Here is a 144,179-nt window from a genome sequence, read left to right as displayed (position 1 = left end):
TAGACCATGGAAACATGAAGATAATTAAACACATATATTAAATTATGTAGAGACATTAACGAACAAGGGCAAGTCGTGGCAGCTGCAGTACAACAGGTTTTAGATGCCAGGCCAAAAACATGCTACAATTGTGAACAAACAGGATATTTTAAAAGGAATTGCCCCATAGGAGGAGGATTTAACAAAACTAGGTATCAAAGGAGTAGAATACTGGGTATTTGCCCACAATGCCATAGAGGGAGACATTGGGCTAATGAATGCCATTCTCAAACCACCATAGAGGGTACTCCATTATCAAAAAACGAAGAAGGACCAGGTGTCTATCCACGATATCGTGCAGAAAGGCATCAGGCTCCATTGCCAAAAAATGGACAGGGGGGCCCAGTGCTCCGGGGCCCAAGACCACAAATATACAGAGCACTGGAGGAACCCAGCAACCCCATCAGGGTAGTGCCCAGGACACATTGTCCATTAAATCCCTCACTAGACAAACCAGAGGAAGCGCAGGATTGGACACCTGCGCCTCTGCCAGAACAGTACTAACTCCAGAGATGGGAGTTCAGATCATTCCCACAGGGGTAAAAGGACAAATTGGTGCGGTCAATTTGGAAAGCAGTATGGAGATTCCTTGGAAAGCTGGGAATGGAACCACCATTTGACCCAGCTATCCCTCTTCTCGGACTATTCCCTAAAGACCTTAAAAGAGCGTACTATAGGGATACTGCTACATCAATGTTCATAGCAGCACAATTCACAATAGCTAGACTGTGGAACCAACCTAGATGCCCTTCAATAGATGAATGGATTTTTTAAAATGTGGCATTTACACACAATGGAGTATTACTCAGCACTAGAAAATGACAAAATCATGGCATTTGCAGGGAAATGAATGGCACTAGAGCAGATTATGCTAAGTGAAGCTAGCCAATCCCTAAAAAACAAATGCCAAATGTCTTCTTTGATATAAGGAGAGCAACTAAGAACAGAGCAGGGAGGAAGAGCATGAGAAGAAGATTAACATTAAACAGGGATGAGAAGTGGGAGGGAAAGGGAGAGAGAAGGGAAATTGCATGAAAATGGAAGGAGACCCTCATTGTTATACAAAATTACATATAAGAGGAAGTGAGGGGAAAGTGGAAAAAAACAAGGGAGAGAAATGAATTACAGTAGATGGGGTAGAAAGAGAAGATGGGAGGGGAGAGGAGGGAAGGGGGAATAGTAGAGGATAGGAAAGGTAGCAGAATACAACAGACACTATGTTAAAATGTGGATGTATAACTGATGTGATTCTGCAATCTGTATACGGGGTAAAAATAGGAGTTCATAACCCACTTGAATCAAATGTATGAAATATGATATGTCAAGAGCTTTGTAATGTTTTGAACAACTAATAATAAAAAATTAAAATTAAAAAAAAACATTCTGTAAGCCTATCAGAAGTATATAATATTGGGGGAAGGACAGAATTGTTAAAATGATTTCTTAAATTGATGGAATGAGACTTACAACTGAAATGAACTTTTTCATGTTTCAGTGTCCAGTAAGACAACTCTACAAAAGATTAGCCAACATCACTGTTTAGAAATTGTGATTTTTTTTAATTTTATTTTCTTTATGTTTATTCATTCATTTATCTTAGTGCCTGTACTCAGCTTTGGAGTTTGGTGGAAATTCTCAGGTGGGAATTCTTGTTTACTATCACACTACTCAAAGCTTGATGAGGGAACCACAAAACCACAGATGTCACAGCCCTTCCATAGAAGCACAGACTTTAAGTAGTTTCCATACAGAATTCTGAATAAAATTAAATCAGAAGTACATGGATTCATGGGTGCATCAAAATCATATTAAAGAAACCAGGCAACAGTCTGTGAGGAAGTGAGCACTCGTTGAGTATGAAGTCTGCTGATAACTTGATCTTGAACTTACGTATCTGTTTATTAGCCAGTCTATGGGTGGCTAATAAACAGCAGTCCAAATGGACTACACACCTCCACTCCAGCTTATAAGTCAAAAAAAAATACGTTTCTACTTTATAGTGGTGCTAGGCAACTTGTGGTTGTTTACTTGCAAAAACTAGGAGTCATTCTATGTTGGCACTTGGGCTCAAAATGGAACAACACATCATGGCAAACCACCACTGCACAAAATGGAGTGATTCAGAGCTGGGCACAGCCTGAAAACCGTGTTCTGTTCATCATGGATGAACTCACAGAAGGACACAGGCTGCTCTCCACAGGATTAAAGCAAAAGGCTATCTAAAAGCCACTATCAATCAAGGACTATGAAAACTAGGCCAAAAGTAGGAGAAAAAAATTAAATCTGAGAGAAAATTTTAATGAACAAGAAAACAAATATGCAAAAGAGAGAATCAAAACATCAAAATCTTGGTGTCTGATGAATATTAATGGAATTGACAAAACACAAAGAAGCAACAAATTGCCATCTTTATTTGCAAAGGATATAAAAATGACTCAGAAAATCTTCTACTATACTAACAATTAGAAACAAGCAGATAATCAAAGCATCTTTATTGTGTTAATCTACTAGAGAACTGAATTCATAAGACTAGTGGATAACCTGAATTTCCAAAGGAAATAATGTTCCTTGAAGACATATATTTTAATTTTTGTCTGAATATGGAATCAAAAAGTAATAAACTTAAGATTTCTCATAGAAAAATTCAAAAAAGTTATTTCTTTCAAGTAATAGTTTTTGGGCAAGTTTTATATATCATATGTTGCAATGCAATTGGTCATTTATATGCTAAAAAGTATTCCATAGACACTGGCTACATTCAATACTCGGACACACAGCAGGTCATACCTGGGTACATCTGAATTACTGACATTGAGATGGGCTGATATGAAAGGCTGCTTAGATGATTAGTTGTTCTCACCCTCATGGTGTGAGCAAAAACCAAGCACTTGATAAGGTTTCAAGGCCAAAAATATATATATGATGTGAAAAGGCAGGAGGCACGGCAGGCACAGATCTGATCATGCCAGCTGTGCACAATCCAAAACTACAAACCCTGACCCATCTCTACTCACTCCATAGAGGATCCCACCATAGACAGTCTCACAGTCCCCAGGCTGAACTGAGTCTTGCTTCATAGGAAGCACCTCTCTAGGCTACAGATGTACTGTTTGAACATTTTCGCCTCCCTGTCATATTTTATGAACACAACATTGGCAAAATTTAATCTGAAGCTCTTGCGACTGAAAACCAGGTTGTCAAATTTGTGGAGTCGGGAGTCCAAGGTCCCTAACTTCTAAGCACCAGAAGCTACAAATATCACCACAAGAACCCAACATCTCACAATAGGCCATGAGGTTACTCAGCACAGCAGATGTCTTCACAAAAGACTAAGGTGAAGAGCTAGAGAGCTCCCAGGGGCAGATGTCAGGGACACTGGGAAACAATCCAGAGTAGTCTGGAGCCCAATCAGTGCACTTAGGACTCATGCCCCACTCCCCCAGGGATTCTAACTTGCACCCCCATTGCCAGGAGAAAGGCTGACTTAACAAGGCGCAGTTACAAGCCTGTAAGGGCATCAGATATTAAACATGTTACCTGAAGAGAAATTCTGAAACAAGGATCAAGCTCAAGAAAGATGTGGAAGCTCTGACAAGCCATGGACAGCTGGAGCTCACCTGAGACACCGGATGATCTCTCAGGTGTGTCTTCTCAAGCCTAACTCAGGAGGGGAAATGTCCTAAGAAACTGGTGCTGGCGCTCAGGGCTGGCTTGTGAATATGGAGAGACAGCAAAGTGTTACAGGCAGATGATAAGCAATCTAAACTAAAAAAACAATACTTGCCAAAACTATTTGGAATTTGAAAACTCAGCATAGCCATTTTTTTTTTCTGAAAACCTCCATATTTCCTCAAAGCAGTTGAGTGCCAAGAATTCCAGGTTCCTCTCAGGAGCTGTCAGTACTGTTTGTACTGGTGTCAGGATCACCCAAATGTAGCAGAGCCTCCTGTGTTGGTTACCTTCCCGCCATGTTGCTGCCCTTGTGACTTTGAGCAGGCCAGAGGGGACCATGTGACACTGTCTTGTCAACTCTCCTGCTTCCCTAATATTCTAGGTAATTTTGGAGAGAGGTTTGCTCTCTATTCTTTGAACTTTTAATGGGTTTCTGCCCAGACCCACCTACCACCCAGTCCTGAAGAGTTTCTGTAAGAAGGAAATGCTGTGAGGACTATCGAAGCCCAGAGGGACCATGGAGAATTGATTCCAGAGGGACATCCTGGAAACTAAGTAGGGAATGGAGAAGGGATTGCAGAAGTGTCCAAAGTAGGGAACTTTATATTGTATCAGAACACCATGAGCGTGAAATTGCCTCACTACAATTGAAGAAATGCACGAGATAGAACTTGATTCTTGAATCATTCAACGAATTAATTTTTATTATTAAGGAGATCTAACAAGAGTCTCATGCATCCTGAGGTGTACATGAACTTGCTTACAACAGATGACAGATTATGACTCAAAGCCAAAGTGCATGAAGAATTCTCACAGAACTGTTATTTTCCATTTTTTCACCTTTAATCCTTATAAATACAATCACTTCAAGTCAACATAATGATGTGACTATTTATTATCATTATTGCTGCTTATGCAAATTAAAGAGATTTGATGGGAGTGCAGCACTACCTGCTTTAGCACCTTATCTAAATAAAATAGCTAACTATGTACCCTTTAGTATTCAGAGTTTTTCAATATTCTGTTTGTGACATTAGTCTACATTTTTGTGCATGGCTAGAGGATCACTTACTCCCATTGATATTAAGTACTCCAGCTGTGGGTATATCAAAATATTTATCCATGCAAGTGCTGATAAACATTTCAGTAGTATCTAGTGTTTGAGAATTATAAGGGAAAAAAACTATTATGAAAATTCCTGTACTTTCTACTTAGTTCGCAGGCAGGCACATACTTCTAATATATACACTGCAGAAAGGCACGTGTTCAGTACAAGCAGATACTCCAAAGAGTTTCAGAGCTGTGCTATCTAGTCTTTGCACTAGCAGTGTGTGAGCATTTCAGGTTCTCCAAAACTTCATCAGACTCTGACATTTTCAGCTCTGGGGACAAGTGCATGGAGTACTGCATACATGGCATATGTTAAGGGCATCTTAGTGGCAGGCCACTCCCCTCATGCTAGGCATGTGAGCGGCTGGCCACTTACCCTGTAGGCACAGCCCTGGGCATGAGGCCATGTGTTGCAGTCCTTGAGCTTGCTCCACCACCCACTCCTGGATTGGTCACTGCAAGGATAGTTAGCAGACATTGCATTGGTGGCTGCCTGTAATCTGCTTAGCTACTGCCTGAGTATTTATACATGGTAACTGTGGGATAAAATCAGACCTGCTTCATGCTTGGTCTCTGGAGGTCTTGATTAGTGACTCCGCAGCCACACTTTCCTCTACCCTGTTCTGTGGACCTCCTCACTGGATGAGAGAGAGCTCTCGCAGTCAGCTGTATTTTTATTAGCAGATGTGTAGTGGTAACATATAATGGTATTAATGAATCATACAATTGAACATCTTTTCATATGTTTATTACCCATTTGAAAATCCTTAGTTTGTCTTTTACATGCATTCCACTTTAAAATCCTTTTGTCACACAATATTTTTTACATTTTTTACATCTGTGTGTTTATGTATGCTTGAATGGCTTGTTACATGAAAATGAATAAATATAACAGTTGCCCATTAAAACATATTTAGGCTGCTTTATATATATATATATATATATATATATATATATATATATATATATATATATATATATATCTCCCTGAAAGTAAGGGCAACTTTATCTTACTGAAAATTAAAGCTCCAAGTTGTTTTAACTTGCCAACCTCCTCGGACTCAGAACAGAAACAACCCCAAATACACATGTTCCATAACACTGCCTAGCTAAATCTACATTCTATTACTATTACAATCTATTACTGCCGTGTCCCACTTTGCCAATACTTCTCTTATAAAAGCTTCCCTTTCCCTTGAGTTTTCTGAAGATGATAATTTGAAATGTAAAGGTTTCCTCTGTCTTCCATCAAAACGGGGCTTGAATAAAAATTGTTTTCCTGCCACCCTGCCTCCTGAGGTTTTGGTGGAGTGAGGAGGGGTAAAACCCTGTCTTTTGTCCTCACAGGGAACAGTTCTGTGCAACAATACTGTGGGCAATTTGGAGGGAGAAAAAGGGAAAACATGTTTAAGAGTTCCAACACTTTATTGTTGTTCAAGAACAAGCATACGACATTTACTCTTTCAAGTGTTTCTACAAATAGGCAGGTCATTTTATAAGCTAAATTGGTGGAATTTTTATAAGCACTGATGGCCTGGCCAGGAACTATCACTTTTTACCATCTCCAATTCATTCTACCTGCTGCAGTCATGGGGAGTTGTCAAAACACAAATTAAGTCATGTCACCATTCTTAAAAGTCTTTGAGAATGAATTTTTAAGTCTCCCATTACAGCAAGAATCAAGTCGAGTCTCCCTGTCAAGGCTTGCAAAACCCTACCCAGCTGGACTCCTGCCTGCTCCTCTTCTCATCTTCCTTTGTCTCAGCTTCACCATCTGGCCCTTCCTGCAGGGCCAAACACATCAAGTTCTTCCCCACTGAGGAATTTGTGCACAGACCCTTTTTTGTCTGGAATTCACATCCCTCATTTCCATCCTAATTTTGTGCTCAGTAAAAATTCATTTTAACTCATTTCCTGATGGAAAGATCACCAACTGATTAGCCTCAACTGGTTCTACACTTTGTTTCTACACTGACTCCTGGCACACTGTGCTAATCCTTTACAATGCTTAGGAGCAATTCAAATTCTTGCTATTGGTATAATTCATTTGATGTCTTATTTCTGAACTGAGACATACAAGAACACCAAAAGTGTAGCCACTTTCCCTCAGCACCTTCCCAAGGCTTCCCTAGTGCCAGGAGCACATGGCTAGGGTCAATGCAGTTACCTGTTTACTCACTGACCAGATGCAATTATGATTAAAAGTACTTGTATTGACCTCACTCAGGATCTCATATGAGTTTTTTTTTCTCTGCATTATGAATGTGTAAAACAAATCAGAACACAAACTCATAAAGGTGAGCTTTAAGTCAGTGTCAAATTTCTGGCTATAATCATCACCATTGTCATCATTTTGTTAGCTTTTCATATAGATTTCTATGATTCAGAAGAAATGATGTCTTAAGATAGATAATTTTATTACATTATCAACTTTTTTTAAGAATTCTGCTCAGATTTGTTCATATATGTACTAGAGCTTTAGATTTTATTCTTAGTTCAATTATTTACTTAATATTTGTAATGCTTAATTTGAATTGTCAACTTGATTGGATTAAGAGACCTCAAAAATTAAAAGGCTTCTGGGTGTGTCAATAAGGGTGTGTCTAGGAATGTTTGGCATGTGGGATATCAAACTGAAGTGAAGACCCTCCCTAAGCACGGGCAGCACCATCCTATAGGATGATGGCTTGGATGGAATAAAAATTGAGCTGGCTGATGTTATTTGCAGAAATAATGAGATGTTTCATCATATAATGGTCAAATCTACTTTCATTATTATCACTATCACTAAAATTTATAATTTTTTTCAAAATGAATGAGATACAAGCTTTATTTATGATCTTCCAAAGATGGAGTAGGTAATGAATGGTATGTGTCCCTTGAAGCTCTGATTCCAATCATTTCTTCCCAAAAGGAGCCAATGACATTAGCTTCTCATTAAAACTTCAAAAGACATTTTATTTGTACAATGTATATTTGCAGATGATAATTTCACTTTTAATAGTGGTCAACCATATATACTATTTTGGACTTTGTTTTTACATAAAAATTTATCTTCAAGATCCTTTGTATTAGGGTACCTAGAGTTCCATGGCATTTTGTTTCCTGGCTATTCCAGTATTGACACATATGAAAATTTATAGTACCAATTTTATGTAGGTGACATTTACATAGTTTCCGAACTTTTCTGATTAAAATCAATGCATTTAAGAACCTCTTATGTATGTAAACTATTGCAAATGTGAGTTTTCTAAAACTAGCATTATCTGTAAATGTTTCCAAGCATTTGTTCCATCTAAGGCAGGTCATGCATGGATATCTTCTAGCAACCTCTGACTGGGCTCTGACCTTTTCTGTTCTGAGCTCTATTCCAGAGCCAGTGACCTGACAGAGCAGTGGCCCAGGCAACCATCTTCTCCTCATGTGATCTCACAAACCAGAGATGCTTTTACTCCCTTAAAAACTCCTGATGTATTTCTGAGCTTAATTTGCAAACATTTGTGTCTGGGGCTACGGGGGGCCCCCTGACCCAGCACTTGCAGCTCTTCACCTGGGTACCTGTCCAGTGCTGTCTAGTCAAGCTGCAGCTCTTGAAGGTTGTTTCCCACCCCCTGGATTATGCCTCCTCCATCCTAAGAAACTCAAATAAATCATCAGCCAGGAGGAGATGGGAAGTCCATAACAAGAAAGCAGAAAAGAGTGAAAGGAAGTCTTTAACCTCACCCTGCCTCCAGAAAAGGAGGAGGAATTGGAAGATTTGAACTGCAAGTTAGATTTAGAAACTTTTGCCCTTCTGTTTCTTTCCAAATAAAGTGTGATAATCTCCAAAAGAACTTTTATTGAAGTCATAATAACTAGGCTTTCTATAACTATGTCATGAATTAATGAAAGATTAAATTTTCAATTTGCTTTTAAATCATCATTAGGTTTATTAATATTAACATTACTCTGCTCATGAATACCTTTTAGATGGTTTGCTGTGACACTGTGAACTAAGGGGAAAAATGTTATTTGCTAATTACTTTAGGTGAAATTCAATAGATCCTCACTTTTTGTTTAAAAACAGATAAAATAAAACCAAGAAGATGTTCATGGGACTATACCAGCATTTTGGAAACTTGAAGACAGAGGTGAGTGCAACTGGCCCCATGGAACAACTCATGAGAAGTCTGTGGGTTCCATAGTAACCATCAATCCTGCTCTCTAGAAAAGCTGTGCCACCAACAGACATGGCACAAGGAACCAGAGAATGAGAAGCAAAGTTTCCTGAACAGTCCTCTGGGAGGAAAGGCACAGATCACCCATTGCTTTTATTGTAAAAAAAAAAAAAAATTGGAGTAAGGGTACCAGGGATTGAAATCAGGGTCACTCAACCACTGAGCCACATTCCTGTCCTTTTTTGTATTTTATTTAGAGACAGGGTCTCACTGAGTTGCTTAGCATCTCACTTTTGCTGAGGTTGGCTTTGAACTCAGGATCCTTCTGCCTCAACCTCCTGAGCTGATGGGATTACAGGAATATGTCACCATGCCCATAATCACTCATTGATTTTAACCTTCTCTCAAGCCATCCAATGATTAACAAAGATTTTTCTGCAGCAAAGGGTTCCCAGGCTCTGCAAAGCTGGCACATCAAAGGACCAGGGGTTCCAGTCTGCTCACCATCACTACTTATCACAACCTACCTAATCACCAGCTTGAAATCCTGGGTCCCACCAGACACCACTGAGCAGCTTCCCCTCTTGGTCTCCACACATCACAGTCAGCACATTTGCTTCCAAATGCCTCACCTTTCTCCAAAGCCACCAAGAAGGGCATCAAACTGCCTTGCGACTGCCAGTCTGTCCTCTTGCTCATCTGTCCTCTACCCTCTGCCCTGTACTCTTTGTACAAAGCAGATCTGGTTGTGCTCTTCACCTGCTTGAAACTAACTTTAAATCAGAGCTCAGACACCTGCAGCCTGAGAGCATCCTGTCCCGCAGGGAGTCTCAGACCTGCACTGAGAACCCCTTGGTGAGCCTTCAGATATGTCCTTTCCTAAACTCATTCTAAGGCCAATAAATGTGGATGTCTGGGGGTGAGATCCAGGCACTAAGAACTTCCCAGGTGACTCCAGGGACAGCCAAGATTCCACAGTTCTGTTTGCTGGTCAGATGACTGAAAAATGAGCACAGGTGTGGGAATGTGCCTCTCCTCAGCATGTGGCCTTTGTTTTCCTCTTCCACCCCCATCCACTGCCACCAGAAATCCATGCACATCATTGAAACATTGATTACTAATTTTCTCATGTTTCAAAAGATCTCAGATGGCAAAGATTCAATTGCCCATAACTCACATTGATAACACACTTACATTGTCCATACTGGCCTACTTTTATTAAGTTTTTAGTTATTTCCCATAAACCTACCTTGAAAATTCAAGTGTAACAACTTTCATGAAAGTATACACTTTCCCCTGCCTCCTTCCACCTTTAGGAGTCCTTATTCTCTCACATTCTTTGAAGTTTTATGGAAGCTGCTAGTATTCCTAACATTATATGTGTATGTGTTTGTTTGTGTGTACAAATGCATATAAATGTATAGCATATAAGTGATCCTTTAATTTAACAAAAATATTCTGTTGAATGTATCTACATTCTGTGTAGTCTGGGAAGAGATAAGGAGAGAGAGAATGGGAGAGAGATTAGTTTTGATGTGTTGTTTCATATTATGGGAACAGACAATCAGAAATCCATGGCACTTGTCAGCAGGCCGGAAATTTAGGAAAAAGTAGATGTTGCAATCTCGAGTCAATTCCATAAGTTAGCAGGTTGACAACTCAGATGAGTCTTCTATTTTGCTACCTTGAGAAGAATCCTTTCTGCTTCAGGAACCTCAGTTCTTGCTCTTAAGGCCGTCAACTGATTAGATGAGGCCCACCTACACTATAAAGGGTGGCCTATGTTACTCAAAGTCAATGTCAATCACAGCTAAGAAGTATTTTTCCACATCTAGACTGATGCTTAACCAAACAACTGGGGACCATAACCTTGCCAGCTGGGCACATAAAAATAGGCATCAAAGAGTGGTGGTCCTTAAACTCACCCACTGTGCTCACTGGTTTTGACTGGAGTCAGCCTGTGGATGTACCTGGTTGCATTGATCACTCTCCTGCTTATGCACTTTTGAGAGATCTCCAGGTTTTTGCTGCTCTGAACCTCATTGCTACGAGCTTTAGGCACAGGCCTCCCTTGTGTGGGACTGTACCTGGTATATGTGCAGGGAATGTGGCTGCTGGTCACAGGGCATATGAGAGGTGAGCCCAGGGATCACACCCAGCTCTCTTCCTAGAAGCAGCATCAGTTGCCACAAGTGTCGGTCACATGTGAGATGCCCTTGGTCTAGTCTCCTTGGAGGTGTCCAGGCACTTTCTCATGGTCTCTTAGCTGTTGGCAATAAAACCTTCAGAAGCTATTTCATTATGAGGTCTATATTTATTGTCATTGATAATGTTATATTCCTTTTCTGTGTTTGATAGTCATTTGTCTTCCTTTGTAAAATTTCTGGTCATATATTTTGGTCATTTTTAACTAGATTAATTATATTTTTCTTACCAATTTGTAGGTTATCTTTACATATTTTCAATTTTCAAGTGTGTTAGTTATATTGAAACCTCTATCAGTTATATTGAAAATATATTCTTAAATTTCAAAACATTTTTAGTTTAAGACATCTTTCTACCCCAGATAATCAAGCATTGATTACATTATTCTTGTATCCATTATTTATAAATGTAAATGACAGTGTGTCTCTTAGTTGCTTTTGGTATATAGGAAAAATTAATCCTTGTGAAAATATTATTAACAATCACACAAAATTGAGTACTACTTAAGTCAATGAATCATAAGTCAAACTTCAGCAATATGGTAAAAAACTACTGACCTTTACATTCACAGAAAAATTCATGAACTTCCTATAACAATATGGGCATATAATTTAAAAAAAACTCATACTCACTTTACATTATTCTGTAGCTAGTAACATCATGAGATGCTTTTAAAAGTCAGAAATATTGTACTATTTAGAAATACTCTGAATAGGAAAGAAATTAGCTGTAAATTTTATTCTCAAAATTGATCAATAAAGAGGAAAATACTAGTTAAGCAGACAAAAATGTACCCAAAACAGGGTATTGCTCATATATACAGAAGATATGAACAGTATAGATTTATTTCTAGTTGATTCAATCCTATTTACACATTTAAAATACAAAATTACATTTCAATCTGTCAAGAAGCTGACCACATTTAGCATCAGAAAAGGAACTTGACTTTAGCTTCTGATCATGACCTCAATATCCTGGAATAGGAAAAGGAATTTCATGGAATCTAGATGCATTTATCAACACCAATTAATAAAAGTTAATTCTGAAAAGTAATTCCTGAATGTCATCCATTCACAAATGAGTCAAAGGCATTAGGACCTTAACACTTGGTACCACTTGAAGTTGTGAACTACTCTCCTACAGTGGTTGGTTTTCATCTCGTCCAAGGATTGTTACAGTTGCTGAACTAGATGAAGTAGGGTGGCTGAGGCTGTCTGCAGAACTTTGTTGTTGTGGTCTCCATTCTGATTGAGGTGTAGTTTTATAGTCACTGCTGGCTTTATCTGTTGCCTGAGACTTCTGCTTGCAGGCTGTACATCTAGTCGCCACTCAAGGCTGTGATAACTGGGAAGGCTGGGTGCCAATTCACCCAGAATAGTCCTGATCTCTTTTCTGTTGTCCAGGTAAAGCTGAAGCAATAATTTGTTCAGTTCTTCAGAGAATCCCAGAACAAAAACAGAGTCTTGGAAACCCACTTCAGAAATCATGAGCTTGGAGCTCTCAGTGAGCAGGTAGGTCAACCCTTCCACACCATGCTGGACAGTGTTACTGCTCATGTTGAGCTTCCTGGCGGCACCCTCATAGACCTTGGGGATGGTCCCTTGCCTCAGGAACTCCACCCTGATCCACCCAAACTCCACCACCACTTTGGCAGGAAGGCCAGGTGCTCCTTATGCTCTTCCGACAAGTCCAGCAGCATCTTCGCTGGGCACCATTTTCCACCCAGCAGCACCCTGGTCTTCCTGTTTAAGACATCTTTGGACATACAGATGTCTTTAATTTTTTAAAAAAATATTTTTAGTTATAGTTGGACACGATACTTTTATTTTATTTATTTATTTTTATATGGTACTGAGAATCAAACCCAGCACCTTGCACATGGTAGGCAAGCACTCCACCGCTGAGCTCCAGCCCCAGCCCCAGCCCCAGATGTTTTTAATTTTATGTGCTCAAATTATTAATCTTTTCTCATGTGATCATATGTTTTTATGTGTGCAATCTTAGGAAATATTTTATAAGATCAAGTTTTAAAAGCTACCCACAATATTTTCCACTAATCATTTTAAAATTTCCTTTTAAAATATTAACATGGTTAATATATCTAGAGTTGACAATACATATGGAATGATGTAGGAATGCAAGTGTGTATTTTATTTGTGGAATGTCAGTTCTCCAGTCCCTTTTGTTAAGTAATTCTCTTTTTTCCTACTTCTCTATGATGCCATCTCCATCATGAATCCAAGTTGTCCATGTGGACAGTTCTGTTTCTGGGATTCTTAAGAATGTGTTGATAAACTTGTGTTTTTATTGTATTGATACATGATTCTTGCTACATCGGTTGAGAATGTTTCCTTCCACTACAGAGTAAAAAGAAAAAATATAATCATAAGACATCCACTTGTATAGAAGGGTAATAATAGTAATCTGTGTGATATAGCTTTCCTTGGGAAGAATATATTTTGGACATAATTTTTTTTAATGTAGGAGTATCAGAACACTGCTTATAGAACCCACTCAACACTAAGTAGCCACGAAGCAGAGACCTGTCCCCTACCAATGGACAGCTCTCTTTCTTTCATGACATCTATTCTTACCATATGAAAAGTCTTCCATGTAAAATAATTGCCACTTACTCAGTATTGTAGAGAGAGTTGTGAGAGACTCTGTGTCTAATAGAAGAAAAAATAGGCCTTAATCTTATTATGTGGGATTAGGCCCCAATTTCCTTAATAAGACTCTTACTGTACAGGAATTAAAACCAAGAATCAGTAAAAGGGATGGAATCAAACTAAAAAGTTTCTTTTCAGTAAAAGAAACAATCTGTGAGGTGAACAGAGAGCCTACATCCTGGGAGCAAATCTTTACACCTCACATATCAGATAGTGCACAAATCTCTAGGGTACATAAAGAACTCAAAAAGCTAAACACCAAAAAAACAAATAACCCAATCAACAAATGGGCTAAGGACCTGAACAGACACTTCTCAGAAGAGGATATACAATCAATCAATAAATATAAGAAAAATGCTCATCATCTCTAGCAATCAGAGAAATGCAAATCAAAACCACTCTAAGTTATCATCTCACTCCAGTCAGAATGGCAGCTATTATGAAGACAAACAACAATAAGTGTTTGTGAGGATGTGGGGGGAAAGGTACACTCATACCTTGCTGGTGGGACTGGAAATTGATGCAGCCAATATAGAAAACAGTATGGAGGTATGGAACCACCATTTGACCCAGCTATTCCTGTCCTCGGACTATATCCAAAGGACTTAAAAACAGCATACTACAGGGACACAACTACATTAATGTTTATAGCAGCACAATTCACAATAGCTAAAGGAGGGAAATGCAGGGATGTGGGGATAAGAAATATAGTAGAATGAAATAGATGTGAGTCAACCTAGATGTCCTTCAGTGGATGAATGGATAAAAAAACATGGCATATATACACAATGGAATTTTACTCAGTATTAAAAAAGAACAAACCATGGCATTTGCATGTAAATGGATGGCACTGGAGAAGATAATACTAAGTGAAGTTAGTCAATCCCCCAGAAACAAATACTGAATGTTTCCTCTGATAAAATAAGGTTGACTCATGGTGGGGTTGGGAGGGAGAGCATGGGGGAAACAGGGTAAAGGGGTGGGAGAGAAAGGGAGGGGGCAGGGGATTAGCAAGGATGGTGAAATGTGATGTATGAAGACTTGAATTGGGTGTCAACATACTTTATATACAAAAAGAAATACAAAAATTGTGGTATATATGTGTATTAAGAATTGTAATTCTACAAAAAAAATATAGCATTACCTTAGGTAGAGGGAAGTGAAAGGAGGGGAAGGCAGGGGATATGGGGATAAGAAAGATAGTAGAATGAAACAGACATTATTACTTTATATATATGTGACTGTATGACCAATGTGAATCTACAATATGTACACTCAGAAAAAGAGAAATTGTATCCCATCTACGTATGATATATCAAAGTATAAAAGTGCATTCTACTGTCATGTATAACTAATTAAAACAAATTAAAAATTAAAAAAGAGAGAATTGTGGCTTTGACCAATAGTGTTGCCCCTGCATCTCCCAAAAGAGCAAGAGTGCATGGCTCTCAGAAAACTCCCTCTGCTGAGAAGCCTTGCTTCCCTTCAGTCTGGTCCTCACAACTAACCTCTTACACTGTTACCAAGAAAGCCTAATGTGTGCATGGGAGTGGGTATGTCATGAGGAATAGAACATTCAAATATTTACATTTTATATTGCTTCCACTCTGCATTCTTCTTGCTCACTACCCTAGTGTGTAATTTTGCAATGAATTTCCTTTCATTTTACTGAACATTTTTAAATTCTTCAAAGACTGTGATTCTAGAATGCTGTGTTGTTTTGTGAGCCTCTGTGTTTTCATGCAAAATGGAATGTCTAATTGATAGGAGGTTGCTGTTACATCAAAGTAAAGTTTTGCACTTAATGTAATTTCTACATCTGCACCAGCATTTTACTATTTTAATCAGAACAACTTTATAATGACAATAGCTTAATTTATAATAATAATAGCTTAATAGTTAATTGATAGGCCAGAACCACTCCAGGTTCCTCTTTAGATTTCATGGTGTTTTAGCCTTCAAAATACTTTTTTTTTGGCAGGGAGGATGTACTGGGGATTGAATTTAGGGGCACTCTACCATGGAGCCACACATCCCCAGCCCTATTTTGTATTTTATTTCAGAGACACGGTCTCACTGAATTGCTTAGTGCCTGTTTTTGCTGAGGCTAGCTTTGAACTCATGATCCTCCTGTCTCTGCCTCCTGAGCTGCTGTCATTACATGTGTGTGCCACTGCACCTGGACACCTTAAAAATACTTTTAAAAATGACCTAGACAAAGTCTTATGTTGACAAATGTAGTATATGCCTTTATGTATTTATGTTCTTTTGCATATCCCCTAATAAAATTTTATAATTTGTCTACAGAAGTCTTAAGTCTATTATTTGATTATTTAGGCAATTTCAGTCTCTGATACTATTGTAAATAGTATATCCTGTTCAATCACGATTTCTAATCATTTGCCACTGGAATATAAAACTTTAATTTTGCTTTTATATCTCAAGCTTTTATTCAGGAACCTTGACAATTTCTATTTAAAAAATAAACAATATATTAAAAAAATCGTCATCATTTGAAAATAATGCAAGTTTAAGCTTTCTATATTTTAGTATTCCATTCTTCTACTTTCTTTTATTCTCATTATATTTTACTCATGAGGATCTCCAATACAAATTTGATTAAACATGGTGATACCGGGTATGATTATTCTGATTTTAAATAAACATTTCTAGGGAGGAGAGATGCTAGCAAGAAGTCTGACTAGAAGTCCTACCATCCTTCCTCCCATAAAGACAACTCCCAAAATAAGCAATGCATTTTGGTGAGGGTAAGTGAAGAGAGCCCCAGAGCACATCTAAGGATCACCAGAAGCCAGATAGAACATGGGATCCTGGGATGTTCACACAGAGTATAGGACACACTTAGTTTCTGACACGCCATCAACAGCCAGGAGCAGCTCAGAACAAGGGAGCTTCCTCCCTGTGTGGACTAATCAAGCAAGAGGACCCCAGAAGCTCCCACCCAAACCTTGGACACCTTCCATACTCACTACTATGACTCTTGTATTCTCATGCCACTCAGCTCTCCTGAGGGGACTGCCTGGAGTCCACACATCTGAGCTCCCAGAAGAGAAGGTGGTGACGGTGTACCCCACTCCTGTGGCCAGCACAGCTATTAGATCATGACACCTGGGGACTGGAAATACTGCTGGATTGTGTCTTGCTCAGGTGACAAACAGCCATGGCACCCCACCTTCCCTGAGACTTAGCACTGCTAAACCACCCACACTTGGTGGCCTGCCACTCCTGAGCTCAGCCCCTGTCATAGCCTACCCCATGGGGCCAGCCTGCAGTGAAGCCACACATCAGTGCTCCCAGACCCTGGTGCATCCTGCCCCTCAGGGCCTGGACTGGGACTGTAGGCTGCCTCCTGGAAGAGGCATCTGAGTGCCCACAGCAGTCATAACCTACGTCTGACTGAAGTTTCACATCACTTCTTGGGACCTAGCAGAGCAGCCAGACTTGCAAGGACTGAGATGAATGTAGTGTCGTGGGTTCAGAAAACAGCATTGGCTGAGCTGCATCCTCACCTACAGGTCAGAAAACCCTACAACCCTGGGTAAGACCGAGGACCCTGCAATGCTGGAACTGTGTGATCTTCCTAGACCTTCCACTCCTAGAACTGGATAGGCCTCTGTGGGGGGCTGTTGCATTTTCCTTCCCTGATTGGTTGCAGCTCTGTCAGTCACTTGCAGTGATCTGGCCACATTCAAAGTGGCCCTACATGGCTGCCCTGATCCTGGAAGTAGCAGAATGTGTCTTCATGCTTAGGCATGCCTTCCTATAACCCAGGGGTCAAATTACCTTACTTGTCCTTGTAACCCTGCCCCTCTTGACCTTATTTGGATGAAATTTTCTAAAGAATGAGGGTCTCCCTGGTAAAAGTCCACTCTTGGACATGCTCACTCTCACCAGCCCCTCGTGAGATTCCTTGCTCTCCCATTTGGAGAGCTTGAGGCAGAGGAGCTGTCCTGGGTGTTTTATTTGGTATCCTAGGAAATTCACTGGAGTAACCTTTAGTTTGGATGCCTGTGCTGCTGGGGGCGGCAGGCCTGCCAAGATTCTGCAGTCCTGGAACTGGATAGGAATCCTAGACCCTACAATGGAGTGATCTCCCAGAACCCTGCAGTTCTGGAACTGGGTGAGTTTTCTGGACCCACCCCCATTCCTGGAACTGGGTGACCCCCAAGCTGCTGAGTTGCTGAGCCACTCTGCTCCCTAGAGAGGAGTCATTATATATTTTTGTTTCCCTTCCCTTCAAAGTGCAGCACTGTGGGAGTCCATCCTTGAACTGACTGAGTTTACTCCCTGGCTAGGTGTGAGGTGCTCAGACACTTTTAATGTGGCAGAGCTCTCCCCACCCTTTTTGGGTTTGAGAGCTTTTCCGTGTGATGTGGAGGCATGTCTCACCACTGCCTCAAAGACCCAATCATCACACCTGACCTTGCCACATTGCCCCCCGCTTGACCTTCATTGGATAAAATTTTCCCCAGAATTTTTTGTTCCCCAATAAAAGCCCTATCCTTAGTGTTCTCTCTCTCTCTCTCTCTCTCTCTCTCTCTCTCTCTCTCTCTCTCTCTCACTCTGTCTCTCCTCTTCAGTTAAACCTCACTGCCTCCCTGGGGGGCTTGAGGCTGAGGGTTCAAGAAGCCATCCCAGAGCTGGTTTAAAGGTAAAATGGTGTCTGTGTCTTTAATTTAAACTCCCTGAGGATTTTCCCACGTGACCAAACTGTTCACACCGTCTGCACTGGCCCTGGACTAAATAGCACCAGAAACTCTTCTTGCAATCATAGAATGAGAAAGGGCCGACTCTTATGTAGATCAACTAGGAGTTCCTTTGAGTTTGTTGAGATGAAAAGTGCTTAGAATAGTAACTCACCTAATAAATTCTCAGTACACTTCACCATCACCTGGTTAAGATCAACATTTCTTATTGTGTACTATATATCCTTAGATAGTGGAACTGTGTGCCTTGCCAGTGGTCTGATGGCTTTCCAATGGCCCTGTTCATAGCCCATGGTCCTCATCCCTGCCACCTGCTCCTTCTCCCACATCCTTGGCCAGTGGTTTGCAGACAGGTGCACACCAGGATCATTTGCAGGTCATCATCTCATCTGACCTCCTTCTTCACCTGAGGCTGCTGGCCTCTCTTCCCTGGTTCCCAGGCACTGCTCATGTGATTTGCTGTCCTGGGCCCTTCTCCACATTGATAGAAGGGAGCTGAGCAATTGTGGTTGGATGGTAAACACCAGAACATATTTACAGTCCTGCAGAACTTCTAGCACCATGAAGAGTGCAGGCTCTGCAGCCAGGTGCCTGGGTGCTGGCTCAGCTCCTGCTCCAGTTCTTCCCTGGACAAGTCCATTGCACTAGCCCTACCTGCCTTCCTCTGTGAAGACTGACTCCTATGTGGAGATATGTTGGCATGTGGTCTTAATGATCTACTAAGGAAGAGGCTTAGAATTACTTGGTATGTAATAAGCAGTCAAAATTAAAAATTTTAACTTATCTTTTCTTAATATTTTTCATTAGGAGCTCTTGATCTTGGGATAATAAAATTAATGGAAGCTAGCTGGGTTCAAATTCTGACTGAAGGACTCATTGGGAGCACAATTTGGAGCACATTATTAAACTAAGATCAGCCTGTTAGGCTACAGGATTAATACTACCTACTTCCTAACACACAGTTGTTACAGAAGTAAATAAAATAAATGGAATTAAGCACTTTGTATAATGCCTAGCATGTAATAAATAGGAATTACTAAACTTCAGTGCAGGGGTTTTTAGACTTTATGATTACTGATACCAGATTGAAGGTCAAAGATATCATATAGGACCCTATTTTCATGTATCAATTGGAATAAAGCTCTACTAGTATCTAGAGCTGCAGTAGCAAGAAGTAGTTTTTTAAATCAGTGTGTATGAACTCTTACAACAAAATTATAGTAGAAAAAATTGAGTGAAATATAGTTAAAAAAAGCATATTTACATATGTATATTCACTAAAGGCAGACAACAGTCAAAAAAAGTTAGAAAATTCCTTATTAATTTCAAAAGTCTAGTTTCACTCCTGTTGAGCAGTTAGTCAAGAAAGAACTTTCACTGTGTTAACACACCCCTCAGTGGTTTTGTTTCATGGAAGAATTTTCAGTCTGTTATTTTAGTGCTGTGCTATTATGCATTAGATGAACCTGTTTTCCTGGTTGGTTTTCTATTTGTAACATTCAATTGATAATCAACCCAGATTTGTATACAAGATTTGGGACTTTTAAACTCATTATGATGCTTTTTTGTATATACACAGCAAAGAGGCTATTTTCCAAATGATGTTATTTTGCCAACATCATGAATGAGATGCTGCCAATTTGACTGGTTTGTTAAAAAGGTCCTTTTTTTTTTTTTTTTTTTTTTTTAGTTTCAGGATTTCCTCTTGTAGGTCACAATTTGCTAAGTGTTTTTTTTTAACATGTATGGTGTTTAATTTTATTGAATATTCTTTAACACATCCACAATACCAGTATCTTGATGTGATGCTTCCTCTTTATCAGTGTTGTCCAATAGACCTTTCTGCCATGACAGAAATGTACAGTATCTGCACTGCACTGTCAGGTATAATAGCCACCAGCCCATGAGCCCATGTGGTTACTGAGTTCTTGAAATAAGTAGTGGGACTGAGATACTGAAATTTGATTTTGTAGAATTTAATTAATTTAAATAGTCATACAAGGGCTTTGGTTCCTCTATTGAATGACTAATATGTAGGTTAGCAGAAGACCTTTTAATTGGTGTTCATTATAATTTTCTTTTCCTGATCTTTTTTCTTGCCTGCCTTCATTCTTTGTTCCTTCCTTCCTTCCATTCCTTTTTCCTCCCTCCCTCCCTCACTTTTCCCTTTCTCTTTCTCCCTTTCTCTCCTTCCCCCATTCATTCCTTCCTTTTTTCCTTCCTTCCTTCCTTCCTTCCTTCCTTCCTCCCTTCCTTCCTTCCTTCCTTCTTTTCTTCCTTCTCTCTAGCACTGGGGCTCAATCCCAGGGCCTCAGCATGCAAGAAAAGTGCTTTACCACTGAAACACATCCCAGCCTTCAGGAGAGTTTTCAATTAAAGTCTCCTGAAAGAAAGCTGGGTGCACAAATATAATTATTACAATTTTAGAAATGGGAGGTCCATGCCTTTAATCCCAGTGGCTTGGGAGTGTGAGGCAGGAGGATCATAAGCTCAAAGCCAGTCTCAATAAATTGGTGAGATCCTGTCTCAAAAAAATAAGATCTCTGATTGTGACTCAGTGGTTAAGCTCCCCAGGGTTCAATCTCCAGTTCCAAGGGGAAGATAAGAATTTTACAAATGGGAAATAATGTTTTAGAAATAGTACAAGTTACATAATTTTAGCTTCAATTTAAAAGTTTAGTCCTATTCTCAGACTTTATTTACAGGACATTCTGCTATTTTTTTCTTGAAAACATGGTACTTAAACAAATCTGACTTTTTCAAATGTGAAAATAGAGTCCACTGAGAGTTAGCTGCCAATTCCTGATAGTATTTAGTTGTAAGTTCCACAAATACAGAAAGGTTTTTTGTTGTTGTTAGTACTGGAAATTGAATGCAGAGCCTTGCACATGTTAGGCAAGCACTTAACTGAGCTTTATTCCAGCCCAGAAAGTGTTTTTAAAGATTGTCTTGTCTCTGTTATCTAGCATGGTGATGGTGTATAGTAAATTGTCATTAAATGTTTAATTATTGTAATTAAATATCAACAACCTAAAGCTTTAAACTACACAACAGTCCTTAAATCCTACAATCCAATAGTGACATCAGTTCATGTTAGTAGCAAGATGGAGATGGGAACCAGGGCCACAGTGCAGTGATCCCTGGCTGGTAGCTGAAACCTCAGGATGCAAGCTGCATCAGCACAGGGCACTGCCATGTATGGACACATATTTGGAAACAGCCCACTAGAATCAAGGTCTATTTACCCTACAGTCTTAGGTTCAGAGTTAGAAAGGACTTTCCACATGATTTAAACCAACATTCTTTCCCCAGAAGGATTTGTCTTTACAGTGTATTAAACATGGTTGCTATGGTCTGAATATGTTCTTCCCAAATGTATATGTTGTGACAATCACTATTGTGACAGCAGCAAAAGGGAAAATGAGACTTACTATGCTCTCAAAATCAACTTAAATAAATTATGTCTCAATTCTAATGACATATACGTTTTCACTGGTTGATAGTACAGGTAGAAAAAGTATGTAATGTGATTTATAAGTCAAAACGTGTGATTAGGTCATGGAGCTCTATATTTTTTAACAGAATGAATGCCCTTATATAAGAGGCTTCACACATCATTCACATCCCTTTCCCCCCTTCTGCTTTCTGTCAACTGATGATGCAGCAATACACGCCACCTTGGACAATGTGAATATACATAGTGTTACTTAACTGTACACTTCAAAATGGTCTAAATGGCAAATTGTAAGTGTATTTTACAATAAAAACATCGAAAGATGCATTTTCTATTCTGTTCAGTGTTTCCTGCTATTATTTAGTAATCACATTCATTAAGAGCACTTACCAGCCAGGCACAGTGGCTCATGCCTGTAATCCCACTGGGAGGCTGAGGCAGGAGAATTGCAAGTTCAAAGCCAGCCTCAGCAAAAGCAAAAGCAAGGTGCTAAGAAATTCAGTGAGACCCTACTCTAAATAAAAAACAAAATAGGGTTGTGGATGTGGCTCTCTGGTACCCCAAAAAAGAAGCACTAATCAAAATTTCACAACCCTGTATTTGAGATTCAATTCTGCTTGCTGCATCTCTGAAAACTAAAAGCATGTCACTTAGCTAAGCCTCAGTTTCCTCATCTGTAACACAGGAATTATAAAATGCTTACTTACCCATTAGAGGTTGCTGTGAAATTTCAACTTGGTAAAGTCTAAATACACAAAGCTCAATAAATGTTAGCTCTGATTTTATTTTTAAGTTTTCAAACCAATATGATTCTTGTACTTTGTATAAAGAAGGCTAAAAAATGGCTTTAGCATTAAAAAGGCCTTTTGTTCATTTCTCCTTAGTCCTTAATGTTATGAAGAACTATAAGACAACATGCCCTAAAACCCATTTCATATTATAGTCAAGTGGTGAGCCCATGTGTTGACCACTGAGTCAATAGTTAATAATCTTAAAGTATCATACTCCAAGAGGCAAAAATTTCAGAGAAGCCACAATAACTTATTGTACTTGAAATAATTTACATATAATAATGTGTGTATAAATCTGTACATATAATTTTTATCAAGTATATATGATCATACAACAACATTGACTCACAATATAGTTCACACATACCAAGAATGCTATTTTATTTTTGTCCCTTTTACATCATATTTTAGGCAAGATGATGAAACCCAGAAAATAACAGGAATGGACTAGTTTATAAAAACTGGGTATTTTATAAGTGAAACACATTCAGTCATCTACATCTCTCAAATTGCAAACAATGTGACTTACTATACTCTCAAAATGAACTTAAATAAATTATTGCTCAATTCTAATGACATATACGTTTTCACTGGTTGATATTCCAGGTAGAAAAAGTATGTAAAGTGATTTATAAGTCAAAACATTTCATACAAAAGGATATTTTTTGGGGGTACTGGAAATTGAACTAAGGGACACTCAACCATTGAGCCGCATCCCCAGTCTTATTATGAATTTTATTTAAAGACAGCGTTGCTAAGAGTTTTGCCATTGCTAAGGCTGACTTTCTACTTGAGATCCCACCTGTCTCAGCCTCCCAAGTTACTGGGATTACAGGCATACATCCAAAGGAATGGTTTTAACCAAACCCTCATAATGTCAAGAGAAAATGCATTGAAATTAAAAATATCTGAAGCACGCCTTTTTTAAGACCATTATAAAAAATATAAAAAAGGTTAAAAATGTCATAAAATAAAAATTTACACAGAAAAAGTTAAGGGGTTAAAAACTATCAAATGTATTAAAATCATCTAAAGTCAAATAAGACATAATTTAACTATATAATTTAAATTATAATATTATATAAATATATTGCATATTATATAATACATATATAATATAAATTAAATACAATATATTTATATAACATTCTAATTTATATTATATTATATATAATACATTTATTTTATCATATATACATATAATAAAAATATATAATATATATAAATTTTATGTATATTAATATATAAATATATTATATATTCATAATATATTATATATAATTTATATAATATATTTACATAATGTACTTATATATTTATATATAAATTATATATAAATATATAAATATATAAGTATATATATTATATAAATTATATATTACATATCAAAATGTTTATGATTCATATGAATTTAATATAAATTATATATAATATATGAAATACATATATATTATATACACATATAATAAAATAATATATAAATTAAATGTATAAATATTATTTTATTATATATAACATATTTATTATATATCATATAATATATTTAGATTTATATTAATTTATATTATATTGCATATCATTGTAATGTAATTATATAATAATATAATTTCTATTATTAATAAGATAATAATACAATTATTATATTAGTATAATTAATATTAATATGATATATAAAACATGGATTATATTATAATATATTATATAAGATATAATATATAAGATATTGTAGAACATTTATTTTAGAGCAAAGAAATGGAATGAGAGAGAGTATATAATGACAAAAAGTAAATGGTTCAGGTTAACCTGTGTCACTGCAGGTGGTGGGCTTACTGAAGATGAGGCTGAAAGATCAGTGGCCACCTGGACTATGGACTGTCTTTCAGAGGCATGCTTCAGCCTTTATTTTTCACTACTGTCACTCTGATAGCAGGAGCAAAGAAAGCATAAAGAGGAGATAATGGAGAAAGAGAGAGCTCATCAAGAGGCTGTTGCTACAGCTTGGAAAATATGTTATGTCCCTTCCCCTTTGGCTTGAGGGTAAGCCCTGCACCACAGGACCATCCAGGGAGGCTGGCTCCTGACATCCCTTGATTCTGTTCCCAAGAAGCCATTTTACTCATCTGCAACATTCAGACAGAAAGAGGGGAAAGAGGAATTTGCGGAGTGCAGACTCAAATTCTGTGACACAGATGTACAAATAATCTATATTTACTCTCTTTGGCCATACCAGCTTGCAGTGTAGTTAGAAAAAAATATAACCTCTATCTAGGTTGCCATGAACTCCTCATGTAAAATATAGTCACAGAATATTTAAAGGCAAACGTTTAGTATAACTCTGAGATATTTGCATCCTTATCTGATAGAGAATTTTTTAATCCTGAAATTAAACTTGGCAATTTCTGGAGATGAATCAAAGCTGGGCTAAGTACAGTGGCCTTATAGTTACTGAGACAGAGAGGGACATACCTAGTAGACATGCACATTGTTGCAAGCCTAAATAGCAACAGTCCTTTCTCTATTAATGGGATCTAAAATGTCAGTGTCTTTTTGTCTGTCTCTCTTTCTCTCTCTCTTATATATTTTGTTTGTTTTCATTTTGTTCATGCAGGTATGAAAACATGACTCTAGAAAAGAAGATACTCAGGTTTATTTGTTCTTTCTGACCTTAAGGAAGATTTATGATCATTATTTGATAACGGAAGAAAAAAGCAAATTTGGCATCATTCTTCTCGCTCCATGATTTCAAGCTGTTGCAAGAAAGAACATCTCTTAAAATGATATTCAATAAGTCTCATAAAAGTTAAAATATTGATTAAGGAAAGCTTGTTGAAATAGTTTCCTAAACTGATAGTTTAATGAGACTTTATTTAACTGAAATAAAGTTCTTCTCTGTTCCATTAGTTGAACCCCCGAAATAAATGTAGTATCTTCTTTAGAAACAGTTTTGCTTTAATTTGTAGTTTTCTTTGTTTGTTTGTTGTTGTTTTTACATGTACTCAATTTGGTGTCTGGAGAATATGCTCAGACAGGAATAGTATCACTTTTTTGATATCCATGTGAGATAGCTATGCAGAGTCTGCTAAAACTGAAATGTCACAGCAATATTGAGACATACTTTCTAGCACACTAGACCTTACATAAAGATCAGTGTCCTTGCAGAACGTCACTGATGAAAGTTCAGGCTTGTGGTACTTTCAAGGTAGCTATCCATAAAAACCAAACTCAAATCCAACTGAAGTATGATGACACTGAACCCATGCTTGCCCCAAACATCTTAATACAAAAGAGGTATTTCTATTTCCATTACAAATATTATCATACAATTCTCAACTATTTCTTCAGCAATGAACGATTTAAAAAATTGTGAGACACATGGGAAAATGAAGTTAAAACTATTGATTTTAAAGAGCTGAAGCAAGCAACATATATAGAATTATATATTATGATGAATTATATATGTATGATGTTTAAGGATTCTAGCAGAAAGGTGATCAATATACATGAACAGATGTGGATTTGCAGCAGGAAAGTGGAAATTGTTAACAGTCAGGTGGAAACTCTGTAAACCACAAATCACAATATTAGTGATGAAGAATTCTTCAGTGGGCTCAACAAAATACTACACATGAACATAACAGAGAGAAGAATCAGAGCCCTTGAAAAAGGTCAATAGAAATTAACTAAACAGCAGCACAAAGAGATTCAGGAGTACAATCAATGACAGCTGAGTTCCCAGTAGCTTGGGGCATCCCCAAAAGCAATGTCAAAGAGTTTACTGTAAATATGATTGAGATTCCAAAAGACAAAATGGAAAGGGAAGAGAACATGGCTGAGAGCTTTCTGAAACTACTCAAAGACAACAAACCACAGGTCCACAAGTTCAGAGAACCGGACCAGAATAACTGCAAGGAAAACACACTCATGCACATCATAGACAACATAATAAAATCTAATATAAAGTAAGCATTTTGGAGGCAACTAGAGAAAATGTTACATATGAGGAATTAAAAATAAAAATAGGAGCAGTTATTTATGGAAACTCTACAAGTGAGATAAAATAGAAAATCATCTCTAAGATATTGAATAGAAAATGGCAATTCCAAATTCTTTACCTAGTGAAAATGTTTGTAAATAAATGTAAATACAGAGTTTATTTTATTTTTTATTAGAGCTTAATGGTTACACATAGTTTCTGGGTTCATCCTGATAAACTCAAACATGAATGAAAATCCCTTTCAGTTCATGATCTCCATCTCCCCTCACACTTCCCCTCCCCTCTCTTTCTCTATTCTACTAGCCTTTGTTTTACTTGTCTATTAATTGTAAATACAGAGTTTTACAAATTATAAAAACAATGAAAACAAATATTAATGGATTCAATGTAATCCAAGAAAAAAATATGATTTTTTTTCAGGGAGGTACAGAATGATCCAAAAATTTATATATAAATGCAAATGTTTAAGTACAGCCAAGAAATTTTTGATGAACATTGTAGAAAGACTGAGCACAGTAGAAATAAGACATAATTCTTATAATTCTTTAGTTTGTAATACATAATTATATTTGTGCTTGAGTGGGTCAACAGGCCCAAAGAATTGGGAGAGTTGCAAAATAAACAGTCATATATTGTTATCAAACTTACAATTCTTTCATGAGTTTGGAGACAAAGACTATCTTCTGTTTAAATTGTTTTGGGAAAATAGATCATCCTTTTTCAGAAAAATACTTTGAACCCATAATTCACACTACATAGATCTTAAGTTTTTGCAGAAATTTATACAGATACATATGAAAGGTCAAATGACACACATTTAGAAAAATAAATAGATAAGGAGCACCATGCCGATAGATGTGAAGATACACACAGGCAATCACACATATATCCCTCCTACCATAAAGTAAAATGTTGTTGACTACAGTCAAAAATTCTTTTCACAAAAATTCCATAAAAGGTGTTAAAGCTAATCACAGAATGAGAAATGACATTGACAAATCATATAACACACAGGAAACTCATATCCTTTGTATTTAAGGAACGCCTAAAAATCAAGAAAAAGACAGACTATGATAGAAAAAGACATCACAAAACATGAAAAAGAACTAGTGGAAAAACATGAAGAAGTGTTGCACCTAATTCATTTGAGAGAAATGCAAATTAATGTCTCAATAAGATACAACACATTACCATATACAGTACAGCCCCTGTACTTCAAAATGTGAGCAATTTTGGTGTGGAAACCATCATACTATGCAACAAAGACTCTGAAGTCATGGCAAACCTGATGTAGAAGGACAAGATTCACTTCCTCTAACCTAGGAAGTCCATTCCTAGGGGTGTTACACAAGGGAATTGTGCATGTATACACACACACACACACATACACACACACACACATACATATTTCAAAATCAACTGAATAATATTTCAGAAAAGATAAACCTGAGAATTTATATATTTATCAATAGTATAATAAACAAAGTGATTTTATTATATACAATATATACATTTTCAACCACACAATGAAATAGAAGAATCTTATTGATATCTTTTTGCAAATAAAGCAAAGTACAAAAGAAGACATGCAATAAAATCTGATTTATCTAGAAAGAAGGTCAAACTAAGTTATGTTATTTCAGACATCATTTGTATATGATATAATCCATGAGGAATTCAAAAGTTGTGATACTGGTTGTCTCTAGTAGGGTAGTCAGAGATTGAAATACACTCCTTTGGGGTTTTAGCAATGCTCAATTTATGTTTCTGGGGTGTGATTTTTTATAATTTATATGCTTTATATTTAATGTACTCCTCTAAATGTGTCATATTTCATAATTTTGAAAAACAGAGAAGGGAATATAGTTCATCAGAATCTTGCTTTGAAAAGGATGAAGGCATTGTGTTATAACTGATTAAGATATAGGATCAAGAGAAGGTTCAAGATACTTTTGACTCATAGAAAGGCCCTCTTCTATAGGTTCATAAAGAATACAACCTTGGTTTTCTTAAATACAGTTTATATGGTTACACTTTAAACTTTTTTGTTGTTGTTGTTTCAGTGTAGAATGTGAGATCTGGTTCTGATTTGGTCTCTTTCTAAGTTTGCCATGCAGTTGTCTCTTTCTATTTAAAAGTCCACCTTTACTCTCCATGCTTTCTATAGAGTTTATTTTGGACTTTCTATTCTGTTCCATTGGTGATCTATACATTCAAGAGTCATTACCACATTTTTAACCTTTATTTTTAACAATGTATCTTCTTTTTTGTGTTGAGTACTTTTATGTTGTTTTCACACTGTGCTTTTGGTTTTCATTCTTTCAGTAATTCTCTCTAAATTTTAACATATTACTTACTATTGTTTTATTAAGCAGGACAAGAAAGACAATATCAAAATGGTTATTAATGTGGGGTCCAGACTCAAAAGGCTCCTGTGGTATTGCCTTGAGATGACTTAATTATCTTCAGTGCCTTAAATTTAATAACTTTAATAATAGTCCCACTAATAAACATAAAAATGTTTTAAGTAATGATAATTACAATAAAGCAATACTTCATGTTCATAAGATTTTGTGAGCAATAGATGTGTTATTACAAGGACCACAACTGGCACATGGTGAATCCTGAAAAAATATTAGCTGCTATTACTAACTACTTACCATGCTAAGGAATAAAGAAGTTGTACATGTTTACTATTGCTGTTGTAACAAATGACCACCAACTAAGTGACTCAAAACAATAAGAGTAAGATCTGAGTTTCTAAAAAACATTTCAGTAATAATAAATTAAAATGCTCAGAGAAAATGGCACATGTGGTATAGAAGCTTCTATTATATGACAACATAGAACTTGAGAAATGTTTGAAATAAACATTTACTAAGGATGCTCAGTAAAATTATCTCTTAAAATATGCTAGAAAGGGCTGGTGTTGTAGCTCAGTGGTAGAGCACTTGCCTAGCACTTGTGAGACCTTGAGTTCGATCCTTAGCATCACATTAATATACATAAATAAAATAAAAGTACTGTATCCATCTAAAACTACAAAAAATAAAAATAAATATGTTACAACAAAAAGAAAGAAAGAAACAATAAGAGCAAGGGCCGGGGTTGTGGCTTAATGGTCGGGCCCTCACCTCGCATGGGTGATGCACTGGGTTAGATCCTTAGTACCACATAAAAATAAATAAATAAAGGTATCATATCCATCTACAACTAAAATAATATTTTAAAAAATATAAGGTTATACTCTACAATTCTGGAAATCAGAAGTCTGCGAGGCTAATCTCAGGCATTAGCAGGTTTGTGATTCATATGGAGACTCCAGGAGAGAATCTATTTCCTCACTTCTCATTATACCTAAATAATTTAGTCATTTAATTTCATAATAATAAGATCAGTGGGGTCAGAAAACATAGTCTAGTTCTTAGTAGTTCTAAAAAACTGTCCCTGTTCATCTTTCAGTGCCTTTTCTTGTCATTTTGTATCCAATAACACAGTTCTGTTCTAGATGACAGAGTATGTGGGGACACATGGGAGCCAAGGAAGCTGGTGGGAAGGAAAGTTTGTGGACCACTGGTGGAAGCAACTTGCACCTCTAGAATTTTGTAAGGGGAAGACCCCTTATTTGGTGGGGAGATACTAGAGAAGAGTTAGTGAGCTAGATGTCAGATTATTTGTAGTGTGGTCTAGACTAACAATATAAATGGTAGGAACTTTGGATAAGTAGATTAATTATGCCATGACCCAGGTTTAAAAGTGTGTTGAAGATAAATAGTAATGATATAGAAAGTTGTTCTTTCCGACTATGCCATTTCCTCAGGTGTAAAATATATGTTGTTTTCTGTTTTGTGGTCTGCATAGCTCACAAAGGTATCTATAGAGTATTGCTAAATAAATGCTCAGCCAGTGTGCTGGTACCTTGTGGAGTTGAGGTCAAGTCCAGAAATATAGCTGAACAGACTTTTGCTGATACAAGAAGTTTAGAGAAATAAAATTCTCAAAGAACAGAAGAAAAAGTACAGATATTAACACTAATGTGTTTTTCTTCTGTATATAAGTAAAACACATTTTGAGCAACTAAAAAATAAATGATGCACTTCTAATATCTCCCCACTGGAAATTCTTTATATAATTAAGTGGTAATAAGGGATAAAGAAATGTAACTTTGTGGAGTATTCCGACAATTTTTAAAACTTTTATTGGAGTTAAACAAAACAAATAGAAAGGCATAGCAAAGTATATTTTAATTCTAGTTTTTAAAGAAATTCCTAATCTCCTGATGAAAATTTAGAAGATTTCCCCATAGAATTTTAAATACTGTGAAACATTTTTAAAAAGAGTTAAAACCATAATAGATTTATGGCTTAAAAATATTTTATAGTTAAAACTACATACTAACAGATACATTCATTCAATCAATATTTTTAAATAATCAACAGGCTCTCACAAAAGACTGCAAAGGTTATGATGATTTAACTTTCACATATAGAAAGTATAAAACTAAATGAGCATCATCAGAATTTTGGCACATTACACATTACTTATGCCTATTATTTATGAGGTCTAAAGGATTTCAAATAATACACAAATATTAAGACCAATGTTTTCTATTATATAATTCTCTGAGTATGAACTAACTCAGGTGAGGATGAATGCGAAGGAAAAGGCTTTCTCTTTAGCCCTAAAGCACATGACACAATTTTACAGTAGTATTTCCTTTCATCCTCTAGAGATGTCCATTTGACTGTGTTTAACAACACCTAGGTAACTTGTCATACCTAGAGATAAACTGAAAGATTAGGCAAAAGGCTTTGGGATTGTTTAAATGTTCATTGTCCCACATTTTCTAGTTTCTCATCTTCAGTGAAAAGAAATAGGAAGAGGAAGCTCTAATGTTTTCAGTATGTTAGAGAATGATACATGAATCACTAGCACGGTGGAGATGCTGGATCTGATCATGAAACCTGGTAATTTGAGCTTGAGGGATCATGTCACCACTTGCCTGAGAAGTAATAAATAAAAACAATAAAACAGCAAAAAGCAAGGTCAGCTTCATTCTGATTGCTACACCACTGACTTGTCCTTACTACCTTTAATGCACAGAAACAATAGGCATTTCCATGTTTTTCTTTTCCATTTAGGTAGGTCCATTCTACTTCTATAGTTAGTCACATTCCTCTTTCTCTAGTTCCAGAAACATCCAGTCCCTGAAATGTTGGGGTCTGTAGAATTCCATCCCAAGGCTCCCCTTTCACCTATGCTACCCAGTTTCCTTGATTAATCTTAGTCACAACTTGACTTCAATCCTCTTTCCGAATCCTCTTTTCCATTTTTAGGAAAAATTAACGGTGTTTGTAAGAGAAAAAACTGACACAAAAACAGAATATCTAGGTGATGTGCAGTCAGGCAAGGTGTCTGAGCCTTAGATGAGGGAAATGGTCCAGGTCACCAAACTTTGGAGGGAGAAGTACAAGAAAAGAATGAGGGGATCAAACACCAGAGTTTGCCCATAATGCCTTTCAGAAAAGAGCTACAATCCCCAAAATACCCTGGGGTAGTTACTGAAAAACTGGTACCCACAGGTTCCATGGTAAGCCAGAGAAAATGTTGGGATGTTGTCTATCTTATGAGGTGTTCCCACAGGAATTTGCCAAAGAATATAGGGAGCATCAACACTGAGGATACCACTAATGGGAAAGGCAGCTTCAAAGCCTCACAAGGGTGTGAGATACTCACATTTAGTTATCTACTTGGGGCATCGCTAACCTCATATAAAACTGGGGACACAACAGTTCTGCTTCACAGTAAATAGATGAGAGAATGCATACAGAGGGCTTTGTACAGTGCTTGGGAGAGGAGAACTCCTGCTTATTGAGTGATGATAAACTACAGGACTTGGTGAAACAAGCACTGCAAGTTCAAGGCCATAAGAACCAGAGATGACCGAGGCAAGGACAACAGCAAAGACAAAATGCAAGATGAAATTGATGTAACAGGTATAATCAGGGCAAAGGATTTTCCAGAGCCATTAACAAATTAACAGAAAAGGCTAATCAATGTGGGACGGAAATGCATTGCTATAGATTTAATAATTTATATTCTTATTCTATTCCACTCACCATTCTAAATCCAAATATTAAAGCACTTGCTTATCACAATAACCTCACAAATATGTCTAACCCCCATTTCTATTCTATGCAACAGGAAAACAGGCACAGACGACATAGATAACTTGCTTACACCATGTATTTGGTAACAGTGGAGCTTGGATGCACATCCAGCAGTCTGATTCCACAGTTCCTGCCCTGAACCACCCTAGTACTCTTCATCTCCCCTCACTGTTTCATGCTCTCATTCTTATAGAGAAAGGACAGAAACACAACCCTAGGCTGAAACAACTGATTCAATACCTGGAGCTGACGTGCCACATTCCTGTGTTGCTGTGCCAAAATGTTTGCTATTTCTATTTCCATTTGACTTATTTGCTGCTGATGGAGTCTCTCCTTCTCCTCCATCATTTGTTGCATCTGCCTACGAATCACCTCCACACTTTCTGCTTCAGCCCTGCTTTCACACGTGCCTCTGAGGAGAACAAGGAAAAGGATAAACCTTCTAGGACAGCTCTGTCCCTCCTTTGGGCCTCCGGTTCTCAGTTCTCAATCCTTATTGTTCCAACCCACACAGAAAATTCCTGCCATTGTTTTTCCTTCCAGATAACCATACTGCAACTAATCCTGCCATACTCAGATACCACCTGTGGGGACAAGAAGCCTCTTTGTCTTGCTCTAGGTGAATGATCTCAGCTAGGCCAGGACACATGAATTTCAAATTTCTGAACATTTCTTGTCTTTCTTGCATTACTTCTGTTCTCTTCTCACCTTCCATCTCCTTTTCCTTGGCTGTGAGAGCATGGTCTGTCTGTAGAACAGCGTTACGCACAGACTCTTTGGACTTTAAATACTTTTGTAGAGCTTCCTCAGCCTAGGAACCCCAAAAACACACAGTAAGATCTAGAAATTGTGTTTAGCGATGTGATACAATTATATTTCTTGTTCTATCAATCATCTTTTCCTCTTAGAAGGCGCTCTGCCTGCACCTGATGGAGAGGTGCATCAAGCCTCTCCATAGGTGGGGTTCAGAACCTGGCTGGGGGGCTGGGGATGTGGCTCAAGCGGTAGCGCGCTTGCCTGGCATGCGTGTGGCCCGGGTTCGATCCTCAGCACCACATACAAACAAAGATGTTGTGTCCGCCAATAACTAAAAAAAAAATAAATATTAAACTTCTCTCTCTCTCTCTCTCTCTCTCTCTCTCTCTCTCTCTCTCTCTCTCTAAAAAAAAAAAAAAGAAAAGAAAAGAAAAGAAAAAAAAGAACCTGGCTGGGCCAATCAGAGCACTCAAGGCCACTTGATGAAAAGAACTCATTCACAGAAGGAAAAATACTGCAACTTGAGTGTTTTAAATACTGGTAAGGAGGCTGGGAAACACATATTCTGTTCCCAGAGGATTGAGGCACTAAGAGGAATTGTATCAGTTGTATCTTCCTGGTAGTCATGTGGGGCAAGTCTAGTTGAAAATGAAGCCAATAATCAGGAAAATGAAGCGGAATAATGAAGCAGAGGTTGGAAAGGAAAAAGAAAGGAGGACCACTGAGGACACTGTTTGAACTCTGGAAAGTATTCATATTAAAAACTTCTGATTTTAGATATATAAATCAATTATAGTTTTTCTTAAATAAGTAATAATAATTGGAATTCTGTTCTGTAGAGCCAAAAATGGTCCCTTTGTTGCAGTCAGTACTCATGTTTGCAATAGACTTCTGGTGATTATGGTGATGGTTCAGGTTAATTCCGCAGCTATCATTAGCACACCCACATCCTGTGCTAAAATACCAACACCAGGTACATAATTCCCAGGCATGCTCATTCAGTTACAGAGTAACTCTGAGGCAGAGACATAAACTGCACCTCTGTTCCTGTGTGCATGTCCTGTCCTCAATGGCTTTTTTAAACAGGCACCTCAGCATTTCACATAATTAATAGATAGAATCCTGGGAAATACCTGTATTCCTTTCCTGGGCTATTGATGATACTTTGTCATTAGCTCCTTTGTCTTCTGAAGGTAGAGATTATGGCCTCCTGGCTTAGAATAAAGCCCCTGTTTCACTGCTTCTTCCAGAGGACCAAAAATATCCTGAAGTAAAGCTGAGCAACAATCCGAAGAGGCTTTCTCACTGCTTACAAATGTCATTCTGCTTCGCATCTAGTAGGGTCTTCAAAGGGAAAGAACCCATGGAGATATTAGCAACACCTCAGTCTTTCTGAAATTTATTTTTAAAGAGATTATTTATTTAAGAAACTTCAATGAATATAAGCAAGACTATACCCTTCCCAGCAAACCTGAAATAGTTACAAGAATGATAGTCTATAAAATATGGCATTTACTTTTGGGTGTGAAATTTCCTGAAACCCCTCTCTTGCATTTCTGCTTTAGATGTGATCTTATGTCCACAGACCTCTAAACTCAAATCCTCATTTTAAATGCAGCCTACTTTTTTTAGCATTTCTGGTTTCAGTATTTTTCTACCTTTAAGAAGTAGAAGTGAATAATTAGCTGGAATGATGTCAAATTGCTCTATTAATCGTAGATAGCTCATACTTTAGCAGATCCAAATGATAATTCTCTCTGCTTAATAAAAAGATAAAACATGACTTTGTAAATACAATTATTTTTTTCTTTTCACATTTTTATTGCTGCATTGTAGTTGTATATAATGATGGGATTTGTTTTTATGTATTTAAACATGCAAAGAATATAACATATTTTGGCCAATATTATCCCCTATAAATACAATGTTTTAAAGGAATAAAATCAATTCAAATTTAGCTCTTGGGTGTAACAAGGTAAAGTTGAGCTGTGTGCATAGAGGAAAACTTCAGACTCTAAAGGGCCCAGGTATTTACATTTTGTTTACAAATGAAAAGTGACAATATGTACACATAGGCAAATATCATTGTTTTCTAGTCTAATAGGAATTTTTTTCTTAAAAAAGTCTTATTGTGTTATTCACAATAATATTTTTCCTTCTGTTCACCATAAAGCACATGAATTAGAATAAAACACACACAATTACCTGTAATTCCTTCTGGAAACTTTGGTCCTCATCCTTGAAACAGTTCTTTTTGAAGATTTCTATGGCCTCTCTCTCACTGGCTCTGTGCAGGTCCAGCAGCTCCTGGAGGGTCTCTGTGGGCAGCTGCACTTTCTGGCCCATCAGCTGGTCATAGTGGGCAAGTGCCCTTTTTATTGCAGCTGCATTCTCTCTCTGGGCCAGGGTCAGGAATGGGTTCTCCATGCAGGGCAGATCTCCACTGTTGATAGCGTTGACATAGGTCAGCACCAGGTTCTCTAAACCTGCCCAGAGGAAGAGATACTGGTGTTATTTGCTTTAAAAGTAAATGAAACAATTGACTAATTGATTAATTAATGTCAATTAATTCTGATAACATTCATTCAACAACTTTCTGACCAGTAGATAACTTTCTTTAGGAAATCGTGAGATTAAGAAGACAGGTTTTTCCTTCTTTGGGAAAAGAAATAGGGGCTAAAGAAGAAAAAAGGGAAAATGTCTAGATATATGATATATGATCGTATGATTTTAAAAAAAATATTTTTATTAGTTGTTGATAATTTTTTTTTTTTTTTACTTATTTGTATGTGGTGCTGAGAATCGAACCTAGGGCGACACACATGCTAGGCAAGCTCTCTACCGCTGAGCCACAACCGCAGCCCCAAGATATATGATTGTATGATTTTAATCCTTCTCCATAGAGAAATAAGCAGATGATCTTATAAAATCATGCACATTCATGTGATTGGATTTTTTTTGCCTCTTTAATCCTCCTTTTATTTCCCTCTGCCTTGGGTTTCCATTTTCTTCAAAATTTCCTCTTCTCTCATTTTTTAAAAAGTATTTAAGTTATCATACCATTCTCTGAAAAGAAGCAAATTATACAATTTAGATCAATTGTCCCTTATTCTGTGTTGGAACTTCCTGGTTTTCCTTCTTTGTCATTTGTTCTACTTCCCTCAATAATACAACAATCATTTACAAAGTTATGAAACCTGAAGTTGTTAGGTAAAGGTAGAGCAAGAAGTCTGATTGGATATCTTTAGAGGGTCTAGTTCAATACTGGACCTTAGTTCAATACTTGTAGCAACCAAGTTCCATTTTCACAGGGAACAGGTATGTGTCACTATATCTACCAAAATTGTGACACACCACATGCATTGAATTTATTTGTTGAACAAATGCTGTCAATCTACGGGGAGTAATCTAAATGAACAGGGGAAGACTGAAAGATAAAATATCTAACTTCATCATGTTCCTATTTCATGTAACCTTATAGGCATTACTAAAACAAATATTAGAAATACTTTTTGGATTCATTATAGCTTTTGTAAACATGGTGCATATGATTTGCACAGTGGTAATTGTTTATGCAATGTTGACCCAAGGACCTTGTTACATGTTACACATTATGTTGAATAGAAGGGAAATCCTTAAAGAGATACTCACAAGGTCCATTGACCTTGATGCCTCCTGGAAATGTCTTGATCTTGGACTTGTTGAAGATGTCATGTCAAATGGCATTTCCAAATGAACTATCATTGAAAATAAGATTCTGATATACAAGTGTTAAGCAGGGAAAACACAAGTGATCAAACACATGAACTTCCATAGTTTTCTCATTGATAATTTTACCCTAAAGCATAAATTTCTAACTCCAGAGTCCCACTTATAGTCACTGATAGAAAAATGCAAAATTAATAGTCAATGGGGTAACCAGAATAGTTAAAATCAAGGTTTTCCTGGTACTAAAACAAAATCAGCCTATGTGAACAATACATATATCTATTTTATTAAATAATTATTATCCACAAGGGAGTTCACATTACTGATCTTTTCTAATTTTAATGCTGTGGGATGAACTCATTATTAATATCTCCATTTTGTAAGGAAACTGAAGCTGAAATTTTTGATTACTATCTTTGCATCTTGGTAGGTAAATCAAATGTAAAAATCAAAATCAAAACATAAAAAGCAAACAGTGGACGTTCAAGAGAAAGTTTGGTTAGTTGCAAAAACCAGCTCATGAGAGTCAACTATGTACATCTCTTCTCAAGTCTGAGTTTAGTGACTTTGCTTGAGTAGCTTGTAATTAGTTATGATAGGTATCTTTATGGAATGGTCAAGTTGTACAAATCTAATTCATTTTCTTCTGTGAACTTGTTCCTAAATACTTATTAGAATATAACTAGAAAAGACCTATGCAGTAAAAAAGATCCATGTGTCTACTTCTCCTATGATGAGTTGGATAAGACCAAAAAGAATATTAAAAATTTAGGGAGACTCACTCTTCTTGTCAAGGTCAGAAAGCGAAAAGTGCCAGAGCCCTGATTTGAACAGAAGTTCATCTCATCCTGTGCCCACTACTAACCATATAAGCTTGTAAAGTGAGTTTATTTGCACCATTTTTATATACCTGGGAACTACTAAGCAAAAACATCAATGTAGTTCTAATACTCATTCTGCATTATAAATATATTTTCTCACTTCAGACTTCCAAACACTATTGAAAATAGAAACAAAAAAATGAGGGGCAATATAGTCCAGTCAAGTAAAAGTACAAATTTATAAAAACAAAATGAAAAACTCCTTGTACAAAGCATGTTCAGTGATAAGGAGTTTAATCATAAAAGAATCTTCTGTCCTTACCTTCTCTACATCACACAGGCCTTCGGTGTCCAGCAGAACTAAGGTGTGGCCTGGCTTCTCAGGATGAGGCAGACACCACATCCAGATTCCCTTGGTGTGAGACTGCACCGTGGAGCCCACAGAGAAGCCTGCAGAGGGGAGTGCAGGGGTTGTCACAGAGAAGGGGATTTGTGTATTTTTGTATTTTCTTGATGATTGAGTTAGGGTTTAAGGAAAGCATAATAAGGAAACAGCAGAAAATACGATCTTCATTACAATAGAGAAATGGGGAAATAAAGTCAAATTCTGTAAGTGGAAAATTTTTATGGTTTTTATAATAATATGCAAGTGAATTTTTTAAAGTTTATAATTATGCATATGGACCATCTTATTATCCAAAGTACACGTATGAAGACAGGAATTGGTGTGAATGTACATTGTCTACAACCAGAGCTATGAAAAATTGTGCTCTGTATGTGTAATAAGAATTGTAATGCATTCCGCTGTCATATATAAATAAATATGGAAATTATTTCATTGATCTCATTCTGTATGATGGGAATATATTGTGTTTCTCCCTGAAAGACATTAAGATCGACATTTTTAAAAAGTTGTATGTCAGGGACAGAAACCTGCCTTTTATCTCTCCAATTAAAAGACCCATATGTGGCCCAAACACTGGTTTTCACTGTCCCTCCTTGGCACTATCTTTTCCCCCTCCATCCCCATGCTGGACGCCCATAGTGTGGTGGACAGAAGGCTCAGCAGAGCTCTGTTGGTGGCACTCACCCTTTTTCTTCCCAGCCAGCTGGTTCATCAGGTAGGATTTGCCTGTGCTGCAGACGCCCATGATGGCCACCACCACCATGGGCTGCGTGATGGCCGACAGGATCTGCAGGGCTTCCTGCTTGACCACTAGCTGCCCCTCCATGTCCTCGATGAGGCACACAGGGCCGGGCATGTAGGTCTCTGAGGCCATGTCTGGGATATTACTTAGTCTTCAAGGGAAGAGGTGGGATGAGCAGCAATTTCTAGTCTTTAAGCAGAGAAAGCCATTTTGCTTACGGAACCTGAAAACATAACTGTTCCCCAGCATGGCCTCTTTCTGAAGACATTAAAAAACAAAATATAAAAAAATATAAAAAAAGATAATCAAGAGCACCATGGTAAAGTCAGTCAGTCCTAGGCCTGCTATCAGTTACCTTGCTTATTCTTAAATATTTGGTGGACATAGAAAAATTTATTTCCTGAATCTTACCTACTGGCTCTTTGTATCTAACTCCTTCCCCTGGATTTTGGTTTACTTATATTCCTTTTTTTAATGTCCCTAGCTTGATTATTTGCCAAATATAAATTTTTGTATTTCTCTTATTAAGTCCAGGTCCAAAGTGAATTGCATTAATTCTAAGCCATTATCTAGCATTAAAAATAAATTGCAGGTGCTTATTTCTTAAAGCTGTACTTTTGAAGTGCTTTTAACTTAGTTAATGAATCCCTTTATTGAAACAAATGTTCAAAGCATGATGATTTTATGACTGGCTATATGAGTGGAAGACAAAACTTCTTTTATTAATTTTAACCAATTTCTACTTCTGTTCTTTAGCTCCTGTAATCTGAGGAGTCTCTGGTAAAATATTTTTAAGCAAATTCTTGCTTTTCTGACTTGTCATGCTGTTAAAATTCTTCTTGAGTTTTCTGCCATTTTACAAAACTAAAAATTCACTATCTGTTTGACTTTATTTTCATGGACATCTTAAATGAATACTTCTGGACTCTTGTTGTAGCAGACTATATAAGCTGTGAATTTCTTTGTTGTTGTTGTTGACAACCATAAAGATCCATTCTCTCCCTTTCTCATAGCCAAAGCCCTGTCAATCCTCTAGATGAAAGACAAAACAGAAACTGCTGCTTGGAAACAATAGTAGGAAGTCACAAATTGCCTTCACACATGGCACAGCTCCAGGGCATGGAAGTCAGGGAATGCTTGTACTGCAGAAAGGGGCAATTTTATGATGAATTTAGAAGCTCAGATGCCAGGTGTCTTTCCATTTTAATGTACTGCTATTGCAATATTGGCACCTTAGATTAGTAGAATTCTGGCTGCCTGATTTACATGTAGCAGATGCGAGAATAATATTTAGATTAGAAAAATGTGGCAACTCCCAATTATAATCTACACTAATTAGCTATAAAAACAGAAGTTATATAACTAAATCTGTATACAGATATTCTGAGCTTACAAACTCTCATGCTTTCGAGTGAATTTACTAATGTGGGAGCTAACAGCTTTAAGGTTTTGGACTTTCTTGTGAATAGCATTAGCATGTGTATTAATAATAGTGCTTTATATATTGTTCCCAGGTGTTCTCTGCATAACATCTTTAGTGCTTTTAGAAGACCAAATCTCTAGCACATCTTTGAGTATTTATAGTGTTCAAGCCACACTCACAACTGCTGCTCTGCAATTTACATCTCAGTCTGCGTGTGCCTCTGGGATGCATTCTCTCCCACTCTAGTAGAGCCCAAGAATTTTATAAATGAAAACAATGTAAGAGTGGACCAAAACACATAGAAATCAGGGCTTAGGGTGTGGCTCAGTGGTAGAGCACTTGCCTAGCATGTGTGAGGCACTGGGTTTGATTCTCAGCACCACACATAAATAAGTAAAAAATAAAGGTCCATTGACAACTAAAAAATATTTTTAAAAAGCACATAGAAAACAAATGCACATTTGGATTTGTAGTGAGTTAAATTTAATTTTCAATCTCTCAGCCCTGTAACTGGCTATCACATTGGCATTTCACTCAATTCTTTAAGCCTAAAGTGGAAGTAATATTTCCTAAAGTGGAAGTAAATGACTCTGTATTTATATCAGTACAGCTATTATTTTTAAAAAAGAGGTTTGCAGGAGAGAGAGAAAAAATTCAAAGAAGAAAAATGCCAAGAAATAAAAGAACATGCTAAGAAATGTTGTTGATAGATTTTTCTGGAAGAAAACAATTCTTTTTTAAATCCATGTTAGTCTAGCTTGGGTTTTATGTTTTATTGTTGCTGTTTTTATTATGTTTGCTTTTGATTTATTTTGTGTAGTTTTGTTCAAAGTTTAGAGGGAAAGGAAAAGGCACTGATCAAAGAGATATGTGGAAATCAAACAAACATGAGACTCATTAGCATGTGCTATGGAAAGAAGTTGAGAGGAGGAAGGAGTTCCAAGGAGTGACAAAATTGCTAGACCAATATTGAGTTTGGAAATTAAATCTAATCCACCATAAGCCCAAATGTGCATTTGTTTTCTATGTGTTTTGATCCACTCTCGCATCTTGTACATTTATAAAAGTCACGGGCCTCTACCACAGTTGGAAAGAATGCATCCCAGAGGACAGCAATATGGAGCTGTTGAATTAAGTGATCCTAACAGCAGAGACACTGGAGTAGAAAAAATAGGAACCAACACAAAAGGGACTAAGGAGATTGCAGGAATGGATGGCATTGGGGTTTAGGGGGCAAGCCAATATGATAAAAATATATTGCTCTTTTCAAGAAACTGCTTCATTGTTCACTCTGGGTTTCAATTTTTTCTTTTTATTTTCTTTTTTCTTTTTTTGTCCTTAACAATGCCAGCAAATATTTATGTTGGTTGGCGTTTTCATTTATTGCTCCCTCATGAAAATAATGAAAACTTCTTAAAATATTCAGGCTACAGTTTAAACAGCAAAACCAGGTGTTAGTAAAGACAAATGTCACTTAGTGACAATTATATGATAGGACATAAGGTGGCAGAAGAAGAAAAACAGTACTAAGACATTTTGAACCCTCAGTTACTCCCCACTGCTATTGTGTCTGATTCAGCAGGAAACAAACTTAGCAGACACTTAATGAATTCTGCTGTCTATGTGGCTACACCACAATTTAGTCTTTACTAGATCCATTATGTAGCATGTCAGGCAGAATGCCACGCTATACTGGATAAAATGTTTTAAGATCTACCAGAACCTTGCAAATCTCTTCCCACCCTTGTCCATGTCCTTACCTTACCTGTAAAATCTGGAGCAAAGATCTTTTGGAGCCAGTAGAGAAGCTGCTTCCAGGAGCACTTGGTAAGATTAGTCCCAACAGCTGAACTTTAGTTTAGCTGTGATGAATTCTGATGAGCTCTTCCCCCAATCCTGGGGATTTCCATTCTTTCCCAGCTCCCACCTCCCTGAAGATAACTTGAATATAAAATGTAAGCATGCCAAAAGTCAGAAGGGGTTTACCAAACTTCTCTACAGATAACTGAAACCACAGAACACATTTAGTGACTAAGTAGTAGCAAAAGGGATATTCTGAGCATCCTCTGGTGGAAGGTTTGGATAGATAGTGTAACTGAAGGAGAAATTTGAGCTCTTTTGTGAGTTTTCCAAGGGTGTGTTATTTGAAGTAGCTTGAGATAAGATGATATTTATCTCCAACTGGGAAGAACATACTTTGGTAGGTCTGGTAAACTGAAATGTGAAGTGCACCCATGTAGTAGTTAGTTTATTGCTTTTATGGTAGGTTCAATTGAAACTGAGACTTCAATTGATAGGAAAAGACAAAGGTCCTGGCATTAGTACACAATGAATGCAGAGAAGGAAGTTATTTTCTAAACATTTGCTATACTCCATGCACAGGGCTCACTAGTTTAGATGGAGTACCCTATGTCAACTCTCCCAGTAAAAATTCCCTCCATTTTAAAACAGCTAGAGCCCTCAGAAGTTCAGTAACCCGTTCAAAACCACAGAGCTACTGATAAACAGACCTTAAGGTTCAAACCAGAGCACTTCCTGGAGTCCTTCTGGTTTGTGCTGTGTCATAATTGCCATCAGCATCATTACTTCTTTTTCATAATTAGATCTCTTTTTATTCTGACAACAGTCATATAGGACCATTGGTTTTATCTGTAATTTAGAATAAACACAGGGGTTCTTGGGCTGTGTTGCCTGAGGTTTCCTTCCAGAGTCAAGGATTTGAGACTGAGGGATTTGCTTGGAAGGTAATGCTACAAAGCAGAGTAGGAGATAAGGAATAAAAACTGGAAGGGAATAAAGCCAAGGAATGGGGCAAGAGCCAGTGGTTCCTTTTGTGTGAACCACGAGGTTAGTCCCATTAGCTAACTCCAGGAAACCAGGTAAAATCTGCCTGGGAATCTGGCCCTTAGGATGGGAGCTTTTTCCTCCTGCTTCCTTCAATATCTGCAGCATGATCCTGGCAGCTTGACTCCCTGGCATTGCTGGGATCTGAAATATTTGTTGTAAGACACCAGTGGAATGTGCTGAAAGGGTAAGTGGTAAGGGAAGCTGGGTGGGGCACCCACAGCATCTGTGAAAACCATTTCCTATTTTCCAAGATCCCCTCATATCTCACAGAAAATCCACTCCTTTCTTCAAGACTTCTTCAAATGGATGGCTTCTCATAATTTTTTTTTTAGGTACCCACAACAGGAAAGTCTAACCTATAGCCCTCATTATTGCCATGGATTTTATGATCAAAATTGATATTCAAGATCTTCCCCTCTTCTACCCATTCTAGATTATTCATACTTAGCCATCAGTTCTTCCTTTGTACTTACAAGGGATCCTAAAAAATCTGTTTCTGTTTCAGTTAGTCTGTGCTTGTTTCCAATACATTTAAACCAACCACAGAAATAACAACAGACTCCCAATAAATCCTTGAGAACCAAGCATACTCTTCCTTCCTCCTATCATGTACTATCTGCTCACATAAATCATGGTTGGTTAAGTCTGCCAATAAAAAAAAATCTCACTCATTGTTTGCAGTATGATTCAATAGTAAGTTTACAAGCGATCTATTGGATGACAGCTGTAGATTTAGATGTATTGGAACATTACTAAGACCTTTCGGAGAAATGCTGCCTAACTTTACCCTAAGAACCATTCTTATACTCCAGCAGAAACATAGGATGTTGTCAGTGGATCAGAAATTCATGATCGAGTCCATGGAGAATATGTCTATTTATCCCTTGGTACTGAATTCTCCAGTTACTGTAGAACTGCCTATGTTCACTTTAGTTTTGTCCATTTTGACTTCAACACCTGAGAACACCCATTATTAGTGATACAAATGTTTATAATTTTATATCTTTTTTCTGTATTAGAATATTTATTGGTATGTATTATTCTTGTATCTCTTCTACTTCTTTTGATTCAAAGTGAATTTTGTTGATATTAGGGTGACTATACTAATCCTAATAGTAGGACCAGTATTCACATGTAATATTTACCATAGGGATTATGTTTAATATCTTTTTTTTTCTTGGTACCAAGGATGGAACTCAGGGGCATACAACCACCATGCCACATCCCTAACCCTATTTTGTATTTTATTTAGAGACAAGGTTTCACCTGAGTTACTTAGCTCTTCAATTTTGTCAAGGCTGGCTTTGAACTCATGATCCTCCTGCCTCAGCCTCCTGAACCGCTGGGATTATAGGCATGTGCTGCCACCCTCAGCTTATATTTAATATCTTAAATCCATAAAACTCTAATAGAAACTTATACCAGCTTCATTTTAATAATATACAAAAGATTTTATCTTCAAGAGGTTCTTCCTCACCCCTTTTAGTTATTGATATCACAAAATTATACCTTCATAACTTATGTGCCTAAAAACATGAACTAATCATTTTTTGAAACAACACTGTCTCTTAAATAATGTGGACAATAAAATACAGAGTTAAAAGCCACAGTTACAATGATGATAGCTTTAAAGTAATAACAACTAAAGCCAGCAGCTGAACTCTGCAGATCAGGCTATCAGTCTATTTTCTCCCTTGCCTCCCCATCCCTCAGATTCAATGAATCAGAAACTAAGGGTTTTCTGCTCAGAAACTAGGGATTAAGTGTAAGTGAGCATTTCCTGCCTGGCTCCTGTGCAGGTCAGTGTGGTCAAGATAAAGCTGCCAGTCTGCTCCATTTCCTCTTTCCACTTTTCTGTTGCTACTTCAGGGAAGAAATTTAAAACAAACTGAGGGCATATTGTTTCATTCTCACAAAGAAAATGGAGCAAAAAACTGAACTCAAAAGTAATTTATGTAGCGGTTTTTTGTTCAATTGTTTGGATCATTTATTTAGAAACAGTTCAGGATAAATAAACTTTGACCATTTAGTAGTGATACTTGAGAGTTGATCAGAAAGATGAAAGTTAATTATTCCATATACAACCAGCTTTATCAAATGTATGTAGTATTGAATGTTGTTAATACAAGGAACAATCACTTTCTTTCAACATTTGCTCATTTTATTGTAGCCACCACCCACTTTCTTCTATTCTTTTTAAATTAATCAGCCTATTATTTTTAATCAACAGGTAATAAATATTTTTTAAGATGGAAATTGCACCTTAAGAAACATCTTTTTTATTTTTTCAATTCCTGTCAGGGCACAATCACAAAATTGGTGTCTGAGGACAGAAGGAGAAAGGTGGAAGAGGCAACCCCACAGCAGTGCCTCTGCCTCCATGAGGCAGGAACACCCATAGATAGACAGCATAAGGGCCTCAGAGAAGGAGAAGAGGGAGGAGAATATCATGATTTGTCAGAAGGAAACGTCAGACCTGTAGAACATCCTGTCACTGCCTCTGACAGCTTTAACCACAATTGCTCTTTCTTAGCTACCCTACTCCTACCGTTAACAATAGCTGACCACCAAATCTACCCTTATGTAAAGTGCTTCCTCTCCCCAACAGATGTGTCAACCACATGGTTGGATGGGTCCTCTTAATTATGTAAATAAGGCATTAAACTTATGCACTTATTAAGCTTTGGCAAGAATTTGGCCTCACAGACACCTCTGGACCAAACAGAGATGCTGGCAATTGGGAGCACAGCACCCAGCAGGTGGAACACCTCAGAGCCACCTGTGTGCCCCCTAATGTCTCTGTCCACCCACTGGTTAGGATGAGAAGTGGAGACTCACCATTCCCAGTGACCTTGACTCCTTCCCTGAGGGTCTTGGTCCTTGGGTTGGTGAAGATCTAAGAACAGAAATATTTTTTTATTGTTCCTAGAATTAAGGAATTTTAGTTACTTTTCCAACATGTCCTCAGTATGGGATAGGAACTCCTTTTCATATTTTGTCTGGTCAAAGATAAAACATCCAATTTGAAAATATATGCCTGGGGCTGGGGATGTGGCTCAAGTGGTAGTGCGCTCGCCTGGCATGCGTGCAGCCCAGGTTCAATCCTCAGCACCACATACAAACAAAGATGTTGTGTCCGCCGATACTAAAAAAAAAAAATAAATATTAAAATTCTCTCTCTCTCTCTCTCTCTCTCTCTCTCTCTCTCTCTCTCTCTCTTAAAAAAAAAGAAAAAAAATATATGCCTGGTATTCTCCATAGATATGTTGGAATTTTTAGCTTTGGGACTTTCACCTGAGAAAGAGAGAAAATGGAGTTGCAGTGAGCACAGTCTTGGGATAAGGCAGCTATAGAATTTTGACTGGTGATTCTTGTTCTTTGGAGTTATTTGTTCTTACAGATCTATTTTTACAAATTCATTCAATGCCTCAGTGCAAATCAAACTCATAGCAATGATGTATCTCTGGAAATAAAATAGTAGGAAGCATTTTCCAAGGCAAAGAAATTTATAGCTGATATCCATAGAAACAAGAATCGCTCATGAATTATTAAGTGATGTTATGGTTTAGAATGAGGTGTCCCACAAAAGCTCACGTGTGAGACAACATGAGAATGTTCAGAGGTGACATGATTAGATTATGAGAGGTATAACCTAATCAATGGATTAATCCAAACCAATGGTATGATAACTAAGTGGTAACTGTAGGCATGTAGGGTATGGATGGAGGTTGTAGGTCACTGGGGTATGTACTTGGGGTTTGAATTTTGTTCGTTCTCTCTCTCTCTCTCTCTCTCTCTCTCTCTCTCTCTCTCTCTCTCTTTCCTTCCTCTTTGCCATATCCTGTTTTCCTTCACCGAGTCCTTCCACCATGATGTTCTGCCTCATCTCAGGCTCAGAGCTACTTTCCCCCCCCTCTACATTGAAGGTCTTTTGGTCACAGTTACACACTGCTAGAACAGATGTTTACTAAATGACTTAATTAGTTAATGGTCATATATCAATCTCTGGTTTATGCCTGCTGATATAGCACTGCATGAAGAGGAGCAACAAAAAAGGATAATAAGAACAACAATTAACAAGGATCGGATGATACTTTATTCATTAAAGAAAACTTTTGATAAAATTGTGTATATTTTTTTGCTATGAATTCCAAAGACCAAAAACTATTTAAAGAATTTCCTTCTACTTAATAAACTCATGTTTTTTTTTCCAGGTATTCACCCACCTAAATTCAACATATTAAGATGATTTGTAAACTTAAATAGCATCCACATAAATAAATATGTTAGAATAAAGAGAAATATGTGCTGGGGAATGAAAAATGGACAATCCAGCAGATATCAGATACATTGAAAAACTATAAACTGAAAGTCACCCTAGATCTATTTAGAATGTGTGATTATTTTTGAAGAGGTTATAGCTATCCATTAGCTAAAAGGTTACACATTTCCTTGGTGCCTATGCTATTGTAGATACAGCTGAGCAAACCTAGTTCTCCATTGCAGTTTTATGTCTGACAATAATCTTGCTATAATATTGATTTCTTATTTTTAGTTTTAATTAGTTATACATGACAGTAGAATGTATTTATGCATTTCAATATAGCATACATAGATGAGATATAATTTCTCATTTTTCTGTGTGTACATGTTGTAGAATCATATTGGTCATGCAGTCACATATATACATACAGTAATAATGTCTGTGACATTTTACAATCTTTCCTATCCCCACATCTCCTACTCTCCCCTCCTTTCACTTTTCTATATCTAATCTAACACTAGTGCCCCCGACCTTATTGTGAATTAGCATCTACATATTAGACAAAACATTCAGCCTTTGTTTTTTTTGGAATTGGCTTATTTTACCTAGCATGATATTCTTCAACTCCATGCATTAACTGATAAATGCAATAATTTCATTCTTCTTTAAAGCTGAATAAAATTCCATTGGAAAAAAATATAATATATATATATCACATCACATTTTCTTTATCCATTCATCTATTGAAAGACACCTAGGTTGGTTCCATAGTTTAGCTATATATTAATTGAGCTGCTATAAACATTGATATGGCTACATTACTGTAGTATGCTGATTTTAAGGCCTTTGTGTATAAACCAAGGAGTGGTATAGTTGGGCCAAAGGGTGGTTCCATTCCAAGTTTTCTGAGAATCTCTATACTGCTTTCCATAGTGGTTGCACCAATTTGCAGTCCCACCAGCAATGTATGAGTGTGCTTTTTCCCCACATCCTCACCAACATTTAGTGTTGCCTGTATTCTTGATGATGGCTATTCTGACAGGAATGAGATGAAATTTTAGTGTAATTTTGATTTGCATTTCTCTAATTGCTAGACAAGTTGAACACTTTTTCATATGTTTGGGTTTTTTTATTGATTGTTCAAAACATTACAGAGCTCATGATATATCATCTTTCATACATTTGACTCGATTTATGAATTCCCATTTTTTCCCCAAATACAAATTGCAGAATCACATTGGTTACACACTCACATTTTTACATAATGGCATATTAGTGACTGTTGTGTTCTGCTACCATTCCTATCCCCTATTATCCCCCCTCCCCTCCCCTCCCCTCCCATCTTCCCTCTCTACCTCCTCTGCTGTTGTTTAATTCTCTCCCTTTTTCCCTCCTCCTTTCCCCTCACAACCTCTTATAATATTGTGTAACATTGAAGGTCTCCTACTTTTTCCATATGCTTTCCCTTCTCTCTCCCTTTCTCTCCCCCCTCTCGTCTTTGTTTAATGTTAGTCTTTTTCTCATGCTCATCCTTCCTGTTATGTTCTTAGTTGCTCTCTTTATATCAAAGAAGACATTTGGCATTTGTTTTTTAAGGATTGGCTAGCTTTGCTTAGCATAATCTGTTCATATGTTTGTTGATTGATTGTATTTCTTCTATTGTGAAGTGTCTTTTCAGTTCCTTAGCGATTTTGTTGATTGGGTTATTTGTGTGTGTGTGTGTGTGTGTGTGTGTGTGTGTGTGTGTGTTTTGGTGTTAAGTTTTTTGAGTTCTTTTTATATCCTAGAGATTAATGTTTTATTGGAAGTATATGTGTTAAAGATTTTCTCACAATCTGTAGACTGTATCCTCACATTATTGATTATTTCCTTTGATGAGAAGATTTTTAATTTGAAGCCATCCCATTAATTGGTTCTTGATTTTACTTCTTGTGCTTTAGGAATCTGTTAAGGAAGTCAGATCCTAGGCTGACATGGTGACGATTTGGGCCTACTTTTTCTTCTGTTAGGTGCAGGGTCTCTGTTCTAGTGGCTAAGTCTTTGATCCACTTTGAGTTGATTTTTGTTCAGAGGGAATGCTTTCAATATTTCTCCATTTAGAATGATGCTGGCATTGGGTTTAGCACAGATAGCTTTTACAATGTTGAGATATGTTCATACTATCCCTATTTTTTCAAGTTTTGAACATGAAGGTGTGCTGTATTTTGTCAAATGTTTTTTTTCTGCACCTATTGAGATGACCATATGATTCTTGTTTTTAACTCTACTAATTTGATGAATTATTTTTATTGATTTCCATATGTTGAACCAATCTTGCATTCCTGGGATAAAGCCCACTTATTGTAGTGCACTATCTTTTTAATATGTTTCTGTATGCAATTTCCCAGAATTTTATTGAGAATTTTTCATCTATGTTCATCAGGGATGTTGGTCTGAAGATTTTTTCCTTTATGTGTCTTTGTCTGGTTTGGGTATCAGGGTGATATTAGCCTCATAGAATGAGTTTAGAAGGGTTCCATCCTTTTCTATTTCATAGAATATTTAGAGGAGTATTGGTGTTAAATCTTCTTTGAATGTCTTGTAGAACTCTGCTGAGAATCCATCTGGTCCTGGGCTTTTCTTGGTTGGTAGGCTGTTAATGGTGTTTTCTATTTATTGCTTGAAATTGATCTGTTTAAATCATGTATGACCTCCTCATTCAGTTTGGGTAAGTCATGTCCCTAGAAATTTGTTGACATCTTCGATATTTTCTATTTTTTTGTAATATAAATTTTCAAGATACCTTCTAATTGTCTTCTGTATTTTAGACACGTCCATTTTGATATTTCCTTCTTCATCTTGTATGTTAGTAATTTGAGTTTTCTTTCTCCTTCTCTTTGTTAGCATGGCCATGGGTTTATCTATTTCATTTATTTTTTCAAAGAACCAACTTTTTGTTTTGTCAATTTTTTAAAATTGTTTCTTTTGTTTTGATTTCATTGATTTCAGCTCTGATTTTAATTATTTCCTGTGTTCTACTGCTTTTGGTGTTGATTTGTTCTTAAAGGATGTGATTGTTTAAGAGAAGTAAATAGGCTCCTGTTCTCCTTCATGAATATGACATAGTAAGCTATGGCAGTCCTAGAAACCCACAAAAGTCAGGCCATGTTTCTGGGACTGGAAATGCTGCCTGCTTCCCTCACTACAGGAGATCTTATTTCTGGTTTTTATTCCAAGCTGGAAAACCTCCCTGAGTACCTCCCTGTGACCCCTTCCTAGTGAGACTTTGCTTCCCAGAGGCCTCTCACTGGGATGCTGGCAGCTTGGTTACATGTTCTTACTTCCTCCCTCTGAGGAATATATGCTTGTGTGACAGAATGTAATCTGAGACTGAGGAGGCCAGAAGGAGACCCTGCAACTCTCTCCTCAGCTTTCCTGCTTCTTTGTGTTATTTCCAGTTCTCTAGGACACAGGTCTTCTCCATTTCTTTGTATTTCCAAGTTCCCAGCCCTAACTTCTAGTCCACAAGAGGAGTTTCCTGAAGACACGGATTTAATCTGGGTTGTTCAGACTTGGCACCAATAGGTGAGAAGGTGGCCCTAGCAAGGCAGGCTGTGGACACTATCTGAGAACAGGAACAAGGAGTTTTAGAAGTGGCCCAAATACCATGTGGAGGAGGAGTGGCTGTGCACTGGTCTTCCTAAAAAAGTTGTCGAGAAGGTCCTTGAGATAAATCCATTATACATTCAAAATTTCAACAAATATGTGTTGATTTTCAAGAATGTGAGAGATCTTTTCCCTGGAAACTTATTCGTGGTGTATATAAATATTAACCCAACAGGTGATGACTTATGACTAAATTTACACTGGGCAGAGAATCACTTTTCTCTGCTTTCATTGTTTTATCACCTCCCTTTTGACTTCTTCATGATATATAAATAGATATAATTTCATGCCAACATTTCCTTATTGAGGTTACACTTTCCTTTGCTGGTCATGTGTATTGAGAAGACGTGATGGAACACCAGAACTCTAGCCTACCCCCTCATTGCCCTCACCAGACTATCCCAGTGTGCACTATTCAGCGTATTCCCTTCACTGACAGCAGCAGGTTCCTGGGGACTGGTTCAGTGATAGAACTTCTGTTATCAGTGGTTTTTATTGGGGAAACTGAAAGGTGACTGACCATTACTTTAAGATCCTAAAGAAAGCACAGATGTGTTCTTAAGACATTAGAGGGAAGGAACAAATAAAGAGTATTTGCAATGTTGCAGTCTTGTGGCTCTGTGGACACTAAGCAGATTCCTCTGTCAGAATTTGATCCTCATATAAAATGTGTGGTTTTATTTCAGCATGATAGAAGGACTATGACAGGAATGAGGTTTGCATGAATACTTTGTTTACTATTTTAAACATCCTACTTTTATGCCATTCTTGGGTAGTTACTACGAGTGAGAAATTTTAAGAACTCAGGGCTCATGGGGTGTCCAGTTCATCAGAGAAATAGGCAGCAGTTTCACACTAGGGTACAGGTCCCTTTGCTTCAATGAGTTTTTTCAGCACTACTTCCTACAATTGTGTCCTTCATTTTGAGAGCACTAGAGACTGAGGAACAGGGTGAGGACCTCATCAGTTGGTGCCCTATTGGATATGTGATTAATGATTAAAACGAATGTGATTAATCAGCCAATACCTGGTATTTAGCAAAATTGTAGACTAACACACAATTCATTCTGGCTGGAAGTCTTAAGCATTACACAGCTGAAAAGAATTCCTGAAATACTGAGTTAACCTGAAGAAATTTTTCCCTTTTAATTCACCATCTTTATAAATCTGGGAGGAAATTTAAAGGCCATTCCAGTTTAATATCTTAGGGGAGTTGTATCTGAACATATACTGGTGAATAAACTTTTAAGGACAATTGAAAGGCCATAATGAAAACAAAATCAAGATGCAGGTCTTGGGCTTTCTAGTTCCCTGTTCTTGTGAGTAAATTATTCCTGTTGGGCCTACTTATACTATTTCTAGTAGTATTAAAAGCTTTCATCCTGTCCTGGGAGCCTTTTAATTTGTATTTATTTGTTTGAATAGGTGACAAATTCACCTAAAGTGTTAAAGTTGTGGAAGAATATACAATATAAAGTTGGTTGTTTTCTTATTTCTTACTTCAGCTATCTAAGTCCCAATCTATTGTGACCATGGATACTAGTTTCTTTTGTGTTTTTCCAGAGGTAGACAATAACATGTGTGCACATACACTATATTCTTAATTCAGTGATAATATGTATATACACTTTCAGCATCTTGTTTTTCACTTATTATATATCTTGGAGAAGATCTCATATCAATACCAATAAAGCTTTGCCTTTCATATCAGTGAAAATGCAGAGTATTCTTCTGAAAGTATGTCCCAAGGTTTACGTTATCAATACCTGATTGTGTCAGTCAGCTCTATGGCACTATGGCTACATCTAACAAGAACAACTTAGAGAGAGAGAGAAAGTTTATTTTGGTCAGAGTTTTAGAGGTCCGGTCTGTGGTCAGTCAACTCTATTACTCTAGGCCTGAGATGGAAATGATGGAAAGGAAATAGCAGAGGAAAGCTGCTCAGCTCATGGTAGCCAGGAAACAAAGAGAGAGAATGACAGAGGACACTCAAGGAGCCAGGGATAAGATATAATCCCTAAGGACACAACCTCAATGACCTATTTCCTCCAGGCATGCACAACCTACCTACGGTTAATAGGAGTTCATTTAAATTATTAACCCATCAAATGGATTAATTCTCTCATCATTGCCTAAAACTCCACCTTCAAACTGTACTGGTTTGGGTATCATGATTTCAAACATGAGCTTTTGGGAGACATTTAAAATCAAAACATCAGTGACTGAGGGACTTCAAAGTTTTGTTTTTCAGTCTTTTGTCATTACAGCATATCATTAACAATGCCCATTTCATCTTGGGTAAATAAGTATATAAGATATCTGTATTCTAATTTTTAATGTAGGCCACTGATTACACCAAACCCTTGTTAGCTCAGGGTCCTGGAAAAATTACCCTTTCTTACCCATAAATGAAGTGAAACACAAACTTCCTAATTTCATTTTGCACAAATTGTATTATCAGTAAAGTAAAAATTTTTATCATATCTCTGCTGATTTAGAAATGTAGTTGTTGGTCTCTTCTCACAAGAGCTCATCTTTAGTTATAATATCATCATGTCTAAAATCAAACTGCAAATGTTTTCTTCATCTTGGCATTTGTCTTTGCTTTACTCAAAACTTTTCTACTAACAATTTCATTATCTCCTTATTTGTTTCCCATTTCTTTATATTGTTTACTTAAATATTGAACAACAGTGTTGTGTAATTAAAATTTAAAATTTCATTTTATCATTTTCTTAGGAGAAGTGCCTTAGTAATAGATCACATATATTCCTCACTATATCCAAGAGTGTTTCAGCAGAAGTTCCTACCCTTATCACAGAGGAAACAAAATCAAGGATCTGTGAGACAATTGAGGATTTTTTGGTGTTGATGTCATCTAGTTCATCTCGTACTCGATCTATCTCTTTTCTTAGCTTCTCAGCTTCCTTTTGAAATCCTTCAGTCAGAAGTTTTTCTTGGACCTGTGAAAGAGAAGAAATCCACTTTTGAAAATCCCATTGCTAACAGACAGAGTTTTGTGTTGAACAACTTCAGCAGTTAATCATGTGTTCATTTCTCTACCACCTTAGAATGTTTTTGATGTCTCTAGACATTTGGACTTGGATAATGGGACAATCCATGGTTCATACATTTGTGAGATTTCCTCAGCACCACCGGGCTATGTTGGAGAGATGTTTTGTTCAAGCCCAGAGACTGTCCTGAGCCATATGATGTCAGAATAGATGCACCCAGTGCTTGCCTTCTCCTCTGTGGACTAGAAAAAAAGCAATAGTTGTGGAACTGCATGTGGAGGTGAGTGGCCCTGGGAGAGCGCTAGAGTTCAGCAGCAGAGAGATGGGGACCTGGTGAAAACACAGAATCTTGGGATAACAGCATAGCAAGAGAAACAGAATGCCCCAGTACCTACTGCCCATCACTGAGGTCAGGTATTGGGATCTTCTCTCAATGGGAATAAAGGGGAAAGAGTCCCAGCCAGCTCCACTGGTGCACAGGTCAATATGTTGCAGACATACAATTTAAATAAGTAAGAGACCTGAGGTCTACACTTTAGGTTTGTTCCATCTCCCAACAAACCCTCAGGGTGCTGAAGCCAAGAGTCAACTTGAGAAGGGTCCCATTGAGTTTTCCCTGCTCAGGAGGGGCATATTCCCATCTCTAGGACTGCATGGACTTTCCACTGCATTGCTTCAGTGGGTGACTGTTTTTTGAGAGGGCCTTGGCTCAGGGGACTGGCTCTGACACAAACTCACTAAGAGTCCCATTCTGTGGGAATGCAGGCTGTGAAGCTAAGGGGAGCAGAGGCTGTCACCCTGTACAATCCTCTGACCAGGGAACCTGTCCTCTGAAAAAAGGGACTGAGTAGTTGCAAGTGGTCTCTCATGGCTACCAGGCCTGAAGATGCCAGGATTACGACGGCAGATTATGTGGATCCCACTGTTCCCTTCCCATCACAAAACTGTATTGTTCTAGTGTCCAGTCTGCCCCTGACACCTTCATTCCCAATTACCTGCCTGAGATACTTTGCTCGGAAATATGCCCTACCTCAAGACACACAGCCTGAGACATGCCAAAGGGAATCTAGGCCTGGCAAAACCCATCTTACACAGCATCTAGCTCTGGCCTGCATCTAGCTAAAAGGATTTTCAGTTAGCTTCATGGGTCTCACTGCCTGTGGCTCCTTGGTGGCTACCACAAGTGAAAGAATGGTGGGGAGGAATGAAAAAAACCCACCCCTGGGAAGCACACTCTAAGATTAGCAGAGAAGCTGACTTAAAATAGGCTGCAATAACACACCTTTCTTACTTTTCCAAGCATCTCAAGTGGAAGGATTTGTTTTCTTCTTTTCAAAAAAAAAAAAAAAACACAAACTTTTCTTTTGTTTTTTTTTTTTCATTTGGTATTATTTATTTTTATCTTTTATTTAACTTTTCTTGTTAGTTTTATTTTTAACTTGTTAGTTTTATTTTTTATTAAAATTTAATTTTTTATTTAAGTAATATTTTCTCTTTTCTCCTTGTTGTTCTCCTTGTCTTTATTTTTGTGATTTTTATTATTTTACTTTATTTTTGGATTAAGCTCAGGGCCTTACACAAATTGCATGGCTGCCTGGTTGATGAGCTGCATTCTCAGGCCAGTTGAGAGGAATTGTATCCAGCTCCAGCTTTGACAGACTTGAAACCTGACAGACACTTCAAGTGGGTACGGGTAGGGAGGCTCTGAGTTCCCACTCCTGGGAAGACACTCCACAATAGTGAAGAGAAGAGTTACAGAACTTTTGCTGACATCATTCTTATGCATTATTTCTGCATTGGCTGCACCTGCAACTTGTCAGAACATGCATTGTTGATAAGACTAGATGTGAATGCCACTAGAGGAGAACTGTGATTCTGGCCCCCACTTCTCCCCATGAACCACCTAGACATGCACCAGTATTTAATCAGAGGACAAGAGCTTCCTGCCCTGTACCATGACTGGAGCATCTGTATCAGAATCATATTAAAAAAAAAAACAGAGCCAATATAAACCCCCATCACTTGATAGAAATAATCAATCCCACTGTAATAGAAAACATAGAAATGCATACACTATGTCCACACAACTCCTGGCTGAATTACCAGAATAGCTTCACTCTTGTGAGACCTATAGATATAAGATAATAAATTGGGAAAATCTAGAAGAAAAGAAGAACTTTCTGGTCACATGCAATCTGCCACAATTGAACCAAAGGTGGGTATGTGGCACATGCCTATAATTTCAGTGGCTTGGGAGGCTGAGGCAGGAGAATTCCAAGTTCAAGTTCAGCCTCAACAACTTAGCAAGGTTCTAAGCAAGTTAGAGCCTGTCTCAAATTTTAAAATAAAAACAAGGGCTGAGGATGTGGCTCAGTGGCTAAGTGCCCGAGGGTTCAATCTCTGGTGAAAACAAAACAAAACAAACAAACAAAAAACAAGAAGATACAAAAACCTAAATAGAGAAATAACAAGTAACAAAACCGATTCAGTTTAGAAGACTTCTCCAAAAATAACAACTCAAGACTGCATGGTTTCACTGTTGAATTTTACCAAACTTTTAAAGACCTAACAACAATGATTCACAAAATTATTCCACTGTAGTGAAAAGAGGGAGCCTTCCAGACTCGTCCTTTGAGAACACCATTACACTGCTACCAAACCCTACAAGGACACACCAAGAAGAGAAGAAAATATACATCATTATCCCCGATAAACACACATGCAAAATCTTCAATAAAATACTTGCAAACTGAATTCAACAACACAATAAAATGTTCATACATGATGATTAAGTTGACTTTCATTTCAGGGATTCAAGAATGGTTCAACATATCTAATCAATACATGTAATGCATCACATAAATAAAATTTTAAAATTACATGATCATCTCAACAGATGCAGAAAGTGTCTTTGATAAAATTCAATACACCTACATGATAACATCTCTGAATAAATGAGATATAGAAGGATCATACCTCAACATAATAAAGGTCGTATGTAACAAATCCATTGCCAACATCATACTGAATGGAAGAAAACTGAAAGTATTTCCTCTAAGATCAGGAACAAGACAAGGGTATACCCTCTCAGTGCTCTCACTCAATACAGTGCTAGAAAATTTAGCCATTGCAATTAGACAAGAGGAAGAAATAAAAGGTACAAACAGGAAAGGAAAAAGGCATCTCTATGTACCAATAATATGATTCTATACATACAAAAACCTAAAGACTCTACCAAAAAAACTTTTGTAACCAATAAACTAATTCAGGAAGGTAGTAAGATACAAAATCAATATGCAAAATCAGTAACTCTTCTATACATCAATAATGAATTTGATGAGAAAGAAATCAGGAAAACAATCCCATTCAAAATAGCAAAGAAAATACTGAAAGAAAATAGAGGAGTAGTATCCAGTGCATATTGACAACCCCCCTCCCAGGAAATTAAATTAAATCTATAGTCATGTTCATTGGAGGTATTTGAGCTATGGTTCTTCTTGTACTTTGGTCATACTTTTCTCTATCTTTGGTATCTCATAGTTGTTTGTCTACCTTCTCTTCTCATTCCCCCACCCCATTTGTTTTATTTATTAATTTTTGGATAAATATATATCAGCAATGGTGAGGTGCTAAGCCACTCAATGAGACACTGTCTCTAAATAAAATACAAAAAAGAGCTGGGGATGTGGCTTAGTGGTTGAATGCCCCTGAATTCAATCCACACTACTCACCCCCCAAAAAATATCCAGGAGTTTATTTCTTCTCAATTAATTCTGCAGAATTTAATTTTTTCACCAAATTATTTTTCTTACTCATTATCACTCACCCTATTAATAGTAGCAACCTGAATTCTATCCCTAATAATTCTAGCATGTCAATATCAACTAAATAATCAATTCTACAAAAACTTTATGTTGCAATATTAATCTCCTTAGAAATATTTTCAATTGTAACATTCACAGCCACTATATTTTGTATGCTCTTCAAAGCAACATTAATCCCAACTTTAATCATATTATCCAGTGAAGAAATCAAACAGAACAATTAAATGCAAGACTTTATTTTCTATTGTACATATCTGTTGCTCTCCACAACTTCCTATAGCATTAATCTACACTCAAAATACAGTAGAATCACTAAAGTTTTTAGCTGACCATCACAAAGTGTTATGATTTGAATGTGAGGTGTCCCCAAAAAGCTCACAGGTGAGACAATGCAAGAAGGTTCAGAGGAGAAATTACTGGGTTGTAAGAGTCTTAATCCCCTGATAGGGATTAACTGAGTAGTAACTGAAGTGGTAGGGTGTGGCTGGAGGAGGTGGGAATTGGGGTGTGGCTTTGGGGTACATATTTGTATCTGGAAAGTGGAAACCTCTCTCTGCTTCCTGATCAGCATATGAGATGTTTCCCTCTGCCACACTCTTCTGCCCTGATATTTTGCCTCACCTCAAGCCCTGAGGGATGGAATTGGCCTTCTTTGGACTAAGACCTCTGAAACTGTGAGCCCTCAAATAAGCCTTTCCTTCTCTACAATTGTTTTGGTCAGGCTCTTTAGTCATAGCAGCAAAAAGCTGACTAAATTTGCAAAGCTAAACCACATCCACACAACTGATCTAATAACATTTTGTGATTAATGTGTATAAAAGCTTTTACATAAAAACACACTCTGGCCTCCACCTATGACTATCAAAAGCATAACAGAGACTCCAATAACCAGATCTGTGGTCCTTTTGGGTGTATTGTGGATACTAGGAGATTATGGTATAATATGAATCACTACAGTTCTAAATCCACTAACAGATCATCTAGCCTATCCATTTTTTATATCATCTTTATGAGGTCTAATTATAACAAAATTTATTTCTTACATCAGATCAAAAGTCATTAATTACTTAATAACCTATAAATCATATAGTATTAATAACAATTGTAGTTATTCTTATTCAAACATCATGAAATTCTACAGGAACCACAGCCTTAATCATTGCCTATAGCTTCACACCATCAATACTATCCTGCCTTGCTGACTCAAACTATAAACAAACTGTATTATTAACTTGAGGATTATAAAAATTTCTTCCTTCTATAGCAGCCAAAAGGTTACTAGCTATTTTCACTAATTTAGCCATATCACCTCCATTGACCAAATCAGAGAAGTGTTTGTAGCTTTATCTTCATTCTGGTGATGCAACCTTAGCATTTGTGTAATAGGACTTAATATGCTTTGACAAGCAAAGTGATCTACAGATTCAGTGGTCATCAAAATATGAATGACATTCTTCAGATAAAAAAATTTAAATTTATATGATAGCACAAAGACCCTGAATAGGCAAAGCAATATTGGGCAAAAAGAGCAAAGCTGGAGGCATCACAATACCTGATTTCAAGAGGTACTACAGAGCCATAGCAACAAAGACCACACCATATTGGCATGTAAACAAACTTGTAGACCAGTTAATAGAACAGAGGACCAGAAATGAATCCACACACCTTCCCCTCACTGATTCTCAATGAGGGTACCCAAAACTGAGACAACGGAGGAAGGACAGACTCTTCAACAAATGGCACTGGGAAACTGAATATCCACACGTAGGAGACTGAAAATGACCCCTATCTCTCACCCTGTACACTAAAGAACCCCAAATGGATCAAAGACTAAAGTATAAAACCTGAAATTCAGGAACTACAAGACGAAAACAGCAGAAGCACTTTAAGATATTGGCACAGGCAATGGTGTTTTAGATAGGATCACAAAAACAAAGGAAACAAAAGCAAGAATTAACAAATGAGATTACAACAAATTAAAAAATTTCTGCACAGCAAAGTAAGAACACTAAAGAGGCACCTTACATGAAAATCTTTGACACCTATTCTTCTGACATAGGATTAATAACTTTAAAAATCTTAACAACAACAATAAAAAACCTAAGTAATACAATTAGAAATGGGCAAATATCCTAAACAGATAATTCTCAACAGGAGAAATACAAATGGCAAATAAATATGTTACAAAGTACTAATATCTTTAGTTATCAGGGAAATTCAAATCAAAACTACTCTCAGACTATATCTCCTTCTGATTAGAATGCCAATTGTCAAAATAAATAATAATTATTATTAATATTAATAATAATGGCAAGTTCCGGATTTGGAGAAATAGGAGCACTTACATGTGGTTGGCAGGAATGTGAATTAGTACAGCTACTATGGAAAATGGTTTGGAGGTTTCCCTAAAGTAAACTTAGAATTTACCATGTGATCCAGCTATCCCACTCCTGGGCAAATATCTCATATGTGGAAACAATAACAACAACAACAAAAGTGACTAGAAAGTAGAAGAGGGAATATTAGGGACCAGGATTGGGGCTGGGAGAGAGGAAGGGAGAGAGGAAAAGGGTAGAAGAAGGATCTATGGACCTGATCAATGCACAGTATATGCATGTATGGAAATATCATGGTAAATTCCATTAACTTGTACAATTAATATATGCCATTGTTCATGAATTTAAAATCCCCCCAAAAAATAATTCCTCTTAGCACACAGATTGAGATCTAATGAATTATCAGTTCCACTGAAGTAGCATCTTCTAACAAATAATAGGAAATACCTAGTAGAGAACACTAGTTATCAAGCTTCTGGTTGGGACAAAGACTTTAATTTATTTTTGTTGTAGAAAGAATCAGGCTATGGAAATAAATGGAGCAAATTCAGAGCTTTCAAAGATCCTCCATTTTATATAAGGTCAAAGGTGATACATGCAGTTCAGATGGATCTAATTTTGATCTCTTTGATGGTTGTGCCAAGAGTCCTAAAAAGACCAATGGACTAAAACACTATTCAACTGGGACACAGTAAGACCACCCTATAATCTCAACAAACCTTAATCCATCACCCTGGGAAACACTGTATACTCTGAATTCTATCAATATACAAGGTGCTGGAGTCTCAGAGGTTTATAGACTTCAGGAGGATGCAGGTATACATGAGGAGTTAGTGAAACATGCACCTTTTGAGTTTCCCTTTGAAATCATGTCCATGCTTAACATGTTGGTACTTCCCTTCCTGAGGAACCAGGGCACTGTCTGTCAGGCACTACCAGGCCCTGTCCAGGCTCACCTTTAGCTTATGGTCCAGATTACTTTCCAACCTTCTCAGAAGGTTCTCCATTTTCCTGTCCAACTTCTTCTCCAGCTGAGCAATGTGTTCTTTTAAGCTTCCCTTTTGTGCTTCCAACATTTCCTGTTGCTCTTGCTGTTGCTGTCTTAGCAGCTCCTGTTCCTTCTCAGCTGCCTCCCTCTTGAGCCGTTCAACTGTTCCACAAACGTTTTAGGGAGGAAAACAAACAAACAAGCAAAAAAAAGTTAGGTCTGAGCTCTACTATCCTAGCTTCACAAACCAAACTTATTTCAGAAAAGGCAAGAGGGATATCTTAATCCTCCCTTTAGCCATGATAGCCACAGTATGTTTCCAAATGTGATGAAAAACTGATTTGCTGTACTCCCCTGTTGCTCCTCAGATTTAGCAGAGCATGTGTTCCACAGCAGGAAGAATTTTCTGGTTTCAGGAAGGTTTTCCTGTCCAGTCAGTCAGTCTATGCAGGAACCTCCCTACTCTCTGAGAGCTGTGACCTCCCCTGTACCTGCTATGGCCTTCTTTTGAGCAGTGAGGGCTTTATCTGACTGCAGGATGGATTTTTCTATGGCAAATTGTGACTGCAGGAAGCTCTGAAGGACCTCCTTTGCCTGGGGAACCAAGAAGGAACAAAAACATTTTAGGCATCAAAGATCTAGTCTTCTGATAAGGAAGTTATTATTCAATAGACTGACTTTATTTTGCATCATTCTTAGTTAGGATCCCATAGGGATTCCTAACCTTCTAAGGACACAACAAAAGTCCGTGCTCTGGTGAGACATGAAAACTCTCTACAGCAGACTCCTCTTCCTTGAGTGCTGCCCACCAGCCACCCCAGTCATATGTAAGAGCAGTTCTACAAACACGTACCCTCTCCATTGTTTGTGGTATGTGCACATCCTTTTTCTGGATCTGTTCTAGCCTTCCTTAACTAGCATCATATCTACAGTTTGTTTGACTTGTGTCTTCCACCTCCGATACTAGAAAGCGTTTCTAGGCTGCCTTCTGAGTTTCTTTTCAGCTTTGTTGAGATTAACAAATAAAAATTGTATACTTTGAAGTTATATAACATGATGTTTGATATATGACTGCGTTGTTGAATGGTTCCTACAATCAAGCCAGTTTTCATATTGATCACATCACACAGTTACATTTTCCATTGTCATGAGAATGCACAAGGCCTACTATCTTAGTAACATTAAGGTACACAATATTTGTAAGCCATATATCTGATAAGAGGTAATATACAAAGCATATTAGAAAATCATAACTCAACAGTAAAAAAAATAAATAACCTGATTACAAAATGGACAAAGGACCTGAATAAACATTTTTCAAAGAAGAAATTCAAATGTCAATCAGATATTTGTAAAAGTGCTCAACATCACTAATACCAGTGAAACACAAATGAAAACTACAATGAGATCTTAGCACATCTGTGAGGATGCCTATTATCAATTAGTCAAAGGACAAGAGATGTTTCTGAGGATATGAAAAAAAGGGAACCTTGTAGAATAGCTGGAAGAATCTGAAGTGGTGCAGTAGGAGGATCCCCCCCATCCCCCCGCCTTAAAAATAAATTCTGAGTTTAAAATGGCTGCCCATGAGCTCTGTCACTGACAGACTGTTATGATCTTAGGTCACGTATTAGGCCTTCTGTGCACTACCTTTCTTAAGGGTATTAATATGGAAGATAGTAACATGTACTTTGTGTATTCTGAGAATTAAATAGGTAATGTAAGGAAATCACCAAAACCTGTACCTGATGTAGGAAGAGAATGTTCAATATTTCCTACAACCACGTCCATCATCATTCTCTGCTACTATGAGTACACACCAGTTACCGTTAACTTATGATAACCCTATCACTTCATATACCATTGACTGTTATTTGTCCAACTGAAATATGTTAAGCCTCACAAGAACAAAGTCATTTCTTTCATATTGTACCTTCTGTGTTTTAGCAGAAAAAAATTAAAACCGCTTTTTTGATAAGTAAAAGAAATGGTTGGTTTCACCTGAATTCCTGGTTCTAAACCCTCTCTGGGAAGAACTGTTTCTGGTTTACTTAAGAGGATCTTACTAACAGGGGATATAAAATCATATAAATGTCAACACATAGCCATTCTCTGCTTTTGTTTCACAAATAATGGTGGGAGCTTAGTTTTAGAAGGAGCAGCACAGACCCTCTGACCACATACTGGCCCTCTCCCCTCCCCTTACTCCTCACCTTCACTCCTTTCCTGGACCCTAGATTGTACTGAAGTTCTACCTTCTTCTTTGCTTCTAAGTAGAGTCTATGGCCTCCAGGAACAGAGAACGCTCCTCTTGAGATGCTTCGCATCAGGGGCCCTGAAAGCTGCTTGAGCCGAGCCTGGCAGCAGTTGACAGATACCTCTTCATTCTGCAGCAGGAGAGCTTTTTTCTCTCTCTCTATGGTGTCCTGGAAGGGAAATGTAGGGAAGTAAAATACAAAGAAGTTGTTAGAAGGAAGGCCCAACTGGTATCCTCTCAGAAAAAGCAGTCTGACCGCCTCAGAGAGGACTGGAACATAGAAGGAGTCAGGAGACATGCTTCAGTCCCAGGTCTGGCCAATTCATTGTGTGACTCTGAAAAGTCTCTTACCTCAATGTCAGTCTCAATATATGTGAAATGATGGAGTTGGAAGACATAAACTTTATAGTTTATTTAGTAATAGTATGATTAACAGCAACTGAAACCCTAACAATCACTAATAAAATGTTTAATGTTTAATTCTGGTTGAAGTAAAATTCCCCTCAGAGAATGCGGGTTGCTACAGATGAAAATATATGCATGGCACATCTACCCACCAGAAACAAGTTAAGTATATTCTGAGCAGAGTTTTGACTGCTTTGCAAGTTCTTTCCATGACAGTTTCAGTGTGTGAGGATATAAGAATAGGTGCATTTGTTTGTTTGTTTCTATTTGGAAATTACAATCCAGCTGGATTTTCCTCAATATGAAATACGAGAATTTTGTCAAATTAAGATCTGTCCTAAATAGTCTGAAAGAAAAACTTTCTGTGAAGGTGCATCTGATCAGCCAAACTAAGTTGTCACCTGAGAGTTCTCTCCTCTGTGTCCACTTCCTGCCTCGCCCCCGGGTCTGTGAATATGATGGTTAGTAATCCTATGATTACAATATGTGGCATTACACAGGATAAATATAATAAATAAACAGTACCCTATTGAACCTAACCACATCTGCACATTAGAACAGTTTTTTCCAGCTGTGGCAGAAGGGAAAACAGAGAGACTAGAAAGGAAGGAAAGATGGGAAAAATCACTGGTATGTTGAAGATGAAAAGGGTTCCCAGGTGTCCAGATGAGAACTAAGCCCATTTTATATCTTGTTTTCAGCTTGTGAGGCACTGAGCAGAACCCCCACATATCCTATGCTGGGATCTAACCTTACTGTGAGCTAATGAATGCATGCTCTTTTAGGCTGTTGAGTACATGACCATTTGTTTTGCAGCAATAGAAAACAAAGTGTCATCTTTTAGATAAAGAGAGCACTTGTAGCCTGCAGAGTCTTGTTACCCACAAAAATCTAGGTTATTTCTGAGATAAGAAGGATACAAACCCTGGAATAAAAATGTTAGGCCTAGGGGTTTGGGATGTGGCTCAGTGGTGGAGTGATTGCCTAGCATGTTTAAGGTCCTGGATTTGATCCTTGGCACCACAAAAAAAAAAAAAAAAAAAAAAGACTATCAACCTTATTCCAGGACAAGATCAGGAAAGGTATAAGCTAAGGTTAATTACCACCAGCTTCTTCTGGAACTCCAGCTTGTCATCCTTGAAGGAGAGCTCCATGAAGACTTCGATGGCTTCCCTCTCACAGGCTGTGTGCACCTCCAGCAGCTCCTGGAGTGTGTCTGTGGGGAACTGCACCCACTGGGCCATCTGCTCACTGTAGTGGTGGGCTGCCTTCTGCACAGCTGCTGAGTTCTCACGCTGGGCCAGAGTGGTCACTGCATTCTCCAAACAAGGCACCATTCCGCTGTTGATGGCATTCACATAGGTCTCCACCAAACTCCCCAACCCTGAATAAGGCCGAGAATAGGTATGCATGTCAAGTTCTCACTCAATAGGATACAAGAGTCTGAGACTGTGTTTTTAAAATCACACATAACACCATGGACTGATTAATTCTCACCATGAAGGTGATGGAAGTAGGAGGTGGTGCCTTCTGTGAAGTGATTAGAGACAATGGGGGAACAGTTCAGAATTAGTATGTTACAGGAGACCCCAGAGAGCTAAATTGCCCCTTCTACCATGTGAGGTAACAGCAAGAACTCAGCAGTCTGCAACCTGGAAGAGTTCTCAAAAACTCTACCATGTTGGCACCCTGATCTTGGAGTTCCCAGCCTACAAAACCTGGAGAAAAAAATGTATGTTGTTTCATACTCCCAGTTTAAGGTATTTTTAAATAATAGTCCAAAGGACAAAGATAAACTAACACATGCCTTGCATACTTTTTCTATCAGCACATACAATTTCACACCTTTTCTTCATTCTATTACTCACTGGGACTTAACAGTTTAAAATATTGAATACCAACCTTCATCTAAAATCTGATTTAGATGATTATGATCCAGCTATCCCACTTCTTGGTGTTAATCCAAGAGTACTAAAATCAGCATATTATAGCAATACAGCCACCTCAATATTTATAGTAGCAAAATCCACAACACCCAAATTATGGAATCAAACCAGGTATCCTTCAATTAATAAATGGGTTAAGAAATTATAGTATATATATATACCTATTGTGGCTAAATACAACTCCATATATACAATGGAGTTGTATTTGGCCACAAAAAATAAATAAAATTATATCATTTGTTGGTAAATTCATGGAAATGGAAAACATCATGCTAACTGAAATAAGTCAGTCTCATAAAATCAAGAGTCAAATGTTTTCTTTTATATGGGGAAGCTAGGAAAAAATAAAGAAATAAAAGAGGGAGTATTAAATACATAAAAATATAGAGAAGATCATGGAATAGAAGAAGGAAATTGAGAGGGAGAGGAAAGAGATGGGAAACAGAGAAATGTGGAATGAATTTTTTTTAAATCATGTTAAGTACATTCATAAATATACCACAAGGAATCTCACTTTTATATATAAATAGAAAGAATTAATCAAATATAAATAAATAGGTGAGTGATAGGAAGATCAGTGGAGAAAAGGAAGAATGGGGGGAAAGAGGAGGGAAGAGAAGAAGGGCAGACATGAACTGAAATTGAACTCCATGCATGTGTGATTTTGTTGGGAGGAACCCAACTACTATACTAACTATAATGTTCTAAAAAGTTTTAAAGATATGGTCTGAGATCTTTACAAAGCTGAGTTTTAAATGGTTACGGTGATGAAAGCAATTGAACCATGAAAATCAGTGTGGACAAGGGACTAAAGGAGGTAGGATCTAGGCAGGTTCCTCAAGCCCACATCCCATTAGTAAGGAATTGTGGTCATTTACAAATATCATAATATTGTGATTCTTCTTTCTCTTTTGAAAGATAAAAATAAAATAAAATAATCATGGTTGTTCAGGAAAAAAAGAAACTATTTTTTGTTAACTGAAGAGAAAAGTAGGATAAACAGATAGACTAAGGAGGTAGGGGAATCCAAAAATCATTTATTTCTAATTATTAAGCATTCAAGAGATTTTCAGGGCCTCATAAGCTAACATTTATTTTGGACTGGTTTAAACTGCCAGATAGTCTCCCTTTTCACAGGACCTCCATTGAAAAGACAATGCAGTCTGTTTTTAACCCTATCACTTCTATTTCATCCAAGGTGGGTCCCTTCATATATGTAGGAACTGTCCATACCAGTGATGTTTGAAGTTTTGGAAAATAAAATTAATAATAGGATTTTGTAAATCCTGTGACATGAACACTTACACATTTTCTTGTGGTATATGAATATTGATAAATAGTCTATACTCTTCTGTATAAAAAGAAATAAAAAACTGAATAGCATGTACTATGATTCAACAAATATTAGACCACACAGAAGTATCATTTAAGAAAAGTAAACTCACGATTCCCAGTGACTTTGACTCCTTCCCTGAGAGTCTTGATCTTTGCGTGGGTTAAGATGTGAGAACGGAAATTTTTTGATTGTTCCTGGAATTCAGGATTTAGTTGATTTTCCAACACGTCCTCAATATGAGCTAGGAGCTCCTTTTCATATTTTGGTCGGTCAAAAACAAAACACTTCCGGTTGGGAAAGAAACGTCTAATACAATCCCTTGATGTGTTAGTATTTTTCGCTTTATCATTATCACCTGAGGAAGAGGAAAAACAGAGTCACCCTGAGCACAAACTAGGGACAAGGCATCTCAAGCATATCATGACTTGGAATTATTATTCATTGGAATCTTCTTAAAGATCCAATTTTATATATTCATTCAATGGCTTAGTGCAAATCAAACTCATATCAGTGATGCATCTCTGTAAATGAATTGTGGGAGGCATGTGCCCAGGAAAAAAAAAATTTGGGTTGGTATCCACTGAACCAAGATCAGCACCTGTCTTATAAGATTTTCAGGAGTGATTTGATTGGTAGATGGTTACATATCAATTTCTGGTCTGATAGTACTGATAGTGGAAGTCCAGCTGTAAGACTGAATGAAGAGGAGCCACAAATAAAGATAGTGGAGCAATAACTAAAATAAGACAGATGACACATTGTTAAGGAAAACTGTAATCACTGTTATTCACACAACGAATAGGATTATGTAGTTTGGGTATAAACTCTAAAGAATATAAACTCTCAAAATGGAAGCTATATAATTTGTCTCTACATAATAAACTTATGGGTTTTATCAGACACTCACCCACCTAAATGCAATACATTAGAATAATTTATTAACTGAGAACAGTATCATCATAGGTGCTAATATGAAGAGAATGATATGGTAGGGAAACACAAATGAAGGCTCTGGCAGGCAGCAGAAGTATTGAAAAAGTTTGGAAGGGACTGTTTAGGTCTATTTGGAGTGTAAAGTTGCTTTTATGGAAGACATAACTAGCCACTCCCTGAAAAGTTAATACATGTCTGTTATGGTTTGGATGTGAGGTGTCCCCCAAAAATTCATGAGTGAGACAATGCAATAAGGTTCAGAGGAGAAAAGATTGGTTTATAAGAGCCTTAATCTATCAGTGACTTAATCACCTAATGGAGTTGAGGCAGGCGTTATGTGGCTGAAGGCAGGTGGTGTGTGGCTGGAGGAAGTAGGCATTGTGGGTGTGACTTTGGGGTATATATTTGTATCTGGAGAGTGGAGTCTCTCTCTCTGCTTTCTGATCATCATGTAAGCTGCGTCCCTCTTCCACACTCTTCTGCCATGATGTTCTGCTTCACCGCAAGCCCTGAGGAATGAAGCTGACCTTCTATAGACTTAGACCTCTGAAACCGTGAGTCCTTAAATAAACTTTTCCTCATTTATAGTTATTCTGGTCAGGACCTTTAGTCACTGCAGTGAAAAAGCTGACTAAAACAATGTCTGAAAGGAGAATGAATAAAACTGAACAAAGTAGGTTCTGCCTTGTAATTCTATGACTAACAATTAACTAGTACATTGTTTTTCTCATTGTTTTTCCACAAAAAAAGGAGAAGCATAAGAAAGAGCAATGTCAGGTATCTGGAAAGGTTTAGTGCCTGACATAAGCTAAATGCTAAAGTACAAATTATTTTAAGTGAAAATTGGTTTGGAATCACTTTGTACACATTCATGCCCTACTCTCACTGGGTGAGTTAACTCTAGTCATTAGAACTTATCAAAGAGTAATAACCCAGAACCCAGTCATTTCTGTAGACCTGAGCTAGTGTGAAGTACAAGGCAACCCCAGAGATGATGGACAATGTTCATCAAATATCAGCCCTTACTAGTCAGCGCCCCACCCAGATCATGCTCATATACCTGGAATCATCCTCAAGGCATTCTCCAGGTACTCGTCTTCCGTGATGGGGTGACCACGTAGGTTCAGCTCCAGAGTGAAATCCCGTACAGTCCAAACAAAGTCTGGAAAGAAACTCACAAATTCTGTGGAATCTTCTACTCCATCAAGTCTCGGGGAAAACTTCACCCTGATTAGTTCTGTGAGTTCTGTCACATAACTAGGACTTGGCTAAGGAAAAGGAGCTGCCAAGCACAATTTCCTTGTTCCCCTTAAAAAATTATTACGAATGCTCTCCCTTCCCCTGGGTCCTCTCTGCCCTACCAAAGGCAACTCAGCCACTGGGGGAAGGATTCAGCTTGGTCTCCATTCCCTCCACAATTTCTCAATAAACTAGAACGGATACTGCATCTTCTCCAAGGCATCATTGTTGATGGTGCCCATGCTGTTGTACACCAACATGCTGCTCAGAAGCACAGCCAGGGCAAAGATCCACGTGTCATTCTTAGGGTCACCCTGGAAAACATGTTAAAACAAGCACTGAATGACCTTTTCCTTCAATGTTCATTCAGGTTTTGTTCTTGTTGTTGTTGTTCAGTTATTTTTCATTTGTTATTACAGACAGCACAGTGTTGACACAAAGAAAATAAAACATGAAAACAAAATTAAATCTCAGCTTTGGCAATGAAATTTCTGTGACCCCTGTTTCCTCATCTATGGAAGGATTCTAACAATACTTTCTTCAAATGATCCTTCTTTTTCTGAATGAGATGAAATAAGAAAATACAGGTTGAAAAAACAGAGTCCAATATGCAACTAGTTGCTTAGTAGTAAGAGACCAAGTCTCACTTAACAATAAGAGGACCACATAATACATGCTGTGCTAATCACCACTGAGCACTTAAGTCAAATCCACAAAGCATATATATGTGTGAGCTACTAAAAAATGTTGCTCACCTTGTTTATTTGGTGAAAAACATACTTAAGCACAGCAATTTTTACAATCTACATGATTATCTAATAATACATTAATTTAAAAACAATGACAAACAAGGATAATAACATAATTAAAGTGTTTACATATTAGTAATGAATCTAAAGTAAAAAGAACAGTTATTATATTGAATAAAAATAATGAAAGTGTCAATGAGAACAAAAGTTACTGAAAGTAGGAAATGACTGTATGTGACATACAATATAACTGGAAATTACATCTGAGTGCTGAAGTTTTTGTAAAATGTGGACTTAACAAAGGGGTATGCAAAATAGAAATACTTGCAGAAGCCAAATCAACATTAGAATTAAATAAGCATAGAGTTCTTAGGTCTGACTGTCTCAGAGCCAAGGGAAGATACAGAAGATGTGACTTCAAAGCTAGCTCTGTGGCGAGATGGTGAGAGCCTTGAAGAGGCAAAGCTGCTTTTGTGTTGACTGAATCACTGAAGAAGCCAGCAGTCAGTTGTAGTAAAACTCTGATATGTTTTATTACCTGCTTGAGGAAATGAAAATCCTGAAATTCAAATCCAGAATATGGGAATTTGGAAAAAAAATATTATGAATATACTGCATTTCCCAAATTCTAATTATTTAAGAAGTAAATTGACTGAGATCAGAACAAGTTGGACTTAGAGAAACAACAATAGGTTTTGGCACCAAGACCGTATCTTTGGTATGTTGTTTTATAAGTAAGAACAGAATATCTGCTTAAACTTGGGAGCAAATGAACCCTACAGAAATATAGATCTTGTTTCCAATTTAATCTCTAAATAGGGAAGGAGGAAAAGAGGGAGAGACAGATACAGAAATAGACATGGTGTCTTAATTGCACTCTAATGTAAGATTCGGCAAACTAAAACCTGAATTAAAAGACCTCCTGCCTGTTGGTGTCTCTTAGTGTGCTTTCTAGGAAATTCACCTGGTTCACTCACACCCAAGCAGTGATCACATGGTATTCTAGCTGACTTATACACACCATCTCCTCAACAGAGTTGAAGGTTCTGAGAGAGCAGGACCTTTACCTCATCAACAGTACTTGCCCAAGACCCTATATCTCAGCTTCTCCATAAAGGCTTACTAAAATAGATGAAACTCTTCAATTCACTTCTCAGGAATACAATTTTACCTAACGTATCACATTATATGGTATAAATTCAAAGAGATCGAAGTAAGTCTCATTCCATAGAGTAGCATTTGGGGATTTCAGGAATGAAATACAGAAGTTGAAGTAAAAAGTACCATGGAAAGCTAAGAAAAAATACCAGAATAAAAAAGATCTGTCTGAGATTCTGCCTCACCTTTTGCACATCTCCCAGGCCCTCAGTGTCCAAAAGAACCAGACTGTGGTTTGGCTTTTTGGGGTGGGGCATACACCACATCCAGATGCCCTTGGTTTCAGATTGTACTGTGGATCCCAGAGGAAAGCCTGCAAGAGAAGAGCAGATATTCAGGAACCTCCTGAACTACAGAATCGCACTTGTAGGATCATAAGAGCCGGTGATACGAGATACTACTTCTCTGATTTTATATATTTACATGTACGTTTCATATATTTATAAAGTATAAGCATGTATATCCATATGTATATGTGTGTGTGAATATTTGTTTTTAGTGGGTGTGGATATGTTGTTGCATATAGTATATTTATGTTTTATTTTACAATGATAATACTTATTGCAATGAAAAAAAAAGATGATGCTTCTCTGTTCTTTGAGGATATCCAACTTAGTGTCACATAAACACCTCATATTTTTCTCTGTAAGCTTCTCCCACATTTTAAAGTTTGGTTTGTTCATAATTTCTAATTCCTCTTCCCATTGTAAGAAAATGTGCCTTCCTGTTGGTGTGGCCCACCAGTGCACTGGATGAAAGAAGTTACACTACACACAAAGATGCTTTGATTCTTAGCTGTCCAACCACCCTGACTTCAAAAGGAAGTTAAGCTAGTGATGGTATTGTAATTAGATCAAGTCCTTTTAATCATCTGAGGAATAAACAAAGAAATTTAGTCAACAATTACTTATTAAGTAACTATTATTTTCCAGGTACTATAGATAAGTTAAAGCTCCAGGAGATACAATAGGACTGAATGAGGCTGAAATACCTGCCCTTCGGAGGCTAAACCCTGTGAGTACCTTGAAAAGATGGAGATGGAGACTCAGAGATAGAAAGAAACCAAGAGTGTGTGGTATAGAGATAATAAGAAAGGAAAGAGTTTTTAGGAGCAAGCTGGTGAAACAGGAGAAGTGATGCTAAGCAAGGGTCCGGGATGGATAAAAAGAAACATAATTTGAATCAGAAAAGACAGGGTCATTGGTATATATTGAAAGAGAAAGAGCAATTCAGTGGAATGTTGGGTTTTAAGAAAAGAGAGGAGTTGATTGAAAAGTGGGAAGAAAGTATAAAAAGGAAATTGAGACAATATAATTTTGCTTGAGATAGAGTTTTAAAAAAAAACAGTGATATGGCAGCCATGATGAGATACATAATTCAGAGAGAGCATCAAGTTAATAAGAATAAGATATCAGAAAAAGGAAAACCATGGATGGGTGAAGGTCATTGTAAGAGCTCAGGTCCTAAGCTGCTAGAAATGAAGGATATCCCTTTTACAGGAAGCTGAAATGACAGATGTAAATAAAAGCATTGGATACATTGACAAGGCTGCAATTTTGCTGGAAAGAATTAGATTTGTTGGAGAGGAGATTCAGAATCTCCCTCCTTGTTATCCTGAAGATGCAGTGACAAACTGAGATAGAGCTGGATTGAAGTAAACAGCCCTGCCGAGGGACCTCACTCACCAAGGTTTTCTCCAGCAAGACGGTTCATCAAGTAGGACTTTCCTGTGCGATAAGGCCCTACAATAGCCACAACCACCACAGGCTGAGAAATCTTGCGAAGAATCTTCAAGGCTTTCTGGTTCACTCTTAGCTGCTCATTGTTGTTTTCTACCAGACACACTGGGACCAACATAATTGGTCCAGACGTCATGGTGATCTACAAAAATAAAAGGGCCTCACTGTAGAAATAAGATCGCAAATTAGTTCCCCCAACCCCTGAAGTTTAATCAAACATGTTATGACAGGAGGAAGCTCAGAGGATTTCCATATTTTTCTATGGCACAAAATGTAGGATATCATTTGCATAGGGCTTCCTCTACTAGAAATCTGAAGTTAAAAGTAATGAATAAAAAAATTTGAAGTAATGAAGTAGTTAGATACCAGTCCAAGGTTTTACTTCCATAATAAAAATAAAATTCAAGCAATGTTTATCATGCATTGACAGTCTATACAAAGCTGTCACATATGTTTTACATACCTGAGCTCATTGATGTTTACAGGAATTTTGAAAGTTAATGCTATTTATACTCAGTTTGCATATGTACAAGATGAAGTTCAAAAAGACTGAGGAGTTTGCTTCATCATATCTAGTGAATAGTGGGAGTCCCAACGTTTGAAGCCAGGAATGTCACTTCCCTACACCATGCTTTGTGACCACTCATCTGGCAGAATGATCTTTCTCAACAACATTGCTTCCTGTGCTCCTTAATCAGTAACATACAGGGGCTTTCCATTGACACTCATTTACCAACAGCATGATGCTCTGATCCATTAGTGTGATGGAATGAACTCCACTTATTCCTGTAGAGTCAGGCCTGCATACCAGAAACAGGCCTGCACACATGAGAGGTCTTGTTCTCTGCTATTTGTCAACTAAAAATTGGAATAGGAATGAAAATAGAAAAACTATGCTTCCATTTGTAAAACAAAAGTATATAAATGATGTCACCAGGAATGAATCTAAGAGAAGGAATATCTGAACTTTCAGTAGTCTTAAACTTTCTCTATAATTCAGAATTATTTTTTTAAAACAAAGATTTAATTAGAGCTTATTAAGCATTAAAAGTTCTATTATTGCATGAATCTCTTGGCAAGCATTTATTTAGCTTTGTATATCAGTGGCTTTCTATGATATAACCAATTTTTTATTGTAATAATATGTAAGAACATTCTGTTGAAGTCACTCAAATATATTTATATTTTAAATGCTAAATATTCAGCATGTATCTATGACTTTCAAAATTTTTCAGCTCTACAGTTTACTACTGCTACAGTTTGTATGTTGAATGTGCCTCAAAGGCCCATGTGTTAAAGCTTGGTCCCCAAGGTAGCACTTTGGGTAGATGGTAGAACCTTGAACATGTGATGCCTCATGGTAGGTCTTCAAGTCACTGGGGGAGTGCTTTTGAAAATAACTGCAGATTTCAGCCACTTCCTCTTTTTTCTCTACTGCTTCTTGGCCACAAGGAGGATAGTATTGCTCTGCCACACACTCTTGCTATGATGTGTTATGCTAGTGTCATCGTAGACCCAAATAAATGAAACCAATTGACATTGACTGGAAACTCCAAAACTGTGAGCCAAAAGAAACCTTTTCTCTTGTGTGCTGATCATCGCAGATTTGTGTTATAGTACTGGAAAACTGACTAACACATCTACCCATATAACTTGAGCAAAGAGCTTAAGCTAGCTGGGTGTCAAGGAATGAAAACAAAACACATTCGTCATTTTATGAGGGTTACAGGTTAAAAAAAAAAATTCTTCCTACCTCAAGTTTGTTTTGAGATTTAAACGGAATGATGTAACCTTTATTGTAACATTATTTAATCAACAGATTGTTGGTTTTGATAAAATTAATCTCCATTTGTGCACAATATGTCAAAATGCATTCTATTGTAAATTTAATTAATTAATTAATTTTAAAAAAGATGAATCTGTAAAATCTACCATGAAGATTGATCTACCAGATAATGTATTTCAAAATATTCTGTAAATGTAAGTTAAAGAGACATACAGTGTAAAAAAAATTTTCATTGGAATGAGACATTAGTAGGCTGAAAACATTGTTTTTGTTTATGTTTATTTTGTTAGAACCTTTAGGCTCTGTGCATATGGAAAATAAGAACTCCTTTTGGCCACATTAGAATTCTGGATTTGCTTTCCTTTTTTCAAGGAGCAGATTAAGGGGACTGCAAAATGATATGAATTTGATAGCAGAATTTATTTATAAAAACCAGGCCTGTCATGCCTCTATTATTAAAGAACCACAAATTGTAGCTTCACATTATCAGAATAATGTTTTTCACTCTTGCTCAGAAAGTCTTTTTCAAAATGTAAGACATAAGAGTATCACTCAGAGTGGTTGTAAAACCCAGATTCCCAAACTTAAGAATCAATGTGTGGTCAGGCATGGTGGCACACACCTGTAATCCCAGTAGCTTGGTAGGCTGAGGCAGGAGGATCATGAGTTCAAAGCCAACTTCAGCAACACCAAGGCACTAAGCAATTCTGTGAGACCCTGCCTCTAAATAAAATATAAGAAAGGGAGGGGATGTGCCTCAGTGGTTGAGTGAGTGCCCTGAATTTGATTCTCCATTCCCACCCCCAAAAAAGAATCAATGTGTGTAAAAAAGTCACCACACATGGGGTACATACACATTGATACACATTGGATTACCTTAGATTAATCCTGATATCCCTAAAGAAAATAAATCTATGGAAAAGAAAAAGAAAAACCTCAGTTTTGACTACTTTGACCTAAAGGGAATAGATGTAGGTACTTAATTTTTCCACCAGTATAAATAAGAAACAATCTTTTCCAATGATAATAGTGATAAAATACTAGGGACAAACTCTTTTTTCTCTGTATTTGCAAACCACCATCTTTGTGAGGTCCTATTTGATCAGGAAGGTCCTTGAGGAAAACTAAAATTTTCCTTTTTTCCATTTTCTCAATTGTGGTAGAATTAACAACATAAAACCTTGTTAAATGTACAGCTCGGTGGTTTCAAATATCTTTATGCCGTTTTTGCACCAAAACCACTATCCATCTACAAGATGGTTTTCATTTTGCACAACTAATACTCTGTATCCATTAAACAATATAATCCCACATCTCTGTTACCCATCCCTAGGCTACTACATTCTATTTTCTGTTTCTATGATTTTATAATACTTGAAGTTTCAAAATAGTTCAAATAAGGAATCACCAACTATCTTTTTGTGACTGGCAAATAAGCCACTTGGCACAATGACCTTATTCATATTTGTAATATATGTCAGAATATTCTTCATTTAAAAGACTAAATAATATTCTATCAAATACATATACCACGATTTGCTTATTGATTCATGCATAATTATGAATAACTAGTGGCTTCTGTGTTTTACACATTACAAATAATTCTGCTCCGAACATTGGTGAACAAATGTCTCTTTGAGACCCTGCTTTCAATACTTGTGGGAATATAGTCACAAGTGGAATTGATAAATTATATGATAATTACATTTTTTAATTTTCTAAGGAACCATCATTATCATTATTCACAGCAGTTATATCCTTTCACATTCCCACCAAGAGCTCAGAAGCATTTCAGTTTCTCCATATTCCTCTCAACACTGGTTATTGTGTATATGTGTGTTTGTCTCCCTTTATTAACTTTTATTATTAACTTACTTATTTCATTAACGGGGTGAGGGGTGGGGGGTGGGGATTGTACCCAGGACCTCACTCATGATAGGCAAGTGCTCTATCATTGAGCTACATCCCTAATCCTTATATTCTATGTGAACAACCTTCCTACTGAGTATAAGGTGGTTTCTCATGGTAGTATTGATTTATGTTTTCATAATAATTTGTTATCCTGGGTCTCTTTTCATGTTCTCATTGTATATTTATATATTGTCTTTGGAGAAATGTTAATTCAAATCCACTGCCATTTTTGCTTCAGGTTAGTTTTGCACTGCTGGATTTAGAAGTTCACTGTATAGTTTGAATATTAATCCTTAATTAGATATACGATTTACAAATATTGTTTCCCATTCTCTAGGTTGCCTATTATCTTATGTCTTCTTTTATTTCTTTCAGCAATATTTTGTTCTGTTTTTTATTTCAATTTTTTAAGCTATTGTAAATGAAATTGTATTTCTAAAATTTCCTTGTGCAGAATATTCATTGTTAATATATAGGAGTGCATCTAATATTTGAGTGTTGATTTTAGAGGCTGCCACTTTGCAGAAATTTTTATGAAATTACCAGAGTTTTCTACATCTCATTACTTAGGAACAGAAAAGTTTAATTTTTCCTTTCCAATTTGGATGTCTTTTCTTTCTTTTTCTTGCTTATTTTCTCTAGCTAGTTCTTTCCAGTACTATGTTGGAAAGAAGTGAAAAAAGAGAGCATCCTTGTTTTGTTCCTGATCTTAGGGGAGGAGCCTCCCATCTCACTGTTACTTCCAAACTAGCAGTGAGACTAGCTTTTAGACTAACAACAACTAAATCTAGCAACTGCACCCTGCAATCCAGGCCATCAGACTATCTTCTCCCTCACCTCCCCATTTCTCATATGCCACTTTAAGTCAGAAATTAAGGAACTTAAGCTCAAGACTAAATTATATGTAAAAGAAAGTCCTTGAATAAGCATTTCTGCTCTATCTCTGTTCAGGGCAGTGTGATCCAAAAAGGCTACCAATTGTTGTCCACTCATCTTGTTCTCTTTCCTCCATCCTATTTTCTGATGTTATTTTATAGAAGATGAAAACATACTGAGGATTATTTTTCATTCTCACAAAGGAAAACAGAGTGAAAAACTGAACTTGAAAGTGAAAGTAATTTTTGTGTCTGTTTGGTTGCTTGGATGACACATTGAGAGAAACCACAGGTTTAAATCATTTAGTAATTGTTTTCATCAGCTTTTTCACCACTGTGACCAAAAGACCTGACAAAAACAACTTTAGAGAAGGAAAAGTTTGTTTGACATTCACACTTTCAAAAGGTCTCAGTCCATAGACACCTGGAACAGAACATCATAGCAGAAAGGTGTGAGGAGGAAAGCAGCTCAGGTCATGATACCAGGTAGCAAAGAGCAACCTCTGCTCACCAGCAACAAACCCACAGGCACATCCCAAGAGACCTGACTTCTTCAGCCACACCCTACCTGCATACAGATACCACTCAGTTAATCCATTCAATTGTATTAATGCCCCAATTAGGTTAGAGCTCTCATAACCTAATCATTTACCTCTAACCTTTCTTGTATTATCTTACACGTGAGCTTTTAGGGGACACATATAATCCAAACCTTAATAATAATTAGTTTAACTGTTGATTAAAAGACAGATAATTACAATCTCTTCAGATCAGTATTTTCTCTTAAAGATCATCTTTCTCACTGTTTTCCCAGTGGTCAACAGAGTACAGTCAGGAAACATTAGAGAATGGGAGTGGACAGGAGGAAGCTACTCCACAGCCACCTGTCTACCAGAGTGCTGGATTTTGGTCTCTAGTTAAGGTCAGGGTGAAGAGAATCAAAATCAAAAGTATGTGATTTTGTTCAAGGATACAACTGTTTGGGGGGCTTTTCATTGCATTTTTAACCAAAATGGAAATTGGAGTGAATGGCTGAAGCCAAGTGAACCATCCTCTGTTGCTGCACACCTGGACTTTGATTTCAACACCCTGGGTGTGTCCCTTCTCCCCAGTTGGCCTAGGGATCCTTGATCTCCACAATAGATATAGAACAGCAGGCAGGAATGTCACCACAGTGACCAAAGACTAGAGCATTTCAACATCCTACCTCAGTGGTACTATTTTAGTAGGGTAAGGATTGATGTTTATTTTAAATTTTTACTTGCTCATCTCTTGCTCATCTCTCTCTCTCTCTCTCTCTCTCTCTCTCTCTCTCTCTCTCTCTCTTCTTGTTATTATTATCTAGTGTTATCAGTACTTTTCATTAAGACTAAAATCATACATGTGTATGTTGTCTCCAACTTTACATTCCAAATTCATTCCTATTATTTCCAAGCTTATTCTACCAATTTTTTCACTAGAGTAAATCTAGACAACGGGAACCTGGAATTCATATATTTGGGGTGTTTTATTTAAGTAAACATGACAAAATATTAATTCAAAAGTGATTACTGGGGCTGTGGGTGTTGGTTCATTGTTAGAGGACTAGAGTGTTAGGCTCTGGGTTCAATTCTTAGCACACACACACAAAAAGTGATTATCTATTGAACACACAAAAGTGATTATCTATTGAAAATTAATAGATTCAGAACCATGAACAATTAAAAGCTAACAAATGCACCAGATGTGGTGGTACACATCTGTAATCCCAGTGGCTTGGGAGACTGACACAGAAAGATCACAAGTTTGAAGTCAGCCTCAGCAATTAAGCAAGTCCTAAGCAACTTAGTGAGACCCTATCTCAAAAAATAAAAAGGGTTGGGAATGTGGCTCAGTGATTAAGTGCTCCTGAGCTCAATCTCCAGTACAGAAAAAAAAATGCTGACAAATGCTGCAAATATCATCTCTACTTATTGTTTTTGATCTTTAATTAAGGCACTTCCTCTCGTATTTAAGTTTCAGTATGAGCAATCATTCAGAAAACAATGTAGTAATTTAAATCATTCCACTATGTTAAACTATAGGAAAAAAATCATATGTAATCAAAATATATAAGATTATATATTACATTACATTACATCTTTTGCTATACATGCTGCCTTCTGAATGCATATAACTAGGCACTGGGTTATTAGAATTGCTGTCAACTTAGTTTCATTGGGTATTTTTCTTTGCCTAGAAAGTTTTATGTTGCTAGAAAAGTCATCAAGAGTATCCACCCCATTTTCATATTTGAATAGAATGGAATCTTTGACAATAACATGACAGAAACTAAGTACCAACAGCTAGATGTCCATTTGTATAGCATCATCAAAATAAATTGCTAAAATAACAGTTATTCACAACTATTGCTTGAATACAGTACAAGAATAAATTTCAAAGTGAATTTTTCAAAACCCCTCATTTTCTTCACTATGTTATGCAACGCTATAGATAGTGTTTTTATTGGAATACTTGTGGTTTTATGGCTCATTTCTAGCACTTCCTAACTTCCCAGTTAAAATTTACTATTGTTTGTGAAATTAGTTGGTCAATTTTCATCAATTGTCTTTACTTGTTTTTTTTTTATTTTTAAATGAGCAATGCTATTTTTTTCTTCAATACTTAAATGACATATAATCATTCAGTCAATAGCAATGTGGGGCCTATTGCTATTGAATACTTAATGATGAACAAAACAAGTTTCTTCCTTCAGCCAGTCTGTCTTGATAGGAAAAAAAATTGTGAAATATAGCAAGAAGCAATGGATGTTAAAATGTTGATTCAAATAAGGTGTGGTCTCTACCCAAGTAATAGTTTTATTTGTAAGCATTATAGCTGGCTTCACAGAAGAGACATTTCTATTGGATCTAAAAATTGGAGTTCTGCAAAACGATTTTGGAGAAAATATATTTTAGAACAGGAGATACACCATGGTAGGAGCTAAAGGCTGGGAAACAGCCTGGGTCCAATGCAGCCAGTGGAACAGTCTTACTGAGGATAAAGTAGAAAAATCATTGGGGACCCCAGTCTTGGGCTTTGTTGCACACACAGGAAGAGACTTTCAAGACTACTAGGTACTCAGCTGTGTTGGAGTTCCTTCTTTCTGATAGGAGGAAGAAACAGAGAATAAGGTTATGGCATTGGTGACACAGATTGCTTAAAGAGCTATTGATACAACTTGAAAGATATGTTTAACCCTTCCACCTTAGACATGAGTGGAAGCTTTGCTTCACATGGTCATTCAGAGATTCAGATTCCTGCCTCCCCCTTGTTTCCTACATACTAAAGCACTGCATTCATCTGCAAGATCAAAGATTGACTTCTACCAACATCTGGTATCCTGAGTAAACAGGAACAGAAAAGAGATACTGCTTAAATAATGGCTCAGAGTTCTCTAGATAAGACCTACAGAGTAACATAAAAGTAATTCTGATGAAATCTCATGTATAAATATAATCACCAGGACAACTCAGTTGCAAGAGCAGCTAGAAAAAATCCAATTTCTGCCTGGGCTCATCTTATAAAATAGAACCATACAATATTTAAAGCTGAATATTCTGTCATAACTGTCAAGTATGCACAACAGTATCAGAAAAAGATATTTTTAAAATCCTGAAAGGAATTGAAACTGCTGACCTAATAAAGTGGCCTTAACTTCCTCAGATGCAAAGATTGGTGATGTAAAGTGAGATATGGGCACCCAACAAATGGATCAAAGTGTCTGTCTCTCTCTCTCTCTCTCTCTCTCTCTCTCTCTCTCTCTCTCTCTCTCTAACTCTCTTTCTCTCTTTCCCCCTCGCTCTGCTCTTATTTTACTTTTATATTTTTTTCACAAGCTTAAAAAGATTTAATTCTAGAGAAATAAAATATAAGACTAGTTAATTCTTTTGCCTTTAAATTTTTATTATTGTTATTTTGCTAGTATTTATTATATTTTAACATCTATTATTAATTTATCATTTATTATTTTAATTACTATCTTGTTGGATTTAAAACATTTTTAAATGGGAAAAAAATTTATCTATTTATTTCAGTCCCTGCCAGTGTAGATCAATATTCAAGGGAGAATGGGGACAATCTCAAGAGAGAGGCCTTTGGGGTAAAGGAAGGAATGCACATTCAAGGGAGAGTGAAGGCTCTCTCCAGAGGGGAGTGCTAATATTTTTAGTGGGTGTGGGGTGCTAATATTTTTAGAGGCCCAGTTCTAGAGACTGGATTAGAGCTGAAACCAGCGTGATCTATATACATTTGTGCCAGTTTTCTCTGCCCTCATGGTACAAGGGCATGGCTCAATGGCATGAGCCAAGGGCATGTGTTCAGGACTTATGATTTTTCCTGGGCACTTTTTGCATCTCAGTAGTTCATTTGAGACTTGGTATCTCACCCTTTATTCCCAAATTCCTGTCTCAGAATGGTGAAAGAAGCCTAAGTTCTTAAGCTCATGTGGGGATAATGTGTTTTTATTTAGATTTCTTCTCCAAGAGAAAGAGAACTGAATTCATTCAACCTTTCCCCTTCTTCATTTTCAACTCATTTTTCTGACTATGAGAGGGCTGCTTATCTTTATACACAATAAATTTACCTATTTGCTCCAATCTAGCACACACGGAAAGTAATTTTAAAGTTGATGATTCAGAACTCTACAAAAAAACATACATTTACTAACTAGAATGCATTTTTTAGCAGACAGTTCTTTTTTTGTCTTTAGACTTACGCACATGGTCAGAACACTATATTCCAAAGTTGCTTAGACAATTTCTTCCACTTTTTCACTTTCTGAGGTGTGCTCAATTCATTTGTAGCACACTCAGATTCACTCATTACTGTTTCTGTTTCATTTGGGCCTTCTTCATATGTTGGTGTATTCATTAATTTTCAGTATGTGTTTATTTTTGGACTACGTGAAACACCACGGTTCTATAAGTCAGAGCTTTAAGCATAGTGAGACGCTGTCTCAAAATAAAAGTCAAAAAGGACTGGGGATGTAGCTCACTGGTAAAACTTCCCAGATTCAATCCCCAGTACCAAAAAAGGAGAGGGGAAATCAGAGTTTTCAAAAAGATTTAGTTGGAAAAAATGTCACTTCATCTTACCACTGTATTCCCATTCATGGGAATACATTGAGAATGTATTAAAAATTACATCTAGAATGTATTTATAAATTTTAATACATCTAAAATATATTAGAAATTAATTTTTTTTCCATTATTAATGAATTAACTTACTTATTTTTTTGTCAGCATCACAATCCCTGTTACTCAAAGAGTTCCCAATGAAATGAGTAAATTCTTTGAGATACAAACAAATATTTAGCATAAGCACCCAAGTTTTCATTCTTTAACTTGAAAATGTTGGTTACTTCTGACTTGTTCCATTTTAATCAATATGATGCCAGTTCTGCCTCAGTCTAGCTTCCCAAGTCTTCCCCCCAGCCCCACCACAAAAAAGCCATTAATTTTTCTCTGATCAGAACCCATTTCCTCTTACAATTCCCCACCGAGATTACCACGAAGCTGATAGTCTAATCAATTATATAGCATAAGGCACTACACCACAAAATGAGAACCAGTCAGTGACTGGCCCAGAAAAAATGTCTGCACAAGATTTTAAAAGTTCCCAAATTTGGGACAATGGCCTCTTTAGGCAAATTCCAAGTTGTTAAATTTTATCTACCTAGAGCTATGAAAATAATCAATAAAGCAAGATTTCATTTTAATTTTATTAGATAATTTAAGTGTCAAGAAAGAAATGACAATCTTAAAACCTTCCCAGTTCCCTCTGTGGGCTCCACCTTTGCTGGAGCCAGATTCAACACAGGAAGAGCAGTGGGCACTTAATGGACAGGTGCCTCCTGATATCCCCAGGATTATAAGTGAGCTCCTATCCCACATCTGGCTCAGGAGCAGCCTCTCTTGGGAGATGCTCATTTCAGAAAGAAGGAATTCACCTCGTAAACTGTGTCCCAGTCTCACCTGGAGCAAGGATCCTTTAGAGAAGGATACTTTGGGAAGAAGGCTACTTTCAGGAGGTGATGAGTGCTGATGAGCTCCTTCCCTTCTGTTTCACCTGTTACTTTGCTTTATAACCTACTGCGCTGACTTCCTGGGACTTTATAGACTTCTTCCAGTGACCCAATGAGGAAACATTTAAATAATAAAGCAAACTATGCAAAAAAACTAGGAATAGGAAACTGAAAGTACTGAATTCCAATTCTTCCAGTGGCCCAATGAGAAAACGTTTAAATAATAAAGCAAACTATGCAAAAATCTAGGAAGAGGAAACTGAAAGTACTGAATTCGAAGCATTTGCTCAACAATCATGAAAGCAATCACTGAGAGGAAGATTTGACACAATTTCTGAACTAGAACCTTCCAATTGGAAGAGACTGCTTGCAACAATAATATTCATAAATAAACTTCTATACACACAGAGTGTCTCGGATCCCATAGGAAAGTGTACTCTGGAAAGATAAATTATATTCATTCCCTCCATATAGAAAGAATCTAGACTCATTTGGTATAGTTGTGGGAGACAATAAAGATGTTTTTGGGTTTTGTCTTCCTGGTGAGCAAATAAGATAAGCCTAAATTCTTATTTTGTCCATGTGAAAATATACTTTAAATTATTTCGAGGGACCTTAGTCCTTCCTTTCTGGTGGCTAGAACAAAATACCATAGAGTGTCTTGGTTTGTTTGTGCAATAGGTAATTCTTTCTCATAGTTCTAGAGTCCAGGAAGTTCAAGATCAACTCATTGGCAGATGCAGTGTCTGATGGGGCTCACCTTCAGGTCCACAGATGGTGGCTCCTAGCTACATCCTCATATGGTGGAAGGAAAAAACTCTGTTGTCTTGGGTACAGAATTAGTGCCTTCAGGAGGGCACTAAATCTCATTCTTGATTGCTCCACACTCATGTTTTGAACACTTCCCATGGCCTCCCTTCCTAGTACCATCACACTGGGGATCAGGTTTCAACATGTGCATTTGGAGCAACGTAAACAGTCAGTCCATTGCACAGAATAAGTGCTGTGCTATAGCTGTTAACAACTGATTCAAACTACAGGGATGAGGTGGTCAATGAGCAGATGAATTGGCCTGATCTGAAGTGATCACCTTAATAGCAGATGATTTAGCACAGGAATCATTGCTCTCTGTAAAAAACGAGAAAGGCTTGAAGAATTTGCAAAGGATATGATAGAAGCAATGACACCAATCAGCTTGAAAGGACATGGTTGTTTATGAGAAGCAAGCAGGTGCCTGTTCACTTTCATGACCATGACTTACAAGCCTGTGTAGTTGTGCCATGTTCCAGGGTTTAGAGCTGCTGCCCACTTCCTCTCTCCAGAAAGGAGGCAGCTCTTGATCTCACTTTGAGGCAGAGAACTTGCCTTAGAACCTTCCTAAATCCCCCTTGAGTGAGGCTTTGCTTCACAGAGGGCTCTCACTGGGATTAGGCAGCTTGGTTATATGTTCTTAGTTCCTCCCTCTGAAGGATGTATACTTCTGTGACAGAATGTAATCTGAGACTGAGGAGTCCAGAAGGAGACCGTGTGCCACAGTCTGGCTGGACACAAAATCATGAGCCACTCAAGCAGGAACAAACTTTATTTTTGAAACTGCCACCAATGCCCCGTACACTCCTGGGAAAATTGCCGACCGACACACGCAGCGTTCTCCCGACCCCAACAGGAAGTCCCTCCTCCGGAATTTCCTCCTACCGCACTTCCCCAACCAATGGGAACTCTCTAGGAGTCCCTTAGCAGGGGTCTAATATCCATAAGAATGCAGATCTTAACATAATCATATCATCTCAATGGCTTGCTGGTTTCACCTGTCAACCAAAAATGCCATGCATCATACTACTTGGCTATGGCTCTTAGCAACCGTGCAACTGTCTCCTCAACTAACCTGTTTCCTCACATTATTTCCAGTTCTCTGGGACAGAGGTCAGCTACATTGCTTTATATTTTTAATGATTTCCCAGCCCTAACTTCTACTCCACAACAGGAGAGTTTCCCAAAGGACTGGTTTATTCTGGATTGTTCAAACTCAGCCCAACACATGAGAAGGTGGCACTAGCGAGTTTAGCTGTGGATATGGTCTGAGAACATGCACAAGGGGTTTTAGAAATGGCTAAATACCATATAGAGGATTGGGTGTGCATTTTTCTTCCTACAAAATTGTTGAGAAGGTATTTGAAATAGATCTGTTGTACCTTCAAAAATTCAACAACTATTTATTAATCTTCAAATGCAGGGGAGATCATTTTGCTTGGAAAACTATTTGAGATAGATACATACATACAAACACATGTAAGTATTCATACACACACCCACACACACACAAACACACACACACACACACACACACACACACACACAAACCAGATGATAACTTATGTCCTAACTTAACTGAGGGGAGAAAAATTACTTTGCTTTTATTGTTATTTACCTCACTCCTGAGTCCTTCATTATTGTATCATGAAATAGCTACAATTTCATACCAACTTTTCCTTATTGCTGGTTTCATATTCCACTGATGGTCATGTATGTTGGAGAGAGGTGATAGGGCACTCTTGGTGCTCTTTGCCCTTAACAGAGCATCCAGATGTGCAGTATTCAGGGCATTCTTCTGATTGACAGAAGCAGGTTCTTGGCGACTGGTTATCTACAGGCTTTCTGTTGCCAGTGAAGAGAGAGAGAGAGAGAGAGAGAGTTGTTTGTTTGATTTTCCCTTTTGTGATGCTGGAAACAGAACACGCATATGCCAGTCATGCTCTCTTTCAATGTAGCAACACTCCAGTCCTTGCCAGTGCTTTTGGGGTGGGAAAACTAGAAGGCAACTAAACATTACTTTAAAATCCTGAGGAAAGCAGAGGCATGCTTTTAGGACCTCAGTGGAAGGAGGAAATAAGGAGAGTTCACAATGTTGTCGTCTTGTGACTCTGTGGACAACATGCAGATCCCTCTTACACTGTAGCTATCCTTCTCAGTGAGAATTTGATCCTCATATAAAGTGTATGGTTTATCTGCATACTACAGCAACACAGCCACATCACTGTTTATAGCAGCACAATTCATGATAGCTAAATTATGGAATTCATCCAGATGCCTCTTGATAGATGAATGGATTAAGGAATACTGGTATATATTAAGGAATACTGGTATATATTAAGGAATACTGGTATATATATGCAACTGAGTTCTACTCAGCCAAAAGAAAATGAATGAAATAATAGCATTTGCTGGTAAATGGATAGGAATGGAGAATTTTATGCTAAGTGAAATTTGCCAAGCTCAGAAATTCGAAAGTCTTAATTTTTCTCTCATATGTGGAAGCCAGAGTAAAATAAAGGAAAGGGGAAGAGAAAGATAACACAAATACAAATTAATACATGAGCAAAAGAAAGCCTAGTAGAGAAAAGAGAATGGGAGAGGGAAGTGAGGACAGGAAGGGAAAGAGGAGGGAAAGAACTGAAACAGATTTCCATGCATGCATGAGTTTGTCAGGAGGAACCCAACTTCGTAGCTCTAGGAATAATAATAATAAAAAATTGAAAAGCTGTATTTCAGAACTAGCCTGGACTGAGAGAAGAACTCTGGTAGAAGTGAGGTTTGCATGATTATGGCATGTATTTCCTATGGTAAACCTCATAGTTTTGCTAAGAACTAACGATAGTGATGTCATTCCTGGGTAGCTACTGTAAGTGGGAAGCTTGAAGAATACAAAGCACATGAGTGTCCAGTCCCTCAGAGATAACAGGCAGAAATTTTCCACTAATGTGTAGGTATTGGGGTGCAAGTCTCATGCTTTCTAGTTTCCTATTCTCGTGAGCAGACTTTTCCTGTTGATCTGACTTATGCTATTGCTAGTAGTATTAAACGCTTTCATCCTCTCCTGGAAATGTATCCAGCCACGTGCAATTTTGTTTTGAAGTGTGTTTTCACCATTTTTCAGAATGATTAGTATTACATAACTCCTGCCCCCAGCATTCAAGTTGTTGCAATTGAAGCCTGCTGTTCACTTTAATACCAGATTTAGTTCACAGTTTCTTATTTATTTTACTGTTGACAACTGCTGGCTTCATTATTCCTGTTCTGGTGGTAGCTAGTGTTGTAGAAGTCACCATACATGTTGGGTATTTATTTTAATGCTGTTTATTATTTGCTTTGGATGTTTATTATTTGCTTTGGATGTTCATACTGTTGGTTTTCCCCTTTTCTGTAAGGTCCTAGGAATCTAAAGGAACACTACAAGTTCATAGGGTACAGACTCTGCTTCTGAATTAAATTCAGCCAAAAAAAAAAAATCATTGGATCTTGCTCTACACACAAATTAAAAGCACTCAAGATTCAGCTATATCTTATTTAAAAGGATAGAAAAAACAAAAATACAAACTAATGACTAGGCCTCAGGTATGAATGGACATCCACTCTTACAACAAAAACAGAAAAGAAGTAACACAAAAGTTGTAGATACCATACCTATGAGAGGGTCTCAAACTAGATCACTCTTGGACATTTTATTAGGAAAAGTCTGTGACCTAAAAAGGTCCACATAGAATAATAGAGAAGAAATTCATCACAAAAGATGCATAAAACACAATACAGGTATACAAGAAACATGAAAAAAAAAAAACAAGGTAAAATGATAACTTCTAAAGGTCACAATTCACCAGCAACTGACTACAAAGGTATTGAAGTGGATGAAGTACCCGATAAAGAATTCAAAAGAATAATTATTAAAATGATCAATAAATTCTAAGAAAACAAAAAACAACTGAGTGAGAGTAGATCATGCTGAAGACAACATCTCAAAGCTGGAAGGTAAAGTGGACAGCATTGAACATTCAGACAGTATTAAAGAAAGGAAAATAAGTCACCATGATAATAATTCAAAAGAACTCTTAAGCACATTATGAGATCAGATTTAAGAATATTTGGAATTGAATTGGGGTGTGAGATATAGGTGAATAGAAAGGTCAACCTCTTCAGGAAGATACTAACAGAAAATGTTCCAAATCTTGGAAATGAGATGAACAGCCAGATACTTGAGAACCACAAATATATAAGATCATAAAAAGAAGCTCTCACTTGTGGCACACACGTATAATCCCAGTGGCTCGGGAGGCTGAGGAAAGAGGATCACAAGTTCAAAGACAGCCTCAGCAACTTAGTAAGTCCCTATGTAACTTAGCAAGACCCTGTCTCAAAATTTAAAAAATAAACATAAAGAGCTGGAGATGGACTCAGAAGTTAAGCATCCCTGGGTAAAATTCCATGATATGGAAAGAAAGAAAGAAAGAAAGAAGGAAGGAAGGAAGGAAGGAAGGAAGGAAGGAAGGAAGATAGGAAGGAAGGAAAGAAAGAAACAAAGAAAGAAAATAACTTTTCCACAATACATTATGATAAAATATACTGAACAAGAATAGAATTTTTCAACTTCAAAATAAAAACATCAGGTCACTTTTAGAATCAAGCCATCTGATTCCTCAGCAAACTCAACAGGTAGATTTGGAAGGATGTGTTCTAAGTCCTGGAAGAAAATAACTGTCAGCCTAGACTGTTACATAAAACAAAGCAATTCTTCAAAAACTAAAGAAAAATAAACACTTTCCAAGATAAGAAGAAGCTAAAAGAATTCATGGCTACTAACTCAGTACTACAGAACTTTTATAAGGAGATAGTCCACTTATTTTTCCAAATGAATATCATGACTGCTTTTTCTATTTCTGTGATGAATGTCATCAGAACCTTAAAGAGAATTGCATTGAATCTGTATAGCACTGTTGATAATATGCCATTTTGATAATATCAATTCTGCCTATCCAAGAACATCTTCTAAATTCATCTTCTAAATTCTTCTTCAATTTCTTTCTTTGGTCTTTTGTAGATTTCATTGTACAGATCTTTCACTTCTTTGGTTAGAGTGATACCCAAGGTTTTTTTTTTTTTTTTGGTTTGGTTTGATTTTGGGTTATTGTGAATGAAATAACATTTCTAATTTCTTTTTAAACTGATTCATCATTAGTATAGGAATGCAATTGCTTTGTGGGTGTTAATTTTATATCCTACTACTTTGCTGGATTCATTTATGAGTTCTAGACATTTTCTGGTGGAGATTGTTTTTTTGGTGTGTGGAGGGGTTCTAAATATAGAATCATGTCATCAGTTAATAGAGACAGTTTGAGCTTTTCTTTTCCTAATCATACCCCTTTAACTTCTTTCTTCTGTATAATTACTTTGCCTAGAATTTCAAGGACTCTGTTGAATAGAAGTGATATAAAGGGGATAAGGCACGGGGCCCTGCATTGGGACGTCCTCCCGCCGGCCCCACGGCGCCTGCGCGCTGCGCGGCCACTGGGGGTGGGTGGGGCTGGGTAGTGTGGCCTCATTGTCCCCTAGAGTCTCCCGGACAGGACTCAGGCCGCTGGCACCATGAAGATCTGGACCTCGGAGCACGTCTTCGAACCTCTTAAAGATTAGATGAAAGTTCTGGGACCTACCTTCTAGAAGATAGGCATACTCAAATAAATGCTCTCCATGTTCCAGGAGGAGGAGCAGCAAGCAGCTCTGCTCTGCCTCTTCTCCAAATAGTCTGAGCTGCTCAGTCAAGGTGCCAGCTGATACACGTTCATGGCGACCAGATCTGTACCTTGATCTCCAGCCTCTCAGGAACTTCCCATTGTTATTTTCAGCCACCCATGGGAAACTGTTACAACAGCTGCAATGCAGATACCCAAACCCTATGAACCCGAGTGTGGTTGGAGTTGATGTGCTGGACAGACATATAGATCCCTCTGGAAAGCTGCACAGCCACAGACTTCTTAGCACAGAGTGGGGACTGCCTTCCATCGTGAAGTCTCTTATTGGTTCAGCAAGAACCAAAACATATGTGCAAGAACATTCTGTAGTTGATCCTGTAGAGAAAACAATGGAACTTAAATCGACTAATATTTCCTTTACAAATATGGTTTCAGTGGATGAGAGACTTATCTACAAACCACATCCTCAAGACCCAGAAAAGACTATTTTGACTCAGGAAGCCATCATCTCTGTGCAGGGAGTTAGCCTTAGCAGTTACTTGGAAGGACTGATGGCGACCACAATATCTTCTAATGCTAGTAAAGGCCGAGAAGCAATGGAATGGGTAATACACAAATTAAATGCTGAGATTGAAGAGTTGACAGCTTCAGAAAGAGGAAGCATAAGGACACCAATGGCAGCGGCAGCATTTGTAGAAAAATGATAAAGTCAGTATAGAATATCAAATCCCCAGGTCTCTCCAAGCAGACAGTGTATTTATTTGTTATTTAAAAAGTACAACTGTATTTTAGGTAGAATTTTTTTTTTCTAATAATCTGGAGTAAGGCTATGTGACTTTTGATCAAAACTAAAAGATACAGGACTTTTAAAATCCAAGGGATCATCTGAGGTTATTGTGGCTTGAAATGACTAATTTCTAGAGTTCTAGTATTTATGTGAAATTTAACAATTTTTTTTTAAAGTACTCCGGAGAAATGGGTATTGACATTGAGTCTCCTTAAAATAGAATTTTAACACTTTTCAGGCATTGGAACTGTACCTGACTTTGGACCAACCCCAGAGCCAAGCAAACAGAGCCTCTCCTCATACACACACACTCACCTTGCTAATACAGACTAGCACAGACTGCATGGGGGAACTGACTCTAAAATGAGAATTTGTGTAGTTTTAAAAGACATTAAATTGTATAAAATAACGTGCTCTGCTAAAAACCACAGTGTTTTGATTTGGTATTTAAATGATGTTTTTGGAGTAAAAACCATCACTAAGTCTAATATATGACTCCAGCATAAATAATATTTTATTGTATTATACAGTACTGTGTTGATTTGCCAAAGTTTTGTAACTTAGTAAAGGTAATACCTTCCTTGGACTTGTACTTTATGATTTAGCATGCTGTACCGTGGGCTGGTTATGTTAACTAAAAAAATAAAGTCATTACCTGAAAAAAAAAAGAAGTGATATAAGAGGTCATCTCAGTCTTGTTCCAGTTTTCAGAGGGAATGCTTTCAATTTTTCTCAGTTTAGAATAATGATGGCCTTGGTTTTAACAGGTATAGCTTTTACAATATTGAGATATATCCTACTATCCAAGTTTTTCTACTTTTTTTAACATGAATGAATGCTGTATTTTGTCAAGTGCTTTTTCTGCATCTATTGAGATAAACATGTGACTCCTGTCTTTAAGTCTATTAATGTGTTTAATTACATTTATTGATTTCCATATATTGAAGCAACCTTGCATCCCTGGGATGAACCCCACTTAATCATAGTGCACTGTCTTTTTAATATGTTTTTGTATGTGATATGTCAGAATTTTATTGGGAATTTTTGCATTTATGTTCATCAGGATATTAGTCTGAAGTTTTCTTTCCTTGATGTGTCAGTTTGGTTTGGGTATAAGGGTGAGGCTAACATTACAGAATGAGTTTGGAAGAGTTCCCTCCTTTTCTATTTCATAGAATAATTTGAGGAGAATTTGTATTAGTTCTTGGAATTTGAGGAGAATTTGTATTAGTTCTTGGAAGATGGTAGGACTCAGCTGAAAATTTGACTGACCCTGGGTTTTTCTTTGTTGGTAGGCTTTTAATGGTGTCTTTAGAAACTGTAAATTTATATGTAGCAGAATAAAACAAAACCCCAATCTCTCACCCTACACAAAACTCAACTCAAAGTGGATTAAGAACCAGGCATTAGGCCAGAGACCCTGTGCTTACTAGAAAAAAAAAAAAAACGTAGGCCCAAATCTCCATCATGTCAGCTTAGAAACCAACTTGTTCAACAAGACTCCTAAAACCCAAGATGTAAAATCAAGAATCAATAAATGGTATGGTATCAAACTAAAAAGCCTCTTCATAGCAAAAGAAACAATCAAGAATGTGAAGAGAGAGTCTACAAAATGGCCCCCTGCCCCTCAGATAGAGCATTAATCTCCAGGATATATAAATAATTCAAAAAACCTAACACACACACAAAAAAATTACCCAATCAAAAAGTGGGCAAAGAAACTGGCAGACACTTCACAGAAGAAGAAATATAGTAGGTCAACAAATATATGAAAAAATGTTCAACATTTTAGCAATTAGAGAAATGCAAATTAAAACTAGATTGAGATTTCTTTTCAATTCAGTCAGAATGGCAATTATCAAGAATACAAGTAACAATAAATATTGTCAGGGATGTGGGAGAAAAGGTACACTCATATATTGCTGGTGGGACTGCAAATTGTTGCAACCACTCTGGAAGCAGTATGGAGATTGCTCAGAAAACTTGGAATGGAACCACCATTTGACCCAATTATCCCACTCCTTGGTATATACCCAAAGTACTTAAAAATAGCATATAGGGGCTGGGATATAGTTCAGTTGGTAGAGTACTTGTCTAGCATTCACAAGGTCCTGAGTTCAATTTCCAGCACGAAGAAGAAGAAGGAGGAGGAGGAGGAGGAGGAGGAGGAGGAGGAGGAGGAGGAGAAGGAGAAGAAGAAGAAGAAGAATTCCATACAACAGTGATGTAGCCACATCAAAGTTTATACCAGCTCAATTCACATTAGCTAAACTGTGGAACCAACCTAGATGCCCTTCAGTAGATAATTGGATAAAGAAAATATGGTATCTATATACAATGAAATATTACTCAGCCATAAAAAGAATTACTTTATGACTTTTGCAGATAAATGGGTGGATCGGGAGACTCTCATGCTCAGTGAAATAAGACAATCCCCAAAAAACCAAAGGCTAAATTTTCTCTCTGATATGTGGATGTTGAATAATACAAAGGCGGGGACAGGGGTAGTGGGGTGAGGGGGGGAGTCAGGAATAGAAGTTCATTGGATTAGACAAAGAAGAATGAAGCGAGGGAGTGGGCTGGGAAGAGGAAAGACAGTAGAATAAACTGGACATAGCTTTCCTATGTTATATATATGAATATACGACCAGTGAAATTCCACATTGTGTATAACCACAAGGATGGAATCCTAGTGAAGAATAAGTTATACTTCATGAATGTATACTATGTTAAAATATACTCTGCAGTTACATATATCCAAAATAGAACAAAAGAAAGATGGTAAAATTAAAAAAAAAAACAGGGAAATGAACTGGAAAAAAGAAAGAAAATACTCCACTCAAATAGAAAGCAAACTCCAGAGCTCACAAGTGAACAAATATAATTTCAAAAACAGCCAAGTACATGAGAAACAGGATCACATTAAACACTAGAAATAAATCAAAGAGGCAGGAGTCAATAAACAACTCTCTATAATTTCATTGACTATAAATAATCTTAACTATCACACTAAAAGACATAGGCTTGCAGAATGGATATAAAAAGAGGACACAACTATGTTTTTTTGCAAGACATCCACTTTACTGGCAAAGACAGTCATAAGCTGAAAGTGAAAGGGTTGAAATTTATATATCATGCACATGGAATATGAAAACAAGGAGTAGTAGCTACTCTCATATCTGGCAAAGCTGAATTCAAGCCATAGTTAATCAGAAAAGGCAAGGAAGGTCACTTTGTGCTGGTAAAGAGAACAATCCAACAAGATGATATAACAATAATAAATATTTATGCTCCAAATATGGATGCAGCCAATTACATGAATGAGACACTACTCAAATTGAAGCTTCACATAGACTCCAGTACAAAAATATAGAATGATTTCAACACACCTTTCTCACCAATAAATAGGTCATCCAGACATGTGCTCAGTAATGACACTTTGAATTTGAAAAAATTATAAAACAAATGGACTTAACAGACATCTATAGAGTATTTCATCCAACAACAGCTGAATTCATTTTCTTCTCAGTAGCTCAAGGAAATTTCTCCAAAAATACACCATATTTGATACTACAAAGAAACACTTATAAAATACAAAAAAATTATATAATTCCTTGCATCTTTTTTTTTGATCATAGTAGAATGAAATTAAAATCTACACTGAAAAACCTTGGGAAACTATATAAATGCATGGATATTGAACGTATTTAGACACAGGCTCTCACTGAGTTGCGTAGCATATCACTTTTGCTGAGGCTGGCTTTGAACTCAGGATCCTTCTGCCTCAACTCCTGAGCCGATGGGATTACAGGAATATGTCACCATGCCCATAATCACTCATTGCTTTTAACCTTCTCTCAAGCCATCCAATGATTAACAAATATTTTTCTGCAGCAAAGAGTTCCCAGGCACTGCAAAGCTGGCACATCAAAGGGCCAGGGGTTCCAGTCTGCTCACCATCACTACTTATCACAACCTACCTAATCACCGGCTTGAAATCCTGGGTCCCACCAGACACCACTGAGCAGCTTCCCCTCTTGGTCTCCACATACCATAGTCAGCACATTTGCTTCCAAATGCCTCACCTTTTTCCAAAGCCAAAAAGAAGGGCGTCCAACTGCCTTGCGACTGCCAGCCTGTCGTCTTGCTCATCTGTCCTCTACTCTCTGCCCTGTACTCTTTGTACAAAGGAGATCTGTTTGTGCTCTTCACTTGCTTGAAACTAACTTTAAATCAGAGCTCAGACACCTGCAGCCTGAGAGCATCCTGTCCCACAGGGAGTCCCAGACCTGCACCGAGAACCCCTTGGTGAGCCTTCAGATATGTCCTTGCCTAAACTCATTCTAAGGCCAATAAATGTGGACGTCTGGGGGTGAGATCCAGGCACTAAGAACTTCCCAGGTGACTCCAGGGCCAGCCAAGATTCCACAGTCCTGTTTGCTGGTCAGAGGACTAAAAAATGAGCACAGGGAAAGTGCCTCTCCTCAGCATGTGGCCTTTGTTTTCCTCTTCCACCTCCATCCACTGCCACCAGAAATCCATGCATATCATTGAAACATCCATTGCTAATTTTATCATGTTTCAAAAGATCTCAGATGCCAAAGATTCAATTTCCCATAACTCACATTGATAACACACTTACATTGTCCATACTGGCCTGCTTTTATTAAGTTTTTAGTTATTTCTCATATACCTACCTTAAAAATTCAAGTGGAACAACTTTCATGGAAGTATATGCTTTCCCCTGCCTCCTTTCACCTTTAGGAGTCCTTATTCTCTCACTTTCTTTGAAGTTTTATTGCAACTGTTAGTATTCCTAACATTATATGTGTATGTGTATGTGTTTGTGTGTGTGTGTACAAATGCATATAAATGTATAACATTTTAGTGATCCTTTAATTTAACAAAAATATTCTGTTGAATGTATCTGCATGCTGTGTAGTCTTGGAAGAGATAAGGAGAGAGAGAATGGGAGAGAGATTAGTTTTGATGTGTTGTTTCATATTATGGGAGCAGACAATCTGAAATCCATGGCACTTGTCAGCAGGCTGGAAATTTAGGAAAAAGTAAATGCTGCAATCTCAAGTCAATTCCATAAGTTAGCAGGTTGGAAACTCAGGTGAGTCTTCTTTGTTGCAGCCTTGAGAAGAATCCTTTCTGCTTCAGGAACCTCAGTTCTTGCTCTTAAGGCTGTCAACTGATTAGATGAGGCCTACCCACACTATAAAGGGTGGCCTATGTTACTCAAAGTCAATGTCAATCACAGCTAAGAAGTATTTTTCCACATCTAGACTGATGCTTAACCAAACAACTGGAGACCATAACCTTGCCAGCTGGACACATAAAAATAGCCATCAAAGAGTGGTGGTCCTTAAACTCACCCACTGTGCTCACTGGTTTTGACTGGAGTCAGCCTGTGGATATACCTGGTTGCCTTTCTCACTCTCCTGCTTATGCACTTTTGAGACGTCTCTAGGTTTTTGCTGCTCTGAACCTCATTGCTACGAGCTTTAGGCACAGGCCTCCCTGTGGACAGTGTGGGACTGTCCCTGTTATATGTGCTGGGAATGTGGCTGCTGGTCACAGGGCATATGAGAGGTCAGCCCAGGGATCACACCCAGCTCTCTTCCTAGAAGCAGCATCAGTTGCCACAAGTGTCAATCACATGTGAGATGCCCTTGGTCTAGTCTCCTTGGAGGTGTCCAGGCACTTTCTCATGGTCTCTTAGCTGTTGGCAATAAAACCTTCAGAAGCTATTTCATTATGAGGTCTATATTTATTGTCATTGATAATGTTACATTCCTTTTCTGTGTTTGATTGTCATTTGTATTCCTTTGTAAAATTTCTGGTCATATATTTTGGTCATTTTTAACTAGATTAATTATATTTTTCTTGCCAATTTGTAGGTTATCTTTACATATTTTTAATTTTCAAGTGTGTTAGTTATATTGAAACTCTATCAGTTATATTGAAAATATATTCTTAAATTTCTAAACATTTTTAGTTTAAGACATCTTTTTTTCCCCAGATAATCAAGCATTGATTGCATTATTTTTATATCCATTATTTATAAATGTAAAGGACAGTGTGTCTCTTAGTTGCTTTGGGTATATGGGAAAAAATAATCCATGCAAAAATATTACTAACAATCACACAACATTGAGTACTACTTAAGTCAATGAACCATAAGTCAAACTTCAGCAATATGGTTAAAAACTACTTATCTTTACATTCAAAGATAAATGTATGAACTTCCTATGACAATATGGGCATATAATTTAAAAAACTCATACTCACTTTACATTATTCTGTAGCTAGTAACATCATGAGATGCTTTTAAAAGTCAGAAATATTGTACTATTTAGAAATACTCTGAATAGGAAAGGAATTAGCTGTAAAGTTTATTCTCAAAATTGATCAACAACGAGGAAAATACTAGTTGAGCAGGCAAAAATGTACCAAAAAACAGGGTATTGCTCATATATACAGAAGATATGAACAGTATAGATTCATTTCTGGTTGATTAAATCCTATTTACACATTTAAAATACAAAATTACTTTTCAATCTGTCAAGAAGCTGACCACATTTAGCACCAGAAAAGGAACTTGACTTTAGCTTCTGATCATGACCTCAATATCCTGGAATAGGAAAAGGAATTTCTGGAATCTAGATGCATTTATCAACACTGATTAATAAAAATTAATTCTGAAAAGTAATTCCTGAATGTCATCCATTCACGAATGAGTCAAAGGCATTAGGACCTTATCACTTGGTACTACTTGAAGTTGTGAACTACTCTCCTACAGTGCTTGGTTTTCATCTAGTCCAAGGATTGTTACAGTTGCTGAACTAAATGAAGTAGGGTGGCTGAGGCTGTCTGCAGAACTTTGTTGTTGTGGTCTCCATTCTGATTTAGGTGTAGTTTTATAGTCACTGCTGGCTTTATCTGTTGCCTGAGACTTCTGCTTGCAAGCTGTACATGTAGTCGCCACTCAAGGCTGTGGTAACTGGGAAGGCTGGGTGCCAATTCACCCAGATTAGTCCTGATCTCTTTTCTGTTGTCCAGGTAAAGCTGAAGCAATAATTTGTTCAGTTCTTCAGAGAATCCCAGAACAAAAACAGAGTCTTGGAAATCCACTTCAGAAATCATGAGCTTGGAGCTCTCGGTGAGCAGGTAGGTCAACCCTTCCACAGCATGCTGGACAGTGTTGCTGCTCACGTTGAGCTTCCTGGCGGCACCCTCATAGACCTTGGAGATGGTCCCTCGCCTCAGGAACTCCAGCCCGATCCACCCAAACTCCACCACCACTTCGTCAGGAAGGCCAGGTGCTCCTTATGCTCTTCTGACAAAGTCCAGCAGCATCTTCGCTGGGCACCCTTTTTCACCCAGCAGCACCCTGGTCTTCCTGTTTAAGACGTCTTTGGACATACAGATGTCTTTAATTTTTTTAAAAAGTATTTTTTAGTTATAGTTGGACACAATAATTTTTTTTATTTATTTATTTTTATGTGGTGCTGAGTATCAAACCCAGCGCCTTGCACATGGTAGGCAAGCACTCCACCGCTGAGCTCCCCAGCCCCAGATGTTTTTAATTTTATGTGCTCAAATTGTTAATCTTTTATGTTGCAATCTTGAGAAGAATCCTTTCTGCTCAATCCTTTCTGATCATGTGTTTTCATGTGTGCGTGCGTTCTTAGAAAGTATTTTTAAGACCAAGTTTTAAAAGCTATCCACAATATTTTCCACTAATCATTTTTAAATTTCCTTTTAAAATATTAGCATGGTTAATATATCTAGAGTTGACCATGCATATGGAATGATGTAGGAATGCAAGTGTGTATTTTATTTGTGGAATGTCAGTTCTCCAGTCCCATTTGTTAAGTAATACTCTCTTTTCCTACTTCTCTATGATGCCATCTCCATCATGAATCCAAGTTGTCCATATGGACAGTTCTGTTTCTGGGATTCTTAAGAATGTGTTGATAAACTTGTGTTTTTATTCTATTGATAAATGATTCTTGCTAGATTAGTTGAGAATGTTTCCTTCCACTACAGAGTAATAAGAAAAAATATGATCATAAGACATCTACTTGTATAGAAGGGTAATATAGTAATCTGTGTGATAGAGCTTTCCTTGGGAAGAATGTATGTTGGACATAAATTTTTTTTTAATGTGGAAGTATCAGAACACTGCTTATAGAACCCACTCAACACTAAGTAGTCATGAAGCAGAGACCTGTCCCCTACTGATGGACAGCTCTCTCTTTTTCATGACATCTATTCTGACCCTATGAAAAGCCTACCCAATTAAAATAATTGCCACTTACTCAGTATTGTAAAGAGAGTTGTGAGAGACTCTGCATCTAACAGAAGAAAATATAGGCCTTAATCTTCATCATGTGGGATTAGGCCCCAACTTCCTTAATAAGACTCTTACTGTATAAGAATTAAAACCAAGAATCAATAAATGGGATGGAATCAAACTAAAAAGTTTCTTTTCAGCAAAAAAAAACAATCTGTGAGATGAACAGAGAGCCTACTCCCTGGGAGCAAATCTTTACACCTCACATATCAGATAGTGCACTAATCTGTAGGGTACATAAAGAACTCAAAAAGCTAAACACCAAAAAAAAATAAATAAATAAATAAATAGATAAATAAATAAATAAATAACCCAACCAACAAATGGGCTAAGAACCTGAACAGACACTTCTCAGAAGAGGATATACAATCAATCAATAAATATAAGAAAAAATGCTTGACAATTTCTATAGGTATTTCCAATAATCTTTCTGGAGATTCCTTTTTTTTTTTCAAAATATAAATAGTTTGGACTGGGGATGTGGCTCAAGTGGTAGTGCGCTCACCTGGCATGCGGGAGGCACTGGGTTCGATCCTCAGCACCACATTAAAAAAATAAAATAAAGATATTGGGTCCATCTAAAATTTAAAAAACAAAAAATATATTTAAAAAATCGTCATCATTTGAAAATAATGCAAGTTTAAGCTTTCTATATTTTAGTATTCCATTCTTCTACTTTCTTTTATTCTCATTATATTTTACTCATGAGGATCTCCAATACAAATTTGATTAAACATGGTGATTCTGGGTATGATTTTTCTGATTTTAAATAAACATTTCTAGGGAGGAGAGATGCTAGCAAGAAGTCTGACTAGAAGTCCTACCATCCTTCCTCCCATAAAGACAACTCCCAAAATAAGCAATGCATTTTGGTGAGGGTAAGTGAAGAGAGCCCCAGAGCACATCTAAGGATCACCAGAAGCCAGATAGAGCATGCGATCCTGGGAGGTTCACACAGAGTATAGGACACACTTAGTTTCTGACACGCCATCAACAGCCAGGAGCAGCTCAGAACAAGGGAGCTTCCTCCCTGTGTGGACTAATCAAGCAAGAGGACCCCAGCAGCTCCCACCCAAACCTTGGACACCTTCCATACTCACTACTAGGACTCTTGTATTCTCATGCCACTCAGCTCTCCTGAGGGGACTGCCTGGAGTCCACACATCTGAGCTCCCAGAAGAGAAGGTGGTGACGGTGTACCCCACTCCTGTGGCCAGCACAGCTATTAGACCATGACACCTGGGGACTGGAAATACTGCTGGATTGTGTCTTGCTCAGGTGACAAACAGCCATGGCACCCCACCTTCCCTGAGACTTAGCACTGCTAAACCACCCACACTTGGTGGCCTGCCACTCCTGAGCTCAGCCCCTGTCATAGCCTACCCCATGGGGCCAGGCTGCAGTGAAGCCACACATCAGTGCTCCCAGACTCTGGTGCATCCTGCCCCTCAGGGCCTGGACTGGGACTGTAGGCTGCCTCCTGGAAGAGGCATCTGAGTGCCCACAGCAGTCATAACCTACATCTGACTGAAGTTTCACATCACTTCTTGGGACCTAGCAGAGCAGCCAGACTTGCAAGGACTGAGATGAATGTAGTGTCCTGGGTTCAGAAAACAGCATTGGCTGAGCTGCATCCTCACCTACAGGTCAGAAAACCCTACAACCCTGGGTAAGACCGAGGACCCTGCAATGCTGGAACTGTGTGATCTTCCTAGACCTTCCACTCCTAGAACTGGATAGGCCTCTGTGGGGGCTGTTGCATTTTCCTTCCCTGATTGGTTGCAGCTCTGTCAGTCACTTGCAGTGATCTGGCCACATTCAAAGTGGCCCTACATGGCTGCCCTGATCCTGGAAGTAGCAGAATGTGTCTTCATGCTTAGGCATGCCTTCCTATAACCCCAGGGGTCAAATTACCTTACTTGTCCTTGTAACCCTGCCCCTCTTGACCTTATTTGGATGGAATTTTCTAAAGAATGAGGGTCTCCCTGGTAAAAGTCCACTCTTGGACATGCTCACTCTCACCAGCCCCTCGTGAGATTCCCTGCTCTCCCATTTGGAGAGCTTGAGGCAGAGGAGCTGTCCTTGGTGTTTTATTTGGTATCCTAGGAAATTCACTGGAGTAACCTTTAGTTTGGATGCCTGTGCTGCTGGGGGCGGCAGGCCTGCCAAGATTCTGCAGTCCTGGAACTGGATAGGAATCCTAGACCCTACAATGGAGTGATCTCCCAGAACCCTGCAGTTCTGGAACTGGGTGAGTTTTCTGGACCCACCCCCATTCCTGGAACTGGGTGACCCCCAAGCTGCTGAGCTGCTGAGCCACTCTGCTCCCTAGAGAGGAGTCATTATATATTTTTGTTTCCCTTCCCTTCAAAGTGCAGCACTGTGGGAGTCCATCCTTGAACTGAGTTTACTCCCTGGCTAGGTGTGAGGTGCTCAGACACTTTTAGTGTGGCAGAGCTCTCTCCACCCTTCTTGGGTTTGAGAGCTTTTCCGTGTGGTGTGGAGGCATGTCTCACCACTGCATCAAAGACCCAATCATCGCACCTGACATTGCCACATTGCCCCACCCCCCGCTTGACCTTCAATGGATGAAATTTTCCCCAGAATTTTTCGTTCCCCAATAAAAGCCCTATCCCTAGTGTTCTCTCTCTCTCTCTCTCTCTCTCTCTCTCTCTCTCTCTCTCTCTCTCTCTCCTCTTCAGTTAAACCTCACTGCCTCCCTGGGGGGCTTGAGGCTGAGGGTTCAAGGAGCCATCCCAGAGCTGGTTTAAAGGTAAAATGGTGTCTGTGTCTTTAATTTAAACTCCCTGAGGATTTTCCCACGTGACCAAACTGTTCACACCATCTGCACTGGCCCTGGACTAAATAGCACCACAAACTCTTCTTGCAATCATAGAATGAGTAAGGGCCGACTCTTAGGTAGGTCAACTAGGAGTTCCTTTGAGTTTGTTGAGATGAAAAGTGCTTAGAACAGTAACTCACCTAATAAATTCTCAGTACACTTCACCATCACCTGGTTAAGATCAACATTTCTTATTGTGTACTATATATCCTTAGATAGTGGAACTGTGTGCCTTGCCAGTGGTCTGATGGCTTTCCAATGGCCCTGTTCATAGCCCATGGTCCTCATCCCTGCCACCTGCTCCTTCTCCCACATCCTTGGGCAGTGGTTTGCAGACAGGTGCACACCAGGATCATTTGCAGGTCATCATCTCATCTGACCTCCTTCTTCACCTGAGGCTGCTGGCCTCTCTTTTCTGGTTCCCAGGCACTGCTCATGTGATTTGCTGTCCTGGGCCCTTCTCCACATTGATAGAAAGGAGCTGAGCCATTGTGGTTGGATGGTAAACACCAGAACATATTTACAGTCCTGCAGAACTTCTAGCACCATGAAGAGTGCAGGCTCTGCAGCCAGCTGCCTGGGTGCTGGCTCAGCTCCTGCTCCAGTTCTTCCCTGGACAAGTCCATTGCACTAGCCCTACCTGCCTTCCTCTGTGAAGACTGATTCCTATGTGGAGATATGTTGGCATGTGGTCTTAATGATCTACTAAGGAAGAGGCTTAGAATTACTTGGTATGTAATAAGCAGTCAAAATTAAAAATTTTAACTTATCTTTTCTTAATATTCCTCATTAGGAGTTCTAGATCTTGGGATAGTAAAATTAATGGAAGCTAGCTGGGTTCAAATTCTGACTGAAGGACTCATTGGGAGCACAATTTGGAGCACATTATTAAACTAAGATCAGCCTGTTAGGCTATAAGATTAATACTACCTACTTCCTAACACACAGTTATTACAGAAGTAAATAAAATAAATGGAATTAAGCACTTTGTATAATGCCTAGCATGTAATAAATAGGAATTACTAAACTTCAGTGCAGGGGTTTTTAGACTTTATGATTACTGATACCAGATTTAAGATCAAAGATATCATATAGGACCCTATTTTAATGTATCAATTGGAATTTAGCTCTACTAGTATCTAGAACTGCAGTAGCAAGAAGTAGTTTTTTAAATCAGTGTTTATGAACTCTTACAACAAAATTATACTAGAAAAAATTGAGTGAAATATAGTTTAAAAAAGCATATTCACATATGTATATTCACTAAAGGCAGACAACGTCAAAAAAAGTTAGAAAATTCCTTATGAATTTCAAAAGTCTAGTTTGACCCCTGTTGAGCAGTTAGTCAAGAAAGAACTTTCACTATGTTAACACAGTGGCTTTGTTTCATGGAAGAATTTCCAGTCTGTTATTTTAGTGCTGTGCTATTATGCATTAGATGAACTAGTTTTCCTGGTTGGTTTTCTATTTGTAACATTCAATTGATAATCAACCCAGATTTGTATACAAGAGTTGGGACTTTTAAACTCATTACGATGCTTTTTTGTATATACACAACAAAGAGGCTATTTTCCAAATGATGTTATTTTGCCAACATCATGAATGAGATGCTGCCAATTTGACTGGTTTGTTAAGAAGGTCCTTTTTTTTTTTTTTAGTTTCAGGATTTCCTCTTGTAGGTCACAATTTGCTAAGTGTTTTTTTTTTTTTTTAATGTATGGTGTTTAATTTTATTGAATATTCTTTAACACATCCACAATACCAGTATCTTGATGTGATGCTTCCTCTTTATCAGTGTTGTCCAATAGACCTTTCTGCCATGACAGAAGTGTACAGTATCTGCACTGCACTGTCAGGTATAATAGCCACCAGCCCATGAGCCCATGTGGTTACTGAGTTCTTGAAATAAGTGGTGGGACTGAGATAGTGAAATTTGATTTTGTAGAATTTTAATTAATTCAAATAGTCATACAAGGGCTTTGGTTCCTGTATTGAATGACTAATATGTAGGTTAGCAGAAGACCTTTTAATTGGTGTTCATTATAATTTTCTTTTCCTGATCTTTTTCCTTGCCTGCCTTCCTTTCTTTGTTCCTTCCTTCCTTCCATTCCTTTTTCCTCCCTCTCTCCCTCACTTTTCCCTTTTTCTCCTTTCTCTCCTTCCCCCATTTCTTCCTTCCTTTTTTCCTTCCTTCCTTCCTTCCTTCCTTCCTTCCTTCTTTCCTTCCTTCTCTCTAGCACTGGAGCTCAATCCCAGGGCCTCAGCATGCAAGGAAAGTGCTTTACCACTTAAACACATCCCAGCCTTCAGGAGAATTTTCAATTGAAGTCTCCTGAAAGAAAGCTGAGTGCACAAATATAATAATTACAATTTTAGTAATGGGAGGTCCATCCATGCCTTTAATCCCAGTGGCTTGGGAGTGTGAGGCAGGAGGATCATAAGCTCAAAGCCAGTCTCAATAAATTAGTGAGATCCTGTCTCAAAAAATAAGATCTCTGAATGTGACTCAGTGGTTAAGCTCCCCAGGGTTCACTCTGCAGTTCCAAGGGGAAGATAAGAATTTTACAAATGGGAAATAATGTTTTTGAAATAGTACAAGTTACATATTTTAGCTTCAATTTAAAAGTTTAGTCCTATTCTCAGACTTTATTTACAGGACATTCTGCTATTTTTTTTTCTTGAAAACATGGTACTTAAACAAATCTGACTTTTTCAAATGTGAAAATAGAATCCACTGAGAGTTAGCTGCCAATTCCTGATAGTATTTAGTTGTAAGTTCCACAAATACAAAAAGGTTTTTTGTTTGTTTTTAGTACTGGAAATTGAACGCAGAGCCTTGCACATGTTAGGCAAGCACTTAACTGAGCTTTATTCCAGCCCAGAAAGTGTTTTTAAAGATTGTCTTGTCTCTGTTATCTAGCATGGTGATGGTGTATAGTAAATTGTCATTAAATGTTTAATTATTGTAATTAAATATCAACAACCTAAAGCTTTAAACTACACAACAGTCCTTAAATCCTACAATCCAATAGTGACATCAGTTCATGTTAGTAGCAAGATGGAGATGGGAACCAGGGCCACAGTGCAGTGATCCCTGGCTGGTAGCTGAAACCTCAGGATGCAAGCTGCATCAGCACAGGGCACTGCCATGTATGGACACATATTTGGAAACAGCCCACTAGAATCAAGGTCTATTTACCCTACAGTCTTAGGTTCAGAGTTAGAAAGGACTTTCCACATGATTTAAACCAACATTCTTTCCCCAGAAGGATTTCTCTTTACAGTGTATTATACATGGTTGCTATGGTCTGAATATGTTCTTCCCAAATGTATATGTTGTGACAATCACTATTGTGACAGCAGCAAAAGGGAAAATGAGACTTACTATGCTCTCAAAATCAACTTAAAAAAATTATTTCTCAATTCTAATGACATATACGTTTTCACTGGTTGATAGTACAGGTAGAAAAAGTATGTAATGTGATTTATAAGTCAAAACGTGTGATTAGGTCATGGAGCTCTATATTTTTTAATAGAATGAATGCCCTTATGTAAGAGGCTTCACACATCATTCACATCCCTTTCCTCCCTTCTGCTTTCTGTCAACTGATGACGCAGCAATACACTCCACCTTGGACAATGTGAATATACTTAGTGTTACTTAACTGTACACTTCAAAATGGTCTAAATGGCAAATTGTAAGTGTATTTTACAATAAAAACATCGAAAGATGCATTTTCTATTGTTCAGTGTTTCCTGCTATTATTTAGTAATCACATTCATTAAGAGTACTAACCAGCCAGGCACAGTGGCTCATGCCTGTAATCCCACTGGGAGGCTGAGGCAGGAGAATTGCAAGTTCAAAGCCAGCCTCAGCAAAAGCAAAAGCAAGGTGCTAAGAAATTCAGTGAGACCCTACTCTAAATAAAAAACAAAATAGGGTTGTGGATGTGGCTCTCTGGTACCCAAAAAAAGAAGCACTAATCAAAATTTCACAAGCCTGTATTTGAGATTCAATTCTGCTTGCTGCATCTCTGAAAACTAAAAGCATGTCACTTAGCTAAGCCTCAGTTTCCTCATCTGTAACACAGGAATTATAAAATGCTTACTTACCCATTAGAGGTTGCTGTGAAATTTCAACTTGGTAAAGTCTAAATACACAAAGCTCAATAAATGTTAACTCTGATTTTATTTTTAAGTTTTCAAACCAATATGATTCTTGTACTTTGTATAAAGAAGGCTAAAAACTGGCTTTAGCATTAAAAAGTCCATTTGTTCATTTCTCCTTAGTCCTTAATGTTATGGAGAACTATAAGATTACATGCCCTAAAACACATTTCATATTATAGTTAAGTGGTGAGCCCATGTGTTGACCACTGAGTCAATAGTTAATAATCTTAAAGTACCATACTCCAAGAGGCAAAAATTTCAGAGAAGCCACAATAACTTATTGTACTTGAAATAATTTACATATAATAATGTGTGTATAAACCTGTACATATAATTTTTATCAAGTATAATATGATCATACAAAAACATTGACTCACAATATAGTTCACACATACCAAGAATGCTCTTTTATTTTTGTCCCTTTTACATCATATTTTAGGCAAGATGATGAAACCCAGAAAATAACAGGAATGGACTAGTTTATAAAAACTGGGTATTTTATAAGTGAAACACATTCAGTCATCTACATCTCTGAAATTGCAAACAATGTGACTTACTATACACTCAAAATGAACTTAAATAAATTATTGCTCAATTCTAATGACATATACGTTTTCACTAGTTGATAGTCCAGGTAGAAAAAGTATGTAAAGTGATTTATAAGTCAAAACATTTCATACAAAAGGATTGGGGGGGGTAACTGGAAATTGAACTAAGGGACACTCAATCATTGAGCCGCATCCCCACTCTTTTTATGAACTTTATTTAAAGACAGGATTGCTAAGAGTTTTGCCATTGTTAAGGCTGACTTTCTACTTGAGATCCCACCTGTCTCAGCCTCCCAAGCTACTGGGATTGCAGGCATACATCCAAAGGAATGGTTTTAACCAAACCCTCATAATGTCAGGAGAAAATGCATTGAAATTAAAAATATCTGAAGCATGCATTTTTTAAGACCATTGTAAAAAATACAAAAAGGGTTAAAAATGTCATAAAATAAAAATTTATACAGATAAAGTTAAGGGGTTAAAAACTATCAAAAGTATTAAAATCATCTAAAGTCAAATAAGACATAATTTATCTATATAATTTAAATTATAATATTATATAAATATATTGCATATTATATAATACATATATAATATAAATTAAATACAATATATTTATATAACATTCTAATTTATATTATATATAATACATTTATTTTATCATATATACATATAATAAAAATATATAATATATATAAATTTTATGTATATTAATATATAAATATATTATATATTCATAATATATTATATATAATTTATATAATATATTTACATAACGTACTTATATATTTATATGTAAATTATATATATTAATATATAAATATATAAGTATATATTATATAAATTATATATTACATATCAAAATGTTTATGATTCATATGTATTTAATATAAATTTTATATAATATGAAATACATATATATTATATACACATATAATAAAAAAATATATAAGTTAAATGTATAAATATTATTTTATTATATATAACATATTTATTATATATCATATAATATATTTAGATTTATATTAATTTATATTATATTACATATCATTGTAATGTAATTATATAATAATATAATTTCTATTATTAATAAGATAATAATACAATTATTATATTAGTATAATTAATATTAATATGATATATAAAACATGGATTATATTATAATTATATATAAACAACTTATATCAAATAGATATATGTAAATCTATGATATGTAGTATATAATAAATAATACATAATATATAATATATAAATATATTATAATTTAAATTATATAGTTTAGTTATTTGGCTTTAGATGGTTTTAATGCTTCTGATAGTGATTTATCCCTTAGCTTTATCTGTACAAATTTTTATTTTATGACAGTTCCAAACTTTTAGTATTTTATTTTTAAATAACATTTACTGGTGTCACTTATGGTAGAAAAAAGTTCCTACACCAGATGTGCATGACCCAATCGTTAAATAGAACATTTCTGAGGTGAACACACATCCTGACCCACATTTTTATATCCAGTTTTTTAAGATAGCCAATTCCTCCTCTCTCTCTTCCCCAAAACATGTGAGCAACTGCTAATGGAAAGCAGTAAACAGCCACTTGGGCTATAGCATTTTCAACTCCACTCTGAGGTGAAGATTCCAATTACATTTGAGACTTAAGTTCTCTTGGTTTTCTCCTAAGGAAAGTTCTGAGACCAGTATTTACAATATTACAGCACTAGCAGATCAGTGTCTTCAACTCGTCTCTTTCTGCTGTAGCCTCTTCACCAGTTGGGGGAGGGCCTACACTTCCATAGAATTTGCTGATAATTGGCTGAACAATTTCTTCTAGTTCCTTTTTAGTTTTGAAGTCTTCAATGTCAGCTTCTTGGTGGCTTTCCAGCCATTCAATCTTTTCCTCTACAGCTTTTTCCATGGTCTCCTTATTTTCAGAGGAAAGTTTGCCTCCCAACTTTTCTTTATCTCCAATCTGATACTTTAGAGAGTAGGCATAGCTTTCCAAGTCATTTCCAATTCATCAAGGCACTCCTTGCATCTTTTGTCTTCCTCAGCAAACTTCTCAACATCATTAACCATCTTTTCAATTTCTTCAGGTGTCAGGCAATTTTGGTCATTGGTAATTGTAATCTTATTTTTGTTCTCTTTACCTTTGTCTTCAGCTGTCGCCCCCAAAAATAACATTCACATCTATCTCAAAAGTGACTTCAATCTGGGGGACCCCACAGGAGGAATTCCAGTTAGATCAAATGTACCCAGAAGGTGGTTGTCTTTTTTCAGGGGTCCTTTACCTTCATAGACCTTGATTGCAACAGTAGGTTGATTATCAGAAGCTGTAGAAAAGATCTGAGACTTCTTGGTGGGTACCACAGTGTTCTGAGCTGATTCTTGACTGTATCGAGGATCAGATGTTCTTCTTCAGGGGTGAAGGCCACATAATAAGGCCTGATGCACTTTCCCTGATCATTGGAGATGATCTCCACTGGCCATTCTTGAACGCCCTGAAGCAGGAGTAAGTGGTCCCCAGGTCGATGACGACCATGGTACCCATGTCCTTTTCTTGTCATCCTGCTCAGCCATGCTGCGCAGAGCAGCAGCAGAACCACAGCCACCAGAGAGAGCTTTATCTTGCCCTAGCTGTTGGCCACTTGCTCTCCTCAGCAGACAGCCAGAAGTCGCAGGCAATCCAGCAATAGGCTGAAGCTGACAGCAGTGAGGTTACAGGTCTCTTAAACTCAAGATGCCTCAACTCTGTTCGTCTGTGTTGTCTCTGCCAATGTCTCAAACTTTTTAGTATTGAAGTGCATTTTCTTTCTACAATTGTATTAATTACCATATGTAAAAATTGACAAGTAGAATTCTAGTAAACACAGATTCACAAGCTTTTAGGCCACTATGTAAATATTTAAAAAGTTAAGTGAATTGCCAATGATTCCACACGTGCTATAACAACACAAGTGGTCAAAGATGCACTAGAACATTATGTGGGAAAAAAATATATTCATACCCAATCAAGATTTTTCAGGCACTTGCATTCAGAAGCATTTTATGAGTCAACACCAGGTTTGCTCCAAAATAAAGCTCATTTTTCCCTACTGCCCCTCTTTGTTGAGAACAATATTATACATTAAAGATGCATTTACATGAATCATTTTATAGAGAAAATTATTTTAAATTTTAAATTATAATACTTATTTTATGCAAAACTTCAAAAACACAGAATTTAAAGACAATACCAGTGAGGCACTATCATTCTATATGACTAAAACACTATCATTCTATATGACTAGCAAACACAATACAAGGCCAAAAGGCAAAATATAAACTTTGAAAATCCTATACAAAAGTGGTTCTGTTACAACATTCTTTCATAAAATAAACACAATAATAAAACGAAACAAGAAAAAGAAAAACTGAATTTTGACAACCTACACAAACTGTGGCATTTCAAATTCAAGGTCTTGTACCTCTTCCATTTGTTTTAGCCTGAGTCCCTGGCACATTGGATTCATGTCAGGCAGGCCAACCTCCTCACAGTTCTCTTCAGGCTCAGCAGCTGGTTTCAAAGCATAAGCTGATGTGCTGTCTGCCTCTGGAACAGATGTCTCCACATGACTCAGGGGAGTAAGAGCTGTGCTAGGAGGCACTGCTGCTGAAGGTGAAGCTGGTCTCTCCTCAGTCCCCCTGACTTTGCTGGTCAGGATAGGTGGTTTGTAAAATGTTGTCCCGAGATGGGGCTGCAGTATTCTGGGTGCTCTTGCAGGAGCAAGACGGTGAGAATGAGAAGACAGTCTCACTGGTGCCTCTCTTGCTGAACTGGCTGGCGTGTTGGGCTGTGTGGCACCATTGGAATGGTCACCACTATCATTGATGCTCATTGTCACTTTTTCCTGGAGTACACTTGGAACAATCACTGCACTCATGCCAATTAAGTTCTTTAGTTCACATTGTTGTTCCTGAGTTTTTTCTGAAATCTGCTGATCAAAACCATTAATTTGGGAGCCAACAGTAGTAGAGGTATCTTTTATATTAAGTCCTTCAAAGGTAAGATTCTGGCAAAACTTGTCTGAATTGACATTTCCCACATTTCTCCTGTTTTTCTCATTAGGAGAGCTTGCAAGATGGAATCTATCTACAGGCAAACAGCAACATCTGATCTTGGTGCTTGGCATAGGCCTCTGTATATCATTTGTTGTCACATCAGATTTCAGACTAAGTGGTTTCATGGTTTTACATATATTGTCCATCTTTTGTGATGATGATTCAAGTTCTTTGTGATCTGAAAAAGAAGAGATTTTTTTTTAACTTCATGAAGCTTGGTTAATAAGGAAGTGTGGTTATTATGAATGGGCATTCTCTCAAACAACAGAGACTTACATATTTTTCCAACACTATTTTCTCAGTCATCTATGCAGAGGAATTAAAAATCCATACAATATTAAAGGCACATTTTTAATTAAAGCATTACTTTTTAAAATTTATCTTAATAGTATAAATAGTCACAAAGCACATAAAATAAAATAAAAACACTTCCTGTAGTTACTTGTTTTAATATACTACCCATGAATGAATATTTTCTGTGTTAAGACTTTCCTGATTTCAACAGGCAGACAATGGTAACTCTAGAACAGTAACACTATTCTGTACACCAACAAACTCCATGTCCTGAATCCCAAGGACTTTGCCTGTCACTTAATCTGCTCTCCAGCTACATTCTGTCCATACTGAGGGCAACACACCAGAGAGAACTTGGATGCTCTCCCAGCTGATCCACTAATACATGGCAACATCCTCTGCACAAAGGAAGGTTGAAGAGCTGTCAGAATTGCCATTGTGCTACTGGTTCTGGAGACTCCAAACTTACCTTCTTCTCTTTCTCCTCTAGTCTGGTCCCAAGGTCCCTGTTTTCTCACCTACAACCCTAGCATCTCCCACTCTGTCTTTGCTGCATGTGCCTTAGAAGCTCCTGTTACTAGAAAGGTGCAGCCCTCTGGCCATGATCCTCTTCTCCCTGCTGAGAAACATCAGACAATTGTGTGCCTTGCCACTGGTATGATGGCTTTCCAACAGCCCTGTTCATAGCCCACAGTCCTCATCCCTGCCACCTGGTCCTTCTCCCACATCCTTGGGCAGTGGTTTGAAGACAGGTGCACAGCAGCATCACTTGATGATGATCGCAGGTCATCATCTCATCTGACCTCCTTCCTCACCTGAGGCTGCTGGCCTCTCTTCCCTGGTTCTCAGGCAGTGCTCCTGTGATTTGCTGTCCTGGGCCCTTCTCCACATTGATAGAAGGGAGCTGAGCCATTGTGGTTGGATGGCAACCACCAAAACAAATTTACAGTCCTGCAGAACTTCTAGCACCACTTCTAGCTGCCTGGGTGCTGTCTCAGCTCCTGCTCCAGTTCTGCCCTGGGCAAGCCTAATGCACTAGCCCTACCTGCCTTCTTCTGTCAAGACAAACTCCTATGTGGAGATATGTTGGCATGTGTTGTTAATGATCTTCTAAATAAAAGGTTCAGAATTACCTGGTATGTAATGAAAATTTCAAATATTTTAAAATTATTTATTGTTATTACTATACCTATCTGGAAATCCAATTTCATTGGACAGCAAAACAAGGTTACATTTAGGAATGAGACAGGATGAGGTTCAAATCCTGAATCAACAATAATTTAAGGACATGACCCTTGGCATTATTTCCCTTCCTGAGACTGTTAACTATGGCTTAAATGAGGCCAAGGTTCATAGCACAGAAGTGCTGATAAGATCAAATCAGATAAATGGAATCAGTGAGTCCAGTGTTTTTCTTTGCAGAGAGGAAATGGACTCTTTGTTTTCAGACTTTCTCAGGCTACACTTATTGATATTTCATTAATTTTATATATCAAATTTAACATTTATGACTATATATTGAAAAATTCAGATTAAGCTCTACTAGAGCAGTAAGGAATGGAAGGTTTTCAACCCCCTTACCAGAAATGATACACTGAAATAAAATGATTAAAAACAGTGAACAAAAAGACTGGAGCCAAGAAAATGGAAGACATGTGTGCTTAATGTGCTAAAGTTAGGCCACAGGTAAAGGGACATCAAAAAACTTTAGGAGTCTATTTTTTTTTTTTTTTTTTGAGTTTCAGGAGTCCAGCTTTTTTCTGTTTTGACTTTAATTGATGACAAAGAAGTGAAGGTGAAAACAAATCTCAGAAAGAGAACAAAAATAATTTATGAATTTCAAGATATCTTTTTACAAGAGAGAAACAAAGCATGATATTCATTTAAATGACATTCACTAAACTTTCTCAATGGCTAGAAAAGTTAACTAATAAAACCTTGAAGTTGGAACTTACCTCAACTTAATACCCCTTGTTTTTTTTAAAGGATGAGTATTGTAGATGGACACAATATTTTTATCTTTATTTATTTGTTTTATATGGTACTGAGGATCCAACTCATGGCCACACACATGCCGAGGCAAGCGTTTTACCACTGAGCTACAAGCCCAGCCCTCACCTTGGTTTTTAATCACGACTTCTTGGCAAGGTTTGAAATATGCAAGGATATATGTTACATGACCACTCACCAATGAGACATGCATCCCATTTTTCCAATGCATTTTGCTTGCGTTCTGATTCCTCAAATGATGTAGCCAATTCATAATTTTTAATTTCAATATCTGCAGTGTGAATATCCTATTGAAACAAGAAAAGTTTTAAACTAAAAGCAAAACACATCTCAAAACAAACAGTTCAAAGACTATTAACTTGTTAACATAAACATCACAAATTTAATGCAATTCTGTAATGGTCAAAACTCACTTGCTTCATAGAAAAATATTGTGACTTTGTGGAATGTTCTGTTGATATTACGGGTTTGCAAGGAGGGCTTTTATCCACCCGAGGTGCAACAACGTCAGTACTAGATGAAACACTTTGTGGCTCTAGGGATCCATCAAAGATCATCTCTGCATTGGTAATGAGGAATTCTACCAACAGGGCCTGATTGGTATATGCAACAAGAGAGGAGGAGATGGTACCAGGAGTGGTTGAAGGCCTGGGCCTCATGACACAGGGTCCAAATACCACCCCCAAGTTTTTTGAGTTCATCAGGTTTTCTTCCGAATGGTCTGCAACCCTGAAAAGAAGAACACATAAAGTGTATGAGATTTGCCTAATAGATGTCTTTAATGTTATTTTACTATGACTTGAGAAGGTTGGAGAAAACTCGGGCTATAGAAGACTACAAAACGTTTGTCAAGGGTCAAGTTTGGTGGGTCCAGGGAAAGAATCCTTTGTTTCATTATGATACTTACCACACACCAAACTGAGTTTCAGAGTACTATATTAGGATAAAATGCATGTAAGTAGAAGGAACTACTGAACTCAGTAGCAGAAGGAAGAAAAACACCTCTAAAAATTGCTCCATCATTGTATGTGGGATATACTCCCCGTTCCAGTATAAGAACTGGAAACTGAAACAGCACTGTCAATTTCTCTCTCACTGCCCAGTTAGTTTTCTTTTTTAAAAAAATAATTTTTACCTAGAGATGGACACAATACCTTTATTTTATTTATTTATTTTTATGCAGTGCTGAGTATCAAACCCAGTGTCTCACATGTGCTAGGCAAGTGTTCTATCACTAGCCACACTCCCAGCTGCCCACAGCTAGTTTTCTAGCCTGGATGGTTCTCTCTCCTGAACACCTCTCTGTTCTATTGCCACTATCAATGTTCTGGTTTTACTTCAAACACTCTCAGGTTGATATTTCTATGACTATCCAAAGAAATCTGTCTCTGCCTGGTTTAGCTATCAGGATGATACTAGATTCATCTATGGGTAAAGTAGCTTTGCTATTTGTCTTTCAGAGGATTCACCACTGATGTATAGAAATGCATTTGATTTATGGGTATTAATTTTATATCCTGCTACTTTGCCAAATTCATTTATTATTTTAGAAGTTTTCTGGTGGAGTTTTTTGGATCCTCCAAGTATAAAATATGTCGTTGGCAAAAATGGTAATTTAAGTTCTTCTTTTCCTATTTGTATTCCCTTGAATTTCTTTCACCTAATTGCTCTGGCTAGAGTGGCAAGGATTATGTTGAACAATTTTTAGATGGAATGCTTCCAATTTTTGTTCATTTAGAATGATGTTAGCCTTAGGTTTAAAATAGAGAGCTTTTACTATGTTGAGGTATATTCCTACTACCCCTAGTTTTTCTAATAGTTTGAACATGAAAAGGTACTGTATTTTGTCAAATGCTTTCTCTGCATCAATTGATATAATCATAGGTTTCTTCTCTTTAGGTTTATTGATGTGATGAATTACATTTATTGATTTCTGTATGTTGAACCAACCTTGCATCCCTGGAATACACAACTTGATCATGGTGCATTGTTTTTTTTTTTTTTTTTCATATGTTTTTGTATGTGATTTGCCAGAATTTTATTAAGAATTTTTGCATCTATGTTCATCGTGTAGATATGGGTCTGAAATTTTCTTTCCTTGATGTGTCTCTGGCTGGTTTGGGTATCAGGATGATACTAGCTTCACAGAATGAGTTTGGAAGGGTTTCCTCCTTTTCTATTTCATGGAATAATTTGAAGCCCTTCAAGATATGAATAGTTAAAAAAAACTGTGGTATATATACACAATGGACTATTACTCAGCATTACAAGGGAATAAAATAATGGCATTTATAGGTAAATGGATGGAGTTGGTGAATATCATGAAGTAAGCCAATCCCCCAAAATCAAAGGCCAAAATTCTCTCTGATAAATAAATGTTGATACATAATTGGGTTCCTGGGGATGGAGGAACATTGATTGGGCTCAGGAGAGGGAAGGAAGAGGAGGGGTATGGGGTAGGAAAGATGGTGGAATGAGACAAACATCATTACCCTAAGTACATGTATGACGGCACATGTGGTATGACTCTACATCATGTACAGAGAAATGAAAATTTGTGCTCCATTTGTGTACAATGGATTGAAAAGCATTCTGCTGTCATGTATAACTGATTTGAACTAATAAATTTTTTTAAATTTTTATTTTATTTATTTATTTGTATGTGGGACTGAGGTTCCAACCCAGGGCCTTGCACAATCTCTACTGCTGAGCCACAATTCCAGCCACAAAAAATAAATTTAAAAAAAAAATTTAAAAAGGAGATCTTAATTACTGTCAGAAAGGTCTAGCAGGCAAATCTGAATATGTTAAATTCCTGATTCCAAGGTCTTTAGTGGGCATAGAAACACCTTGGTCAACTAATCTGCCAGGTAGGTAAGATTTTTTATCAAGTCTCTAGGAAGGCTAGCACAGTTCCTGCTACTGCTTGCTATATTGTAGCCTAATGAAATCAAATTTTCTAAATGCAAAATGCTTTCTTGTGTCTCCATGTCATTTCTCTCTGCCTCATATGCTCTTCTGCACATTCAATACCAAATCACCACTCAGTTCTTAAAATCAGACACAAGGCCTTTTGCCTCTTCTGCTCTATTCCTACCCACAAAACTTCCTCTGCATGCCTACAAGCTACTAGAAAAAGAATGATGGTGAACTGTGGTTATATACAGACCTGTACCCCAAGAGGATAAACCCACAAATAGCAGAAACCCTATATTTCCACCCTAGTTTCCCCAGCCAGAGCCTGGCACACAGGAAGCATCTGAGGGAACCATGTTTGCTGCATGAACATGTATTCAATGTCTCCCTCTCCCAACACATAATAAAAACATCCTAAAAATCATTTTGAAAATCATAACAATGTAAATGTACTGAATACTATTGCCCTGTTGAATTAAAAATGGCTAAGATGGTATAAAAATTCTTACCTCTTAAGATGGATGATAAGGTAATGTAGAGTGTTAAAATTGAACGGTGGCAATTTTCTTACAAGGTCCTTGGTTTTGAGAAAAATTTGGTTGATATCTGTACACATATTTGGAGATGTATTGTCTTCAGAGTTGTCCCTTTTGGTGTCCTGTTCTTGGTTAATTTGTTGGATGACATTTGCAAGCTGCATAAATTCCTGGTACCATTGGAATAAAACCAATGGCTCTGGTAGCTAAAGAAACAAAATTATATTAAAAATACCTTTGGGCTGAGGTTGTGGCTCAGAGGTAGAGTGTTTGCCTAGCACATGCAGGGGCCTGGGTTTGATCCTCAGCACTACATAAAATAAAGGTATTGCATCCCGCTACAACCAAAAAATAAATATTTTGAAAAAATCTTCTGCCTGTTTTCTTTGTTAAAGTCAACTATAAGTGAGAATTACTCAAATAATTTAGCATGTCCCCTTTAGATTAACAAAATTTTCTAAAGTCAATCTGTATTTATTGATATCATTTTCAGTATTGGGGATTGAACCTAGGACCTCAAGCATGCTATGCAAGCACTCTAGTACTGAGCTTCATCCCTGCCCATTAAATATAATATATATGTTTGGTAGAGAAGTGACTTAGAAAGCAAATCAAAATCTTGACTATAAATTATATTTATGTTAATAACAAATTAATGGATAATGAGTGAAATTCTAAACTTTAAATGAAGTTTAAGCTTTAAGCTTCATTATGGGATTTTAAAACTCTTCTATTCACATCTGCCCCCCAAATATATAATCTTCAGCTGTTTTACTGGAACAAACATAGAATAGTGAACAGAATCTATAAAATGAATCAGAAACCCATGGATTTTATGAGTAAGGGGTAAAAATATCAAAGTGCTAAAGGGCACAGATTTTACTTAGGCAAGAATGAAGATCAGCACAAGATAATATGACCTACAAAAACAGACTGTCAACATCTCATGAAACTTTCAAACAGGCTGATTTGCCATGAATAGGTCAAAAGAAGTTCTTACAACAAATATCCACTGCCAAAATGAATTTTAATGTTTCTACTGACCTACAATAAAAAATTCAGTGAATCGTTGGCTACCTGATGTCCTATAATATCTGTGGGAAGTTAAGGTGTTGCCCTGTGATCAGTTTCTATCTTCAACCACTCTGGGATCTGAAGCAAGTCACATCACCTCTTGGAGCTTTAGGTCAATGAGTCAGATAAAGGCTACTCTCTAACACTATTGCAAGAATTGAGCACACTTTGCCAAATGAAAGTCTTAGACATATAAAATTCCTCAACAGAATGCAAGTTTATTGTATTGGACCCAATTCATCTCCTTTCCCTGACTGACTAAACAAGGTTAAGGATGACACATTATGAGACTTCCAGTCATTCAAAGGTATCAACCTCCATTTCTCAGTTGAGGAATCTGTAGAATGTGATTAAAGGGTTATCAATGCTTTCCTGGGCTAACATTGTAGACCCAGCAATTTATACTTAATTTCTTTCCCTCCTGCAATTCCACTAAAATACAGTAGGCTCATAAGGACTAGGAAAATAGAGAAAACAAAAAGCAACAATTCACAAGTAGAAGAGCAGATGAATAAGTCCTGATGCAGCATTTCCAAGAGAACTGACTCTTTGTCACTCAACATGATTTTCAGAATCCTAAAGGGATGTGGACAATCACTACCAGGTCCTCTGATCTTGGCTTAGGTTGCAGGTGGGCCAGCGGAGAAAGCTTAGCTCTCTATAGAATCCTGTCTCCACTCCATGTACTAGGGCAATCTCCTTTCTAAAACTGGAAAATTTTTCTCTGGGCAATGGGATACAGAGGCTCTCTGAATCGAGGCAATGCCAAACATAAGGACCACAGAGGTAACTGTTTTCAAACGGGGATATGTTGGCTATATGCACACTGAAAGCACAGATCCTACAGTCTGAGTAACCCTGGCTTCCACAGTATTGGTACTGCATCTCTAGGCAAGGAAAAAACCCTTTCCTGGGGGACTGGGGTTGTGCCTCATGGTAGGGCACTCATCTGGCATGTGTGAGGCACTAGGTTGGATCCTCAGCACCACATAAAAATAAATAAATTAATTAAAAGTATTGTGTTCATCTACAATTAGAAAAAATGCCTTCCCAGGAGGATCACACCAGTGCCAGAACAGGGAACTAGAGACATGTAGTTAGGCATATACCAAACAGTCCACCTAGACCACTTTATAGTAAAGTTCAAAGTTTTTAAAAAGCCTTGATGTGTTCAAGTGCTTCCAAAGTGATTTCAAGTCCAAACTCATGTAACTAGCCACCATGAAAGACAAAAATCAAAATGGATGGAAAAAGAACAAAATGAAGTTCTAAAATGATGCTGTCAATATGCTGGCAACTAGTCAGATATGGTGAAAGAGTACTGGAAATGCAACTGATCTAAATTGAGATGTGTTCTAAATGAAAAATAGATACCAGATTTCAAAGAAAAAGAGCTGCAATACAAATACATAAATAAACAAAATACCTCATAATTTGAAAAACTAGATATTCAAAATGTTAAATGAAATGTTAAAAATCACTTTTTTATTTTTAATTTTTATGTTGCTATAGAAAATTTAATGTTATATATGAGGGTCAGATTGTATTTCTACAGAGGTTAGAGGCCAAATAGAGAAAAGAACCCTTAATGAGAAAAATCTATGAACATCCACAATAAAAGAGCATCATATAATCATTTAAAAAATGTGATCAAAAGAATAGAAAATCAGACTTCTTGAATATTAAAACATGATCTCACAAATGGAGTAATTTACTTATTCAAGAAGAAAAAGACAAGGAAATGTCTTAGAAAGTTTTTGAAGAAAAAAAGAACAATAAAGAAAAGGTAAGGGAACTGGAGAACAAGTATGCTTGCCAAGCAAGTGCAAGACCCTGAATTTTTAATCCCCACGAGTACAAATAACAAATTTATAAATATTTATATGTGTGTTTGTGTATGGTACACACACACATCTCCAAAGAAGAGCTTCAAGTACAAGGGTGGGAGAATGGCAATAAAAATCAAGAAAAGTTCCAAGAACTAAAGTGCTCACAACTGACGGAGCTCATGGAGTGGCCAGAATACTGGATGGAAATATATCCACATCAAAGTACATCATTATAAAATCTTAGAATAATGAGGGGGGTGATGACATAGTCTATACCAATGAAAAATATTCAATATAAAATATTTTTGCTCTTTGCATTTGATGGTAGGTTTAGAATAAAACTTTAACCTTTTGTAGGTAAAATTTTAACACTTCACATATATCGTGTGAAGAAAATTCGGACAGATCTACTAAATGCCTTCCACTTTCCAGAGCTCGACACAGGATTGCGATTTTTGCCTTGTTGCCACTGACTCTATAGATGCCCTTGAAGAGAAAAGAAAAACAGAATGCAATATTTCACTTTAGTACAAAGGGCTAAATGCAGACATCTAGACAGAGTTGATGTATCTACTTCAATTTTTATTAGTATTTAAAAAATACAAGTTGAAGTCAAATAAATTAACATTTTCCAAATAAATGTGAATAAATTTAGTTATTACAAATGGAGAGTGCTGATTTTCTTAAAATCTCTTTTTCATTAAATCAAATCACAAAGGCATTTATGTTTTTAGAGTTTTAAGAGTAAACAACATACTTGTAAACTCAAGGCAGTCCTTTCGATTTCTGAAGTACACATTTTGATTATGAAAGGAATGCCATCTGGCTCCTTTTTGGCAACACAGGACAATTCTGCTCCAAATAGGTGTATTTTCCCCCGAAGTTTACGATGTCCGCAAACGATGGTTAAGTTTGCCATGCATTTTTTATGGCAGATAAGAAGACACTATAAGAAAATGATATTTGAAAACTGATTGACTCACCTTAAAATTATTCACAACTAAGCAAAATACAGGCCGACTAATAACGACAAAAATAAGTGAAAAAATACTATTTGTGGTTTGTGAATTACATTTAACAGGAAAACAAATAAGAAAACTACAAAAATAAACTGTGGGACTTTATTAAACATGTACTGGCAAGCTAGGTGTGATGGCATGTGCCCATGATTCCAGCTACTTGAGGGGTTGAAACAGGAATTTCACAAGTTAAAGGCCAGACCAATCTTGCAAGAGCCCATTTCAAAGCACAATTTTAAGAAAGAGTGTATGGGCTGGGGATGTGGCTCAAGCGGTAATGCGCTCCCCTGGTGTGCGCAGGGTGCTGGGTTGGATCCTCAGCACTACATAAAAATAAAATTTAAAAAAAGATATTGTGTCCACCGAAAACTGAAAAATAAATATTAAAAATCTCTCTCTCTCTCTCTCTCCTCTCTCTCTCTCTCTCTCTCTCTCTCTGTGTGTGTGTGTGTGTGTGTGTCTCTCTTCCTCTCTTTCTCTTTTCTCTCTCTAAAAATATGGCATGTGCAAGACCCTAAATTTAGTTCCCAGGAGTACAAACAACAAATTTATATATATTTAAATGTGTGTTTGTGTGTGGACACACACATCTCTAAATAAGTAAAATCATAACAAAAAAGTATATAGCAAAAGAAAAAATTGTGATTCCAAAAAGATCTTACCTCTTGGCATTTAAGACCTTGAAATATGACAATGTGTTCACAGTATCTACATCTTGCTGGATATCTCCATTTTTTGAACTTATGGGTGGCAGCTGCTTTTGCCATTAATGATTGCTGAAATCTTCCAAGGGAGCTGGGTCCTTACAACAGAAATGTTAGTATGTAAGAAGGGTAAAATGACAAAAACATATACCACATGATATTGTACATGGAATAATTTTTAGACTTTGAGATTACTTATATATTACAAAAAGCTATTATTTTGAATTTCTAACATAAAAAAGCATCTCATTTATTGATCTCTTATAAAACACACATTTTTTTTTCTTTTTTTATTTACTTATGACAGTGGAATGTATTACAATTCATATTACACATGTAGAGCACAATAGTTCACATCTCTGGTCATATACAAAGTATATTCATACCAATTCGTGTCTTCATACATGTATTTGGCATAATGATGACCTTCTCATTCCACCATCATTTCTAACCCCATGTTCTCTCCCTTCCCCTCGCATCCCTCTGTTTCAGAGTCCTCCCTTGTTCCCCCTCCCTACCCCACTATGAGTCAGCCTCCTTATATCAGAGAGAACATTTGGCATTTGTTTCTTTGGGCTTGCTTAGATTCACAGAGCATTATCTTCTCCCACACCATGCATTTATCTGAAAATGCCATGATTTTATTCTCTTTTATTGCTGAGTACATAGGATTTTGGAAGAACCCTGCATGTTTTTATACAGAAATTAACAAGTTGATTCTAAAGTTTATATGAAAATGTTAAAGATATTGGAGAGCCAAAGAAATTTTAGAGAATCTAGACTGCTTGACTTTACAACTCACTGTAGAGCTACAGGATTCAAGCCAGTGTGCTTTTGGCCTAGGAAGAGACATGCAAATCAACAGAATAAAATAGAATCCAAAGTAGACTCTCTTGTATTTAGTGAAGCTATTTCTTTTTTTAAAATTCATTTAATTTTTTTAAATACATGACAACACTGGATTGCATTTCAATTCTTATTACACATACAGAGCACAATTTCTTTTATCTCTGGATATAAAGTATGTTCACTTCAGTTTATGCCAGTATATATGTTCTATTTTTTGCATTACAATTCTTAATACACATATATGCCACAATTTTTCATCTCTGTTTGTATATAAGGTATGTTGACACCCATTTCAAATCTTCATATATGTACTTTGTAAAATGATGTCCAACACATTCCACCATCCTTGCTAATCCCCTTCCTCCTCTCTTTCCCTCCCACCCCTCCCTAGAATTAATCTCATCCTCCCATGCTGTTCCTCCCAACTCAACTATAAGTCACCCCACTTATAGCAGAGAAAATATTTGGCATTGTTTTTTAGGAATTGGCTGACTTCATTTAGCATTATCTTCTCCAACACCATCCATTTACCTGCAAATGCCATGATTTTGTTCTTTTATCATGCTGAGTAGTATTACATTGTGTATAAATGCCACATTTTTTTGTCCATTCATCCACTGAAGGACATCTAGGTTGGCTCCACAGTTTAGCTCCCATCTTCTCTTCCGAACCCCATCTACTGTAATTCATTTCTCTCCCTGATACAAGATTTTTGGTTGGAACCCATTATCTTTCCAGTTTGAAATATGTTGTTCCAGGATCTTCTAGTTCTCAGGGAATATGTTGAAAAATCTGCTGTTAACCTAATTGGTTTACTTCTATGTGTAATCTGATTCACTTCTCTTGTGGCTCTTAAAATTCTCTCCTATTTCTGTATATTGAGAATTTTCATTATAATGTGTCTTGGTATGGGTCTGTTGTGATTTTGCACATTCAGTGTCCTGCAGGCTTCTTGGATTTGGATTTCCATTTCATCCTTCATGTCCGGAAGTATTTCTGATATTATTTCATTGAATAGCTTGCACATTCCTTTGGTTTTGAACTCTGTGCCTTCCTCTATCCCAATGACTCTTAAATTTGGACGTTTTATGCTATGCCATATTTCTTGGGTTTTCTGCTCATGGTTTCTTATCATTTTTGCTGTGCTGTCTACATTCTTTTCAAGATAATATACTTTGTCTTCGTGATGTCCTATCTTCTAAGTTGTATTTCTGCTGGTGATGCTCTCATTTGTGTTTTTAATTTGGTTCATATTTCTTTCATTTCAAGTAATTCTGATATATATATATATATATATATATATATATATATATATATATATATATATATATCCTCAGTCCTCAATCTCCCTGTAGAGGTCATCTTTTGTTTCTTTGATTTGTTTATGTAGCTCATTGTCAAAGTGATCTTTCACTATCTGTATTTGCTGTCTAATGTCTTTTTTGAGATTCCAAAACATCTGAATAATGTAAATCCTGAAATCTTTTTCTGTCACTTTTTCTGCTGTTTCTAATTATTCTTCTAATGATGCATTGTCTTCAATTGTTTGTGGTATTTTCTTCCCTTGTCTTTTCATGTTGCTGGTATTTCGTTCCTGCTCTGTGGGACTGGTGTGTTATTCTTTTTACCCTATAGATTTGTAGTGCTCTTGTATATTCCAAGATCCCTTCTTTGTGGGGAGAGACAATGTTGACATTCCCAAAATAAACAGTACATCACCTATGTGTAAATTACTGCTATTAAGACATTCATAGTTAGTCTCAATGTCTAGTTATTCTAGATTCAATTATAATTTAAAATATAATCAGTAGTTTCATAGAAGATGTACACTTTCTTCTGGTGGTGGACAGAGAACTAGAGGTCAGGTATCTGACTTTATGTTAAGGGCAAAAGATGTGAGGGCAATGGATTAATAAAACTTAGAAATTTGGAGGAGAACTCTAATCAAGAGAGTTAGTAGCAGGGGAATAGACAGGAGGTAATTTAGGGGAGACAAGTATGTGGGAGGACAGTAGAATGCATAAAAACAAACACGTATATGTGTTTAGAAAATTACAAGAAGTAAAAATAGTAAAAATTAGGAGGTTGAAAGAGAAAGAGAGGGAGGAAGAAAAATAAAAAGGAAGTAAAAAAGAGAAAAGAGAGAGAGAGAAGTAAGAAAAAGAGGGGTGGCTTATGCAATTCCTTTATATTATATTATTCTGGTGACTCAGTTCTATTTCATGCAAAGTTCTTGGTTATATGTTGGGGTTGTGAGGACCAGAGGAGGAGGGGTAGAGGAGAAAGAAAGAGGATAATATGGAAGAGAAGAAAACAAAAAACAAAACAAACAAACAAACAACAAAATACTCTCAGAGTTCCCTTTTCTTCTCTTTTAGTAGGTAGAGTTGTCTATTCCAAGCTTGGTTCTCTGCCCTCAGTGTGGTGTAGGTAACCAGTGTGAGAAGACTAAAGCTCTCCCTCTCTTGTCTGGGCTTCCCTAATCTTGGTCTCTCTGAGTTGCTCCTAGGTTTTAGCCCCCTCACCTCTCTTGCTTATCAGGTCTCATCTGGGGGACCTCACACCCTCCAACTTAGGATTGCACCAAGTGGGCAGTGTCCTGGTGGCACTGCACTCCTGTTCAACTGAGAGCTGATTTTGTGCTGATAGTTTCTATACCGAGTTATTACAGCTGGGGGAGTGGATTTGGAACCCAGGTACCTGTTCAGTCACAGATCCAGCTGGTAACCACACCCCCCAAAGATGGTGAGAAAGGTCAAGTCAGTCCTTTTCCCAGTCGGGGTGTCTGGTGAGGTCGGGGGAGCTGGGATGTCCTAGTGCTGTGCCTAGAACGTGGTCTGGGGACCTGCGTGGGAGCAGAGCATCCCCTGGAGTTCTGCCACTCCACCGAGGTGCTTAGTTGGTGTCTCTGCTCCCCCACTTGAGAGTCGCGCCTGTGCTCAAACTGTGGGCTTTGGGACTGAAGCCTGGAGTCTCACCTGAACACAGAGGCTCTGAGTTCTGCTTGGTGTTCGCAGCTCTGGTGGATTCTGTGAAAATCCGCTGGATGGGGTCCTGTCACATGAACTGAGATGTTGTGTTCCCTCAAGGCAAGACCCCGAGCAGGAGAAGCCACCTGATAGCTTTCTCTGATTCAGGCACAGAGCAGCTTGAAGCAGGAGCTCCTCTACTCTGCCACCTTGGATCCCAGTCAACCGATTTCTGTCAGAGATGCCAAAGTAATTCCGTGGTCTTTCAATAAATGGTGCTGAAATAACAGATATCCATAATGCGAGGGATGAACATCAAACCTTATTTCAGTCAACTCTAAAATGAACAGAAACCACACACCTAAACATACAACCTAACACTATCCGTCTTTGAATTCAGGGTTATGAAGGGCAGCTGTCTATTTTTATAAATAAAGGATGTTTTGGGAACACAGCCATGTTGATGTATTGTGTATAATTGCTTTTAAGGATTATTAAATATAATGGTAGTAGAGATAAATGACTGTTCAGGTGTTGATAATTTTTGAAACTGAGGTTGTATTCACAGAGTATACTGTTTGGCCTACTTTGATGCCTGCTTGAAATTTCCCATTATGAAAACTTGTTTTTGCTTTTTTAGTCTACCTTCAGATCTACTCTGGGCTATCTCAAGATCATCCCCATAAGCTCCATCACTCTCCTTCCCATTTCTCTCCAGCAAGGCTCAACCAATCCTAAAGTCCCCTGAATGTCCTGTGGAAGCCAGCCATTCATTCTAACATGCTAAGCACAAATGTGACATCATGGTGGTACTCAATGAATATTAGAAAATATATATTATAAGTAAAATTATGGAAGGTTCTGTCTGCATACACCCTGAAGTTGAAACTGAACTTGCCCTTCCCTAACACTTCTATAAACATGTTAATTAGCTCCGACCTCTTCCTTTCAAAGGAAGACTGTGGGGCTAGAGTGTAGTTCAGTGGTAGAGTGCTTGCCTAGTGTGCCTGAAGCCCTGGTTCAATATGTAACACCACAACAAATAAAATAAAAAGGAAGACTGTGACATTTGAAAACTTTCTCAGCAATACACCCTGAAACTTTCTTCAAGAAAAATAAAACTCTTATCAAGGGAGGCATTATTGCCGAAAATCTGCTCTATGAACAAGGTGGCTCAATTCCTTATCATGTAATCATAAAGACAATTAATATGCTCCCAACCTTTATCAATCCCCTGTATTCTTTACACATATGAATTATTTTTGTGTGTGCGTCTCATCACCATGATGAAAATGAATGGGAAATTTAAAAGAAACAGCAAACCAACTACTCTTCAAATCTTCAAAGCAGAGCTATTGTCTGTGACTTGTTGTCTCAGATCAAGTGGTTCTGGCTTGATTTGAGAACCTGCACATACTGGCAACCTACAGAGCTCTCTTTCAGATTTCTCAGTGTCTCTGAGCAAATGGCTGCACTGTCAAAGCAGTGAGATCCTGGTAGACATTAGAGATGACGAGCAATTCTGTGCAGGAAGACCCCCCCCTTCTGTGCTTATTAAAATTACTCTTTACTTTCAAGCTCACACAAAAATACCACTTCATTCCCTCCATTGAAAATAATCATTCCTTTGGCTCTAGTTTTTGGTTATTGTATTCTGCCACTCATTAAATGGAAAGGTTCTACAGGGAGTCTGTCTAGCATAAAGTGAGATTCTGATTAATTTTCAGAAGCTGAATAAATTAAAATACATAGGAATCAAAATCCTTCCAGAATCCCTTCTGGGAATCATCTTTGTTCAATGGTACTACTAACTCCCTGGGACAAAGAGCAGTTGTAAATGCCCACATTCCTAGGTCAAGGGCTTTTACAGCTGGGAGGTGAAGGGGATGATAATTGAGAGGTTGTTCTATTTTGGGGAGGTGGAGTGGTCTGGTGTTACCCTACATTCACTGAATATAGTGATTCTTCAACTCAGCCAAACTTCAACATCCTGCCAACTTGGGGGCTGAAACTTTTCTACCTGGGCCCATTGGGCTTTCTTCAAATTCAGTCTGCATGAGACCAGATCTATAGGTATTGTCAACCTAATGAGGCTTAAGTGTCACTATTCCTCACTTTCACAAGTCTTACAATAGGTTAGCATTTCTATGTAGGCATTTCTGGCAAACTGATTAAAGAACTCACTGCAGGGAAAAGGATCTAAATTTCAAAGACACACATGTATATATGTATAATGTGCTGTGATTTATTTACTCATCCTAAATACTCACCTCCACATCTAATTTTGAATTCTTTTCCATGAAGAGGGAGACCCCTACACCCAAACTCAATAAGGAGGTGAAGTGAACCCAAAGAGGAAAAGAACAAAACTGATTTAGAACAAAAAGCTGCCTGCTGTTTAGAAATGGCCTTGGAATATTCACAAAACACCTAACACTCCTCCCTTCCCCCAAAAGATCCAAAGAACTCAGTGGATGTCAAAGATCCAAAGGACTCAGTGTGGAACCCTCTCCTTAGTCTGTAAGACAGGGACAGTAGTGAAAAAGTGAAATAAACCAGCACCTGTCTGACTCAAAGAAAAGGACAGTCCTGGTCCACTGGTTTCCTCAGAAGGGGGGCCACCTCTGGAACACCAGATTTTTATCACCGACAGGGTCTTGGGGAATCCTGGACACATACTCACAGGGACATACCCTCCTTGTAGCAGTTGGGATCTCCCAGCTTATCAATTCCAATTTAGACCCTAACTTTCTGTGCTGAGGTCATGGTTGAAAAAAGGTGAATGGAAACAGAAGGGACAGTAATAAGGGAAGGACAGAAGAGAGATAGGATAGAGACACAGTCAGAAAGAAAGGCAAAGAGGGTGTCCCCGCACCTTTAGGCCCCCTTCCCTGCTCAAAGTAGTCATCAACAAAGGCCTAGATGAGGTGAAGTGTGTAAAGAAAAAGTAAAAAGGGAACAGCAATTGTTAGTGTCTTTACCTAGGTACTCATCAGAATGAAATTTCAGGAAATGTACCCACACTTACAAAAAGATCCCAGTGGGAAAGACGATTGTGAAGACCCGAAAAGCAAGAAGGAAAAGTGAAGTTAACCCATGAGTATGCTGAGTATCGCTGTGGTCCTCAGCTGCCTCAGCGTCGTTATCCTGCTCCAACTGCTAACTGATCACCAAGGACCACAGTGTTCCGGTTCCCATAGTGCCCACTCCTGACGTCTACATCTCGTGGGCGCCCATCTCAATGTTCCATCCTCGCGGAAGACCCCGCCCCGCCTGCAGCTGCCTACCCTCCAGGACCACCGCGTGCCACTGTGGCCGCTCTGACCCTGAAAGGCAATTGGTCAGCAGCCATCTCTGCAGTCCCCAGGCCAGTGCAGCGCCAGAGCGACCACCTCCATCCCACATGGCCATTGTGGATCACAGGCTGTCAGCTGTGAAGCACTCTGATTCAGGCCCTGCCCCGCCCACAGCTGCCGCACCTCCCGGACCACCGCGCGACGCCAGAGCGACCACCTCCATCCCACACTCATCCCCGTGCTTCCTCCAGTGTCCAGGACTCAGACTCCCGCCAAATGCTTGGCAAGAGAGGGCCAGAGCTCGCTGCCTCCATCCCCCACGCATTGCCCTTGGTTGCCCTATCAAGCCACCTCCAAGACCACCCTGGCCACAGAAGCCCCTCCCCGCCATGCACTGCCAAGTCCCCCAGAGACCAGGCACTGTGCAGCGCTCATGGGAGTGGAACCAGGGCCAGCAGCAGATGAGGGCTGTTGTGGATCACAGGCTGTCAGCTGTGAAGCACTCTGATTCAGGCCCCGCCCCGCCCGCAGCTGTCACACCTCCCGGACCACCGTGCTACGCTGTGGCTGCTCTGACCCTGGATGGCAATTGGTCAGCAGCCATTTCTGCAGTCCCCAGCCCAGTGAAGCGCCAGAGCGACCACCTCCATCCCACATGGCGGTTGTGGATCACAGGCTGTCAGCTGTGAAGCACTCTGATTCAGGCCCCGCCCCGCCCACAGCTGCCTCACCTCCCAGACCACCACGGGATGCCAGAGCGACCACCTCCATCCCACACTCATCCCCATGCTTCCTCCAGTGTCCAGGACTCAGACTCCCGCCAAATGCTTGGCAAGAGAGGGCCAGAGCTCGCTGCCTCCATCCCCCACGCATTGCCCTTGGTTGCCCTATCAAGCCACCTCCAAGAAAACCCTGGCCACAGAAGCCCCTCCCCGCCATGCACTGCTAAGTCCCCCAGAGACCAGGCACTGTGCAGCGCTCATGGGGGTGGAACCAGGGCCAGCAGCAGAGGAGGGCAGTTGTGGACCACTGGCTGTCAGCTGTGAAGCACTCTGATTCAGGTCCTGCCCTGCCTGCAGCTGCCACACCTCCTGGACCACCGCGAGATGCTGTGGCTGCTCTGACCCTGGATGGCAATTGGTCAGCAGCCATCTCTGCAGTCCCCAGCCCACTGCAGCGCCAGAGCGACCACCTCCATCCCACACTCATCCTCGTGCTTCCTCCAGTGTCCAGGACTCAGACTCCCGCCAAATGCATGGCAAGAGAGGGCCATAGCTCGCTGCCTCCATCCCCCACGCATTGCCCTAGGTTGCCCTATCAAGCCACCTCCAAGACCACCCTGGCCACAGAAGCCCCTCCCCGCCATGCACTGCCAAGTCCCCCAGAGACCAGGCACTGTGCAGCGCTCATGGGAGTGGAACCAGGGCCAGCAGCAGATGAGGGCGGTTGTGGATCACAGGCTGTCAGCTGTGAAGCACTCTGATTCAGGCCCCGCCCCACCCGCAGCTGCCGCACCTCCCGGACCACTGCAGGACGCTGTGGCTGCTCTGACTCTGGATGGCAATTGGTCAGCAGCCATCTCTGCAGTCCCCTGCCCAGTGCAGCGCCAGAGCAACCACCTCCATCCCACACAGCGGTTGTGGATCACAGGCTGTCAGCTGTGAAGCACTCTGATTCAGGCCCCGCCCCGTCCACAGCTGCCACACCTCCCGGACCACCGCGGGATGCCAGAGCGACCACCTCCATCCCACACTCATCCCCATGCTTCCTCGAGTGTCCAGGACTCAGACTCCCGCCAAATGCTTGGCAAGAGAGGGCCAGAGCTCGCTGCCTCCATCCCCCACGCATTGCCCTTGGTTGCCCTATCAAGCCACCTCCAAGACCACCCTGGCCACAGAAGCGCCTCACCGCCATGCACTGCCATGTCCCCCAGAGACCAGGCACTGTGCAGCGCTCATGGGAGTGGAACCAGGGCCAGCAGCAGATGAGGGCGGTTGTGGATCACAGGCTGTCAGCTGTGAAGCACTCTGATTCAGGCCCCGCCCCGCCCTCAGCTGTCACACCTCTTGGACCACCACGGGACACTGTGGCTGCTCTGACCCTGGATGGCAATTGGTCAGCAGCCATCTCTGCAGTCCCCAGCCCAGTGCAGCGCCAGAGCGATGACCTCCATCCCACACTCATCCCCGTGCTTCCTCCAGTGTCCAGGACTCAGACTCCCGCCAAATGCATGGCAAGAGAGGGCCAGAGCTCGCTGCCTCCATCCCCCACGCATTGCCCTTGGTTACCTATCAAGCCACCTCCAAGACCACCCTGGCCACAGAAGCCGCTCCCCGCCATGCACTGCCAAGTCCCCCAGAGACCAAGCAATGTGCAGCGCTCATGGGGGTGGAACCAGGGCCAGCAGCAGATGAGGGCTGTTGTGGATCACAGGCTGTCAGCTGTGAAGCACTGTGATTCAGGCCCCGCCCCGCCTGCAGCTGCCACCCCTCCGGACCACCGCGTGATGCTGTGGCTGCTCTGACCCTGGATGGCAATTGGTCAGCAGCCATCTCTGCAGTCCCAAGCCCAGTGCAGCGCCAGAGCCACCACCTCCATCCCACACTCATCCCCGTGCTTCCTCCAGTGTCCAGGACTCAGACTCCCGCCAAATGCTTGGCAAGAGAGGGCCAGAGCTCGCTGCCTCCATCCCCCACGCATTGCCCTTGGTTGCCCTATCAAGCCACCTCCACGAAAACCCTGGCCACAGAAGCCCCTCCCCGCCATGCACTGCCAAGTCCCCCAGAAACCAGGCACTGTGCAGCGCTCATGGGGGTGGAACCAGGGCCAGCAGCAGATGAGGGCGGTTGTGGATCACTGGCTGTCAGCTGTGAAGCACTCTGATTCAGGCCCCGCCCCGTCCGCAGCTGCCACACCTCCGGGACCACCGCGCTATGCTGTGGCTGCTCTGACCCTGTATGGCAATTGGTCAGCAGCCATCTCTGCAGTCCCCAGCCCAGTGCAGCGCCAGAGCGACCACCTCCATCCCACACTCATCCCCGTGCTTCCTCCTTGTCCAGGACTCAGACTCCCGCCAAATGCTTGGCAAGAGAGGGCCAGAGCTCGCTGCCTCCATCCCCCACGCATTGCCCTTGGTTGCCCTATCAAGACACCTCCAAGAAAACCCTGGCCACAGAAGCCCCTCCCCGCCATGCACTGCCAAGTCCCCCAGAGACCAGGCACTGTGCAGCGCTCATGGTGGTGGAACCAGGGCCAGCAGCAGATGAGGGCGGTTGATGATCACAGGCTGTCAGCTGTGAAGCACTCTGATTCAAGCCCCCTTCCCTGCTCAAAGTAGTCATCAACAAAGGCCTAGATGAGGTGAAGTGTGTAAAGAAAAAGTAAAAAGGGAACAGCACTTGTTAGTTTCTTTACCTATGTACTCATCAGAATGAAATTTCAGGAAATGTACCCACACTTACAAAAAGATCCCAGAGGGAAAGACTATTGTGAGGACCGGAAAAGCAAGAAGGAAAAGTCAAGTTAACCCGTGAGTATGCTGAGTATCGCTGTGGTCCTCAGCTGCCTCAGCGTCGTTATCCTGCTCCAACTGCTAACTGATCACCAAGGACCACAGTGTTCCGGTTCCCATAGTGCCCACTCCTGACGTCTACCTCTCGTGGGCGCCCATCTCAATGTTCCATCCTCCCGGAAGACCCCGCCCCGCCTGCAGCTGCCTCCCCTCCAGGACCACCGCATGCCACTGTGGCCGCTCTGACCCTGAAAGGCAATTGGTCAGCAGCCATCTCTGCAATCCCCAGCCCAGTGCAGCGCCAGAGCGACCACCTCCATCCCACAAGGCGGTTGTGGATCACAGGCTGTCAGCTGTGAAGCACTCTGATTCAGGCCCCGCCCCACCCGCAGCTGCCACACCTCCCAGACCACTGTGGGATGCTGTGGCTGCTCTGACCCTGGATGGCAATTGGTAAGCAGCCATCTCTGCAGTCCCCTGCCCAGTGCAGCGCCAGAGCGACCACCTCCATCCCACACAGCAGTTGTGGATCACAGGCTGTCAGCTGTGAAGCACTCTGATTCAGGCCCCGCCCCGCCGGCAGCTGTCACACCTCTTGGACCACTGCGCGATGCTGTGGCTGCTCTGACCCTGGATGGCAATTGGTCAGCAGCCATCTCTGCAGTCCCCTGCCCAGTGAAGCGCCAGAGCGACCACCTCCATCCCACATGGCGGTTGTGGATCACAGGCTGTCAGCTGTGAAGCACTCTGATTCAGGCCCCGCCCCGCCCACAGCTGCCACACCTCCCGGACCACCGCGCGACACCAGAGCGACCACCTCCATCGCACACTCATCCCCATGCTTCCTCCAGTGTCCAGGACACAGACTCCCGCTAAATGCTTGGCAAGAGAGGGCCAGAGCTCGCTGCCTCCATCCCCCACGCATTGCCCTTGGTTGCCCTATCAAGCCACCTCCAAGACCACCCTGGCCACAGAAGCCCCTCCCCGCCATGCACTGCCAAGTCCCCCAGAGACAGGCACTGTGCAGCGCTCATGGGAGTGGAACCAGGGCCAGCAGCAGATGAGGGCGGTTGTGGATCACAGGCTGTCAGCTGTGAAGCACTCTGATTCAGGCCCCGCCCCGCCGGCAGCTGTCACACCTCCAGGACCACTGCGCGATGCTGTGGCTGCTCTGACCCTGGATGGTAATTGGTCAGCAGCCATCTCTGCAGTCCCCTGCCCAGTGAAGCGCCAGAGCGACCACCTCCATCCCGCATGGCGGTTGTGGATCACAGGCTGTCAGCTGTGAAGCACTCTGATTCAGGCCCCGTCCCGCCCACAGCTGCCACACCTCCCGGACCACTGCGCGATGCCAGAGCGACCACCTCCATCCCACACTCATCCCCATGCTTCCTCCAGTGTCCAGGACTCAGACTTCCGCCAAATGCTTGGCAAGAGAGGGCCAGAGCTCGCTGCCTCCATCCCCCACGCATTGCAGTTGGTTGCCCTATCAAGCCACCTCCAGGACCACCCTGGCCACAGAAGCCCCTCCCGCCAAGCACTGCCAAATCCCCCAGAGACCAGGCACTGCGCAGCGCTCATGGGGGTGGAACCAGGGCCAGCAGCAGATGAGGGCGGTTGTGGAGCACAGGCTGTCAGCTGTGAAGCACTCTGATTCAGGCCCCGCCCCGCCCGCAGCTGCCACACCTCCTGGACCAGGGCTCTAAGCTGTGGCTGCTCTGACCCTGGATGGCAATTGGTCAGCAGCCATTTCTGCAGTCCCCAGCCCAGTGCAGCGCCAGAGCGACCACCTCCATCCCACACAGCAGTTGTGGATCACAGGCTGTCAGCTGTGAAGCACTCTGATTCAGGCCCCGCCCCACCCGCAGCTGCCACACCTCCTGGACCAGGGCGCTAAGCTGTGGCTGCTCTGACCCTGGATGGCAATTGGTCAGGAGCCATCTCTGCAGTCCCCAGCCCAGTGCAGCGCCAGAGCGACCACCTCCATCCCACACAGCGGTTGTGGATCACAGGCTGTCAGCTGTGAAGCACTCTGATTCAGGCCCCGCCCAGCCCACAGCTGCCTCACCTCTCGGACCACCACACGACGCCAGAGCGACCACCTCCATCCCACACTCATCCCCATGCTTCCTCCAGTGTCCAGGACTCAGACTCGCGCCATATGCTTGGCAAGAGAGGGCCAGAGCTCCCTGCCTCCATCCCCCACGCATTGCCCTTGGTTACCCTATCAAGCCACCTCCAAGACAACCCCGGCCACAGAAGCCCCTCCCCGCCATGCACTGCCAATTCCCCCAGAGACCAGGCACTGTGCAGCGCTCATGGGAGTGGAACCAGGGCCAGCAGCAGATGAGGGCGGTTGTGGATCACAGGCTGTCAGCTGTGAAGCACTCTGATTCAGGCCCCGCCCCGCCCGCAGCTGTCACACCTCCGGGACCACCACGCGAAGCTGTGGCTGCTCTGACCCTGGATGGCAATTGATCAGCAGCCATCTCTGCAGTCCCCTGCCCAGTGCAGCGCCAGAGCGACCACCTCCATCCCACATGGCGGTTGTGGAGCACAGGCTGTCACCTGTGAAGCACTCTGATTCAGGCCCCGCCCCGCCCACAGCTGCCACACCTCCCGGACCACCGCGCAACGCCAGAGAGACCACCTCCATCCCACACTCATCCCCCTGCTTCCTCCAGTGTCAGGACTCAGACTCCCGCCAAATGCTTGGCAAGAGAGGGCCAGAGCTCGCTGCCTCCATCCCCCACGCATTGCAGTTGGTTGCCCTATCAAGCCACCTCCAAGACCACCCTGGCCACAGAAGCCCCTCCCGCCAAGCCCTGCCAAATCCCCCAGAGACCAGGCACTGTGCAGGGCTCATGGGAGTGGAACCAGGGCCAGCAGCAGATGAGGGCGGTTGTGGATCACAGGCTGTCAGCTGTGAAGCACTCTGATTCAGGCCCCGCCCCGCCCGCAGCTGTCACACCTCCCGGACCACCACGCGAAGCTGTGGCTGCTCTGACCCTGGATGGCAATTGATCAACAGCCATCTCTGCAGTCCCCTGCCCAGTGCAGCGCCAGAGCGACCACCTCCATCCCACATGGCGGTTGTGGATCACAGGCTGTCAGCTGTGAAGCACTCTGATTCAGGCCCCGCCCCGCCCACAGCTGCCACACCTCCCGGACCACCGTGCAACGCCAGCGAGACCACCTCCATCCCACACTCATCCCCCTGCTTCCTGCAGTGTCAGGACTCAGACTCCCGCCAAATGCTTGGCAAGAGAGGGCCAGAGCTCGCTGCCTCCATCCCCCACGCATTGCAGTTGGTTAACCTATCAAGCCACCTCCAAGACCACCCTGGCCACAGAAGCCCCTCCCGCCAAGCCCTGCCAAATCCCCCAGAGACCAGGCACTGCTCAGCGCTCATGGGGGTGGAACCAGGGCCAGCAGCAGATGAGGGCGGTTGTGGAGCACAGGCTGTCAGCTGTGAAGCACTCTGATTCAGGCCCCGCCCCGCCCGCAGCTGCCACACCTCCCGGACCACTGCGCAATGCCAGAGCGACCACCTCCATCCCACACTCATCCCCATGCTTCCTCCAGTGTCCAGGACTCAGACTCCCGCCAAATGCTTGGCAAGAGAGGGCCAGAGCTCGCTGCCTCCATCCCCCACGCATTGCAGTTGGTTGCCCTATCAAGCCACCTTCAAGACCACCCTGGCCCGAGAAGCCCCTCCCCGCCATGCACTGCCAAGTCCCCCAGAGACCAGGCACTGTGCAGCGCTCATGGGGGTGGAACCAGGGCCAGCAGCAGATGAGGGCGGTTGTGGAGCACAGGCTGTCAGCTGTGAAGCACTCTGATTCAGGCCCCGCCCCGCCCGCAGCTGCCACACCTCCTGGACCAGGGCTCTAAGCTGTGGCTGCTCTGACCCTGGATGGCAATTGGTCAGCAGCCATCTCTGCAGTCCCCAGCCCAGTGCAGCGCCAGAGCCACCACCTCCATCCCACACAGCAGTTGTGGATCACAGGCTGTCAGCTGTGAAGCACTCTGATTCAGGCCCCGCCCCACCCGCAGCTGCCACACCTCCTGGACCAGGGCGCTAAGCTGTGGCTGCTCTGACGCTGGATGGCAATTGGTCAGGAGCCATCTCTGCAGTCCCCAGCCCAGTGCAGCGCCAGAGCGACCACCTCCATCCCACACAGCGGTTGTGGATCACAGGCTGTCAGCTGTGAAGCACTCTGATTCAGGCCCCGCCCCGCCCACAGATGCCACACCTCTCGGACCACCACACGACGCCAGAGCGACCACCTCCATCCCACACTCATCCCCATGCTTCCTCCAGTGTCCAGGACTCAGACTCGCGCCATATGCTTGGCAAGAGAGGGCCAGAGCTCCCTGCCTCCATCCCCCATGCATTGCCCTTGGTTGCCCTATCAAGCCACCTCCAAGACAACCCTGGCCACAGAAGCCCCTCCCCGCCATGCACTGCCAAGTCCCCCAGAGACCAGGCACTGTGCAGCCCTCATGGGAGTGGAACCAGGGCCAGCAGCAGATGAGGGCGGTTGTGGATCACAGGCTGTCAGCTGTGAAGCACTCTGATTCAGGCCCCGCCCTGCCCGCAGCTGTCACACCTCCCAGACCACCACGCCAAGCTCTGGCTGCTCTGACCCTGGATGGCAATTGATCAGCAGCCATCTCTGCAGTCCCCTGCCCAGTGCAGCGCCAGAGCGACCACCTCCATCCCACATGGCGGTTGTGGATCACAGGCTGTCAGCTGTGAAGCACTCTGATTCAGGCCCCGCCCCGCCCACAGCTGCCACACCTCCCGGACCACTGCGCTATGCCAGAGAGACCACCTCCATCCCACACTCATCCCCCTGCTTCCTCCAGTGTCAGGACTTAGACTCCCGCCAAATGCTTGGCAAGAGAGGGCCAGAGCTCGCTGCCTCCATCCCCCACGCATTGCAGTTGGTTGCCCTATCAAGCCACCTCCATGACCACCCTGGCCACAGAACCCCTCGCGCCAAGCACTGCCAAATCCCCCAGAGACCAGGTACTGTGCAGCGCTCATGGGGGTGGAACCAGGGCCAGCAGCAGATGAGGGCGGTTGTGGAGCACAGGTTGTCAGCTGTGAAGCACTCTGATTCAGGCCCCGCCCCGCCCGCAGCTGCCACACCTCCTGGACTACCGAGCGATGCCAGAGCGACCACCTCCATCCCACACTCATCCCCATGCTTCCTCCAGTGTCCAGGACTCAGACTCCCGCCAAATGCTTGGCAAGAGAGGGCCAGAGCTCGCTGCCTCCATCCCCCACGCATTGCCCTTGGTTGCCCTATCAAGCCACCTCCAAGACCACCCTGGCCACAGAAGCCCCTCCCCGCCATGCACTGCCAAGTCCCCCAGAGACCAGGCACTGTGCAGCGCTCATGGAGGTGGAACCCGGGCCAGCAGCAGATGAGGGCGGTTGTGGAGCACAGGCTGTCAGCTGTGAAGCACTCTGATTCAGGCCCCGCCCCGCCCGCAGCTACCACACCTCCCGGACCACTGCGTGATGCCAGAGCTACCACCTCCATCCCACACTCATCCCCATGCTTCCTCCAGTGTCCAGGACTCAGACTCCCGCCAAATGCTTGGCAAGAGAGGGCCAGAGCTCGCTGCCTCCATCCCCCACGCATTGCAGTTGGTTGCCCTATCAAGCCACCTCCAAGACCACCCTGGCCACAGAAGCCCCTCCCGGCCATGCACTGCCAAGTCCCCCAGAGACCAGGCACTGTGCAGCACTCATGGGGGTGGAACCAGGGCCAGCAGCAGATGAGAGCAGTTGTGGAGCACAGGCTGTCAGCTGTGAAGCACTCTGATTCAGGCCCCGCCCCGCCCGCAGCTGCCACACCTCCCGGACCAGGGCGCTAAGCTGTGGCTGCTCTGACCCTGGATGGCAATTGGTCAGCAGCCATCTCTGCAGTCCCCAGCCCAGTTCAGCGCCAGAGCGATCACCTCCATCCCACACAGCAGTTGTGGATCACAGGCTGTCAGCTGTGAAGCACTCTGATTCAGGCCCCGCCCCACCCGCAGCTGCCACACCTCCTGGACCAGGGCGCTAAGCTGTGGCTGCTCTGACCCTGGATGGCAATTGGTCAGGAGCCATCTCTGCAGTCCCCAGCCCAGTGCAGCGCCAGAGCGACCACCTCCATCCCACACAGCGGTTGTGGATCACAGGCTGTCAGCTGTGAAGCACTCTGATTCAGGCCCCGCCCCGCCCACAGATGCCACACCTCTCGGACCACCACAGGACGCCAGAGCGACCACCTCCATCCCACACTCATCCCCATGCTTCCTCCAGTGTCCAGGACTCAGACTCGCGCCATATGCTTGGCAAGAGAGGGCCAGAGCTCGCTGCCTCCATCCCCCACGCATTGCCCTTGGTTGCCCTATCAAGCCACCTCCAAGACAACCCTGGCCACAGAAGCCCCTCCCCGCCATGCACTGCCAAGTCCCCCAGAGACCAGGCACTGTGCAGCGCTCATGGGAGTGGAACCAGGGCCAGCAGCAGATGAGGGCGGTTGTGGATCACAGGCTGTCAGCTGTGAAGCACTCTGATTCAGGCCCCGCCCCGCCCACAGCTGTCACACCTCCCGGACCACCACGCGATGCTGTGGCTGCTCTGACCCTGGATGGCAATTGATCAGCAGCCATGTCTGCATTCCCCTGCCCAGTGCAGCGCCAGAGCGACCACCTCCATCCCACATGGCGGTTGTGGATCACAGGCTGTCAGCTGTGAAGCACTCTGATTCAGGCCCCGCCCCGCCCGCAGCTGCCACACCTCCCGGACTACCGAGCGATGCCAGAGCGACCACCTCCATCCCACACTCATCCCCATGCTTCCTCCAGTGTCCAGGACTCAGACTCCCGCCAAATGCTTGGCAAGAGAGGGCCAGAGCTCGCTGCCTCCATCCCCCACGCATTGCAGTTGGTTGCCCTATCAAGCCACCTCCAAGACCAACCTGGCCACAGAAGCCCCTCCCCGCCATGCACTGCCAAGTCCCCCAGAGACCAGGCACTGTGCAGCACTCATGGGGGTGGAACCAGGGCCAGCAGCAGATGAGAGCAGTTGTGGAGCACAGGCTGTCAGCTGTGAAGCACTCTGATTCAGGCCCCGCCCCGCCCGCAGCTGCCACACCTCCGGACCAGGGCGCTAAGCTGTGGCTGCTCTGACCCTGGATGGCAATTGGTCAGCAGCCATCTCTGCAGTCCCCAGCCCAGTTCAGCGCCAGAGCGACCACCTCCATCCCACACAGCAGTTGTGGATCACAGGCTGTCAGCTGTGAAGCACTCTGATTCAGGCCCCGCCCCACCCGCAGCTGCCACACCTCCTGGACCAGGGCGCTAAGCTGTGGCTGCTCTGACCCTGGATGGCAATTGGTCAGGAGCCATCTCTTCAGTCCCCAGCCCAGTGCAGCGCCAGAGCGACCACCTCCATCCCACACAGCGGTTGTGGATCACAGGCTGTCAGCTGTGAAGCACTCTGATTCAGGCCCCGCCCCGCCCACAGCTGCCATACCTCTCGGACCACCACAGGACGCCAGAGCGACCACCTCCATCCCACACTCATCCCCATGCTTCCTCCAGTGTCCAGGACTCAGACTCGCGCCATATGCTTGGCAAGAGAGGGCCAGAGCTCGCTGCCTCCATCCCCCACGCATTGCCCTTGGTTGCCCTATCAAGCCACCTCCAAGACAACCCTGGCCACAGAAGCCCCTCCCCGCCATGCACTGCCAAGTCCCCCAGAGACCAGGCACTGTGCAGCGCTCATGGGAGTGGAACCAGGGCCAGCAGCAGATGAGGGCGGTTGTGGATCACAGGCTGTCAGCTGTGAAGCACTCTTTTCAGGCCCCGCCCCGCCCGCAGCTGTCACACTCCTGGACCACCACGCGACACTGTGGATGCTCTGACCCTGGATGGCAATTGATCAGCAGCCATCTCTGCAGTCCCCTGCCCAGTGCAGCGCCAGAGCGACCACCTCCATCCCACATGGCGGTTGTGGATCACAGGCTGTCATCTGTGAAGCACTCTGATTCAGGCCCAGCCCCGCCCGCAGCTGTCACAACTCCCAGACCACTGCTCGATGCTGTGGCTGCTCTGACCCTGGATGGCAATTGGTCAGCAGCCATCTCTGCAGTCCCCAGCCCAGTGCAGCGCCAGAGCGACCACCTCCATCCCACACTCATCCCCGTGCTTCCTCCAGTGTCCAGGACTCAGACTCCCGCCAAATGCATGGCAAGAGAGGGCCAGAGCTCGCTCCCTCCATCCCCCACGCATTGCCCTTGGTTGCCCTATCAAGCCACCTCCAAGAAAACCCTGGCCACAGAAGCCCCTCCCCGCCATGCACTGCCAAGTCCCCCAGAGACCAGGCACTGTGCAGTGCACATGGTGGTGGAACCAGGGCCAGCAGCAGATGAGGGCGGTTGTGGATCACAGGCTGTCAGCTGTGAAGCACTCTGATTCAGGCCCCGCCCCACCCGCAGCTGCCACACCTCCGGGACCACCGCGCGATGCTGTGGCTACTCTGACCCTGGATGGCAATTGGTCAGCAGCCATCTCTGCAGTCCCCAGCCCAGTGCAGCGCCAGAGCGACCACCTCCATCCACACTCATCCCCGTGCTTCCTCCAGGGTCCAGGACTCAGACTCCCGCCAAATGCATGGCAAGAGAGGGCCAGAGCTCGCTTCCTTCATCCCCCACGCATTGCCCTTGGTTGCCCTATCAAGCCACCTTCAAGACCACCCTGGCCACAGAAGCCCCTCCCCGCCATGCACTGCCAAGTCCCCCAGAGACCAGCCACTGCGCAGTGCTCATGGGGGTGGAACCAGGGCCAGTGGCAGATGAGGGTTGTTGTGGATCATGGGCTGTCAGCTCTGAATTTCCTCTCAGTTTTGCTCAGAGGAAGCTCCAGAGGCGCAACAGCTGTGAAAGCAAGTCCAGTACCAGCAGCTCCCAGAAGACCACAGCAGATGCATCCGAAAGCTGCCCAGCCCCTCTGACGCTGTGGAAGAAGAAAGAGCAGAGCCCAGGTAGGCACAGCTGGGATCCTGCCAGCCTCCTGGCATCTGAGCTGGTGCAGCTGCACATGCCACTGGAGGAGAAGTGCAGGGCCATAGAGACCCAGAAGAGGATGGAGGCACTGTCTGCATGGCAGCGCCTGAAGCTGGGCAAGGCCGCCTTCCTGCATGTGAAGAGGGGGAAGGCTGATGGCGCCCCACACCCACTGAGGCTCAAGCATTTTGCAAAGGAGTATGCTCAGCACAATGGCAAGGACTCTTGTCCTGCTTCTTTCCAACCCAATTGGCTGTGCAATCTTAGGTAAAAGGCAACTTCTTTGCTATTTTCCTAACCTCCTAAGTCAGTTTGCCTTGGGGCTCAATTCTTGAGCTCCCTGTGTAGATCTTTTCCTGAGGCATTGTTCAGTCTCCTGACCTTGGAAGTCATGTCTAAAACAATAACTCCACCTCTAGGTTCTTTTTCTAGCCCTGTTTTTCCTTTCAGTGTTTCTTTTATGGAGCATTTTACATCCTCAGATCATGACAGAAAATCTTCAATAGGAAATATCACAATCGCCTTATTTTGTAGATGAGGAACCTGAGGCACAGAGAGTAAGAAAGCTGAGTGTGAAGTCAAGTGAGAGCCCCAGGCTGTATTCTTAACTAATGTACCAATCCACCCAATATGGCCAGTGAATGTCTTAGGAGAGGCAGTGATTCATTCTTTTTAGTTGCTGGGAAGTGATTTTTCTCTCCTCTGCACCACCACCCATTTGTTGGCTTTGTCCATTCAGGACATAATTAATCAACGTTCATGTATGTTTTGTGGGGCTTGCATTTGGACTGCACTTTTTATTCTCCAGGATAGTCTTTTTTTTTTTCAGAGAAATTCTTATAATTATTATTTTTTTATTTTATTTTTATTAATCTCTTTTTTAGCTTCTCATTTTTTTTAAAATTTATTTTGACTTCTTAAAAAAATAAATGACAGCGGATTGCATTACAATTCTTATTATACGTATACAGCATAATTTTTCATATCTCTGGTTGTATATAAAGCATGTTGACACCAATTCATGTCTTCATACATGTACTTTGGATAATGATGTCCATCACATTCCACCATCCTTGCTAATCCCTTGCCCCTTCCCTTTCCCTCTCACCTCTCTGCCCTATCTAGAATTCATCTATTTCTAGAAGATCTTACTGCATTTTTCCAACAGATCCTAAGGTAGGTAGGGCAGAAATTGTGAGTTTTTCTGTCATTTCCATTCTAGGAGGTGTCTGAACCAGCTTGGTATTCCTCGACCCTCTCAGGAGCTACAGGTATCTAAGGAGAGGCCTGGGCACTCTGCTTCCCTAGGAAGGCCTCACACTTCTCCGTTTCTCATCGTGGTCCACCCCTCTGTCCTGTAAACCCTTGCCAAAGACCCTCAGATCACTTCTTATTTTGCATTCTCCATGTCAGCCCCAGGACAACCAGAACTTTGGAAGGTCCCATTCCAGCTCATGGGCAGATCTCTTCCTGAGAAGCTGCCTACATCAACGTCTCTCACTCTGATATGTGTGTCCTCTCTGCTTCAAAGAAACAAAATCTAACAGCAAACGATGCACACAGTCATTAATATGGTATTATGTAAAAATGTGGATGTGTAACCGATGTGATTCTGCAACTTGTATTTGGGGAAAAATGGGAGCTGATAACCCATTTGAATCAAATGTATGGAAGATGATATGCCATGAGCTTTGTAATGTTTTGAACAACCAATAAAAAAATATTAAAAAATAAATAAATAAATAAAAAATAAAATTGAGAAATTAAAAAAAAAAAAAAACGATGCACACACTCACCCCTGACAGGCAGAGTTGGGGCTAGAATCTGGGCCCATTGAGAGTCCTTGGGGGCGTTTCCAGGAAGGTCTCCTGGATCAAGGTCCCTGAGCTGTGCCAATGGCAGATGTTGCTTTACCATGCAAGACATGGCTTGCAGCCTTCTTGCTTAGGTAGCTGGATTATTATTCCATTTTTATTTTTAGAGCCAGAGTAGAGATGATCAATGTAATTTCAATGCTCTGATCATAAACCTCCATGTTAATATTTCCCCTTTAAATTAAGTATTTATGAGTCCTTTAAGAACCACCTGGATATTCTATCTTGAGGTCCCAAAGTCATTTAGCTATAAATTATCGAACATTCTCTTAGACCCTTTTTCCTTGGTCTGGACTTGATTATTTCTAATGATCATAAATGCCCCTCTAACATTCCAGACATGCACTGTTATAGTCACGCTATCAGCCAGAATTGAAACCGGGTACCGAGTCACCCATGTGTCCCCAGCCCAGTGCTGAGAGGTGTAACGACCTTCACACCTTTTATTGTATAGGAGAGAGGGTGAGGAGGATGCTGTGTGCATCCTCTACAACCTGGTGCAGCTCAGACTCACTCCTGTGCTGGAGCCAGGCCCAGGATCTCATCCCTCCTACTCCTGACACCTCCTGACAGGCCTGTCTTCACACAGCTCTTCTGGCAGACTGAGCAGCTGCAGATACTGGCGCTGAGTCCATCAGAAGGTGCAGGCTGCCAAAGCACAGTTACAGGGAGGTGAGAGGCAGGGCAACCTCTGACTGGGCTCTGACCTTTTCTATACTGAGCTCTATTCCAGAGCCAGTGACCTGACAGAGCAGCGG

The 144,179-nt window shown here is 39.7% G+C and overlaps 1 protein-coding gene and 4 pseudogenes across 1 annotated transcript; 1 reads left to right on the top strand and 4 right to left on the bottom strand.

Annotated features, from left to right (window-relative positions):
- Nucleotides 1-12,274: 12,274 nt before the first annotated feature.
- LOC143404383 (COMM domain-containing protein 2 pseudogene) lies at nucleotides 12,275-12,991 on the bottom strand (annotated as a pseudogene).
- A 20,162-nt stretch (nucleotides 12,992-33,153) lies between these two features.
- Nucleotides 33,154-39,553, bottom strand: LOC143404381 (guanylate-binding protein 5-like; annotated as a pseudogene).
- A 14,477-nt stretch (nucleotides 39,554-54,030) lies between these two features.
- On the bottom strand, nucleotides 54,031-84,184 carry LOC143405176 (guanylate-binding protein 7-like). The gene is made up of 11 exons (XM_076863556.1): nucleotides 84,090-84,184; nucleotides 73,471-73,666; nucleotides 71,971-72,098; nucleotides 70,083-70,192; nucleotides 69,700-69,896; nucleotides 67,816-68,061; nucleotides 65,528-65,808; nucleotides 63,976-64,188; nucleotides 62,254-62,356; nucleotides 61,731-61,924; nucleotides 54,031-54,563 (listed from the first exon to the last, which is right to left on the bottom strand). Exons 2-11 carry the CDS (start codon nucleotides 73,658-73,660, stop codon nucleotides 54,336-54,338), a joined length of 1,890 nt encoding a protein of 629 aa, XP_076719671.1. The 5' UTR covers nucleotides 73,661-73,666; nucleotides 84,090-84,184; the 3' UTR covers nucleotides 54,031-54,335.
- Nucleotides 84,185-88,912: 4,728 nt separating this feature from the next.
- LOC143404380 (PRELI domain containing protein 3B pseudogene) lies at nucleotides 88,913-92,087 on the top strand (annotated as a pseudogene).
- Nucleotides 92,088-98,224: 6,137 nt separating this feature from the next.
- Nucleotides 98,225-102,363, bottom strand: LOC143404379 (COMM domain-containing protein 2 pseudogene; annotated as a pseudogene).
- Nucleotides 102,364-144,179: the final 41,816 nt, after the last annotated feature.

Source organism: Callospermophilus lateralis, chromosome 7 (assembly GCF_048772815.1).
Source record: "Callospermophilus lateralis isolate mCalLat2 chromosome 7, mCalLat2.hap1, whole genome shotgun sequence".
In the NCBI taxonomy this organism is placed as follows: Eukaryota; Metazoa; Chordata; class Mammalia; order Rodentia; family Sciuridae; genus Callospermophilus; species Callospermophilus lateralis.
The sequence above is the reverse complement of the archived record's forward strand: the minus strand, read 5'-3'. Positions and strand labels throughout refer to the sequence as shown.

Excerpts from the sequence above, each read along its gene's own strand:
- LOC143405176 (XM_076863556.1), bottom strand. The coding sequence starts at position 73,660 with ATGACGTCTGGACCAATTATGTTGGTCCCAGTGTGTCTGGTAGAAAAC. Across the intron at positions 69,897-70,082 it reads GATGCCTTGGAGAAGATGCA|TTATGTGACAGAACTCACAG; the intron begins GTATCCGTTCTA and ends GCCAAGTCCTAG. Across the intron at positions 64,189-65,527 it reads AGTTCCAGAAGAAGCTGGTG|GACACCATAGAGAGAGAGAA; the intron begins GTAATTAACCTT and ends TTTCCCTTCCAG.